Source organism: Trachypithecus francoisi, unplaced genomic scaffold (assembly GCF_009764315.1).
Source record: "Trachypithecus francoisi isolate TF-2019V2 unplaced genomic scaffold, Tfra_2.0 Lachesis_group16, whole genome shotgun sequence".
Taxonomy (NCBI): Eukaryota; Metazoa; Chordata; class Mammalia; order Primates; family Cercopithecidae; genus Trachypithecus; species Trachypithecus francoisi.
In genome coordinates this window covers 24,778,533-24,886,667 of record NW_022681461.1, presented here as the reverse complement: position 1 = coordinate 24,886,667, position 108,135 = coordinate 24,778,533, and the positions used below count along the sequence as shown (strand labels likewise).

Here is a 108,135-nt window from a genome sequence, read left to right as displayed (position 1 = left end):
ACTTTACAATGAGAAAATAAGACTAACTTTCTCAGATTAAAAATTAACTTTAATCTGTGTTTCTTATATTTAAATTCTAGGAGGTATTTTTATGCTTCTGAGTCTCCTACTGACTTCTGCTGAGATTATTCTCACGATATCGCTGAAGAAATTTGAAATTTCCCATTAAAGCAGATGCTTCACTCTCCAATTCATTGAAGCTAAAAAAGACACAACCTTTGAAAACTTTACAGAAGGTTGTATGGATATCAAGGTTATGATAAAGAATCTAATCTTCAATCACAATATTTTCTTTATGGAAAATTTGATTGGATTTGCATAATTTTGACTTACAGGAAACTGGCCAGTCCCAAGTAAAAGGATTCTCTCTTCCTCTGTGAATTGCATTATCCAGTAATTAGTTTAACACATTGGATTTGTCCTTCTTGTATTGCTATAAAGAAATACCTGACAATGGGTAATTTATAAAGAAAAGAGGTTTAATTGGTTCATGGATCTGCAGGCTGTAGAAGAGGCATGGTTCTGGCATCTGCTCCATTTCCGGGGAGGCCTCAGGAAACATGTAATAACAGTGAAAGGTGAAGGGGAAGTTAGCATATATTACATGGCCAGAGCAGGTGCCAGATACAGAGAAGGGAGGTGCTATACGCTTTTAAACAATCAGGTCTCATGAAAACTCCACCATGAGAACAGCACCAAAGGCAGAAATCTGCCCCCATGATCCAATCACCTTCCTCCAGGCCCCACCTCCAACGTCGGCGATTACAATTCGACGTGAGATTTGGTCAGGGACTCAGATCAACCCCTATCACACATGTTTACTGAGTGCTTGCTGATTTGTTATTCTAAGACCAGTCCAGCGAGCACAAAAGAACCAGCGAGTAGGCAAGGCTAAAAGCAAAACTGCAAATTTATTCTTTGGTCATCTAGCTCCAGAGAAAAAGGTATGGGGGTGAAGTCTGTTGGCCTCCGGCAAAGGAGGCCGAGAGAGAGTCACCCAGTAGAGCTCTCGGGCAGAGTTCCTAATGCAGTCCCTAATGCAGTCCTGAGGAAGCCCACCCTGTGCATCTGCCGGGAGTGGCTTTTCTAGGAGTGGAAGGGCAATAGGCGGGGCACGGACGCGTCAGGGGAGGGGGGGGGGGGAAAGCGCCGCAGGTGCCACCAGGTAAATCTTGATCTCTTCCGATTGACATCACCTGGCGCATGCCTGGTTGGTCTGCACCTTCCCGGGCGCCAGCTGCATCCTCGCGCACACGGGGAAAAGTTGGTGATGAAAAACCCGGAAATGCACCATCTTGCCTCCGTTCGTCAAAACACTTGCTACATACCAGTCACTGTTCTAGTGACTGGTATGCTTTCCTCTTTGAAAATAACATGGCTATAATACTTATATTTTCTTGGTGACCAAGCAAACTCAAGTGAAAAGCTGAATATTTAGAATAGGTAAATTCAAGCAGTTGAAAATTCAACCGCCTTAATAGTTTACAAGGAAACTAAGAAGGATTAACCAAAGTGGGCCCAAGAGAACGTGTGGGTTTTCCCACGTTCTCTTCTTTTCCTTTCTCTAAATGAAGGTCTCATCCTCACTGCTGCTCCTTTCGACCACCCCAGGCACTGCCACTTGGCCAGGAGAGGAAGGTGCCACACAAGAGTGACCCTTCCACCACTTCCTTTGGGCTCTATCTGCCTCCTGTTTCACTGTCACTGGGTTTAGATTATTATAGGGTTTCCAAATTCCCAACAGATAGTAATCTTTGAAATTTCAGAACAAATAATCAGAATACCTGAAATGATATTATTCCCTATTTTTACAAATACATAATTATGTTTTAAATTAGTAATAAGTGACGATAATATTAAACTATGAATCATTTTTCTACTATAAGATTTTACAGAAAGTTTATTTAAAATTATTATTATAAATCAATCTATTGGGACAAAATGATATGTTTTAAAATGACATGTTAAAATGATCTTTAATTGACATGACATTTTATAATAGAAAACATTGAAAGAAGGGGTGTAAAAACAAAACAATTGCTGAGTAAAAATAATTTTAAAATGTAAACATTATATTATGTATATTTAATGTTTAAAAGTTAACTTTTTATTTTTAAAAATTTTAATAATTTTGGGGGTACAGGTGGTTTTTGGTTACATGGATGTGTTCTTCAGTGGTGAATTCTGAGATTTTAGTGCACCTGTCCCTCAACCAGTGTACACTGTGCCCACTCAATATTTGTCTTTTATCCCTAACCCCACTCCCAGCTTCCCACCCTGCAGTCATCAAAGTCCATTATATCACTTTGTACGTGTATGTGTCCTCATAGCTTAGCTCCCACTGGTAAGTGAGAACATGCTGCATTTAGTTCTTTATTCTTGAGTTACTTCATTTAGAATAATGGCCTCCAGTTCCATCCAAGTTGCTGCAAAAGAAATTATTTCGTTCTTTTTTATGGCTGAGTAGTATTCCATGGTATATATATACACATTTTCTTTATCCAGTCATTGGTTGATGGGCATTTAGGCCGGTTCCATATCTTTGCAACTGCGAATTGTGCTGCTGTAAACATGCATATACATGTGTCTTTTTCATGTAATGACTGCTTTTCCTTTGGGTAGATACCTAGCAGTGGGATTGCTGGATCAAATGGTAGATCTACTTTTAGTTTTTTAAGGAATCACCATACTGTTTTTCATAGAGGTTGTACTAATTTACATTCACACCAGCAGTGTATAAGTGTTCCCTTTTCACCACATTCATGCCAACATCTATTGTTTTAACTTTTTAATTATAGCCGTTCTTGCAGGAGTTAGGTGGTATCTCATTGTGGTTTGAGTTTGTAGTTCACTGATGTTGAACATTTTTCATATGTTTGTTGGCTGTTTGTATATCTTCTTTTGAAAAGTGGGCAAAAAGTCTTTTGCCCACTTTTTGATGCAATTATTTGTCATTTTCTTGCTGATTTGTTTGAGTTTCTTGTAGATTCTGGATACTAGTCCTTTGTTGGATGCATACTTTGTGAATATTTTCTTCCACTCTGTGGGTTGTCTAATGTGCTGATTATTTCTTTTGCTTTGCAGAAGTTTTTAGTTGAATTAGGTCTAATTTATTCAATTTATTTATTTTTGTCTTTGTTGCATTTGCTTTTGGGGTCTTTGTCATGAATTTGCCTAAGTCAATGTCCAGAAGAGTTTTTCCAATGTTATCTTTTAAAGGCCGGGAGCGGTGGCTCATGCCTGTAATCCCAGCACTTGAGGTCAAGAGTTCAAAACCAGCCTGGCCAACATGGCCAAACCCTATCTCCACTAAAAATACAAAAATTAGCTGGGTGTGGTGGCAGGTGCTTGTAATCCCAGCTAATCAGGAGGCTGAGGCAGGAGAATCACTTGAACCCAGGAGGTGGAGGTTGCAGTGACCCGAGATAGTGCCATTGCACTCCAGCTTGGGTGACAGTGCAAACTCCATTTCCAAAAAAAAAAAAAAAAAAAAAAAAAACAGAAGAAGAAGAAAATAGGAAGAAAATAATGTTATCTTTTAGAATTTTTATAGTTTTGGATCTTAGATTTAAGTCTTTCATCCATCTTGAGTTGGTTTTTGTATAAGGAGAGAGATGAGGATCCAATTTCATTCTTCTACATGTGACTTGCCAGCTTTTCCAGCACCATTTGTTGAATAGGGTATCCTTTCCCCAATTTATGTTCTTGTATGCTTTGTCAAAGATAAGCTGGCTATAAGTATTTGGCTTTATTTCTGAATTTTCTACTGAATTTTAAAACACAAAGCACTAGCTATCTTATCCAACAATCTCGATCTTTGTTTTGTGACAAAAACTGCTGCTTTTATTTCACATTGATGTTTGTTCATTTTTTAAGAATGCATCCAAAACTATATTCAAGCTGGGCATTAGGATACATGTAGCGTCATATAAGCTCATTTCCTTTTTTAATAATTTTAGTTTTTTCTATTGAAATCAATATTGCTTTTACTAATTCAGATTTTAGAACAGTTTTGATTTCCCAAGGGAGACGTTTTCGATAATATTCACATCTTCTTCTTTTCATTTTGTCTCTTCACGTATTTGTAAAGAACTGTAACCTACAGCAAATAATCAGACCTGAAAAACGCCAGAAAATATTCCTGGGCAATATTCAAATATCATAATTCTGCCCAGCGCGGTGGCTCACGCCTGTAATCCCAGCACTTTGGGAGGCCGAGGTGGGCGGATCACTTGAGGTCAGGAATTTGACACCAGCCTGGCCAACATGGTGAAACCCTGTCTCTACTAAAAATACAAAAAATTAGCTGGACATGGTGGATGGCACCTGTATCCCCAGCTACTCAGGAGACTGAGGCAGGATAATCGCTTGAACCCGGAAGGTGGAGGTTCCAGTGAGCTAAGATGGTGCCACTGCACTCTAGCCTGGGCAACAAACAAACAAATATATATATATACACATACATATATATACACACACACACACACACACATATATACACACACACATACATACATACATATATATATATAGTAATATTAGAATCTGCTTGCAAGGTTAACAATACTGCACAGAATCACCAGTTGAAGTTGTTAATTAAAGGACTTATTTTGCTTTCCAAACTTGTTATTTCTGGGCACATCAGTCATATGATTTGTTTAAAGTACACTATACAAATAAACTTATTAGTATTTATTTTATTTGCAAGAACAACTTACCAGTAGCAGCAGACAGGTCCAAGAGCAACATTTCATAACAAGACAATAGTCATAGCAAGACTAATGGATAAGACGGTTCTTGCTTTTCTCCTCTGCGTCCTGTTTAGGTTCCTGGAAATGTTGGCCTTAATTCAGCCACCAAATGTCTTGCTTTCAGCTACACATCAGTGAACTCCTTCTAACCAGTAATGCCTTCATGTTGATTGTTAGTCTTTAATAATTATGGGGGCAGTAAACAGTTTTTCTTTTCTTCTTAGTTTCTCAACTTAGTTTCTTGATTTTTCTTAAGATTCTGAAAAACATAAATTTCCCAAGAAATACCAGGAAAGAATTTTCACATTGAAATACTCATGTGGAAAACCCTTCTGGCTGCTCCCATCTTCTCTGCTGGAACTTTCTCACATTTATCTTGAGCTATGAGTTTCCTCATAAATCCAGTCTGTTGGCCTCTTGTGTTTCCAGTATTTCTCACAGTTTATTATCCAGGTTCTCCTTTTTATCTTTCAGCATGGCTGAATATCTCTTAAAATATGTTTTCTGTTATTGTTAGGGTTTTGGTATGAGAGGAAAATATCATGTCCTTTATGCTATCTTGAAATGAAAGTTTAGCATTTCCATTTTAAAACTCCATTACTGCAATAACGAGATAAGAAGAAGCCCTTTATCAATACAGTGTTGGAAAGAAGGAGCCGCAGGATTCTCACCTGCTTTATAGATAAACGGTGTTATATTCAGCTGTTCCTTTAGTCTGTGCCAGGGGGATAAGTAATTTGATAAGCAATGGTTTGGTTTTTCATCTTTTTTACCTGTATATAAATGAACCATTCTTATTGCAGTAATGGCTTTAATATATTAATCAGTGCTTTCTGATTAAATGCTACATTTCATTATACTATGATATTGAAATGACAGTCTGTATGATTAGAGACAAATGTCCTATGATGAGCAAATCTTACTTCAAATCTGTCAACTGCTTATACCTGATCTGGACTCCTCCAATTAACAGGTAATTGTTAGAATATTCAACTTAAGCTTCAATCCTAATGCTCTTATGATACCTACTTCGTTATTATGTTTGTATTTGTGCAATGAAGGCTTTCCAGGAAAAGGAACAGAATTAGTGAGAGAGAAGACTCTCCCTCCGTGCCCCTCCTCCATCCCCAACAGCAGTTTCCGTTAGTCTTGGTTTACAGCGGCTATAAATTAACTTCCTCATGAGAAAGGGGAGGGAACACCAGAAGTCCTTGACTTTAGTTCATATTGGAATTTGTTAATGGAAAATCCAAGCCCTGTAAAATATATAAAGAGGTTTATACTGAGCCAATTATGAGTAACCATGGCCCTGGGGAACAGTCTCTACAGGTCCTGAGAAAGTTTGCCTGAGGCAGTCAGGCTACATTTCGGTTTTATACATTTGGTTTTACACATTTTTAGAGAGTCAGGAATTATAGGTAAAATCATAAATCAACACATGGAAGATGTACATTGGTTCAGTGTAAAGAGGTGAGACATCTTGAAGCAGGGGGCTTACAGGTCATAGCTGTTTTCAAAGATTTTCTGGTGACTCTTGCCTGTAATCCCAGCACTTAGGGATGCCATGGTGGGAGAATTGCTTGAGCCCAGGAGTTTGAGACCAGCCTGGGCAACATGGCAAAACCCTGTCTATACTAAAAATACAAAAATTAGCCAGGTATGGCAGTGCATGCCTTTAATTCCAGCTACTTGGGAGACTGAGGCAGAAGAATTGCTTGAACCTGGGAGGTGGTTGCAGCGAGCAGAGATTGCACCACTGTACTCGAGCCTGGATGACAGAGCAAGACTCTGTTTTCAAAAAAAAAAAATTAAATGAATAAAAAACAATACGTTGATGATAATAAGCAAGAAAATATTTCTTAAGAGCAATACAAGAACAAATATCGATGAAACTGACTACATTTAAAGATTTCTGTTATTGGCCGGGCGCGGTGGCTCAAGCCTGTAATCACAGCACTTTGGGAGGCCGAGACGGGTGGATCACGAGGTCAGGAGATCGAGACCAACCTGGCTAACACGGTGAAACCCCATCTCTACTAAAAAATACAAAAAACTAGCCGGGTGAGGTGGCGGGCGCCTGTACTGCCAGCTACTCTGGAGGCTGAGGCAGGAGAATGGCGTAAACCCGGGAGGCGGAGCTTGCAGTGAGCTGAGATCCGGCCACTGCACTCCAGCCTGGGCGACAGAGCGAGACTCCGTCTCAAAAAACAAAACAAAACAAAACAAACAAACAACAACAACAAAAAATTTCTGTTATCAAGATATTTAGAACAAAGTTAAAAGACAAGCTAACAATGAGAGATGCATGCAAGTTACATACTCATCAAGTATTACTTTCCAGAATTTATAAGCATTTCTGTAAATTACATCACTGAAAAATACATTTATCTCTTCTTATTCCAGTGGCAGAAAAATTTTACATGGAAATTTATTAGCAATAACATAAAATGTTACAGTAATAAGTTGACCATTTCACTGATGCTTTCAAGACAAATTTTTTATTATGGCAAAATATTCATAAAACATTAACCATTTTAACCATTTTCAAGTGTTTTCAAGGTTCAGCCATTTTGTAGGATGTGTCAGAATGTCTTTCCTTTTTAAGGCTAGATAGTGCTATACATATATCTGTTTGTTTGTTTATCTGCTCTTCCATGAAGGGACACAGATCACAGATTGCTTTCACATTTTGGCTATTGCAAATAATGCTGCTATGAAAATGAGTATACAAATATATATTACAATCTCTGCTTTCAACTCTTTTGGCTATATACCCAGGAGTGGAGTTGCTAGATCATATGGCACTTTATGTTTAATTTTTGAAGAACCACCATACAGTTTTTCCCTAGTGACTGCACCATTTTACATTTCCACAGCAGTGCACAAGGGTGGAAATTTCTCTATATCTCCACAGACCATTTTTTTTCTATTTCATTTTTGTCTTTTTAAATAATAGCTACACTAACGGGTGAGAAGCAGTTTCTCATTGTAGGTTTGATTTTCATTTCCCTAATAATTAGTAATGTTGAACATCATTTCATGTGCTTTTCAGAAATTTATATCTCTTTTTATGGAGAAATGTCTATTCAAGTGCTTTGACTATTAGGTTGTGGTTGAGTGTAGGAGTTCTTTGTATATTCTGAGTATTAAATGCTTATCAGATATATGATTTGTGCTATTTTCTCCCATTTTGTGGGAGAAAATTTTCATTCTGTTAGTAGTGTGTTTTGATGCACAATAGTTTTTCATGTTGATGTTGTCCAACTTATTTTTTGTTGTTATCTGAGCTTTTGATGTCATACCCAATAAATCATTATCAAATCTAATATTAGATTAACCAAGATTAATGTAATCTTAGATGAGATTTCCCTATATTTCTTTCTAAAAGTTTTATCATTTTGGCTCTTACATTTAGGTTTTTGGTCCATTTTTTATTGATACATATGTATACATATTTGTGGGTTACCTGTGATATTTTATTACCTGCATAGACTGTGTAATGATCAAGTCAGGGTATTTAGGGTATCCATCACCACAAGTATTTATCTCTTCTATGTATTGAGAACATTTCAAGTCCTGTCTATTAGCTATTTTGAAATATACAATACATTACTGTTAACTTAGTCCATTCTGAGTTAAATTTATATATGGTAAAAGATGAGGATCCAAATCCATTTATTTGCATGTGAATAACCATCTTCCTAACAGTATTTTGTTTACAAAGACCACCTTTTTCTCACTGAATGGTCTTGGTATCCTTGTAGAAATTCATTTGACCATACATGTGATGGTTTATGTCTGGAGTCTCTATTCTATTCCACTGCTCTGTATGTCTGTCTTTATGCCAGTACTATACAGTTTTGGTTACTGTAGCTTTGTAGTAAGTTTTAAAATAAAAATGGACCTCCAAATTTGTTCTTCTTTTTCAGGACTGTTTTGGCTTTTCTAGGGTCCCTTTAGATACCATATAAATTTTAGGATTGATTCTTCTATTTCTGCAAAAATAGTCATTGAGATTTTGATAGGGATTGCATTAAATCTGTAAATTGGTTTTGGTAGTAGTAGTATCTTAACAATATTAAGTGTTCCAATCCATGAACATGGGACGTATTTCTATTTATTTGCTCCTTATTTAGTTTCTTTTGGCAATATTGTGTAGTTTTCAGGGCACATTTTTTTCCTCCTTGATTAAGTTAGTTTCTAACTATTTTATTCTTTTTGATGCTATGGTAAATGGAATTGTCTTCTTAATTTTCTTTTTGGATTATTAATTGTTAGTGTATAGAAATACAACTGATATTTGCATGTTGATTTTGCATGCTGCAACTTTGCTGAATTTATTTATTAATTCTGATGGTTTTTTTTTTTTTTGGTGGAATCTTCAGGTTTTCTACATACAAGATCAAGTAGTCTGTGAACGGAGATAATTTCACTTCCTCCTTTCCAACTTTGAGGCCTTCTATTTCTTCCTCTTCCTTTGATATGGTTTGGCTCTGTGACCCCACCCAAATCTCATGTTGAATTATGATTCTCAGTGTTGGAGGAGAGGCCTGGTGGAAGGTGATTGGACCGTGGGGGTGGATTTTCCCCTTGCTGTTCTTATGATATAGTAAGTGATTTATCATGAGATCTAGTTGTTTAAAGGTGTGTAGCCCTTCCCCCTTCATGCTCTTTCCTGCTCTACCATGTGAAGAAGGTCTTGCTTCCCCTTCAGGCTTCTCCCATGATTGTAAGTTTTCTGAGGCCTCCCAACCATGCTTCCTGTACAGCCTGTGGAACTGTGAGTTAAACATTTTTTTTTTGTAAATTACCTAGGTAGTTCTTCATAGCACTATGAGAACAGACTAATCCTCTTCTCCATACTCTTCCCTATTGAGGGATCTGGCCAGCAGCCTGCAATGCAATGGGGCTCTCTTTGTTCCCAGGTGGATCAGCAGGTCGAGAAATAATAGACACACACAAGATAGTGAAAGCTGGGTCCAGGGGGGTCACCGCCTTCTGGTCCTGTAGTGCCAACAATGCACTGGATATGCCAGCATTTATTATTAACTTTAGTGAGGGCGGGGGTAGGTTAGTGAGGGATTTAGGGTCATTTGATTATGAGGTGAGATGGTCACATGGGGATGAAGTAATTCTTTAACATTATAACATCTGTATGCAGAAGTACAGTATACAGAGATAAGAATTTACAATATAGTGTGTGCATCAGTAATTTCTAACAGAGCCTTAAAACGGAAACACAGTCTTTCCATAACCTATGATTAGCAAGATATTAATCAGCAGTAACAGTTGCAGCAAAAGCTGGTTACAAACAATCCATAGTAACAGGATGTGAAGCTAGACAACCAGTTAGACCAGAAATTCTCAGAAGGGAGTGTGCCTTAACCCTAAAGAGGCCTAGAAGAGCCATGGCAAGATGAGGGCATTTATAGCCCTATCTTATCCATATGGACAGGCGCCCCCTATAGGCTCTCCACAAGGGTCGAATTCCATTCCCAGAGCTATGAATATCTGCTTTTCTGGGATAGGAATCTTGGTGATATGAAACCTCCCTGACTGCACATCCATTCATAGGCTCTCTGCAGCAGGGAGCACATCACGTGCTATTGGCTCATTCTGGCAGTCCAACCTGGCATTGTCTTTACACAATCCTGCATGCAATTTTGTATTTACAATAATCAGGAGCATTTCATCGTTTATTCCATAGCAGTAGTTTCAGGGGGTCTCCCTACACTTCCCCTTCCTGTTCTCCTTTCCTTTTCCTTTCCGTTTCCTTTTTCCTTTCCTTTCCTTTCCTTTCTTTTTTTTTTCTTTTCTTTCTTTTATCTCCCCAAATTGCTTTGGCTAGAACTTCTACTACTGTGTCAATAGCAGGAGGCATCTTTGCCTTGTTCTTGAGCATAGAGAAAGACTTTCAGTTTGTTATCACTGAGTATGATGTTAGCTGTGGATTTTTCATACATGGCCTTTATTATGTTGGGTAGTTTCCTTTTATTCCTAACTTGTTTAGTACTTTTATAATGAAAAGAAATTTAATTTTGTCAGATACTTTTTCTGCACCAATTAAGAAAATCATGTTTTTTTCTCCTTCATTCTGTTAATGTGGTGTCTTGGGTTAATTGATTTTTATATGTTGACCCTTCCTTGCATTTCATTAATAAATTCCACTTGGCGTGGCATATGATGCATTTAACATGCTGTTGGAGTTAGTTTGCTAGTATTTTGTTCAGGATTTTTGCATCAATATTCATCAATGATACTGGTCTTTTTTTTTTTTTCTTGTAGTGTCTTTGTCTAATTTTGGTATTGGGTAATGTTAGCTTCACAGAATGATTTAAAAATGTTTCTTCCTCTTAATTTTTTTTTGTTTTGAAAGAGTTTGAGGAGGATTGGTGTTAATTTTTCTTTAAATGTTTGATAGAATTCACCAGTGAAGCCATCAAATTCTGGGCTTTCATCTTTTGGGGGGTTTTTGACTACTGACTCAGTCACTAGTTATAATTCTATTCAGAATTTATATTTCTTCCTGATTCAGTCTTGGTAGATTGTGTGTTTCTAGAAATGTGCCCATTTTGTCTACGTTATTCAATTTGTTGGAGCACAATTGTTGATAATGCTCTTATAATCCTTTTATTTATGTAAATGGGTAGTAATATCACACTTCTGATTTTAGTTATTTGAGACTTTTCTCTCTTTTTATCAATCTAGTTAAAGATTTGTCATTTAAAATATTTTCAATAAATCAATTTTTGTTTTCATTAATTTTCTCTATTCTCTATTTTGTTTATTTAGAATATTGTTTTATTTCTAAAGGATTTACCATGATTTCCTTTATTTTTTAAAAAACTTTTTATTTTATAATTTCAGTGAGATTTAGGGATTCAAATGATCCCATCATCCAGGTAGTGAGCGTAGTACCAAATAGATAGTTTTTCAGCTCTAACCCCCACCCTCTCTCCTCTTTCTAGTAGTCCCCAGTGTCTACTGTTCCCATCTCTATGTCCATGTTTACTTACTGCTTAGCTCACACTTATAAGTGAGAACATGTGGTATTTGGTTTTCTATTCCTGTGTCAACTCATTTAGGATAATGGCCTTCAGCTTCATCCATGTTGCTGCAAAGAACATGATTAGAATATTGTTTTTAAAATTGCTATAACTGGCCAGGTGTGGTGACTCATGCCTGTAATCCCAGCACTTTGGGAGGTCGAGGTGGGTGGATCATTTGAGGTCAGGAGTTCAAGACCAGCCTGGTCAACATGGTGAAACCCTGTCTCTACTGAAAATACAGAAAAAAAAAAAATGAGCTGAGTGTGATGGTGCATGCCTATGATCCCAGCTACTTTGGAGGCTGAGGCATGAGAACTGCTTGAACCCAGGAAGCAGAGGTTGCAGTGAGCCAAGATCATGCCACTGAACTCCAGCCTGGGTGACAGAGTGAGACCCTGTCTCAAAAAAAAAAAAAAAAAAAAAAGGCTATAATTGTATAAGACCAAGATTGTCAGAAAAGGGTCCCTAGAAGAAGAAATTAAGCTGCATCCAAGAGAGCAAAGAGTTAGCAGACACCTCACTGCCCTTTTAATATGTGTTTCTGTGGATAATTATAAATTAATTAGTTTTAAAAATCTCTTTGTTGACTCATAATTCAAAGAGCATAGTGACAGCACTTAATTTGCTCCTTAGAAATGTAACTTTGACAATAGGCAGAAATGCTTTGGAAAAAAATGAGAATCAAAGCAGAGAGAGCAGTTTAGAGGGTTTTGCTGTAATGCAGTTGATAAATGCTCAAACTAAGACGACTACCAATATTTTTCCAGTCTGAAATTTTCTGCTGTATTGTTACATTTTTTTCTTTAGATTAAAAATTTTTCAAAGGCTTCAATATTCATGTACGTAAACTTGTCACTCTTTTACCACAATTTATTATAACTTATAAAGTTAAAAGAGAGAGAGAGAGAGAGAGACAGAGTGACTTCCAGTTGCTTTTTTGTCTCCTATGGTTTTCTAAAAACTATTTAATCTTTTTTATTCACTAAGTTGTTTTTTTTTTCCATTTTCTGAAATTCATCTGAATCGGAATATTCAGGCCTTGAGACAGAAGTGGATCAGAAATCACTCAAGGTTTTTCAAACAAGGGACTATAATACAGGAATTTGGTTAACTTAGGTAACTCCATGCTAAACGGCTCCTGGGAACAGCAACAGTCCTTCTGGCTGAAGGAGTATGTGGAAGTGATGATACAACCAGAGCCCAGAATCATGGAGAAGATAACTACCTGGGCCAGTTCTGAAACCACAAATGAAACACCACCTAAAATAGATGCTAGGATTACCAAAGGGCTGCTACTAAGCAGGTGAAGTGCTGGAAATACTAACAGAGGATGATGAAATGCCCAGTGTTCCTTTCTGCTGGAAAATGCCAACAGAAGCTAAAATAAAAAAGGTACCATCTCTTCACTCCTACCTTTCAAACTTCTGCCAGTACTTCTTATTGGTAGAAACTAACCAGAAGCCAATTGGCAAGTATCTTAGTCCATTTTCAGTTGCTTATAACAGAATATCTGAAACTGGGCAAGTTACAAAGAATTTGATTTCTTACTGTTATGGAAGCCGAGAAGTCCAAGGTCAAGAGGCCACATCAGGGAAGTGGCTTCTTGCTGATAAGACTCTGCAGAGTCCCACGGTGGCACAGGACCTCACATGGTGAAGAGGGTGACTGTGCTAGCTCAGGTCTCTCTTCCTCTTCTTATAAAGGCACCAGTCCCACTCCTATGATCACTCATTAATCCATTAATCCGTTAGCCCATTATTCCGTTAATCCATGAATGGATTAATCCACTCATGAGAACAGAGCTCTCATGACCCAATCACCTCTGAAAAGCCCCACCTCTCAATACTGCCACATTTGGGATTAAATTTCAACATGAGTTTGAGAAGGGAACAAATATTCAAACCTTAGCAGCAAGTAACTAGGAAAACAGAATATGCAGGACCCCTGGACACTCGAAATGCCCGACAAGACCTAGAAAGGCAGAAATAAAGACTGAGAGCAACAGTCAAATGATCAACTCAAACTATTTTTTCTTCGGGGCTTCTGAGTGCCTATAACACATCCCAGAAGGTCATCTATTTGAATTTTGGAATATGCGTTTTTTTCTTTTTGAGACATGAAAGAGATCTTATGACTTTAAAATTTTCATTTCGATTGGTTTATTTTCACAGATTTATGTATCTCCACCAGGTGGAGTAAGAGGCCAGTTTACTAAAGGGTTAAACTTTGGAAATAAATTTGGTTACGGGTTTTAGTTTCAGGATAGATGAAGGAAAGATAAACAATACTGAGGCACTGCTTCTTTCTTCAGATGTTCTTGCTGGAATGTTACCTTGTTATTATCATATCCGCTTTATGTTTTGTCAATGTGCCCCCATCCTCTGGCTGTAACTTAGGACACTTCTGTTGCAAGGAACAGAGACTCATTCCAGCTGGCTCAAGAAAAAAGAATGTTATTATAAATATACAACAAGGACTATCACAGACATTTTTGGAAAAGAAACAAAATACAGCCAGGGCTTACCAGGAACAGGAGCTGCTCTTTGCTTCTCTTAAGGAACATAGGTCACTCTTATTTCTTTTGCTGATGTATTCATTATTCCTTCATTAAGTATACATATTGAGTCTCTATTGTGGTGCTAGGGCTTGGATATACAGGAGTAGAAAAGATATTAAATGAGAAGACAGGCGTTAAAGAAATAAGCACGCACAAAAAATTATAAATTGCTACAAATGGTAGGAATAAAATGTGCAAATTTGAAGAGGGAATGTACATGGGAACTTAATTACAATTAGGAGGTTAGGGAATAAACCATTATCAAAGTGACATTTAAGTATAAACCTAAAAAGATGAGTAGGAGATGGCCAGATTGACAGTGGGGTAGGACGTCTGATTGCTTATAAAGGATCTGAACCGGAAAGAATTGAACCATTTCCTATGCATACAGGAACACAAGGCTTATTATTTAAATAGCTTATTATTTTAATATAGGGCAAACATATTTGTGATGAATGGGGGACATTCTACTAGAATTAGTGAAAACAGTTGTGGAAATATGTGAAATATCTATAGTTTACATTCAGATTGGTTCTTTACTTCATATTTGCTTCATGTAGTAATTGAAGATATCAATTGCAAAGTGTTTATCAGCCCAGTGTTTCCCAACAGTTATTCATAATGTAATTTACAAGTGCATGAAAATAACTTGCCTTGCATTTTAAGTTGGCCAGTCTCCCTTCTTCTTGTGGGAGGTTTTTTACACTAACTAGCAGATCTGGTTCTCCATTGTTTCCACTTAAATGGTACAAGGGCAAACTTGAACCAGGCATATAAACAATGTCCAACCTACAAGTGATTCTTCCTTCAAATCAAATATTTGAGACCACAACACACGACCTGACATCATCTGACATGGCTGCGTACACTGATACATACCTATCAGAGGTCAGACATACAGTTCTGTTCTCTTTGATCCTTCATATGTACCAGGCTAATTATGGATTAGTATTTTGGCCTTTCTCAGTCTGAATGTTCCTGGTAGCTTTTTCCTCTCCCAGCTCCTGACTTCACAGATAACAATCCACAATTAAACTCATTTATTGAATAAAGCTTCAGTGACAGTAAAGCTTCCTAGGTTGATGTTTACTTACAGGATTTGGGTAATAAACCAATAGACAGTAGATACAAAAAACTGAGTCATAAGGAGCATATCCTAATCGTCTGCTAAAGTAAAAGATTGAATATAAAATAATAACTATTCTATCCAAGCTATCTAAGCCTAGACAATGAAATATTTAAAAACCTTGCCTAGAAAGCAAATATTCCACTTAGAATTTTTTGAAAAATACCTAGAAAAGTTATTTGAGGGCAGTTTACTTGCATTGCTTGAATGATACAATTGGCAATTTAAACAAAAACTTTCTACCAACCTTTGAGGTCTCTTGAAGTTTTTTTTGTTTGTTCATTTTGTTTTGTTTTTAACTTAAGAAAAAAGAGGCATCCAGCTCTGCCTTTTTCCCTCATTAAGACATACCAACAGAAATAACTGACCGCATTTGGTCTTAGCCAATATCATATGATTATTTTTAGGGATTTTTTTTGGCCCCCACGCAGTGCACGATTGAACTGCCAAAATATAAATCAAGATATGAAGCTTACTACATTCTTCAGAATTCATAAATATTTTCCCTGGTTAAAGCAAGACTCCCATAATCAAATCATCCAAAATAAATTAGATTAATTAGGTCCAGAATGGATAAGATAGCATATTCACAAAGGCTAACCCTGTGTACAATTATAAATATTCATTCCTTTATGTTGCTAGTTTTAGATTAGGTCAGCCTGTGGATGTATTCATCTGTTCTCACACTGATATAAACAAATACCTGAGATTGGGTAATTTGTGAAGAAAAGAGGTTTGACTCACAGTTCCACAGGCTGTACAGGAGGCATGGTTGGGGAAGCCTCAGGAAACTTACAATCATGGCAGAAGGGTTAAGGGGAAGCAAGCATATCTTCATATGGTGGTCACAGAGAGAAAGAGTGAAGGGGGGAAGTGCCACACACTTTTAAACCATTGGATCTCATAAGAACTCACTCACTATCATGAGAACAGCAAGAGGGAAATCCACCTCCATGATCCAATCATTTCCCACCAGGTCCCTCCTCCAACATGTGGGGATTGCATTTCGACTTGAGATTTGGGTGGGGACAAAAAGCCAAACCAAATCAGTGGACATGTAATGAAAATGAAAGAGCCTAGCACACTTTAAAAATGTTTTTCATATCTCAGTGCACTGACTAAGATGGCAGGCCAGGATTCAAATGCCAGCTCTATCAGTCACTATTGTGCAGCTAGGCATCCACTAAACTCTTTGTGCCTCAGTGCCCTAACCTATAAAATAGGCATCATTCCAGCTTGTAGACACCATAAGGTTTTGATGAGGATGGGTTGAGATCAGGTTTCTAAGGTACTTGGTGTGTAAATAAGCTCTTAATTGAAAATCATATAGTATTATTAATGGCCAGTGATTTTGTTTCATTGCTTATCTCTACCAGAATGTAACTGTGGGGCAGTGATTCTCACTCCCCCTACCTCAGGAGACATTTGGCAATGTCCAGAGACATTTTTGGTTGTGGGGGTGCTACTGGCATCTACTGAGTAGAATTCAGAGATGCTGCTAATACCCCATAATGCACAGGCAGCCCCCACAACAAGACTCAGATAGCCCCAAATGCAATAATGCTGAGGTTGTGAAACCTTGCTGTAGGGGTGAGTGGGCCTCCTTTTTACTGAGTGTCTGTATACAAGTGTGTGACTTTGTGTGTTGTGCTCTCTAATCTACTTTCTGTTCCTCTCCCCAATTCTCCCAGACTGTGAACTCCTTGGGGGCAAGTTCTGAGTCATCGTTACTGTGGCCATGCCTGCAATGTCCAGCCCAAGGCCTGGCCTAGATGAGGCCTCGGTAAATGCTTGCTGAAGGATATTTTAAAACCGCTTCTCAGAAACTCTATTGTAAAACACTAAATCTACCAATGGGGACTATGCATTGATTATTACAGTTCTGAAGCTATGGTAGTTTCAGTACATTTGTTCTGACAAGGTACGAGAAAGTTTATGGCACAGTCATCAGAGCACATGTTTTGGAGTTAGAAAGACCTCATTTTGAATTCTACCCTCAATTTACCACTTAGCCTTTTGTAAGTTATAAAAATGTTGACAATAATGCATTTACTCCAGGGATGCTGTGAGAGACTTTATAAGATGGTCAGTGTGAAGTGCCTACTTCAGAAAATAGTTCCTAGCAGCTAGGATGTGCCATGACTCCAGGCAAGTTCTCAACGCCCACCTCTCCAGCCACAGCCTTCTCTGCAAAGGGGAGATAATAACTTCCTTGTATAATGCTAAAAGGATAGAATCAGGCCATGATGTGCTTAGCAGACTTTAATAAATGGTGACTATTATTATCATAATCTTTTCATTTCAGTGGCAAAAATACTGAAAAAAAAATAGTTCTCTGTCTTGTGTTTTTCACTTATCCCATCTGCTTTATTAATACTCCCCAGGAGCAGCAGGAAGGAAACAAAACAAGAGAGGGCAAGAAATGCATTTTAAAATATTTTTCTCATATTCTAAAATAGCGAGATGAATTTAAAGCTTTCTTCAAAAGAAGCATTGGACACCCTTGTTCTTGTAGCCTCATTGGCTGGAAGAGGCATTGATAGCCATTACTTGTGCTTCTGGGTCACCCTTCAAAGTATTACATTATTTCACAAAGGTTTGTTTCTTTTCATGTGACAAGAAAAAATAAATTGTGATGATTACTGTCACCTCCTGTCCCTTCTTTTTTTTTTTCAAAAAAATCATAGGTGAAGCTGCCAAAACCTTGAAAAGTTGTGTATATCAAACATGCAGCAGTGCAAGGGAGAGGAAATAGTATGGGAACTTTGGAGCCTATACTTCCATATATATATAGAATATATATGTGTATATTTATATAGAATATATATGTGTGTGTATATATATAGAATATGTATATATGTGTATATATATATATATATAGGCCAGGTATGGTGGCTCACATCTGTAATCCCAGCACTTTGGCAGGCCGAGGTGGGCAAATCACGAGGTCAGGAGTTTGAGACCAGCCTTGCCAATATGGTAAAACCCTGTCTCTACTGAAAAAACAAAAAATTAGCTAGGCTTGGTGGCAGGCACCTGTAATCCCAGCTACTCAGGAAGCTGAGGCAGGAGAATCTCTTGAATCCAGGAAGCAGAGGTTGCAGTGAGCTGAGATCATGCCACTGCACACTAGCCCGGTGACATTGTGAGACTCTGTCTCAAAAAAACCCTATATATATATATATATATATATATATAAATATAAATATAATATATGTTATATTATTCAAAACAAATATATATTTATAGAATATAAATTATAGAAATATATAAACAGAAAAATTTATAATATATAATATACTTACATATTATATATGCATAATGATGTATATTACATAAAATAAAATAAAAATATATAAAATGTATAATATAATATATATAATATAAAATAAAATATATAAAATAAGGGAATTTTCCTATTTGAGTGTGTCTGTGCAGTTGGGGAGGGAGGAGAATTAGGATTTTTTTGGTGTGTCTGAGGGTCAGAGACACAGAAGCAAACTTTATTTGCTCACTGAATCATGCCTTAGGATGGACTCTATGCTGGACTGAATTCTGTGTCCAAACCTAGGAAAAACATTGAGTAAGAAGGATGGACAATTGTTTTTCTCCAAGCAAGAGACTGGAGTTCACCTTTGTGTCCAGAGAGTTGTATACTATGATTACAGGCCCACAGGAAGAGGTTCCCCCAAATCATATCCTTCTAAATTTTCCGTTTTCTTTCTTCTGCAATCATCTGATGGGTTCTTCCTGTGTACTGCACAGCCAAAATCAATTCACTGAGAATCGAATTGGTTCAATTTCAGTGGTATTGCAGTAAAGAAAGAGTTTAATAGACATGAGGCTGGCCATGTAGGAGATGGAGTTATTACTCAAATCAATCTCCCCAAAGACTCAGAGGCTAGGACTTTTCAAGGATAGTTTGGTGGGCAGGGGGATAGGGAATGGGGAATGATGATTGGTTGGGAATGCAACCTTAGGGGTGTGGAAAATGTTCACTGAGTCAGCCTCTGGGCCACAGGACCGGTTAAGTCATGAGTTGTTGGTTTGGGTGGAGTTAGCCAGTCCTCAGAAAGGAAAAAGTCTGAAAAGGCACCTCAAAAAGTTAATCTCTGGTTCTACAATAGTCATGTTATCTACAGGAGTCATTGCGGAAGTTACAAATCTAGTGACCTCCAGAACAATGGCTGGTTATCATTTAATGACACCAACATCTTAGCAGAATTCAGGCCCCTCTCATAATCCTAACCCTGTGGGATAAGTCTGAATTAGGCACCCCTCCTCCATGGTTCATATTGCCCTCTTTCACAGAAGTTATAATTACAGAACTACAATAGTCAGTTTACCCATCTGTTGTGGATTAAATTGTGTATCCCCTATATCACAAGATAGAGAAAGAAGGAACCCTCCCTAATTCATTCTATGAAGCCAGCATCACCCTAATACCAAAACCAGGAAAAGACACAACCAAGAAAGAAAACTGCAGACCAATATCCTTGATGAACATAGATGCTAAAATCCTTAACAAAATACTAGCAAACAGAATCCAACAACATATCAAAAAGATAATCCACCAAGATCAAGTGGATTTCATGCAGGGATGGTTTAACATACACAAGTCAATAACGTCAATAAATGTGAGACACCACATAAACAGAATTAAAAACAAAAATCACATGATCATCTTGATAGATACAGGAAAAGCATTCAACCAAATCCAGCATCCCTTCATAATTAAAACCCTCAGCAAGATTGGCATACAAGGGACATAATTTAATGTAATAAAAGCCATCTATGACAAACCCACAGCCAACATAATACTGAATGGGAAAAGCTGAAAGGATTCCCTCTGAGAATGGGAACAAGACAAGGATGCCCACACTCACCACTCCTCTTCAACATAGTACTGAAAGTCCTAGCCAGAGCAATCAGACAAGAGAAAGAAATAAAGGGCATTCGAATCAGTAAAGAGGAAGTCAAACCATCCCTATTTGCTGACGATATGATTCTTTACCTTGAACACCCTAAGGACTCCTACAGAAAGCTCCTAGAACTGATAAAAGAATTCAGCAAAATTTCCAGATACAAGATTAGTGTACACAAAATTATTAGTTCTTCTATACACCAACAGCAACCAAGTGGGGAATCAAATAAAGAACACAACTCCTTTTTACAATTGCTGCAAAACAACAACAACAACAGCAAACTTAGGAATTTACCTCACCAAAGAGTCAAAAGACCTCTACAAGGAAAACTACAAAACACTGCTGAAAGAAATCATAGATGACATAGACAAATGGAAACACATCCCATGCTCATAGATGGGCAGAATCAATATTGTGAAAATGACCATACTGCCAAAAGCAATCTACAAATTCATCACAATCCTCATCAAAATACTACCATAATTCTTCACAGAGTTAGAAAAAACAATTCTAAAACTCATATGGAACCAAGAAAGAGCCTGCATGGCCAAAGCAAGACTAAGCAAAAAGAATAAATCTGGAAGCATCACACTATCTGATTTCAAACTATACTGTAAGGCCATAGTCACCAAAATAGCATGGTACTGGTATAAAATAGGCATAATGAAACAGAATAGAGCACCCAGAAATAAACCCAAATACTTAGCAGCCAACTGATCTTCAACAAAGCAAATAAAAACATAAAGTGGGGAAAGCACATCCTTTTCAACCCATGGTGCTGGGAATAATTGGCTAGACACATGTAGGAGAATGAAACTGGATCCTCATCTCTTACCTTATACAAAAATCAACTCAAGATGGATTAACGACTTAAACCTAAGACCTGAAACTATAAAAATTCTAGAAGATAGCATTGGAAAAACCCTTCTGGACATTGACTTAGGCAAGGATTTCATGACCACGAACCCAAAAGCAAATGCAATAAAAACAAAGATAAATAGCTGGGACCTAATTAAACTAAAGAGTTTTTGCATGGCAAAAGGAACAGTCAGCAGTGTAAACAGACAACCCACAGAGTGGGAGAAAATCTTCACAATCTATACACTGACAAAGGACTAATATCCAGAATCTACAACAAACTTAAACAATTCAGTAAGAAAAAAACAAACAATCCCATCAAAAAGTGGGCTAAGGACATGAATAGACAATTCTCAAAAGAAAATATACGAATGACCAACAAACATATGAAAAAATGCTCAACATCACTAATGATTAGGGAAATGCAAATCAAAACCACAATGTGATACTACCTTACTTCTGCAAGAATTGCCATAATAAAAAAACTAAAAAACAGTAGATATTGTCGTGGATGCAGTGATCCACTGCTTTTTACACCTCTATATTCCTAGCTACACCGCTGATAGGAATGTAAACTAGTACAACCACTATGGAAAACAGTGTGGAGAGTCCTTAAAGAACTAAGAGTAGAACTACCATTTGATCCAGCAATCCCACTACTGGCTATCTACCCAGAGGAAAAGAAGTCATTAGTAGAAAAAGATACTTGCACATGCATGTTTATAGCAGCACAACTCATAATTGCATTGTGGAACCAATCCAAAGGCACATCAATCATTGAGTGGATAAAGAAACTGTGATATATATGTATATACAATGGACTACCACTCAGCCATAAAAAGGAATGAATTAACAGCATTTGTAGTGACCTGGATGAGATTAGAGACTATTATTCTAAGTGAAGCAACTCAGGAATGGAAAACAAAAGATCATTTGTTCTCACTGATATGTGAGAGCTAAGCTATGAGGATGCAAAGGCATAAGAATGACACAATGGACTTTGAGGACTTGAGAGGAAGAGTGAGAGGGGGTGAGGGATAAACGACTACAAATATGGTTCAGTGTATACTGCTTGGGTGATGGGTGCACCAAAATCTCACAAATCACCACTAAAGAACTTACTCATGTAACCAAATACTACCTGTACCCCAATAACTTATGGAAAAACAAAATAAAATTAAAAATTAAACATAAATAAATAAATTGTGCATCCCCTTCCAAAATCATATGCTGAATTCTTATACCCTAGCACCTCAGAATGTGACCATATTTGGAAACAGGACCATTGCAGATGATATTAGTTAAGATTAGATGAAGTCATTAGGGTAGGCCCCAATCCAATATGACTGTGGCCTTAGAAGAAGGCAAAGATTGGGGTGATGCTTCCACAAGCCAAGGAACACAAAAGCTTGCCAGTGAACCACCAGAAGCTAGGAGGGGTCCTGGAACCAATTCTCCCTCACAGTCCTCTGGAGGAACTAACCCTGTCAATACCTTGATCTTGAACTTCCAGCCTCCAGGACTGAGAGACAATAAATTTCTGTTTGAGCCATCCAATTTGTGGCAATTTGTTACTGCAACCATAGTAAACTAATACAGTGTCTATTTGCCTCTAGGCCTTAAGCTTCTTAAGATCAGGAAACTCATCATCTGGATCTCTATAGTCCCATCTCTGAGTACTTTTTCTCATACACAGCAGGCATAAGAAAAAGGTTAAAGGTATACAAAAAGGTTTTAGAATAAATGACTATGTAAAATATTTAGCATTCAATGGAGATGATAATAATTATAATACTAACATTAATCATTTTAAAAGTTCTATGATATCCAGTGAAAGGAACAATGGCTTGTTCTGGCTGAGATTCATTATGAAAGCCTTTATGAAGAAAGTCAAATTTATGCATGCAGAGGGTGACCAACTTGGTAATTAAAGTCAAACTTGACAGCACATGGCCATAGAAACCACCTTTCAGGCTTCTTTCTTTTAAAGCAAAGTTTCTTAACTTTGGCACTAGTGAAATTTTGGGCCAAATAAGTCTTTGTTGTTTGGGACAGTCCTGTGCTTTAGAGGATGTTTTTGCAGCATCCCTGGCCTTGACCCACTAAATGCCAATAGCATTCCTCATCCAATAGCATTGTGGCCATCAAAAATGTCTCCAGACATTGCCAATTGTTTAACCTTCTTCCCAATCCCTGGATAATTGAGAACCATTGCTAAAATCAGGGTGACTTGAAGGTAGAGGAGACTAGTGGTATATTGAGGGCTCATTAACGTTGCTGGCAGCTGGATGTCGTGACTCACACCAGTAATCCTGGCATGCTGGAGGGTCAAGACATAAGAATCGCTGGAGTATAGGAGTCTGAGACTAGCCTGCACAACATAGTGAGACACCATCTCTACAAATTAATACAAAAGTTAGCCTAGTGTGGTGGCACATGCCTGTAGTCCCAGCTATTCAGGAGGCTGAGGTGTGAGGATGACTTGAGCCCAAGAGTTTGAGGCTGCAGTGAGCCAAGGTCATGCCACTTCACTCCAGCCTGGGTGACAGAGTGAAAACCTATCTCTAAAAAAAACAGAAAATCACTGGAATTTATCTGTGTTGAGGGAATGGATGGGCAGAAATCAGGAAAAGGTCATGTGCTTATTAATTTTATTAAGCTATTGCTCTGCATGCCCTCTCTCTCTTTTTTCATAATTGTAGTGGAGTATGAAATTGCACTTATTACCTCTTCCATGGGGCCTATCCTTCTTTGAGAGAAATGGGAAATTTAAAAAATGTGATAATCTATTGGTGAATGGGGAAAACATCTGCTTAGTGTTACATTTACTAAATGGCATGACCAAGTTGTTTTTCATAACCCTGAGGGTTTTTCAGAGTCTAACATATAGAGCAAGCCTGCCTCAGGGATTTCTGGGCTGCCAAGGCAGACATGAAACCCATAAAACCTCCTGGAAGATACTTTTTACAGGACCCTGGAGGTCTAAATCTGGCACCTGGAATCCAGGATTAAGACATTCACGAAGAATAAGGCGGATCTATATTACTCATTCTTGTTTGGAGGTGTCCTGTTATGGTTAGATTCACCTCCATGGAATCTACTCTTAGTAATCATCTTTTGAATAAAGGAAGATGGGGTGAAGCCAAATTCATGGGCTCCCATTTGAGAAACAATGTTGGTAGGCAAAGGATTCCCCAGAGCACCAAGTCATACCACTCTGAAACTTTTAGGCCTATTTAACAGGGGAGTCAGTTCAGGCCAGACGTAGTCAACCTTTTCTATAACTCCCTTTCAACTAAAAACCTGTTCTGAAGCACAATATGTAAACGGATAAAGAAGGAGCCGTTCTGATTGGGACGGAGGGAGGAAGAGGGGGTCCCCTCAGCTGGTCTGGTCACACCTTGCCTTGCCTCACAAACACTCCCTACCCTGCTCCATTTGGAGAGCTCTGTGGGGGCAGTTTGCAAAACAAGAACCAGCAGTTGTTACTTTAAACATGGCGGCTTCTATCCTATTAAAGAATGAGACTCTCAGAAGTCAGCACATCAAGATTGAGCTTAAAAAGCCATAACACAGAGAGAGTAGTTCCATGTGAAGCTGTTACTTCAGTGGGGCCTAAATTAAGCAGGATGTTGATTAGGCAAATCACAGCCTTGGAGAAGAGGGCAAGTGGCCAAGCACAAGCAGTGAGCAGTTGTATGGGCAAAAGCCCAAGCTGGCTATCGTGAGCTAGCAATGACAAACATGGGAAAGTCACTTTCTCCAGCAGTATGAAAGGATGGTCCTCTGAACATCCTAGCTCAGGATTGTTGCTGCATGTAGCCTTGGACTTAGAAAGATGAAAATAAAGCATGAGGCTATGAAGGCTTCAAACCCTCAAGCCCTCAAGCTCTTTCTATCATGAATGTCGCCTGAGTTTTGCAAGCTACTAAATTTGGATGAAAGAGCGAGTTTGGTCCAAAATTTGTCAAACAAAAAATATCCAGCCAGAAAGATTCAGGGATTTTTGGTAAGTATTGTTCATACAGGAAAAAAGTGAGCAAGGAGCAATTGACAAACTTTTACTTCATTTTATGGTAGAGATGCTTCTCTACAAGAAGACTACCAGTTTTAGGGGATACACAGCAAGGCCCGACTTTCCAAATCAGTTTGGAGCAGGCATATTGGGAATCACTCTATATCCCTCACTCCATGTCCCTCAGGGGGTTCAGGACAGGCTACCCTAAAACATGGCACCTTGGCATATTAAATATTTTAGGCTGAAGGAAATTGAGAAACAGCATGTGCAAGAAGGTCTCTCTGACCTTTCCCCTTCCTTCTCCCCTGAAGCAGGTCCTAAGACCCTCATATGAGAAATGCCCTTATCATACCTGGAGGAAAGGAACATTCTTGACTCCAAGGTGAGGGACACCAAGAGGAATCTGAATGAACAGGTCTTGCTTTTCCCCCAGCTTATTACTCTTAGTTCATACTCTTTATTTTCCTCCTCTCATATTTTCCTACAACTCTCCATTCTTCATCCGCCTCACTACAAAACATTCAGGTTTAGCTATTTATTTGGGTCTTCACTTCCTAACGAAGGCTCCCTTGTTACATAAAACTTAAGTATGCATGCTTTTCTCTTTGTAATCTGTCTTTTGTTACAGGGGTGCCAGCCAATGAACCCAATATGGGCAGAAGAAAAAGATAAGTTTTCTCCCCTACATTCCCTCAAGAGTAACCCCATCGCTACCCTTAACATCAATCTGCTCTGTGTATCTCCACCTCCTCCTCTCACTGGAGCCTAACAGTGACTGATATGTGTCTTGTCATGTGTTCTAAGTATTTTACAAGATCCCGTAGAACCCTCTTTCAACCTATGGGCTGAGTTCCATCTTTATCCTACCATTACAAGTGACAACCTTGTATTTAAACAGCTTGCTCAAGATCCCACAATGAGACTTGGTAGAACTAGGATTTGAACTCAGAGCTTTCTACCTTTAGAGTCTTCAGGAGTTCAGGCCTACTTCTCCCCTTTGCAAAATTGCCATTGAAATAAAACTGATCTGTTGATGAGATGATTTTTTTCATGTGTTTTATTGTCAGTTGGTTTTGCCTTATGGTACTGTGATAAAACTAGCAGTGGTCACAGTAAGTGGAGAACTGGGTGTGGTGGGGTGGGTCTCATTACTCAGAGAACTGGGAAGGAATCCTCTTTTGAATATAGTCCCTCTGGGTGTGGAGGTTTGCCTAAGGAAGCAGCAAACATCAGAGCATTCAGAAGTAGACAAACAATAAAAGAAAAAAAATTGAGTTAATAAATTAACAAACAAGCCCACCAAAGGATAAATGAATGAATTAGTTGGTGAAGTGAAAGCATGCAAGAACACGGAGAGTACATTGTGTGATCCTTGGTAACCTGGCTGGATTGTCATTCAAGACTCTAACAAAGAGAAACAAAAAAAACCCTCAAGGCTCATGTCTCCCCATTCTCCTTGGTTATTTCTGCCAAATATTGACTGTTCCAAAAGGAGCAGAGTGAGATGTGTCTATTTGAAATGCTTTAAGAAGAGTTGCAGGAGGTCTTGTGCACTCCTTTTGAATTTGGTGAAGTTGGCTTCCTTTGAGGTGATTCCAAACAGGGTTTGAATGTTAGCTTCACAACGTAATAGGTTTATGAAGGAATAACTTACACTCCTTAAACTTAAGTTTCCTTCACTGAATCTTCAAATGGAGATTCTTTGATCTGAGGACATCTACCATGTTACTAGGACACTGAGAAATTGTGTGGGATACATATCCACACCCCTGCCCCCACCCCACACACCCTAATTCCATGCCTATTGCTCAATAAATATAGCTGTCATTTAGTAGGATTGGGAGAAAAAAACAAAAGGCAGTGGGATAAAAATCCCAATAGAATTGTCATGATTAATACAGGCAAAGCATTTCCAGAGTAGCAGCTTGTCTTTCTCTTTTGCTTATATTTGGGCAAGGCAGTTTTCCAACATCAGGTATTTTCTTATTGAAGGATAGGACCATTTGTTCGCTTCTATATTTTGTTTTCACCTTTGGGCTTTTTGTAGTATCTTTTTGTGGTTGCTGTCCAGGTGTATTGTTACAGAGGTTTAACTTTTTCTCAAATTGCTTTGGTGGATTTATAGAATCTTGTTATTTTGATGTGTAGATGCTGGACATGGGGATGGTTATTCACAGATTTAGGTGTCTCATTTGGCACTGAGGTGGCAAGAGCACACAAGTGTCTCTTGGGTTCATTGCAGATGTCATACCTCACAAGGAGCCAAATATTCACAAGAAGAAGAAGTGAATATCCATTGTGCCCAAATTAGAATCAACCACCGAAAACTTTCCTTTTCTCACACCTCTGATAACAATTCTGGCTGTAGGTCATGAGATATGGGTTGCTATAGAGGTGAAAAGATTGAAAAATATTATACAGAAAAAAATGGCTGAGCTTTAATATTTAGGAAAATATATTTCTTTGAGCTGGCATTGAAATAGAATACATTGTCCTGTGATGGTAGCAAGAGTTATAAAGTTGATAAAATTTCCTAAGGTTCCGTAAGCTAAATTGTATGTATAATGTATTACATCTGGGCTGAGGCAGGTAAAGGCTGGTGTGCTTCTTCCATTTCTCTCCCCTCCACTTGAAACATTGACTTTTAAGGCCACACGTTCCGGATGGCATAGCTGTAAGATGCAGGAAAGGCACAGTCCCCACATGAGCTTTTGTGTGAAAGAGTAATAAACCTTCAATGTGCAAAGCCACTGAAATTTGGAGGTTTATCTTCTGTTACTGCACATGATACATAGCCTATTCTGACTAAATCAAGGAGATTAGGAATATGCTCATAAGATAAAGCCCACAGGCAATGAGATGTCATCCTTAAGAGATGGACCCAAGTTTTAGTCCGGGTCTGCCACAGACTGTGAAGTAGACTTCACACGATACCACTAAACTTGTTTCCACATCTGTAAAATGGGAATGCAAATATGCACTTCATATTTTTATTGTTGTTTACTTCAGGTGTACTTCAGAAAATTGTGGTAAGAACAAACAAGATCATTTATGCAAAGTCAAAGTGCTTTGCCTAGTTCCTGGTGTAAAATAAGCACTTAATAAAATGTTTTAATAACATCTTAAATTTAAGCATATAAAATAATACAAAAATATAAAGTGATTTTAAAAAATACTGAATATAATCTTGCCTTGCTCAAGATGTCAGTCAAAGCCAATTTAGTGTCTACAAAAGAGAAGTTCTTCACTCGTAAGACCCACAGATGGATTTTAGAGGATAGTAAGCCTTATGCACTTGTATGCAAAATTACGTGTATAAAGAAATGTGCATTTGTCTAAATATATTGAATTCCAGGTAAGAGTTATTGAGAGCCTCACTTGGGATAACAGACCATAACAGAATGGAAAATCACATTTAGAAATAAAATATATTACAGCAAAAGCATTGTCAATAAATGAAGACTGATCAGATTATTGTGAAGCACAATATTCGAATAACTTAGTCACACAGGAAATTTGCAACAGTCAAAGCTCAAAAGTTCTTGGCTATGGTCATTGTCATACTTTAGACTGCTTTTCACCCTCCTTAATCAAGCATCCACACCTAGAGGGTCCCCTGAGCTCTCAGGAATATTTCTGTCCCACCCTCTGAGTAATGAAGACTGTAGGTCTACCCTACCACATCCAGATCCCCGGATAATGTGACTGCTACAGCCAGTTTTGTTACAGGATAATGAGACTAAAGCAATCAATAATAAAACACTCGAAAAGCTCCTTGCTAATATATTTGCTTTATTTCAATTGGAACTTTAGAAATGAGGATGTAAGCAATAAAAACACTGGCTCTGAAGTTAGCTCACTTAACTGAAATGTGTAAAGATAGAACATATTTAGGTATGGCTGGAAAATAAAAGTTTCAGCTGAGTCACTGAGGTTCATCTGTTGCATGACAAAGGAGGTGCTAAACCATATGTAGAATTTATAAAAGTTAACCAAAAACAAACCATACAATTCTTTCACCTTTATCGAAAGATTAGCTTGGTTGACATTAAGGATGAATCAGGAGAAGGATTTATTTGAACAAAACTATTCTTGAGAAGCGGTGGGTGGAGAAGTTTAAAGGATTTACTCTGAGAGCTTGATGTGTGCCCCCTACAATCGGTTCCCCTGCAGTTAGCTAGTATCTGATCCACTCCTGAGAAATCCAGCAGATGAGAGAAACCTTGATTGGCTGCCCTACAAGTAGAGTGATAGGGATTTGCTGCTGTCAGGCTTGCACTTCCAAAGTTTGACATTAAGAGTGATCCCCGTGTGTTTACCTTACACCATGTATTCATTTGCTAGGGTTGCCATAACAAAATATATGAGACCAGGTGGCTTAAACATCAGAAATTAATTTTCTCACAATTCTGCAGGCTGGAAGTCCATGATCAATGCGTTAGCAGGTTTGGTTTCTTTGAAGACTCTTTTCTTGGTTTATAGAGGGCCACCTTCTTGCTGTGTCCTCACAAAGTATTTCCTCTGTGTACACACACACATATCTGGGACCTAATCTCTTCCTCTATGAATGTCAGCTCTGTTGGATTAGGGTTTAGCCATATCCCCTCATTTTATCTTAATTAACTTTTTAAAGGCCTTATCTTCAAATGAATACTATCACATTCTGAGGTGCAGGGGGTTAGTACTTCAGCATATGACTTTTGAGGGGATGCAATTTAACTTAGACTGTGTATGGGAAATATCTATGAGAGAGTTGTCAGGGTCGCTGTCTTAGATCTTGTCAAATAGAAAGACTGAAGTGCAGATGTTTTATGGCTGTGGTAGGAACAAGCTTCCAGGCTTAATAAAGAAATATTCGTCTGGTTGAGGGCATGAATGGTATGAGAATCCCAAGATTGGAGATCTCCAAGAAACCTATGAAATTGCCCAAGAGAGCAAGTCAAGCAGAGTGCATAAGGCCAGACCGCAAGAGTCCCAGTCAAGTAAAAAGTCTCTGCCACCTCACTACTTCCTCCCCCTCACCTGACTCTTCCTCTACCTTAGATTTGACCCTAAATGGGCAGAAATTTGCTTAGCCAGGTGGGGAAGAAGGAAGTAAAGGTGTAAGTTGGGAAAAGAGAGAAATAAGAAATAAAGACAAGTTTTCACTCTTTTTCATGCTGTAAGTTTTTGTCTATTATAAGCTTCAGTTACGGGAGAACAAATAGCTGTACCTCTGAAGAAAGGTGAATCTTGACTAATAAGTGGGACTTGGTATTTTAAATACTGTATTATGTCTTTTTAAATTTTTTTTCTTTTTTTCTTATTTTTCCATAAGTTATTGGGATACAGGTGGTATTTGGTTACATGAATAAGTTCTTCAGTACTGATTTGTGAGATTTTGGTGCACCCATCACTCAAGCAGTATATACTGCACCATATTTGTAGTCTTTTATCCCTTGCCTCCCTCCCACTTTTCTGCCCAAGTTCCCGAAGTCCATTGTACTATTCTTCTGCCTTTGCATTCTTATAGCTTAGCTTCCACATATCAGTGAGAACATACAATGTTTGGTTTTCCATTCCTGAGTTACTTCACTTAGAATAATAGTCTCTAATCTCATTCAGGTCGCTGCAAGTGTTGTGAATTAATTCCTTTTTATGGCTGTGTAGTATTCCATCATATACGTATATCACAGTTTCTTTATCCGCTTGTTGATTGATGGGCATTTGGGTTGGTTCCATGATTTTGCAATTGTGAATTATGCTGCTATAAACAGGCATGTACACGTATATTTTTCATATAATGACTTCTTTTCCTCCGGGTAGATACCCAGTAGTGGGATTGCTGGATCAAATGATAGTTCCCCTTTTGGTTCTTTAAGGAATATCCACTGTTTTCCATAGTGGCTCTGCTAGTTTACATCTTCGTCAGCTGTGTAGAAATATTCCCTGATCACTGCATCCATGCCAACATCTACTGTTTTTTGATTTTCTAAAAAATTATGGCCATTCTTGCAGAAGTAAGGCGGTATCACATTGTGGTTTTGATTTGCATTTCCCTGATCATTAGTGATATTGAGCATTTTTTTCATATGTTTGTTGGCTATTTGAATATCTTTTTTTGGGAATTGTCTATATCCTTAGCTCACTTTGTGATGGGATTGTTTGTTCTTTTCTTACTGATTTGTTTGAGTTCATTGTAGATTCTGGATATTAGTCCTTTATCAGATATATTAGATTGTGAAGATATTCTCCCACTCTGTGGGTTGTCTGTTTACTCTGCTGACTGTTTCTTTTGCCGTGTATGAGCTCTGATATGATTTGGCTCTGTGTCCCCACCTAAATCTCATCATGGAACTCTCATAATTCCCACTTGTTGTGGGAGGGACCTAGTGGGAGATGATTGAATCATGGAGTCAGGTCTTTCCCATGCTGTTCTCGTGGTAGTAAATGGGTCTCATGAGATCTGATAATTTTAAAAACAGGAGTTTCTCTGCATAACCTCTCTCTCTGCATGCCACCATCCATATAAGACATGACTTGCTCCTTCTTGCCTTCCACCATGATTGTGAGGCCTCTTCAGCCTTGTGTAACTATAAGCCCAATAAACCTCTTTCTTTTGTAAATTGCCCAGTCTCAGGTATGTCTTTATCAGCTGCGTGAATACAGACTAATACAGTAAATTGATACCAGGATTGGGACATTGCTAAAAAGATACCTGAAAATGTGGAAGCGACTTTGGAACTGGGTAGCAGGCAGAAGTTGGAATGTTTTGGAGGGCTCAGAAGAAGATAGGAAAATGTGGGAAAGTTTGAAACTTCCTAGAGACTTGTTGAACGGCTTTGACAAAAATGCTGATAGTGATATGAACAATAAGGTCCAGGGTGAAGTGGTCTCAGATGGACATGAGAAACTTCTCAGGAACTGGAACAAAGGTGGCTCTTGTTATGTTTTAACAAAGAGACTGGCAGCATTTTGCCACCGCCCTAGAGATTTGTGGAACTTGAACTTAAGAGAGATGATTTAGTGTATCTGGTGGAAGAAATTTCTAAATGACAAATCATTCAAGAGGTGACTTGAGTGCTATTAAGGGTATTCAGTTCTATAAGGGAAGCAGAACATAAAAGTTTGGAAAATTTGCAGTCTGACAATGCAATAGAAAAAAAGTCCCATTTTCTGAGGAGAAATTCAAGCTGGCTGCAGAAATTTGCATAAATAACAAGTTGCCCAATGTTAATCCTCAAGACAAGGGGAAAATGTCTCCAGGGCATGTTAGAGAACTTTGTGGCAACCCATCCCATCACAGGCCTGGAGGCCTAGGAGGAAAAAGTGGTTTAATGGGCCAGGCCCAAGGTGCCCATGCTGTATGCAGCCTAGGGACTTGGTGCCCTGAATCTCAGCTGCTCTAGTCATAACTAAAAAGGGCCAAGGTACAGCTCAGGCTGTTGCTACAGAAGGTGCAAGCCCCAAACCTTGGCAGCTTTCATGTGGTGTTGAGCCTGTCAGTGCACAGAAATCAATAATTGAGGTTTAGGAACCTCCACCTAGATTTCAGAGGATGTATGGAAACACCTGGATGCCCTGGGAGAAGTTTGCTGCAGGGGCAGGGCCCTCTTGCAGAACCTCTGCTGGGGCAGTGCGCAAGTTAAGTGTGGAGTTGGAGCCTCCAAACAGAGTACCTACTGAGGCACAACCTAGTTGACCTGTTAGAAGAGGACCACTATCCTCCAGACCCCAGAATGGTAGATTCACTGACAGTTTGTGTAGTGCCCCTGGAAAAACTGCAGGCACTCAATGCCAGTCCATAAAAGCAGCCAGGAGGGGAGCTATACCCTGCAGAGCCACAGGGGCAGAGCTGCCCAATGCTGTGGGAGCCTCCCTCTTGCATCAGTGTGACCTGGATGTGAGACGTGGCATTAAAGGAGATCATTTTGGAACTTTAAGGTTGAATGATTGTTCTATTAGATTTCATACTTGCATTGGGCCTGTGGTTCCTTTGTTTTGGCCAATTTCTCCCATTTGGAGTGGGTGATTTACCCAATGCCGGTTGCATCCCCATTCTATCTAGAAATAAACTAACTTGCTTTTGATTTTACAGGCTCACAAGTAGAAGGGACTTGCCTTGTCTCAGATCAGACTTTGGACTTGTACTTTTGAATTAATGCTGGAATGAGTTAAATAAAACTTTGGGGAACTTTTGGAAGGGCATGATTGTGTTTTAAATTGTAAGGGCATGAGATTTGGGAGGGGCCAGGGATAGAATGATATGATTTGGCTGTGTCCCCACCTAAATATCATCTTAAATTGTAGTTCCCATAATCGCTATGTGTCATGAGAGAAACCAGGTGAAGACACTTGAATCATGAGGGTGGTTCCCACCGTCCTCTTCTCATGATAGTGAGTTCTGATGAGATCTAATGCTTTTATGGGGGGCTTCTCCCTTTGCTGGGCACTCATTTTTTTCCTTCTTGCTGTCATATGAAGAAGTACATGTTTGCTTCCCCTTCTGCCATGATTGTAAGTTTCCTGAGGCCTCCCCAGGCATGTTGAACTGTGAGTCAATTAAACCTCTTTTCTTTATTAACCCAGTCTTGAGTATGTCTTTTTCAGCAGTGTGAGAATGGACTAATACAGTCCTGCACAGGTGTCTCTTGTGGGGAAAATCTACATTCTGTAGAGAATTCCTTTTCCTTTTCAGGTCTTTTCTTGATTTGGGAAAGATTTATCTAAGAATCTGATTCCTTTTAATGCCTGATAAGAAACATTCCTCATCTATTTTCTCTGAAGTCTACTAACTGGAGGCTGTATCTACATAACAAAACCTTGGCTTCCACCACTCCCTGTGTGTTAGCCCCAAGCATTTCTTTCTGCTGACTTCATGTATTTAGATAATGACTCAACTCTTTCAACCAAATGCCAATCATAAAATCTTTGAATTTACATAATCTTCAAATTGACCTGTAAGCAACCCTCGCCCCGCCATCAAATTGTCCTGCCTTTCCAGACCAAACCAATGTATACCTCACATGTATTGATTAATGTCTTATCTCCATAAAATATATAAAACCAAGCTGTAACCCAATCACCTGGGGCACATGTTCTCAGGTCCTCTTGAGGCTGTGTCATGAACCATGGTCTTCACATTTGGCTGAGAATAAATTTCTTCAAACATTTTACAGAATTTGGCTTTTTTTTTTGGCGACAAAGGTATAAAGAACTTTTTATTTTCCTAGAGTGAAAAGAAATGTGTAGGTCTGTGGGAATTTTAATGCAGGGTCAGAAGTACTTCTCCCACTAAATATATTTTCATGGGACGACAGGAGATAGGAATAAAGCTGAATATTAACTAGAACCCTTGGGTCTCATTTGTTCTATATGCCAGATGTATCAGCAATGATTCTTGCTAGTTCCAGTAATAGTCTTGAATAGTGTGTTCTGACTAGCTGAGCTGTGGTTATGTGCCCAACCCTATACCAGTCCTCAATTCCAGAGAGATAAGAACTCAGATTTGCCAGATATGAATCATTTGCCCTGAAGTTAGAGAAGGATTCTGACTTTCCCAAACCATATGGAGTGAGAATGGTAAAAAACTAATTCCCCAGACACATGCTAAACTGACAAGATAAAACAACTATCAGTAATATGTATACTGGAAACTCTTGGGTCATTTCTAATCTGAAGATGCAAATATTTTAAAAGTGACAAGTAGCATGATCTTGGGAAAAGTCTGATTCTAAAAATCCACAATCCTGAATTCTAGTCATGACATTGCCTCTAAGTAGCTATGTGACAGGAGCTGTACCACTTAACCCCTTGGGGCCTCACTATCCATATATTTATAGGTCCAGGCTAAAATGTATACTAGATCCTTTTCAATTTAGAGCCGTATGGCAGGCATAGAAAGGTTTTGTCTGTCTCTAGAGGGAGGATTTTGACTTTGCGGTCATTTATTCTGACTTTCTCTTTAAATCTATGGCAAACAACCTGCCACAACCAAAATGCCCTGGAAAGTTCATTGAAATGCAGGTGATTTACAGAAACGTAATTTCAGTGCTTCTCTTTTACTTGCTGGGTATAATCATGGCATAACTGCCTACATTTCTTTGCTTCTAAAAAACTTATGGATCAGGGGAAGTTCAGATGGAACTTGCATAAGCCCCACAAAACCCACCTTTTTCTGCAAATTGTACCATCTGCCTTGTGGGAAAATCTTACCTGGTTTATTTTCTTCCGGAATGTGACTCAAAAAGATTGGAGAGAAAAAAAGTGATAATGCAACTTTGGGTAAAATGTTCTGCAATGCCTTACTATCCCCTGCACAGGAAGTCATTTTCCGACTGTTCTTGCAGTTTGAGATCACAGGATTCTTGACAACCTAATAGCACTTCATGCCAATAAAGTCAGGACTGTCTTTTTGTTTGATGTTGTTTGGAACATACAATTATCTCAAAGGCAGGTTGTAGCTAAGCATTTTCATCTGTCCCCAGCCGTTTCTGCCTGGGGGTAGGATATGACATACCTCTCAGTTTCAGTTATATGCAAAGGTGCCTAGATTTGCAAGGTTCAGAGCTTTTACCTTTCAGAATGTCCAGTGCTACAAATCTTGCTCTAGGGAAGCTTTCTGGCCCTTTCATAATGATTCTTCTACTTCCAATATTTGTTTGCATGAAAGCTTCAGAAATTTCTGTAGTGCCCCACCTCCATCACCATTTAGGTTTTATTTTGAGGCTTTTGTTCATCTGTTAGATATAAAGAGAGTTGGGATCAGATTCTCAGGCCCCAAGCAGGGAGCATTCTGAGTGATGTGTAAGTGTACTCTCCAACCTACTCCTTCCATTTTTGCACTGTCTCTACCCATCCTGTTCTATGCTCGACTTAGTATTAAAATATGTAAAGGAACAAATAAGCATTAGAAGGTCAAACCATGGATTTCTGAATGGAAAACAGATCTTATGAAAAGAGAGCATCCTTTTGGGATTGATGTTACTCCATCTTCATTCTGTTATCAGTAAGTGCAGTATTTCTTATCTGCATTTCTTCCCCCTGCAACCTTCCTTTGAAATTGAGAGGCAATATGAAAGAGAAATGTTACCCTTCCTCTGTACCACCTTCCTTCTTACTTTTCTGCAGCCTCCTCTTCCCCACCACTGAACTGCTGTTCTTTGCCATAGCTGCTTCCCTGGTATGCTCTGACTTGAAAAGCATAGTAAGAGCTGTGAGGGCACTGCTAGCAGTCTGGTGTAATAAAATCAGCAGGTTCCAGCACAATCTTTGTACCATCACTTCTTTTCTGGGTGAACTTAAGGAAGTCAGTAAATCTTTTAGAACTTAAAATTTCTCATATATCCAGTGTGATAACACGACCTTCCCAGCTCAACCCATGAGATGGTTACAAGAATCAAATAAATAATGTGTGTGAAATTGCCATGTACTATGCAGCAATGTTACTATAATGAATGATCGAGCAGCTAACTTTTATGAGTCATACTATGTGCCAAGTTAGTTATATTCTTTAAAGTTAGTTACATCAATTAAATACTTACATAGATTAATTCTCACAACCCTCTGAAGTTTTCACTATTGTATCCCTATTTCACTGACAAGATAAAGAAAGTGAAACCTAGAATTGCTATTTTACCCAAAGTAGCACAGCTATTCACATCAGAGTAAGAGCTGGTTCTCTGAAGCAAATCTGTGTGATACTAAAGTTAGCTCTTCTTTGAAATGTCTCTATAGTATTTCTTTTATGTGCAATGATGAGAAAAAAGACACCAAGATATCCAGTGGATCTGGCTCCTTCTTAGCCTCCACTCCCTGATCATTGATATCCATATAGTTTCATTATCTCTAGATTTAAAGGTTTGAGAAGAACAAATGGCAAAAATTAGAGTCACAGCACATCCAACATATATACTTTACATATAAAATATTTTTTGGATGTGTAACCAAGAATTTTCAAAAGACCAGGATGCCAGAGTATAAATTCATTCTATAAGTTGTATTAGAACTGCTAATAAGGTCAGGCTTAGTGGCTCATACCAGTTATCCAATCACTTTGGGAGGTCAAGGAAAGGGGAACACTTGAGCTCAGGAGCTTGAGACCAGCTTGGGCAACATAGTGAGACCTCATCTCTACAAATTAAATTAAGTTAAATCTCGGCCGGGCGCGGTGGCTCAAGCCTGTAATCCCAGCACTTTGGGAGGCTGAGACGGGTGGATCGCGAGGTCAGGAGATGGAGACCAACCTAGCTAACACGGCGAAACCCCGTCTCTACTAAAAAATACAAAAAAACTAGCCGGGCGAGGTGGCGGGCGCCTGTAATCCCAGCTACTTGGGAGGCTGAGGCAGGAGAATGGCGTAAACCCGGGAGGCGGAGCTTGCAGTGAGCTGAGATCCGGCCACTGCACCCCAGCCTGGGCGACAGAGCGAGACTCCGTCTCAAAAAAAAAAAAAAGAAAAAAAAATTGAGTTAAATCTCTACAAATAAAATAAAGGAAATAACTGCTAACAAGTACTAAACTCTGTGCCGAATCTAGGAGCACAAAATAAAAGTGTAGTCTCAGGTCTTAGGCTGTCATTTCTCAGTTCTAGTGTGTGAAGCAGGCAGATAAACAGAGAGTTACAGCTGAGAGCAGTTAAGTTCGAGGCGAGAGATGAACTGAGTGTGCTACAGGACATGTGGGAGCACCAACTGACTAGAAGGATAGAAAAAAGAGGGTAGGAGGAAAAGCTTCTGGGTGGAGATCTTTACTAACGCAAATGTTAAAGCAGCACCTATGTATAATAAAATATATACTATGCTATATAGTGTGTATATATATACACACTATATATGTACACTATATATAAAATACAGTGCTTCCTCCTCCTGTAGTATCTGTGCCTTCAAATCTTATGCCTTCATTCCTTATTTCCCCCAAACCCTACCCTGACTTTTCACCTAGTCATAGTTTGAATATAAGAAAATTCTTAAATCTGAGGACTTCTTCCTCCACCCTTTTCCTCAAGACTTGAATCTAAAAACTGGCACTTTCTTGGTTTTTGGAGGAGGTAAATCCTAATAAAATCCTTCAAGCCTTGAAAATTATCTAAGAGTAGCCTAAAAGTCTTGAAATGTTATAGAGGCCCCACAATCACTTCACTTGGACTAAGACCTTGGGCACTAGAGTTGTGGAGACCGCTGTTTTCATTGCAGAGGAACACTTGGGTACATTTTTGGCTGGGTAGGGCCAATGTGTAAGAGCGATGACAATTTCCTTCATGTGTTCCTTTGTGAAAATGGGCAATAAAGAGACATGAAAGGATTTCTCCAACAGTTTTGTTTTCAGAGGATTACCTTCCATCGAGGCCACTGTCTATGGATCTTTTTGCCAAAAGAGGTTATCTGAGAGATCTAGATTTAAATATTAAAAAGAGGAGAAAAATAGAATATATTTGAAATCTGAAAATCCTCAGTGACCTTTTAGGAAACATGAATGCAAAAAAACAAAATGTTCTTAGGACTCGAACTATGAATGAAAAAGAACAAAATTAAGTTTTGCTAGTGATATTCTATATTTGCAATTGCTTGACTGGGCCTGACATTCAGTTGTTACAGTTTAATGTCTAAGAATGAGGGCGATTACATAGTTAGACTGCCTGGCTTTGAATTCCCAAGCTGTTAATTGCTAGCCCTGTAACTTTGTCAAGTTGGTTAAATTTTCTGAGCCTCAGTTTCCTCACCTGTAAAATGGAGAATGTACTGCTGGTCTCAAATGGTTGTTGAGAGCAGAAAATGAGGTAATGCTTGAGTGCCCTTAGAATAGTGCCTGGAGCTTACTCACGTCCAGTAAGGGATGCAGCTGTTCTGGATTGTTCCATGACCTTTCATTCAGCAGGAGGGGGCCTGGAGTGCTGCTGAGGGCTGGGGTAGTCTTAGCCCAACTCAGCAGCTGGGGGAGTAAAGACAGAGCCAAGTTCATATGGGGACAATATAACTTCTTTTGGATGTGGAAGATGTTGGTGGGGACCAGTCTGTTTGGCAGGGTGGGGACTGATATGTCCAAAAGTCCTAAGGGAAAAGTCACATGTTTTGTGCCTCAGGCTTTCTGAGGAGGATTCATGAATGGAGACTCGTAAGGTTGAAAATCCCCTAGCACAAATCTCCATTTGTGCCTGTCTAAGAACACGAGGTACATTCTCTCACATAGGGGCCCTACTTCATACCCTTCAAGGCTTTTTTTCATTTTTAACAAGGAAGTTGCAAGAACTGTCCTTTCTGTTTTCTCAAATATAACTCAGAACTTCAGAGGAGATTCAGTGACACCTACAGAAGTAGGGAAATAGAATATTCCATGTTTCTGTCAACAGATTCTCCTCCCACTAGCCCACTTTTGCATTGCTATTCTGTTTACATACTTGATTAGGGCATGGTAAGACACTTCAGCTACTCCCAGATGTTATTAAAGAAGAAAAGAAATAAACATGACTCCAAAGATATCTGTCTTAGAACCTGTCAAAACAATTCCCGTTGCAAGTGGAAAAATGCAATCAATTATGTGTGGGTCTTTGTTATGATTCAATATGTGCAACAACTTGGATGAATCTGCAGAGAATTATACTTACTGGGGGGAAAAAAGCCAATCACAAAAAATTACACACTATATGATTCTTGAAATGACAAAATTCTAGAAATAGAGAACAGATTGCCAGGAGTTAGGGAAGGGGTAAGAGTGGGAGGGATATAGTCATGGCAATAAAAGGGCAACATGAGGGGTTCATGTGATGATGGAAATGTTCTGTATCTTGGCTGTAATCCCATCAATGTTCTAGTTGTGATACAGTGTTAGAGTTTCACAAGATGTTACCATTGTGGGAAACTGGGTAAAGGGTACATGAAGTCTCTTTCTATTATATCTAACAATTACATGTGAATCTACAATTATTTAAAAGTAAAAATGTAATAAAAAATTCAACCCCAGTGAATTTACCATTCATTTTTAAAGTTCCTCCTTGTCTGATTTTTTATGGCTTCACTTGGAATTCAAGGTTTCCTCTGTTTTGACAACAGAGATTATCTGAGAGCTCTAGACTTAAGTGTTACCTCATTTTCTCCTCTCGATAGCTATGTGAGACCAGTAGTACTTTCTTCATTTTATAGGTAAAAGTCTTGAAATGCTGTCCAGCCTTATCTTCCAATGAAACAGAACCTTCATCATATAAACCTGGATTTTTTCCACTTATATTCATTTTCAGGCCAGAATGTCCCTTCTGCCTGCATATGTTCTGAACATGTTCTGGTCCTTCTCCATGTCAGAGGCTAGGCCAAATGCTACTTAGTCCATAGAAGTCACTGCAGGGAGGAGCCATCTTTCTCCCTCCAGACAATTGCAGATTTTTATTGCTGTCAATCTTATAACACTCTGTGCATTCTGTCTTTTATTTCCATGATTGTGTGTGTGTTTCTCATTTCCTCTATTATATCTAAACATTGCAAGAGCAGGATTTTCATTTGCTTTCACAGAAGCAAATTACTTCTGTGCAGGACTCAGAACTGTGCTTGTAGAGAACAAGAACATAATGCCCATTATTCCTTTTGCAGTTCTCCGTATTTTTTCCACAATATTTTGACCTTTCAATGGCTGTTAAATAAATATATTTTTATTTTTACATATCTAAATTAGCAATTTTACCTTTGTAGCTAAATTATCAGTACACTGTTTTGCAGATGATTGAAACTAATTTGCACTGAGGACTTATAAAAGCTATCATTTAGAGCTTTTCCTTTTTAGACAAAAGGGATACATTTCAATAAATATAATACATAGAAATGAAATGGAGCATAGTTGTTATATAACTTTTTCTTTTGTAGACAAAAGAAATAAAATATAGTAAATAAGATATATACAAATAAAATGCAACGACGGATGTTACCTATTTAATCAAATATCAGTTAAATGTTTGCTGTGCCACATGGAATAAAGGCAATAGTACAGAAGTAGGAGTTAGAAGACAAAGCGTATTAACTAAACTCTGCCACTGATAATTTAATAGCCTTTCAAGTGTCGCTTGATTTCTTTATGCCTCTGTGAGATGAAGTTATTGGGCTAGAAGAACACTAGGTTCTTTCCTAGTTCTGACATTTTGTGGTTATAAGAATGTTGGATGACTGAGCATTGGGCACAAATGCTAAGCCATGTGCTTTTCCGTCCACTAATCCTTCCCATTGAATTCATGTGAGCTGAGTCTTCGAATCAGTCATCGGGTGACCAACATCATTGTGGATTCCTATGCTGCATTTGAAACCAGCCTCCTCTGTTTGTTGTTCCCTTAGTCCTGCTGTCCCTGACTATTAGTGTAAAGATTAGCCACGATGACTGGTAACTCTGCGGTGAAAGGCAGTTGAGTTCATTTAATTAGAACTAGCCCTGCTTTGGTATTAGATGTATTTAAATTTCTAACCTCAACTCTAAGCCGGGTTTTTGGCTCACATTCTTTTCCGCCCTGTTATTTCTTTGATGGAGAATTTTAGCCTTTATCTGAAGGGAATGATTAAACAACAGCAACAAAAAAGAATGGAAGGAATGGGCAAAGCATCACAATTATGAAGGAGTAACTGAGATTGGTCTAACAGCTAGGACAAAGGAAGACCAAGAGAAAGAGGATGTAGAAGGAAGATTCGAAGTCAAGGTCAAGAGGGAGACCTTGGTGTGTACAGGAAACATATTATTTTTGATGAAATGATTATCAGTGCCCAGACATCCAGTTAGTAGCTAGATAACATGTATCAGGCACTTGTCATAGAAGCCTGCCAAGCATTTTACAAATGTTGTCTCATTTAATAGAATATTCCAATTAAATAGATATCATTATTAATTCTTTTTTTACATAAAATAAAACTGGAATTTAGGAAGATTGGATAATTTTGTCCAAATCCCAGAGCCACTGAGTGCAGAATAGGAATTGGAAACCAGACTGCTGGGCTCCAAAGGCCCGTGTGATTATGTAGAACATTGTACTGTTTCACAAATATTAGTAGCCACCCTGATCTGCTGAGTGATTACCATATGAGAAAGGTTTAATAAGTGACCTAAGACCATACTACTAGTGCATGGCAGAATCAGAATACAGCATCTACTTGACTCTAAAAATCAAGATCTTTCTAGCGTAATTGGACTTTTAAAGGAAAGTCGTTTAAAATGTTTTATGTGACTAAAGGATTTGTAACTAATTCATATGTGGGTATCTACCCAGATGATATCAGAATGTAGGCAACCTGTTATTAAGGAAAAATATTCAAATAAGCTAGGAAATGAACTAACAAAGGGCAATATTGTAATAATACACACCAAGAGCAGACACTAAGATCCTCAAGGGAACTTTCAACTTTTCTTTACAATTGTCCAAGAAAGAAGGAACATTTTCCAGCCTGCATAAATATTGTCATCTGGTTTATCATGGAGAATGTCAATCTTATAACACTCTGTGCATCATATACTGAACTATTTACTCTCTAAAACCATCCACCTCCTTTTGGCAGATTCGTGTTAACTCAGTAACTCCCTGAGTTTTGTGTGTCCCCTACATTTCCCTCCCAAGCCAAGACAGTATTAGCAACCTGATTGAATATTAGGTGTGCTTACAAGTTGTGTTGTCATTATTAAGGAATAATAAGACAAGCGGAAACCATAGTAACTAAATGTAATACATGATTCAGAATTAAGTTTTAGATCATGAGGGAAAACGCCATAAAAGACATTAGTAGGCCGGACGCAGTGGCTCACGCCTGTAATCCCAACACTTTGGGAGGTCAAGGCGGGCGGATCACTTGAGGTCAGGAGTTTGTGACCAGCCTGACCAACATGGTGAAACCCTGTCTCTACTAGAAATACAAAAAATTAGCTGGGTGTGGTGGTGCACCCCTGTAATCCCAGCTACTCAGGAGGCTGAGGCAGGAGAATTGCATGAACCCAGGAGGCAGAGGCTGCAGTGAGCTGAGATCACGCCACTGCACTCCAGCCTGGGCGACAGAGCGAGACTATGTTTCAAAAAAAAAAAAAAAAAAAAGACATTAGTAGAACAATTTGAAAAAATGTTAAATAGCTTTAAATAGGTCATGTATTAGATACTAGCATTTTGTCAATGTTAAATTTCCTATATTAGAAAATTGTGCTGTGGTTTTGTAAAAGAATGGCCCAATTGCAGGATTTGGGGATAAAAGGACATGATGTCTAAAAATTATTCTCAAGTTTGTCCCAATTAAAAAAAAAGAATGAGAATGAGAATGTCAAGAAAGAAGAATATTTAAAAATAAGGAACAAAGGCTATACAGGAGTTCTTGGCACGCTGTAGCACCTCCTCTAAATGTTTGAAATTCTTTTAAAATAAAAAGTTAAAGGAAAATCAGTTGCCTACCTAAATCCATTTAGTGTTTTCATATTTAGTGTATTTTTCTAGGCCTGGTGAATCTTTACATAATTGACTTGACAAAAAGCAAACAAAATCCTAAAACTCTGGTGAAATACTTCAGCATAGCACTATGGCAGCCTCCTATGAACATGTCTATAAAACTCAGAGATGTACATTTTTAAAAAACTAAATTCTTGTGAAACTATTCAGCACATGAGCACATGGCACTAAAGTATTTATTTTCTTTTTCTTTTCCTTTTTGAGACAGTGTCTCATTCTGTTACCCAGGCTGGAGTGTAGTGGCGCCATCACCACTCACTGCAGCCTCGACCTCCCAGGCTCAGGTGATCTTCCCACCTCAGCCTCCTGAGTAGCTGGGACTACAGGTGCACACCACCACACATGGCTAATTTTTGTATTTTTTTTGTAGAGAGGAGTTTTCACCATGTTGCCCAGGCTGGTCTCAAACTCCTGGACTTAAATGATCCAGCTACCTCAGCCTCCCAAAGTGCTGGGATTATATGTATAAGCCACTGCACCCAGCCAGCACTAAAGTAAATGTCCAAAAAGCATTGTTATTCCTTTGGTATTTCTTTAGGTGATAAACTTGACTTTCTAGGGAATTGGGAATTAACCTAGATATTTATGGATGAGACTCATTTTCTCTGGGATAAACCCACCACCCAGAATCTAAGGGCCAATTAAGAGACATGATCTTGACTTGTCTCAAGCCCCTACAGAGAATTCTGTGGTTTGGTCTTCAAAGAGACACCACCTCTACTCTTCCACAGAATGTCAGAATGATAAACGAACTGTTTTCCCTCCCTTGTGTCTTGACTCAGGCTATCCTCCAGGATGCCACAGTCCTTGTGTGGCAACAGAAGTCTTTCCTGCATTCCTGGCAGTCACTAAATTTAGGTATCTAGAAAATTAGTTCTCATCTCTAATTTCCCTTTCAGTATATTCTTTCACCATCAGACTGGAAAAACTCCAATACATCTCTAGAGAACATTAAAAAATCCCAGGGTACTCTGTTCTTGTGTTAGTTTGCTGAGGATAATGGCTTCCAGCTCCATCCATGTCTATGCAAAGGACATGATCTCATTCCCTTTTATGGCTGCATAGTATCCTATGGTGTATATGTACATTTTTTAAAAATCTAGTCTATCATTGATGAGCAGTTGGGTTGATTCCATGTCTTTACTATTGTGAATAGTGCTACAATGAACATACATGTGCAAGTATCTTTATATTAGAATGATTTATATTCCTTTAGGTATACACCCAGTAATGGGATTGGTGGGTCAAATGGTATTTCACATCCTGCACATGTGTCATGGAACTTAAAATAAAATAAAATTTTAAAAAATCCCAGGATAAACCAGTAAATGAAATTCTAATAGGAAATGTGTTTCATGTGAAAATGTAACCTGGTCATGTAGTATACTCTGAAAAAGCCAGGAGAACTCATTTGCCGAATTGCACTTCTAAGTGTTCAAGTGAAATTCGACACTCAAAACATTACACATATTGCCCAGAGAAAAGATCTTTTGAGTTCATTGCTCCCTCCTGAATCATGTGAAGAAATGGCTAAAATTCTCTATTTTGAGTTGGTTCTATTTGAGTTGGTCACAGGAATTTAAAAAAAATGTTTACCCTGCCCTCAATTTCTTCTTGGCTGTTTCAAAATAAAGCCAGAGGTATGTATCCAATAAAGCCAGAAGTATGTATCCTTAGAAAATAACAACAGCAAAAAGACCAAACAAACAAACAAACAAAAAACAGGAAAAAGAAAAAGAAGAAAACCCAACTAGATTAGACATTTGTGAATGAGTATCTGATACCTGACATTGTCTCTGCCTAAAAAGTGAATTCCAACCTCTGTCACTTAGTTTGGTATTCCTGGAGATAAAAATACTCTTGACCATTTGGACACTGAGGACAACGAGATCATAGTTATGACCGCAAAACTGAATTTTTCAAGATGAAATTTCTTACTGGAATTCCTGTAGCACATGAGCTAATAAGATACCTTTTAACTTTCCAAGGTTTTAAGAATTACTACCAGTATGGCTTTAATACAAATAATGAAATATAATACAAATAATGTCTAGAGACTCAGAACGAGCCAATATAAAACAGATATTTTCTGTTTAATCCTGTAATGTCTTATTTATATTATGAAAATTTTCAAATATTTAAACCTGCTTCTGGCTTTTGTCTTGTGCTGTCCTCAGCCTTCTTTGTTACACATTTTAAAATGTTCTGGTTGCATGCCATTACAATATTAACTTGTCTACCTATTAATTTATTTACACGTGGTTTTAAACACATCTTTTAAAATGCTGACCCCGTCTGGCTTTAGGAAAACACAACTCCCTCTGTGTTTGGATACTTTTCCTTCTCATTGTCCAAAGACCCTTCAGTTCTCCCCAGTACTTTGGTTTCTTCAGTTTTGAAAAGGGTAAACATGTCCCACATCTTACGAGGTAGTCCAAATTGCAGATTTTATAGGCCAGCATAAGTTTGGAAACTCTTCAAATGGGAATTAAATTATTTCCTGTATAAGAAGCCAATGAACTTCATTTGTTCTTACCTTGTTACACTTGACTGCAGCAGCCAGTAGTGTCCTAATAACAGAGGCACTGAAGTGTCTGTTAATGTTAATGTAAAATGATAAACTTATATAAAATCTGAAAAAAATGTTATCCTAAGTTGCTAAACTAAAAAACTTTTAGAATGTGTCTAGTTATACACAAATGTTCACTTCATTTGGGCCTAAGTCACTTCGCATATGGAAACCCAACAGAAGAATGAGAACACAAGCACCAATTCATTGTTATGAGAGGGTAAATGTGCCAGCTTGGTGTAGTTTTATGCGGAGAACACTTTTTCAGTTGCTTTCTTTTGATTCCCAGATCTTTCCTTAGAACTCTAAGTGCTCTGTCATCACGTAGGACAGCAAGGTTTTTTTTTTTTTTTTTTGTTTTTGAGACAGGGTCCCACTCTGTCACCCAGGCTAGAGTGCAGTGGTATGATCATGGCTCACTGCAGCCTCGACCTTGCAGGCTCAAGTCATCCTCCTACCTCAGTCTCTCAAGTAGGTAGGACCACAGGTATGTGCCCCTATGCCCGGCTAATGCGCGCGCGCGTGTGTGTGTTTTCTTTTTTAATAAAGAGGGGTTTTAGCCCATTGCCCAGACTGGTCTCAAACTCCTGGGCTCAACTGATCCACCTGCTGTGGCCTCCCACAGTGCTGGGATTACAGGAGTGAGCCACTGTATCCAGCTCAGCATGGGTTTCTTAATGTTAATTGGTGGTAACTGAGGAGGTGAGGGAAGGGAGGCAAGGTCTCTGCTAATTTGGAAAAAAAAGGGCCCTATTAAAACGAAAAAGGTTGCAGGACTTCTCAGAACCTATCATATGCTGCCGATGTGCAATTTGAAATTCCAAGAGAGGAAAATACATTGTATATAATTTTTCCAAATGTTTTTTCAATGGAACATGTCCCAATAAATTTTGTTGAACCTCTTTCCCTTTTATTCATTGCAAAGTTGCTCATTATTAAGGTTTATGCTCAGTTAAATTTCCTACCTGAGGCCATTCCCAATTCCCTCAGTTAGCCTTCATCATGGCCACTTCTACAAGTCACTGCAAGTTTGTAAAATCCTCATTTTTAAATGACCCCTCCTTTCTGTGGTACAGGGATTGTGTTATTATTAACCACCAAATTAAAGATCTTCGGATAATGGACCACTCATTATTCACCTCTTTTCTACAACACTTAACACATCCAAAACTTTGTAGGAACTCAATAATTGCTTACTGAAGGACTGAGGCCATCTATTTCAAATAAAATGTATTGATTTCAAGAATTCTTCTGGAAAATACAACATGTTTCTTTATGCATTTGAGAATGGGTGGATTAGACTTTTACTTTTAAATGTAGCTTTATGCTCAGTTTAATACTGTTTTTAAGTGACAAGAAGAAATCACTGTAACCAAAACTTGTACTTAAAAAATTCAAAAGTAACAAGAATCATGCAAGGTTGTTTTTATTAAGCTTTATATTCAGTTTACAGCTACATATTACAGGGATTATTTCATTTGACAAGCAGACATGACATCCTAGGAAACTTTTCAAAACAGTCCAAGGACTTTATAACTACTGGGAACAGAGCAATTTACTCTGCAGTTAACATGTATGTTAAGTACTTCAAAGAGTCGCTAAGGGAAAGAAGCTAAACGCAACTGTTCCCTTTCTATAAAATGATTATCCTGGAAAAGCAGCTACAAAGAAAAATCACACAACTATGGCAAAGCTAGAGAGATCATACATCCAAATTTGTCTTTTTTATTTAGGACAGGACTTGGGGGTCACATTTCAGAAGGCAAATAATTCTTTCAGAACAAGCTACATGTCAAGTTTTCTATGGGTAGTATTAATACTAATATGATTTAGCTTATGTTTTAAAAAATCAAGAAAAGAAAAATTTTGTCTTTAAAATCTACTATATTAGTGACTGTAGGAGATGCTTAGCTATTGAAGAGCTTCTCTCCATTCTTGTATTTTCTTTATGAGTTCTTCTGAGAGATTTTCACTGTGACTGTTTTGACCTCTGTGTATTCATGGAAACCGTACTCCCCCCTAGAGAGAAGAAAAACATACCAACAAACACCGTTTAGCACAGCAGTATAAATATGCTATAGTTCATGTTTGTTCAAGTTTGTTCTTGTTTTACTGGCTAGGGACAATAGAAAGTATTTCTTGTGTACAGAGCATCTCATATAGTAGCTAGCCAATCGTAAGCTTTCTGGTCTTACACAGATTCCCTTGTGGGGAAAATTTTCTTTAAAATTTTCATTTTAAATAATCATGTACTGTCAGTTGATTTCTCACAGAAATAGTCCCCTTTTGGCATTATTCTACTTGATTTTAAAAACTCTAACGGCAGATGCAACAATGTCATCTTGGGAAAATGAAAAGAAAACAAAAAGCTCTAAAACTACTCAAAAGACAATTCAACCCAACAAGAATTTTGTCATTTCTAGTTTAGATTGAAATAAGATGGACATAGGACAAGAGGAGAAGTAGCAATATATGATCACTACAAGCTCTACTCTAGTTCTACAGTTTTGCTGTAGTTTTACTGTAGAACTAGAGTAGAGCTTGTATTCACCATGTGTGATTGTCACAGAAGTGGGAAGGGGATAGAAATTGAACATGGTTTCATTTTTAGTCTAAGGTGCCCTAACATGGCTTGAAACAAAATATTTTGCAGCAGTAGTTTCAGCAAAATCTTTTGATTCTTGGCAAAACAAAAACCTGACCTTTGTTGTTTGAAGTTTTTTTTGTTGTTGTTTTCTTTTAAGAGGAGGAAGATGATAGATTGGTCTAAATTCAGGCTCTTGGGCTTTTTTGTAGTTCTTGGTTTTTCCCCTTTATACAACCTCCTCTATCCCCCACCATTTTCCTGTATAACTCTTAAGTTCAACCCAAATGATCAGGAATTAACCCGAGTCAATCAGTTTGGACTCTGGGACCTTGTTATCAGGTTTATGGGGACCTCCCACCAGGTTTAGAAACTAACTGATTTACCCCTTGTTGAAGAGATGACTAAAAAGACTGGGCTCAGTTATTCTCTATATTGTTTTGATGAGAGGATCAAATTACATGTATGTAAGAGTAGTCTCAAAATCATAACACTCATGCACATGTAGGCTTACAAAAGAATAAGATCTTGATCCTTTTTTACCCCTCCCTTCTTGTGATATAGACAGGTATGTAGAAGACATCATTTTCTGCTGGGAAACCTAATACTCTTACACTGATTATTTTCTTGGGCAATTAAGCTTTTGAAAATACCTTTCAAAAGCTTCAGTGAGCATGTTCCTTAAAGTAATTAAAGGGCTTAGCCTCAACTGTCTGAAACCCATTAAAAGATAATATTTTAATAAGTATTTTATCTCAGGGTTAAATCAATCAACCCATGACTTTCACCAATAGGTTTTCCATTGTGTTTTGGGTTACATAGACACTTGAAGCTCTCAGGAGAGTAATAAGTGGGATTATTGTCATATTCAGGCTGAAACATGTCCTGCTCCTTAGGATTCCTATGCCGATACTGTATCTACGACATAGCCCCAAACATCTGCTTGGATTTCTCTTCATCTTACTGTGTCTGTGAGTTACTGTTTGTATACTTCTAAAAGCTTCAATGTAGAAATCACCTGGGACCTTATTCAAGTACTGATTCTGATTTAGTAGGTCTCGAGTGAAGCCTGAGTTGGCACTGGTAATAAGTGTTTGGAAATAATGTGACCCGATATTACAAACAAGCATACTGGCATAGAGGCCCCTTCAACCTTACATAGATTTGTTTATTGGTAATAAACTTGCAAGTGATATCAACCTATGCTTCTTCTCCAGGGTCCACACTGTTAAAAAAAAAAAAAGGTACTAGTACCACATTACATCTGATTTCCTCTCTGTACCCAGGATTGAGACTGGCACTAATTAAGTAGGCACAGAAGAACTGTTTGCTGAACAGACTTGGTAAATATCCTCAAGAAAAAAAATTCATTTGTGTTCTCACTATACAACCATTAGTTTACACTTCCTTGCTCCCCTTTTCTATGGAACAGCAGGAAAAAAATATCATGTGAAGTGCTGAGAGCCAATGAAGTTTAAAATGGCACACTAGCAAAGTTTTAAAGGATCTATGCTAACCTAAGTGAAACTGAGTACAATTACACAAAGGGAGAAATTTCTGTCTTTTAACTAATCCCAGTGCCAACACTACGATCAGAGATGCAAAATCAAGGTTTGCATACTCTGTATCACCTTCAAACACATTGGGGTCCACATAACACCATTTTTGGCTCTTTGAGGACGCTGTTCTCAACTGATCAATTCTGTCTTTCTATTGTTGAGGAAAATTTGTAAATTAACTCTTGGGAGTCATTTGAGGTCATCACCTGAGTAATAACTTGTAACTCTTGGAACATCTTGCAGCAAATGACTTGTTTATTAAGTTCACCAAATTTGGTTTCAGGTAGACTTTAACTGTAGCATTCTCAAGTTGAATTTTCGAAGTAAAAAAAATATACACACAACTTTGTCTTTTGTATTTGAAAGAAATCATCTATACCCACGTTCTAGATTTTTAGGAAATTATTGATGGTTGATTCCTGTTTTCAGTCCTCCTCTTATGTGATTTCTTTATGTCTTCACCTTAAAGTCTGACCAAATTATGTTCAACAAAATTGACATATTTGGTCTACTTTAGTCCTGCTTTCCTTTTGATTATTTTATCTTCAATGTTCTCAGTGAAATGTGTTGTTAGATAACCAGGCCAGCAAGGAACCAACTGCCCTTCAAAGAAATCCAACCTTTGTTCTTACTTTTTGTACAAAGTAGTTTTGCCAAGAGATTCTCCAGTAATAGACAGAGAAGAAACTAGGGAAGGAAGAAACCCATTTGTTGAATTTACATTTTGTGGCAGTTATGTGGCTAGGGATTTAATATTCAGTATGTCATTTAACTCTCACAAGAACTCTCATTCCATCTTAAGTGGAATGGGAACATCTCCATGAAATATGAGAAAGTAGAGGCTCAGAAGTTAGGTAGCTTGAACTGGGGTGCATGGTTGGCAAGTGGCAGAATCAGGAATCAAATTCAGCTGGTCAGACACCAGTAATGTTTTCTCAGCTACGCCATGCATTTTTGATGGGCTAATCTTTTGTTCTACCTTAGCAACATTCTAAATATATCCATGGCTTTTCACTACTCCACTAATAAAATCTAAGTCAAATTTCTTAAGTGCAGGACTTCTTAATCTGTATCATATGTAACTCTGAAATCATGTTTTTCATCCCCATAAATCCACACCAATCAACCAAATTAACTAGCCCCTCAACATACAACATGTAATGTTCCATGCAAGAAAGCCCTCTTCTCTGCTAATTGATATCCTACACTTGCTTTCTGCCCTAGAGGAAGTTTCGTCTCTTCTGTTCAGAGAAGTTTTCTTCTCCATAACTGCCATTAAGTTTTCAACCGCTGGATTTCCACTGGGGTCAGAACTATAGAATCTTAAGCATAGAATAGAGGTTAAAAGATCTATTTGCTTCTTCCACTCTTGTCCACACTCACAATCCTTGGCCTTGTCTGACGGATGAAAGTAGCGATGGTTAGAGAGATGCCATCCTGACTCTTACACTCTGGTAGTGTCTAGGTTTTCTTCAATACTTTGCTCTGTACTTCAATTGTTTCTCTATCTCCACAGGATATGGAGACCCAGTGTATTACTACTTATTTCATAGTGTATGTAGGTTATTTCACATGTCTTTTTACATATTTCCCCTGCCACCACAGTTATGTAAAGGATGGAACTCAGTGTTATGTCTCCGGGGTTCCTAGGACCTTACACATAGCAAGTGCTTAATGAATGAAAACATATTAAGAGAGTAGACTGGTCATTTTATAATTTTCCCATTTCACTGACTCCCCAGAGATATTTGTCTCCTTATAATTTTGCTGATTCATTAGAGTAGGGTACTCAACTATTTAATGTGTTTAGAAATTGAGAAAGACACATTTTCACTTGCTAATCATAAAACGAGCAAGTTTACAATCTGTTTGATACTATAAGGTTTCTATTTTTTCTTCATAAATGTTTACATTAATACATATAAAAAGTTTTAAGAAATAAAATGACTAAAATTGCTTAGAATTAACTAAGCATATTGCCACTACTTTCTGTATTTACATATATATGTGCATTCTTAAAAAGTCTATATACCCTGGTTTCAAAAGTAACTGAAATTTCATAAATGCATTTATATATAAATATCTTAATCTAGTCACTACTATAAAACATGTTTTCCTCAAATTTCATTTTAGGTTTAAATTTTAGTACTAAAAATAACTCCTTATGGTAATTAAAAATTTTAAAGTCTACATCAATAATATCTCAACAAATGGGAATCATTCCTCTTACACTGAAATTTCCTTTACATAAGTCACCTAATTTACTTATTTAAATGGTTTATTCAAATAACCACAGTGTTTACATTTGCACCTTTCTTACAATCACCAATTCATAGCTTCCACCTCTTTTCTGGAAATGTTTCCCAAATGGATTACATTCATATATACAGCAAGCAATTGTAAAAGCAAGCAACATTACAATCACCAATGTAAGTTGCTTAATATAGTCCCTAAAATATAGTAGGAACTTAGTAAATTATGTTGCCTTCTGCAATCACCTTTTGCACTATGGAGTAGATCCAACATTTTATAAGCTATTTGGTGCTGTGAATCTCCAGGAAAGAACAGAGGCAGGTTTTATTTAAGGTGAAAACTATGAGTTAATTCCCTGGGAATGAAAATCATTTTTATAAAAGTAAATATTTATCTTAATAGAATGTTATTCTTACAGTTCTCGTCCATTTCCAGACATCTTGAATCCACCAAAGGGACACTGGGCACTTACCACGCCATAGCAATTCACCCTGAAGAGAAAGAAAAGTGCATTATAGACAACGCTAATGTGTGAAAAAAAAACCCCTTTATGGCAGTTTTAGAAATTTAGAAAGCTCCTTACAAACTCCATTAATTTCAATATAACATACTCATCTTGATATAAAAAGCAGCACTATAAATTAGAATGCAGACATATATGGATACACACTACCTAGAAACAAATAGAATAGTGCAACTGCATATGTGGACAGCCATTTTGGTCGTACATTGTGTCCCTGAGAAATGGTAGTCTGAATTTACAAAAGATAGAATAGTCACTATGCTGTAGGGGGAAGGATATGGTTTGCTAAAAGCTAGAAGTTGTTGGATCGGTATTCATTACTGCCTATATATGGATCAGCTTGTAATTCTCTTGATGTTTCTGTACTTAACAGGCTAGAATCAATTTTCTTTTGCAATTGTAATATGTATCATATTACTCAGTTAATTTTTTCCCCATTAATTGGTTAAATAAATTGCTAAACAGAGGCCTTAGCAGGAGTTGGGTTTAATTATTATTTATTCCCTGTCATGTTTCATAAAGTGTTTAAAGATACTTGTATAAACAAACATAATTACATGAATGGGAGTAATTAGAGTCCAACAAAAAATTACAATAGAAGATCAAGATAGGGAAAATTAGAATGCAGTTTTGCAGACCATAAACAATATGTTTAGCTTTAAATTTACTGGTGGCCAAAATTAGCAAAATCTAATTACGTATATGATTCTCATTATACACAAGAGAAAAACACTTTTTAAAGGAGATTTATGTTTATACTTTTCTCTCCCTTCATGCTATTTTAATAGGTGGACAACAATGTGGCTTCCAGAGCCTGGGTTAGTAGCTGGAGACTGAGGCAGGAGGATCACTTGAGCCCAAGAGTTTGAGACCAGCCTGGGGAACACAGCAAACCCTTGCCTCTACAAAAAAATTTAGAAAACCAACCAACCAATCAAACAAACAAAAAAGCCAGGGTGGCTTCCAGATAAATTGTATTATACTTTGAAGACTTTGGTCATTACTTTTATCCTGAGATAACATTCAGATGTTTTCTTTGTTAAAACACTATCCCAGTCTCCAAAGTTCCACATTCTCACTGGACCGTAGAGTTCTTAATTATGTCTCTCATCCTGGAGGGATAATTCCTTTAATAAATTTACACTTATAAAAGGCAGTATTGTCTCAGATTTGTTTAACTGCCCTTTAAATTGCAAAATCAAATACCTACTTTGAAATTATGAGTAAAATTACTGCAACTCTGGAGTTCAATAATTTTCCTGAAAACACCAAGCAGCTATTAGGTCTGGGACAATGCCAGAAAATTATTATCTTCTAGGATATATAGTAACAAGATGGTCCCCTCTGCTTTTCCTAATAGAGGAAATTCCTGATTGGGGATTCCCAAGACCCTCAGTGGGGTGATGTCATAACAAGCTTCATCAAGCAAGCATGGAACATTCTGCTAGTCGAAAATACAAAACCTGAAATTTGTCTTTGTTAAAAAGTGCAGAGAATAAGTTTGCTCATTTTACTGTAGACTAGAAATGAAACTGTTTTTACTGTGAATTAACAGAGAACTGAGAAATGTTCACTCGGCAAAAACTTTGAGTTCAAAATGTTATCTGTCATCTGTAAGCAAGTGTTTCCTCATGTGTAAAGTGGAGATGATAATATTTAATAGGATTGTTTCAAGGTATGCGTAAGATTGCATGAAGCGTATTCCTGTTGTAGTACTTGGTATATATATCTTCAGTAAATGGCGATAATATACATACACACAGTAACTATGCTGAATTTTATTAATGCTTTTATCATAGGCAAATTCTATATTTATCACTAGCTATACTGACTATTCAAGAAGAACTTGCTGAATTTTATTTAAGAGTCTCCCATTAGGCCCACTTCTTATTGTTGTTACAATGGCAATTAAATTGCCACATGTGCTTTGGAGGAGAAATTCAAACTATAGCATTGATATAATTTGTGTTAATGTACACCCTCCCTGGCCCCAAATCTGTTTATACATTTTTAAAGCCCCCGAGATTGTTCTAACGAACAGCCAGGGCTGAGAACCACAGCCTTAGAATATTGCATAGGTCCAGGCCAGCATGGTGGCTCAGGCCTGTAATCCTAACCCTTTGGGAGGCCAAGGCGGGTGGATCACTTGAGGTCAGGAGTTTGAGACCAGCCTGGCCAACATGGTGAAACCCCATCTCTACTAAAAAAAGAATAAAACAAAATACAAAGATTAGCTGGGCTTGGTGGTGCATGTCTGTAGTCCCAGCTACTTGGGAGGCTGAGGCAGGAGAATCACTTGAACCCAGGAGGCAGAGGTTGCAGTGACCCAATATTGCACCACTGCACTCCAGACTGGGTGACAGAGCGAGACTCCATCAAATAAATAAATAAAGAGAGAAAGAGAAAGAGAGAGAGAAAGAGAGAAGGAGAAAGAGAGAGAGAGACAGAAAGAGAAAAAGAAAGAAAGAGAGAGAGAGAGAAAGAAAGAAAGAGAGAGAAAGAAAAAGAAAGAGAGAAAGAAGGAAAGAAAGAAAGAAAGAAAGAAGAAAGAAAGAAGAAGAAAGAAAGAAAGAAAGAAAGAAAGAGAAAGAAAGAAAGGAAGGAAGGAAGAAAGAAAGAGAAAGAAAGAAAGAAAGAAAAATACTGCATAGGTCTAATCTAGGTGTGACTTAGTGTTGGGAAGGAAAATAACCTTGGGCTATTGCCAGGACTGAGGGGCCAAAATGAGGCTAATGGGGCCAAAGTGACCAAAGACATAGTCTAGAGACTGATGGTTGAGTATAGAATGCAACAGTTTGAGAGGCATAGACTTCATGTTTATATCCTCTTGCTTAAAGTATAAAAATAAGACATATAAACTAGGTCAAAAATGGGAGAGGGAGGGGATCTTCAAAATTCAATTTTTTAAAAATAACTTCAATTATCTGTAATACTCCTAGAGTAAGAAGGCTGATATAAGAATTAAATATTTGCATACACAAGGGTACCAAGTAAGTATTGTTTATTGGTTAAACAGAACTTATTCTTTTACCTCCCTGTATACATCACAGTGCCAAGTGCCCAGAAATTACTTAGCAGTTCTTATATTGTGTTTACCAAACATCAATACAATATTTTTGGTAAGCAATTTCAAAAGCTAGATAAAGTTAAAGAAAATACTCTCCCTAAAGTTTTTCCAATAAAGCTTTTTTTTTTTTTTTTTTTTTGAGACAGAGTTTTGCTCTTGTTGCCGAGGCTAGAGTACAATACAATGGCATGATCTCGGCTCACTGCAACCACAATCTCCGCCTCCCGGGCTCAAGCAATTCTCCTGCCTCATCCTCCACGTAGCTGGGATTACAGGCACCACACTCAGCTACTTTTTGTTTTTTTTTAGTAGACATGGTGTTTCACCGTGTTGGCCAGGCTGGTCTCAAACTCCTGACCTCAGGTGATCCACCCACCTCAGCCACCCAAAGTGCTGGGATTACAGACATGAGCCACCACGCCCAGCCTGTTGTTTGTTTTTCAAGGCAGCAACTGCTTTTCTAGAGAAGGATAGGTAATTCCAAATGAAAAATCCAAGTCTGAAAAGGTTCAAGGTAGTGATCTGTTAATGTGGTTATTACTGAAACGACTACATTACTTAGGTTGGACTTACCACACTGTTCCTGCCTGCAGAGCAGAGGAGATTGTTACGGCTTTATCAATGTCTTTGGTAAAGACTCCTGCTGATAAGCCATAGAAAGTATTGTTTGCTCTTTTGATCACGTCATCTAAAGATTTAAACTTCATGATTTGCTGCACTGGTCCAAAAATCTATACCACAAGAAATAAATAAGTAAAAATAATAGGTTAAAATGAAAAATGATATTGTAGATTTTTTTTTCCTATACACTATCCTAAATTGATTAAGATTTTGTTGCTCATCTCAAACCTATGTGTGAGAATCCAAATAGTTAACTGTAAAAATGGCAGGTGAAAACAGATAGTAAAATTTCAGTTTAACTATCAGTTGTTAAATTTCCTTTGGAAGAAGAAAGGGTACAAATAATTAAGGCAATAATAAGTTTCTAGATGTTGGAATTAAGCTTTCAAGAACTTATGATTGTGTAACAAATCATTAACTTCAGAATTTCTTTTTCACTTGGGAATATTTTAAATTCACTCTCTAGTTTTTCTTATCTTCCAAGTCACTACATATAATTACAAGCCCCAGAAAGCAATCTACTGGATAAATGAATAGGCAATGATTGATAATAATAATGCTTTAAACACCTCTATGCCACTGGTAAAATATTAACTATTCTACTATACTCAGTAGAATAATTACTAATTACTTTTCATAATTAGCCAAGTTAGGGAAACATCATGAACTTTTAGTCTACTCTGTAGCAAAGTCTTAGGCAACTTAAATATATCAAACAGAATTGTTCATTACTGCAAGAGCTTATCCTATTCTAAACTATCCTATTCTAATCAAAGCATGAGTTCATTGGTAATGGCTATAACTGCAGGACAGAAAACAAAAATCACAATTTGCTTACTCTAGCCTACATTACTCTTTTGCTTTCACTAAGTCCCTGGTTACTGCAGCCCAAACTCAATTCACCCTGTATCTCAGCCTCAGGTAGAAGAAAAACAACTGGATTTTCTCTTTAAAATTAAGCTCCTGTATTTCCATATGGAAAAAAAATTTCCATATAGCTCCTGTATTTGATCTATTAAGATCAAATAAAGACTCCTCTGAAATTACCAGAATGTTCTGAGAAATGTGAATGAAGGGAGACAAAAATCAGAAATGACAAATGGTTTTCTGGTGTTCACCACTGATTTAAGTGTCAGAAGGGAGGGGCTACTGTTCAATAGAGGTTGAGTGCAAATCTTAACGTTATAAATTGAATCATATTTGAATGTAGGAACCATATACACAGCTGCTACTCTAATAAATGTGTTCATATTTTACGTAATTTTAATTGAACACAGCACATAGCTCCAGGCTCCTACTTTGAAGTAGCAAGCTAGCAGTTCTCTTATATATTAATCTATCATAGGAACACAATAAATGTTTCCTTAATTGAAGATTGTTTTCCACCTCTTATCTGGTATTAATCAAGATATGCAAGAATGAAATGACCAAGAGCACATAGAAGGTAGGGAGTGATAGAGGAGACAAATGCTGTTTTCAAATACATGGATAGCTGTTATATAGAAAAAGGCTATAGGGCAAACATGGAACCAGAAAGTAGAACCTATATAATTATCTCTTTTGTGGTGAGAACACTTAAAATTGACTCTCTTAGCAATATTCAAGTGTATAATACATTGTTATTAATTACAGTCAGGATATTTATGATAACTCTCTTGAACTTATTCCTCCTAATTGAAATTTTGAATCCTTTGACCAACATTTCCCAACCCTCATCCTCCACTCCCCCAAGCCTCTGGTAACCACCATTCCAATCTCTGCTTCTATGAGTTCTACTCTTTGAGATCCCACATATAAGTGAGATAATGCAGTATTTGTCCTTTGACGTCTGTCACATTTCATGGAACATAAATTTTCCAGGTTGTTGCTGCAAATGACAGGATTCTTTTTCATTTTTTTTAAAGTTGTGAATGCAGCACCTAAAAATTGTTAAGCATCCAGAACTGTGTTGGCTGGACAACTGTGGCTGGCCCCATGGATCCCTTAGTATTTTTTAGTCTCTATCACAAATAACTTAAATCTCTATCAAGAACAGAATAAAGAGTAACATTAACAGAGAAAGATGTTCCAAAGTGCTGGGAATTTTAAATGGACACTTGTATACACACATACAGACGAAACATGGCAACGAAAAGAACAGAACAGAATGAAACCATTTACCTCCTCTTTGGCAATGCGCATCTCATCTGTAACATTAGAGAACACCGTGGGCTGGACAAAGTAGCCTTTATTCCCCCACGGGCCTCCTCCACATTCCAGTTTGGCCCCTTCTTTCTTCCCACTCTCAATGAGGTCAAGTATTTTATCATATTGTTCCTTGTCAATCTATTTGAAAAATATCACATGAAAAGAAAAAAACGTAGTCACTTGTAAAGATAACACATTACTGGGCCTGTTAACAAAGGCTTCAAAATGCTAAAATATTGCAATTAAACCAGATATTGAATAAAAACAGCTAACAGAGGCTCAGATTCATTCTTTGGATACATTTTCTTCTCATGACTTTTTAGGGAAAAATCTCTTGAAGATAGATATTTGTATTTAACATTTGTTTTATAGTTATACAGGAAAAGCATTCAGCACTGCAAACACATAAAAACCTTTTACACAATCATCATTTATTCTCTCTGGTAGAAATGCCTGTTAATCTGAATACATTTACCTGGAACCTATTGTCCTGGCTGAAATGAAAGGAGGGAAAAGAGAAAAAGAGAATTTTGATACTGGGTTTAATTAGATCTGTTGGGAAACAGATGCTTTAAGACTGTTCTTAGAAGACTCCTGAGCCTCTGTTTGATCTCCCCATTTCTGAATCACCCCATCTGACCTGTCTGATGCCCTTGGAGATCCCATTCTGACCATAGTCTGGGCACCCTTCCCAGTTCTGGTCCCACTGGGACAGTAGGTAGGTTTGCTTCGAATTCTGGCCTGTCCTGAACGTCACCATCCTGCTTTATTAAATGAGCCACATCTAAATAGATGCCAGGTATTACAGAACTTAAATGGTTTTTATTTAAACACTATTTTTAAAAGGAAAATAAATGAGTTCAGAGTTGTGGTTGTGAATACCAGGAACACATACCTTTCCTTCAAGCACTGAAATCGGGGGCTAATTTTTGTCTCAATTTCTATTTTGTGATGTTGAATGACTGGGTGACTCTTGGATTCCAAGTCACTGCTGAGGGCTGCCTATCTCAGGTGTAGCAGGAGTTAAGGATTAAAGGAAAAACAGGAGATCTAGGAGCTAAGATGGGTTGGAGGGTGGAAGCTCTTGCAGGTTTAACTTCCCACTACTTGAAAATTTTATGTTTCACTTTCTCTGATTCTGCAAATCTTCTCTATCTTCCAAAGCCAAGAAAAGGCTTCCATAAAGTTATTTCTAACTGGACACAGTCCAACCCCCACATCTAACTAGATTAAGCACTGTTTGAAACTAGAAACTATTTTCTAAAATTTGGCACAATATTTGGTACAATGTTGCTCAACGGTCTTTAGTGCAATATTTAATATAATATCTCAGAAGGAAAATATTCATTCATTTCTAGCAGATTAAGGAAATTGTAGTGTTAAGAAGAAATATTTAAATTACTACATAGGTTGAATAATAGCAGAATAAGGGGTGGGGTGAGATAAATCCTGCCTGGGTAAGATATTCTAGTTTCTCAATAAATAGTCAAGGGTCCATGTACCTCCACATAAAGCTTTCTGTCTTATTAGAACATATTAATCTGACTATGCCCTCAACATCATGATATTTGGTTTTTATTTCAAGATATATTTCCCAAGTCATCATGATTTCCTGCCTGTGACCACATTGAATAACCAGTGCCAATCCAATCCCTGCATACACACTGGAGAAAAGTGCTGAAAAGACTTATTTGTTGGAAAACTTAGATGGTCACTAATTTACAAAACTACAGGCCTTTGTAATTCCGTGCCTTGCTAGTGACAATGTGGTCCTACAACCAGCAGCTGCAGCATCATTTGATAGCCAAATGTGCTTCTTTGACCCCACCTCAGATCTACTGAATCCCCAGGCACAGGAAAGACTGAGGAACACTGTGATGGAGTTTGGGACTACAAACAAAAAATTAAGCTCTACTTAGGGACTGGTCAGTTTTTTCTGGCTAATTTTGATTCACCACAAATACAAACTTTCTTCAGAAGGCATCAGATTGACAATATATAAACTTGACCTTCTTTCTGGACACCAGGGACTGTTCAATAATGCTAGGATGTAGCCGGGGCTCTTTTATGTGATGGGCCATTGGCCTATGGGCTAGTCTATGAAATGTAATAGGTAGGTCATGATATTGTAGCAGTCTCAAAGGAAACATTTTAATGTGTTTGAATGGGTAAATTCTTTAATTCCTTAGGCTTAATGGGTTAAAGAAGATGAATTGGGAAAAAGCACTTAGATGTTCTAAAATTATTCAGAAACCATGTATCAACAAAAGCAATGAATAGATATAGAAGTCATTGATCTGTATGATAATTGTCACCATAGGTATAAATGGAAGCATGTAATTTTTATTTATTTACTAGACATTTGAGCATGTGGACCAAGCACTCTGATGGATGCATTTTATAGATTATCCAATTGCACTGCAGAAGATTGAGGTTTCTATGCCCATTCTACACATAAGACAGTAGTTTCAGGGAGGTTGGATTTTAAATCCAGCCTGTAACTCAAAAGTCCATCTTTCCACATTATTATAGGGTGCTATTCTGTGATAATTTTAATACAGTTTATGTGGATATCACAATTTCTTTTTCAAATGAAAATACTAATTTTTCCAAGTTTAAGACAATACATTTTTTTCTACAAAATCAAGTAGGAAAACCACTTGAAATATGAAAAAATATACACACATGAATGCACAGATATAATACAAATATACAAAGCACACATATGTATTTTGTAATTGCTCTAACCCCCAAATACTTTAAATTTGTAATCTCAAATTTTTTTTAAACTTTAATTTTTTTCCCCAAAACAAATCTCTTTGACTATTATTTTTTCTATAACCATTTTGATGTTATATTTAATGAGGAAGATTGTATAATTGTATTTAAAAGCCTCAGTTCACTCAACCACCCCTGGATGAGGCAATAGGCTAAAGCTTAGTGAATGAATGTCCCCTTTGCATAAGTTCTTTCTCCTAACAACAGATGAATATTTAATGGTAAAGGAGCCCAGAGCTTTTTAGTCTTGTTTCTCCAAATTCTAACATACCTACTTATCTATCCTACTGACTCAATGCAACTTGTGATAAAAATCTATTCATTTATAGAAACTAAATTCTTATATTAATCAGATCACTGGATTATTTACGTTAGAATCTTACAAATAGGAATTTTTAAGTCTATTTTATCCTTAGCTTAAAACCAATGAGGTCTTCCAGCTCAATTTTTGAGTCTTTGGTGAATTGTGAAGATGTCCTAATGGAGGAAAGTACTGCCCAACAATTAGGTATCTTAGGTATTCTCTCTTCTCTTCAGATCTATCTATTTAATCAATCCTCTACCAATCCACCAATAAAATAAGAAAAGTGCTTCACTTTTAGTTAGATAGATAAATGGATATTTAGAGAGAAAAATAATCACAAGAAAAAACTTAGAATTCCATCCTTTTTTGAAATGGGAGACCAAGTCAAAATTGATTTGAATGTGTCTCTTGGCATCCATATACCAAATATGAAAAAAAGGCAACTACTTTTACATACTCATTAAACTCAAAGACAAATACAAAATATAATGGGATTAAGATAAAACAAAGTATTACCTCACTTGCCAGTTATTTTAAGGCTTTTCGATTTCAATATGTGGCACTGCCTAAGTCCTAAGATTTTCCTAGTTGGATGTCTTGAGATGAACAGAAAAATCCAAGACTGTCCAACTTACTTAGACTGTAAACTCCATGAGGTCCAGGATCAAGTCCTCTTTGTTCCTTTTGGCATTGCCAGGTACCCATCTCAAGTTTTAGCTGATAGCAACATTCACTAACTTTTAGTTAATTGAATTTACTTTTGGGTTAGTGAATGAGTCAAGAATAGTGTTTGGTTTCAAATTAACAGCACACAACAGCATAAAACCTTTATTGTGAAAGAATAGAGCCTCTAAGCTTAATGTCTAGACTCCAGAGCAGGACATCTCGGCAGTAGTCCTGTTGGAGTTTTGGGCCAGATAATTCTTTGTCATGGGGCTGTCCTGTACATTGCAGGATGTTTAGCAGCATCTCTGGCCTCTACTCACTAGATCCTTGTAGAGCCATCCCTTCTCACCAAGGTAATGACAACTTAAAATGTCCCTAAATATTGCCAAATGTTCCCTGGGCAAGGGAGCAAAATTGCCCCTAGTTTAGAATCACTGCTCTGGAACAAGACCCCAAAGGGCAGGAAGAAATTCACAACCAGAGATCCAGAAGCTTAAACAAACAATGAACAGAGAACTATGCTAGGAAGAGGGAAAGGTGATCTTTGGATAAGAGAGAGAGAGACCTTTATTGATAATAAAGTCTACAAAGAAAACTGAGTGCCTAGGGGAATAATTGGGCTTTAACAACTGAAATAAAGTTTGCCACAAAGGAAACTCAGGACCTTTTAGGACCCCATACTGCCATTAGGGACTCAGAGTAACTGATGACTTGCAGAGGATTTAGGATGGCAGCTGAGATGAAGGATTGAGGAGGAAAAAACGGTAGGAAGGTATAAGAACTTCAAAGCGGACAGAAAACTGTATATAGGAATCAAGAGGTGTGCAGATTGAGGAAAGCAAAAAAATTAGAACATTTGTTATTTTTCCTCATGTATTTAATTCCCAGCATGACTGGTAAACTGTTTCTAGGATGAAAACTGGGCAACACAAAAACAGGATGATTCCATTATCATTGGGAGTTAGATTGCTTTTAATCACCAAACTGGCACAGCATTGTTACCTAGGAAGGTGTGCAGATAGGAAGTAATCTTATTCAATAAAATCTAGGTCTAAAGAGGATACTTTATTCCTGTGCCCTGAAAATGCTATCCTTTCTATTACTTACCTGAGGGCCTTGAGTGACTCCTGGGGTCAGAGGATTTCCAAGGATATACTTCTTAGCCCGCTCAACACTCCTTCGAACAAACTCATCATAAATTGATTCTTCCACAAAAATCCTGGATGCGGCTATACAACACTGGCCCTGGTGGTAGAATACCCCATGGTGTGCAAATTCAACAGCATTGTCCACTGCAAAGAAGACACTCACATTAAAGATATACTTTCTAAAAATTATGTATTTTATATATTTCTCAGACGCACATGGAGATAAAGAAAAATTATAAGTGGTAGAGTCAGACATGGGTTCAATATAGTTTGCCTCCTACCAGCCAGGTAGCAAATTAATCTTTCTGATCCTCCATTTACCATGGAAAAAAGAGCAACATATAGAATCTGAAAAAATAGTGGTTACGATTACAACTTTAATATGGACATCACCAAGAATGTAGATTTCATCATGAGATCAAATCTCATTGGAAATGATTTATATAAATATCTCCACTTATACAATTAGATGACTGAGATTATTTCTTTCAGGCCCCAGATTTTAAACAGATAATAAATAAACCTGACATTTCTATTGAATTAAATAATTTCAAAAGATTCTTAAATACTCTACTCAATAGAGTAGAGTGCCATGTGATCTTTGTGGGAAAGAAAAACAAAATAAAAATAACTAAAAAATAACAAAAAACACTAAACTTAGAATCACTCACCTTATGATTTTATTCTAGCAAAGACATTTTCAAAATTTATCTAAAGTATACTGTATTATTTCATATGTGCCTATAAATTCTTATTTATTTTAGGTGATAAAAGGTGCATTAAAAGGAAGAAATAGTTTGCTTCATTAGTAGACTCTAAACAAGAATAAAATTTTCTTTGCATTTTAATTTTCTAAATGCTGAAGATTCAATTCAATGTTATAGCAACTAGTTATTATTATTATTTATTTTGTGAACTAATTACATCTGCTTAAATTGTAGCAGAAGCAGTTTACAGACAGTCTTAGTAAAATTAGAAACCTGTCATGTTTATAGACTATTTCATAATGTAGTGTGTTCTAAAATACTTCATTTAAGATCAAAACAGCAACATAGGCTAATTCCATGAACCACTTGTATTTACAGCCTCAAACAGATTATGCAGTTGTGAAAGTAAAAAGAATGTTTGACCATGCATTTCTCCTAATTAACTTCTATTTAGGAAATAATTGGGAGATTCTATTTGGTAATATAATCAGAATGAACCTAAAATATTATATAGTGGAGTTACATCAAATTTGTAGGTTTAATATACATAAACTTCACTATACTTACTAGAAAAAAAATAATTAAATTTTAGGTATAATTTTCCTCTGGTCATTTCATTTAATGAGTGTACGACCCAGAGTGAAGGGAGAGGGCGAATGTGAAACTGCTGTCTTCTCAGTTGGTTTCAATCCAAATCCCATTCTGAAGTATTTCATTGGCTCAATGAAATGTTAATAATCACTGATACGGGATTTTAAAAATACACCATGGCACTTAAATGCAAAATGTTTACATCATCTAGGGTTCAGCTGAGGAGATAGCAATCTATTCTAAACCAGGAAGAAATTATGCCTATTATCTATGTGTTATAACTTTAGGATGATTTAAGAGATTTTCAAGAGTAATTCTGGACTCTAATTCCTTACACTTTGATGTTAGAAGCAAACTTTTTTTTTTTTTTTGAAAGTTCCAGTTCACTTTTGGCATTATCAGACACCAAAAACGATGAAGGATGAAAAGTTAACAAAGTGGCTTCTACTCACAGTCAGCATCAGCTAACACAATGCAAGGGCTCTTTCCTCCGAGCTCCAGGGTCACCCTCTTCAGATTGCTTTTCCCGGCAGCTTCTTTGATCAACTTGCCGACCTGAAAGGGAGCATTACAAAGGAGGAGGCTTACCCTGCTCTCATGAGCACAGGTTTATTTAGCATTCTAAATTTATGTGATGTTTGTACCACGGTAAAGTTTCATTTGGGAGAAACACCAAATGGCATTGTTTTTTTTTTTTTTGAGACGGAGTCTCACACCGTCACCCGGGCTGCAGTGCGGTGGTGCGATCTTGGCTCACTGCAACCTCCGCCTCCCGGGTTCAAGCGATTCTCTGGCAAAATGGCATTTTTAAAGATTTGGCACTTTAGATATAAAAAAGTCCCTTGTCCAAGCATATAGACATAAAAGGAATCAGAAAAATGCTGATTTTTCTTCATCAGCAAGAAAGCAGAGATATAGAACATAAGTCATATTGATGGCTACACAGGTTATTTTTAATTGTAATCAGAATTTCATCTCTCTACAGATTGACCAGACTTATCATGAGCCAGTCGCAACTTAGCTGTTTCATTTTTTATCCCTCTTCTGGCATCCAGATAACTCTATCCAAGCAAACTGACATATTCACTACCCCTCAAATCTCATCCTTCTTCTCATTATTTGTCCACCCCAACTTGGACTGCCTCAAGTTCTATTCTTAGGGGTCCAGCTCATAGCTTAGCTTCTCCTTAAATCCTTCCCTGATAACACTAGGTCAGACACTAGAAGAAATGACACGACCATTTCTTTTCCTAGTCTCCCAAATACCCTTATGAAGGTTCCTTCAGAGTCTGATTCAGATTGTATCATTTGTATAGAAATACATTTCCCAAATAGATTAACTCCACGGTAGCAGTAACAATAACATATCATTGCATGCCTCTCCTCATTAGTGTCTATGACAGAAGGCTCATTTAACTGTGGATTGACAGTCTCTCTATTTCTTTCTTTCTCTGTCTTCCCACCCAACACACACACCTTTGAACAGTGGAACTGGATGAAAGAAATGGGATCTGTGCAGCTACTTCAGTTAGCTGGAATCCTACAGTTCTGGTTTTATCTTTAATGCTAGTTTGCTCTTTTCAGAGGAAGACTGTTTTCAATTATTTTTTCCTTTGTGGATAACTTCCCATCAAGATTATTTACTATAGTTGTTTCTGGTTTTTCTATCTCTAAAAACTTGTTTGATTCTACAATTATTTCTTTTTTATTATTTGTATGGCAGCCTTAATCCACCAACATCTTCTTTGCCTTTCTTTTGTAAAGGAAATTCACTATTTTCCTTCTTTTATTTTCTAAATTTCTTTTTTTACTCCACATGTCAGATTTTAATAAAAAATTTCTATCCCAACTGAACAAGAGAGAAATCGATGTTTAGTGAGTGTTTAGATTTTATGTGGTTACTGAACTAACTGCTACTGTGCATTACAGAATAGCGCATTAATATGCTAATGTTTTCATCTCATTTAAATATTTTTTGTTTCTAAATCAAACCCCTAAAAGTAGATTAATAAAAACTAAAGTAAAAGAAGATTTGCACTAGGGAAATCCTGTCTGAAATTTCTCTTACATGCCATTCCACAATACACTTCTTATGACCACTTTCAGAAACTGAATTTTCATTTAAGGTGTTAAATAGTTTTTCATTTTGTAGATAAAAAACTTACTTGCCCATCACCCTTTGATTTCTCCAAATCCTTTCTGAATGTTTTATTTGTTTAATTTAGGTTTACTGGAGAAACTCCATTAAAGTAGATAACTTTTGTCTTGGAGAAGGGAATAAAATCAGAGATATTTTTGTAAAAGTAACAGACGTCAAAAGAACTAGCATAAAGAATGGTTAGAAGTATGAATGAGAAAGAAAGGCTATGCTTTTGCTTGGCACAAGTTTAGATGGCAAATAAAAGGCTTGAGTTTTCCCAAAAGTCTAGTTAAAGTCAAAACAAGGAGACATTAATTTTTATCTCATGATTTCATTCCCTTATATTTCATTCCCTTACGTTCATCATTTTTCTCAAAGGAGTATGCAATGAAGAAAAGATAAGAACTGTTAAGACTATGGGTAAACAGTGTATTCCATGATACTGTGGCATTGTCATGTGGAGCAGAAGTAGCAAATGCTCATGAAAATGGTCTAACGTATTACGTCTTGCACAACGTGGGTAGAGTTCTATTTTACATGAACATAATGGGACATTGCAATGGCTCATGCCTGTAATCTCAGCACTTTGGGAGGCTGAGGTGGGCAGATCATGAGGTCAGGAGATTGAGACCATCCTGGCTAACATGGTGAAACTCTGTCTCTACTAAAAGAACAAAAAATTAACCGGGCGTGGTGGTGGGCATCTGTAGTCCCAGCTACTCAGGAGGCTGAGGCAGGAGAATGGCATGAACCTGGGGGGTAGAGCTTGCAGTGAGTCGAGATTGTGCCACTGCACTCCAGCCTGGGCAACAGAGCAAGATTCCGTCTCAAAAAAAAAAAAAACAAAAAACAAAAAACAAAATTCTTACCTTGCCAAAAGTGTTGTTAGAATGGGGGTCACTGTTTACAATGAACACAAAGGATACAGTCTATTGTTTGCCTTGTTTGCCTCTTTCATGACATTTATCAAGTTCCTTAATATCTGCCAAGCAACAAATGTGAAGTTAAAAGAAAATCCAGAAAGAAGTTCCAGGAAGTGTGGAACTAAGTTCCAGGAGTTGGAAGTAAGATGGGTTTTTCTGTGTGGCTCCTAAAATTGTGTTATTCACATTTAATTCTTTAATACTTATTTACAATTTCTTACTGTGATGGTTTCTGGAGATAACCATGAATAAGACTGTCTTTGAGGATAATCAGCGAGAGAGAGAGAGAGACATGTAACAAAGCAATGAGCTTGCGCTGTTACTATATGTGGTGAACAATGGGAACTCAGATGGGGTGTTTTAAAATTTAGGCTGCTCTGCTCTTGGATCTGTAGAGGCAAGGAGAAAGCCAGAGAGGGAACGTGTGGGAGCAAGTTTAGAGTAGGTTATGGCCAAGTATGAACTAAAAGCAGGGGGGAATGAAAAGATATATGGAATAATCGGGAAGAGATAGGGCAGAGTGGCAGAGATGGAGAAAAAGAAATATTCGAACTGGAAGCTTTTTTCTCACACTGTGTAAACTAGTGTGAGAAATTAAAAAGTATGGGAGGAAAGAGGAAATATGACATGTACTGAGTGCTCAGGAGGTGATAAATGTTTTACTCATTAGCTCATTTAATTTTATTCTGTACAACTCAGTAAGGTTGATCTCATCTCCATTTTACAAATGAAGAAACTCAAATTTAGTAAGGCTACTTAACTTTTTAAAGACACACTGCTAGGAGGGGTAGAGTCAGAATTTAAACCAAGATATTTTCTAGACTTTTAATCTCCAGGGATTTTTTTTTTAAGGTAGGTAAAGTGCTCCTGCAACGTTATAGGGGATCATGGATGAGCAAAGACAAACTGATGCTGAAGATGAGATCAGCAAACAGTAGCTCCTGGTCCAGATGACCTGGAGAACGAGTAGGCATAGGTTCTAGACCAGGGTTGTTCAATCTTTTGGCTTCTCTGGGCCACACTGGAAGAAGAATTGTCTTGGGCCACACATAAAATACACTAACAGTAAAGATAGCTGATGAGAATGAAAAAAAAAAATGTGTTGGGCCACATTCAAAGCCATTCCTCGCCATGGGTTGGACAGGCTTGATCTAGACCTCAACAGGTACATGGATTCCCTATTGGGGAGGATCTAGAATTCTAGGCTGAGGAACTTTCACCTTTATTCCTCTGGTATGATTTCAACCTGTGGTGTCACCAGTTTTAAATGTATTGCCATATCTTGAACATTCCCATTTGTTTTGTCTACAATAAATCTTGAATGTGGTGTTTGCCTTTCCCTATCTCAATTAGGGACTTGCAGAATGTGAACCTTTTCTACTCTATGTCTGTGAAAAACAAAGAAGACATATATATATATTTATTTACTTCATTTTAAAAAGATCAAGAAAAATAAAGTTTGATTTTCTACCATTTCTGTTTGCATGTAAATTTGCCTTTATATTGGAGTAAATAATTAAGATTATAAAATAATCAAATTATGCTCACCACACTATCTGGAATGTCTTTTTTGCTTCTCAACTTCCAGGAAGTTAAAAAAGTAACAGTTCCTCAAAACCCAGAGCTAGTTCTAGTACCCATTTGGACATCATTACTCCTTCCTGTGAACCTTTTTACAGCACTTTGTACATACGTTAGTACCTTATCACACCCTGCCTTATCTCTTGTTGTCAGCAGCTTTCTAAGATGGAGTGAAGTTCACTCTTCACTGTCTATACTGTGTACCAATGAACAGCTTACATTATTTTTTGCATTGAGCATCTAACAAAGTCACATAATCTAGTAGAATGACTCAAGAATTTTTTTTTCATGGTACAGTATGCTTCCACTGCTTTCTTTTGCTTAGGATAGAACATCATGAATAAATGGGGATCTATTTCCCCAAACTTCACCTTCTAGTCTGCCCTCCCTCCTGCCCGCCACTTCTCCTTTGTGGTTGGGGTCTTTTTCTTTCACCTTTAGGATGGTCAAGTTCAAGCCGGAGAGGCAGAAAAGTTAGTCTAGGCTAAAGTACCACTGAGGGAAGCTGAGTTTCTGGCTCTCTTTCAGAATGTCCAGGAGAAAGACACCTCCAAATGAGGTGCAAAGGGTGAGGCTGTACTATTTAATTTTCATAATCTACAGGATAAAATCGTATTCATTCATACAAATCACTATGGCCTAATTTTCTATTATAAATCTTCCTAATAATATGACAAGTTCTCAGCAGCCATATTTCTCATCAGAGAAAGTAATGAACATACTAAAAACAGTTTACTCTCATTCTGATTTTAAATAGGTGTATCATGTCATTCAGACTACATCTGCTTATATTCTATGCATATATTTGAAGGCTAAAATAAATAACAAGTCATTAAAAAGAGTTTTTGTTTTAAAATTGTTGGCTCAAAAATAGTTACATAAAGCATACTTCATAGCTGGCAATAAAAACATTCTTAACTTTTGCCCTGAGTAAATAATATTACCTCTGTCGATCCTGTGAAGGCTACTTTGTCTATATCCATGTGGGAAGAAATAGCTGCCCCTGCTGTAGGCCCATAACCAGGAACAATATTCACTACTCCAGGAGGAAACCCTGCCTAAAAGGTAAAAAGTTTAAAAGTTACAATATAAGAATTTAATTTAAAAAAGAGGAGAGTAGGGGATTGAGATTGTCTCTTAATGCCAACCTTATGAGATGCTCTAGAAAAAAAAATTCATTCAACTGGTTCTATTCTTTAGTCTTATTATGTCATTTCTAAGCACACATAAAAAATAACTTCAAGCATTACATTATTGAGGGACAATTGCTTGTCAGGGTAAGTCCATACTCTATGAAATCACTGCCCCAGTGATGGCTGTTTCAAATTTCATAATGCTAACTCAAAAAGATTGTATGTAAAAAAGTGTTTGGTAAGTTACTTATGTAGAAAGAAAGTAACATGTTTATTATTCCCATCAGCAAAAATAAGAAGCTGAAGGGATCTCACATTTTTTAGTTCCTAGCTGTTGTTGATTGTTGAGGGCATGACTGCTGAGTTGCAAATTCCCACTGGGATTACTTAGTCAGTAAATTGTTAAGTAAGTACTGTCATCCCATTCATGATTCAACATCACAAGTTGATTTCAATCTTCATTAAAGAATTCAGGTAGAAGGCATGGGAACTGAGTTGGCACATTACAATTTCCTGTTATTTGCATTAAAATGTTTCATTCTGACATCTCTTTTCCCTGTTTTTAATTTGAATAAGTATGTTTTTAAAAGATAAGTTCAGTTTTGTAACTTTAAGTTTCTAGTGACTAACGTTTGTTTTTTAAGATTTGGTAAGATGAAGAAAAAAGGACAATGAATTGTTTGCAAGTATATTAACATAATCTAGTTAGTTGATGAAAATAAGTTTTACGTGCTCTTTCACTGTTTTTGAACAGGAAGATAAATGCAGAGGAAACCATGATAGAAAACTGAATATAAACATATCCACTGATGAGTAGATTGAAAAGTGTTTTGAAATAATGTGGCCTAATATTACAAACAAGCATATTGGCATAGAGGCCCTTTCAACCTTACATAGATTAGTTTACACAATTTTGCAGAAAACACTAGGCCATCAGTGGCAGGTACAAACCAACTTAATGTTTCAACATTTGAAAGAATGCTACATTAATTTCAACATGAATTTATATTCATGAGAGTTGGACAAAGAAGCAAAAATGTGATCCCAAGATGACTGACACCAAGCCTTTGCGTTTGGCTTTCTGTCCGCATTTGGGCAGAGATGAAATCGGGGTGACTGCCAGAAATTGCAGCCAGCAGTCATGCTAAATGTATTCCCCCGACTGGACAGGAGCCATCTGTAAATAATGTACTTTATAGTAGTACCAAATGAGGTCTTCCTATTGTAAGTTACGACTCTTGAGTTCTTGTGCTTATTTTAATTTAGGGAAACTTACCTCTTTTATTAAAGATGCCACGTGGAGAGCAGTGAGAGGAGTTTGCTCTGCTGGTTTGACAACCACTGTGTTTCCACAGCTCAGTGCAGGCCCTATCTTCCAAATGAGCATAACCAACGGGAAATTCCACTAGAAAGCAATATGTAACAATAGATTCTTTGTATTGCAAAATGCATATTTGCTAATCCAACTTCCACATTATACACCCCCTGTAGATGTTATGTAATAATTGCAGTAGTTTTGTGAAATCATCTGGCATATTATACTTCATTGCTAAAAGCAACTAGTAAATGCTAAAATGCTCTGAATAAACCAGATATGAGATATGAGAAGGAAGTAGGAGAGAACCTCAAAATTTAATCAAGTGCTGTTGAGTTCTTTTTCTACCAGGAAAAAAAAAAAAAAATCACTGCATGGTTTGGCTTATTATGAAGCACATTGTAAGTTATCTAAAAATGTTTAAAAAGGATGATTACTCTCCTTCTCCATAGGTCATTTGTTGTAATTATTTACCCAATAATATTATTCAGTAGCTTTTGTTTCCAGGAAAAATATCTTGCTAAAGACAAAGACGTCCAGGGTCTAGAGGCCAAGTATGTGGGTTCAAATCTCAGCTCAATCACTGACCAGCCATGTGAACTTACACAAGTTACGTGCTCTCTGTATCCGATTTCATAATCTGTGAGTGCTGATAATAGTCCTCTCTGCCTCAGAAGGTTGTCTTGAGGATTAATCAAGAAAGAGGGCCAGGTGCTCAATGCAATAACTGGTCTAGCATAGACACGTAGTACATATTAGCTATTATCAGTGCTCATAATTATATAGTTTTTATCAATTTATTGGGATTTTTGAATTAATAAACAATTCCACTAAAACATTGATATGAATATATTTCAGTCTCATTGGAGCAAAAGATAAGTCATGACTATTTCTTCACATAAGGACTTCGCCACCATTTTTTTGTTTGGCCTTTTAAAGCATGTCAGTTAAAATAAAATCATTTAGATAGTCTCCTGTTTGTTGGGCTTAAAATATCTTCACAATTCTCTTAAAAAGGCTACCTTCTCTAAGAGGAATATGGAGTATCCGAGCCTCTTATCTAAAGGTAAAATATATTCCATGCAGTGTTTCAAATGCCTCTGGTATTCTTTTTTCCATTTTGATTAAAAAATGTCTGTCATGAGTTGAACACTCTGGTAGTTACTGTTCTCCATGATGAGATGTCTCAATGAGAAAGTGCATTGGAGAATAGTAGGCCCTACTACCTTTCACTAAAATGGTATCCTGCAGATGTGCAGCGGAGAGCACCTTGTCATATACATGTAAAGCATGGCTCTTATAAAGAGTACATGATACAACTTTTAAAAAACAACAATAACATTTGTAGATGATGTAGCATTAAAACTTTCTCAAGAGATATGCCAGAATATAGATAGGTTTTCTATCTATATTCATATCCAAGAAGTTTAGTCACAGGGAGACCAAGTTCAACAACTCTTACATTTACTCCACATTTAACAAATACATAAGCATCCATCTGTGTTAGAGAAAGCTTCATCATTAGATTGAATACGAACTCTTCTTTTTAAAATTGAGAATTATATAGGAGAAAAACTTACAGGAATGATTTGGCCACATACACCAATAGGTTCATGTCTTGTATATGTAAAAAAGTTTCCATCTGAAAAATAAAACACACATAATCACATATAAGTGAATGTATTTGACATTCACAAAATGGTGGTTTGGGGCTGATGTGAGAGAAAGATGTAGACAATAATTTTAAAAGCATTTATCTGGCAGGGCGTGGTGGCTCATGCCTGTAATTCCAGCACTTTAGAAGGCCAAGGCAGGCAGATCACAAGGTCAAGAGATCGAGACCATCCATATCTCCAATTATTCACAAAATGGTAAGTGAAGCCCTAAAATAGTAATTTGAAATGATAGGAACCATAAAATTGAGTTAGGTGAAACCAAAGATGCAAAACTGGAAAAAATCGGAAAGATCATTAATTCTACCTTTCATCATCTAGGAGGCCTGATTTGAAAATTATCCTTATTCTCAAAGTTTTATAAAAAAGGGACAAGAAAGGAAGTAGGAGGTCTCTGGCTAAGAGAAGAACCACATTCAAGTTTGTTTCTGGTAGCTCAGAGTTCTACCAATAAGAGAATTCTTTTTAAAGGTTGTAATATAATTTTTAGAAATAGTAAAATTAAAAACAGTAGAATTAAAAAGAAAATCTCCCTATAAGTAATAAACCTTTCCCGCTGACTTATTCTAAAATGTATTTTATTTGCCTACCAAACAATAAAAGCAAATTCTCTCAATACATGAAGAAAATGACAGGAGTATAAGACATTTATTTTCAATCTAAATTTGACCAATTTACGTGCCCTGAAGTTAATGTGGTCATTCGGAGAGACACATTATGCTTGACATTCAATTCTGTTCTAGTTCCCACAGAAGCTTCCTGGCTTCAGCAAGAACTCTCTTCATAAAGATCTATTTGTGTTTTAAGTGACTTCTCCCATTTTGTCCCAGAGTAAAGTCAGACAGTTCTAAAGTAGCCACATTTCTTAGTACTCCCGAGGTCTTACTCTCCTCTCAACTTTCTGCTATCACGTTTGACCTCCTGGATGCTCCAATTAGATTGGAAGTGAACATCAGGGCCAGTCCTGGAGGGTATTGTATTCCTAAAGCTCATAGGTTTGTGTGAATTAAATTCTACCCATACTGTTTCCTAAATGTGTGTGGTTTCACGTTTCACATGAAATATGTTTAGTATTTCTACTATATTATGTGCATACCCCACTAAAGTAACACATACATACAGATTCACACACACACACGCAAACCCTTAACTCAGGCTGCAAACACAGTCCCATCTTGCTTTGAAGATACTTGAAATGAGTCAGTGTGAACTGGCTTGTTTGATTAGTCTGGTTTAACTACACTGAGTTTGACCAGGCACATATGACCATAACTGACTTATACTGGAACATGTAAAGAAGCTTAAATAATTACATTACAGAAAGGATATAAACGTCAGTACTAGAATAAAACCCAAATAAATAATTTCAGAGGTCAGTTTTAAAAAGTTTGGGACCTTAGAGAGGCATGCCTCAGATCAGTTATTATGGCCATAGGAATGTTCTTAGTTTAACATTTTCTAAAATATCTATAATGTTATCTTCATGATTATGCAGAAACAACTTTAAAATACATTTTACGAATTTTAATAAAACGTCTAAGTCGAAAACTATGTTGTCTCAAAGTCAAGAGGAAAATAATTTTGCCTAATTTGGTTGACATCTTTAAAAGGGAGAGCTTGAAATTATTCCGCTCTATAGTAAACTCCTCACTCCTATTCTCACCATTAGTGGTTTCTCAAAGATACTTACCAATTGGTATTGTACGGCCCTGGATCTTGTCAGCCCAGCCTGCACAGTAGCGCAATGTTTTGATGCAGCCTGCTAAATCATTCAGATATGCATTGGAATAGAGTTTTCCACCATTCATTGACTCCATTGTCTGAAAAACATGTCAAACACCAAATCTAAAATTCCATAAAAGTTTTAGATTAAAAATATGTAGTAAACATTTTGAGTAATCATGTGCTAGAGAATTTTTGAAATAGAAGAAATCTTGACATCTTGTCTAACCTCCACTTTTTAAGAGTTAAAATGACTTCCTTGAGGTCAAATAGCAAGATCTGGGCACAAAGGGTAGTGAGATTCTGATTTCTAAACCCTAGTGCTCTTTCTGTCTCATTTTGAATGTTCTCCTGCTAACCAACTTTCTAGGAATTGGTCACAATTTGATATATACATAGCATGTGAGAATGAAACCTAGTCTTCTAACTCATATCAGAATTCCAACAAGATTTCTGTTATTTTGTAATCAACTGTGGGTGACAATTTAGTGTCCGTAACTATTAATGATGCCTCAGTATTCATTTTTAATTTTTGCATTCCATCTGGATATACATAGTCTACTCACACAAACTTAAGTGACTCGTGGATTTTTCAACCATGAACTTCCTTTATCAGAATTTTAATTAGGAAACTACCAGTGTTGCCATTATTGTCATAATTGCCATTTGAATGGTCAGGTAAAGTTCAACATTTTCTAGTCATGTGCCCTAACCATTGTAAGATGACCTATCTCCCCTTTGGCTTCTCCTCTTAAGGAGGACCTTAAGCTCTTTGAGATCTAATATTCTGCTGGGGTGGTTACCAGGCAGAAATGCACAGGTGATGAACTGTTAAAGCTATTTGCTTCTGTACTACACTCTCTACCATGTCAAAATTTAACCAAATGTGACTTTTGGATGCCTGTACTTTTCCCCCCATAGGATCTTATGCTGACAGGCAGTCAGCAAATCAGATAATTGAGAAAAACCAAGTTTTAGCATTTTCTTCTTTCTTCCTACGGGTCATTTTTATTACTATAGTTTTATGGCACATAGTTGCTCATTCTGAATTTTTGCGTATTTCAAATTATGTTGAATATTTGAGTAATAAATGATTCTTTGATTAACCATACTTGCTATTAACCATACATGTTAATGTTGATTTTTTAAAAATGTAGACTTCTTTGTTACCAACACTTTCAGATTCTAAAGATGAAATTTGCTCTGAAACCTGATCTTGGTATTGGTTTATTTTAATTGGCTTCATCATAATGCCCAAATGAGATGAAAAAAACAAAGAAATACCCTCCTCCAACTATATTATCCTCTGACTCATCTAACTGCTAAAATATAAACAAACAAAAATAGGATTCATAAAAACATAATTTTGATAAACCACATTAACAATTGGATTTTTTTTATTCTTTGCCTTTTTCACCTATAAAAAGAACATCATTTAATTATGACCCTTGTGAACAGACACATTTCAGGAAGAAAAAAACGTAACCATTTATTAAACATCTTAGTAGGCTAGACTAATGAGAAATAAGATTTATTTTAGAGAAATATTTTGGGCACCCTTAACAAACTTGAGTTTTTCCATCAAAACAGTTCAGTGGTCAAATACTTGAAAAAACCTAATATATCATTCTAGGAGATTCAAACTTCATGTGATCTTATTAAAGCCTCTGAGAAGTTTTAAGGTAAAGAAATTTTTAAAATTTGGTTTAACCTGGGTTTGCCAAAGTTTAGGCCGTAGAATCTATTATGGGAACAGAAATTAACATCATCCAGAATTGAAGTGCAGATTAGTATTTGAGAATAAGTTCAATGTTAAGGGGCCTATACATTGGGACAACAAATGTTTTCATTTTGTTTGTAGAGAGCATATAGGGATCACTAAAACCAAAACAACCTGCCATTTCAAACACTGAATGCTTTTGAGAGCTCTAGCTACCCATCCAGCTTGGATAACACTCACCGCCAGGAGCAGACGATCTCTTTCGATTAAATCAGCCAACTTGTATAATAGTCGTCCCCTGTCAGAAGCATCCATAGTACGCCATGGAGATCCAATCTGAAAAGCCTGTCTTGCAGCCTTCACTGCCTTGTCAACATCCTCCTGTAAGTTAAAGGGAATTCAATTCAGTAAGCTAAACATATTAGGAAAGCAAATTTAATGCCAATAACCCTGTAAAATAGACTGTAGTGCCTCATAAGCAGACACCGTGTCTCCATTATCCCAAAGTCTAGCACACTGTACACATTCAACTACTGTATGTTGGAATTACTCCTGCTGAATAATCTTTACCATGATGATCTCCACACACCCACCACATGCTGGATTTCCTAGAGTATAAATGTTTTATGGTTTTAATAGTTGCTATCATCTGAGTGCTTGCCCTGTTTCAAGTAATGTTCTGATGACTTTATACCTATTAGCTCATTTAATTCTCAATACTTTCATGGCACAGATATGTTCCCTGTTTTATAGATGAATAAACTAAAGCAAAGAGAGAGGGGAGCTTTGCCCAAGGTCAATAACTAAAGGTGGCTGAACTGAGTTTTAAACGGAGCCCATCTGACTGTAGAATCTTTGCTGCTCACCACGTGTTATACTTTCTTAGTGACTGGGTTACAGGAGCTCCAGGTCTAGCTCAAGATCCAAAATAGTGAGTATCTTCCTTGGTCTCTGGTGATGCAACAGCTTGTCTACTTTCATGAAGAGCCTACTGAAGGGTGAATAAGAACTTTTCTTTGCTGTTGAAGGGTAAACCTTACAAACATGTGCTCATTCCTCTTGTGCAGAGGGAAAAGAGCATAGAGATAGTGGAACTAATAGAGTAGGATGTGCATGTGACAACCTCTCATTTCCCAACTGGGTACAAAGAGATCCTTTTAAATCCCTAATCCGGTAAAGAAGTTAGTTTCTTGTTAAAGATGCACGGCTTAAACCTACATTAATTCAAGCAAAAGTCACAGAGTAAAGTGACTCCACACTCAGTCTAGCCTCCTTGCCTTCACTTTCATAGTGCCTTCACTCAATTTCTTCTTTCTCTGTTGTGTTTTCTACACCAGGTATATTCTCTGGTTCTTTTGCAATCCACCTCAGTTACAAATATTGTCATGACCACTCCATTCCCCTGCAGATCCCTGTTCAGACCTCTTCTGAGCTCTTACAAAACATACCTGCCACTACTGCAAACACCATAAAGGCATATATCATTCCAGCATTCTTTTGTACATAGGACTGGCCACTGCATGGAATTGTATAGCTCCACAAATCGTGGCTATATCACAGGCCAGTAGGTTGCAATATTTTGCAGGAGACACAATTCCCTTTAAGAATTTGGGGAGATAAAAAGTAATGACCCTAGATTTTTTTTTCAAGTTGTACACAATTAAGCTAAATCCCATCTAAGGATGATATATTCCCCTCAAAAGAACCTCAAATTAACATCCTCCTCCTTAGGCTGTATTCAATCAAGAAGACCCACACTTACAAGTCTGTGAATTAAAATACAAAAAAACCACTATTTTTCTAATATTTATCACCAAAATAAGATGATCTGGGACAAGGGAGATATTTTAGAAGCATAATCTGGTCTGATTAAGTAATAATATTTACTGACTACAAGCAAAGATTCTTTCAGTGTAATACATCACACACTGGTATATCTTACTGTCTAACTTTTCAGAGAATGATGATATATACAAAATATATGTATTTATTGCCTGCCTTTCCTGAGAAATACGTATACAGTGCATATTTGGGGCATTCAGTTAATCACATTGATTGCTTATATTTAGACATTGTTTCATGCTACACATTCTAACCTTTTCCTAAATTTACAGAGCACTGTTTGAAAAAAGAAAAAGCAAACCACAAAAATCTGAGATTGTCAGCATGATCTGTGGATACCAGAGCTTATAAAATACATGCTGCTCTGTGTTTAAACGATCTGTATGACACAGCTTTCATTTGGATCTTTCTGTTCAGTGTCCTGCTATTGGTCTTAGCCAAATATGGGCTACCATAGGCATCTTGGCCTCCCAAAGGGATATGGAGAACTGGCTTCAAGATAAGTAACTCTCCCATATGGAAAGCACAGCCCTAAAGAATGCTGCTATAAATAAAGACGTTCTTGTGATTATGTCCTTTGGATCATGCCCCTCCTTTCCTCACATCTTATATGTAATCTTGCAGATGCAGAAATAGAGTAATGTTAGTTAATATACAGTTTGGTATGAAAACAATCCAGATTTGAATTCTGATTCCTCTTCATTAGCTATGTAAACCTTGAGGCATCTAACCATCCATCCATCTAGCTAAAGATTTAATAAATATTTCACTCTGCAGAATTCTCATCATCCCTCTGCCAAAGACAGCAGAGTGCAGTAAGAAAATTGTTCTTCTGGAATATTCAAACGGGAGAGACATACAATCAAATCACTACCCCAAAACATTATTATAACCCACGAAATATGTTGTGGCATGACTTCTCTAAGGTTCAGCTTTCTTTTCTTTAAAATCAAGGTATGTTGCTGGGTGTGGTGGCATGTGCCTGTAGTCCTAGCTACCCAGGAAGCTGAAGTGGGAGGATCGCTTGAACCTAAGAGGTGGAGGTTGCAGTGAGCTGAGATTGCGCCACTGCACTCCAGCCTGGGTGATAGAGTAAGATCCTCATCCCCCCCCCAAAAAAAAAAAAAAGAAAGAAAAAAAGAAACTGGGGTATGTTACCTCACAGGGCTGTAATGAAGATTAATAAGATAACACTTCAGCATTTTCTATGTTAGAACATTATGTATTATTCAATGGTGGCAATTGTTACTGTAGTCCTAGCAGTCAAAACCTTAAATTTTAATATAACTTTCAGCAATTTCTCTCCTTCTCAATAGAGAGAGATTCGCTCTGTTGCCTAGGCTAGTGTGCAGTGGCACAAACATGACTCACCAAAGCCTAGACCTCCTGATGAGCCTCAGGTGATCCTCCCACCTCAGCCTCCGGAGTAGCTGGGACTACAGGAGTGCATCACCTGCCCAGCTAATTGTTTATTTTTAGTAGAGATGAGGTCTTGCTATGTTGCCCATGCTGGTCTCAAACCCATGGGCTCCAGTGATCCTCTCACCTCGATCTTCCAAAGTGCTATGATTACAGGTATGAGCCACCGTGTGCCTAACTTTTTTGTAGAGATGGGGCTTTGCCATGTTGTCAAAGCTGGTCTCAAATTCCTGGGTTCAAGCAACCTGGCTGCCTCTGCCTTCCAACGTGGTGGGATTACAGGTACGCAGGGATCGCCGCGTCCAGCAAGTTCTAATGTATTTTAATCCTTCCTTTCAGTTTTCACTGCCCTGAACAATTTTAGGCCCTATTATTTCATACCATCAATACTTTCTCAAATTCATTCTCTTCTCTCCTCAAACTATCTTGGCTACTATCACCAGGCTAATCTTCTGCAAATAATTTTATCTTATTACTTTGTCTTTCAAATGTTTACAACTGTTCCCTTTTGTCTACAGTCTCAAGGTCAAAGTCCTCTGCCTGGTTTTCAAGGCCCAGGATTTTCAGACCACATCTCACCTATCCAAACTTAGTGTTTACATTTTTTGTACTCTGTCTAACCCAACTCCTTCTTACCTTTGTGTCTGTAGTTCTCCTTGCCTAGAATATTCTCCCAGTATACTCCCTTACTTTCAAAATCCTATATATACTTTAAGACCCAGCTCAAATATCAATCTACCTAAAACCCTTGCCAGACTAATCCAGCTTGATGATGGTTACTAGCTAAGAGCCTACTAAGCTCCAGACACTAAGGAAAATCCTTTAAAGCCCCATAGTTACTCTTATTATTAAGTATCATGGACCTTGGTTTATAAATGAGTAGACTATGGCTCATGGATATGAAATCTAGCAGACAGTAGAATCAAACTTGGATCCCACATCTGACTACAAAATCTAGTTCTTACATCTCTGCAAGGCTGCCCTAATAATGACCTCCTTTGCAATAAGTATATACTGCTATTTGTTTTATAAGCCATAACATTTCTTATAATTCTGGGTCTATAATAGGCAGTAAATAAATTTTCAATAATTTGGTTACCTGTTTTATAAACTCATCATGTTGTACTGATTTTATATAAGGGGTGCCTTACATAAATTTAACTACATTGGCATTTACATAATAAATAATATTCTAATAGATTCCATGATATAACAAAACTTATACATTATTCAAAAACTATTAGACGTAAGAGTTATTGTTTTCTTAATTCCAGGACTAGCTTTTTTTTTTTTTTTTAATTTCAGAACTGGAATTTTCAGGGCTATAATTCTTTAAACAGAAAACAATTTGGTACATTAACGCAGATTTGCCACCATCAATAACACTTTTGCTTATAGCACTGAAAATGCTCCTTTTTTGAAGTAAGGGCCACAAGCTGAATGTAAAAAGACACTTCAAATGATGATGAGATATCAAATGTCTCCTAAAGCATAGTTAAGGAAGGACTGAACTCTTCGATCCCTCTCAGATGGTACATTTCCATATTAAATTCATTCAGAGATGGAGAAAATAGTTATCAGACCAGTTTTACTTTTACACCTGTCATAGGCACTTACTTTAATGGACATTTACTTTTATCCCCAGCAATTATTTGTTAGGTCATGCCTTAGTATTAAAAGCAGTTTTCAGGATTAGTCAATATAGCCTAAAAGAACCACTGAAGTGAAAAGAAAACAGTTCCCACCCACATCTGTACTTTGCTTTGTAACCTCCATTTGTTCTTGCCCTTCCTCTTTTCTTTATAATACCATTGAAAGGCAGTATATAGCCCATTATTAGCCCCATTCTACTTATAAATTAAATCCCTAAAACCTCTTGGCTCATTATCTAAAGAGTCAGATACAGAATATTAGGTTTACTGTGACTATGTAATTTACTAGATTTGTACCTTTCACTAAGCAATGTCAGAGTTTACTATACATTTGCGGCAAAATTGTGAGAACAGCAATAATTATTTAAAAATAAGTTTTAAACTAATTCTAAAAAAGAATATAACTGTGCTAGATGTTCAAACAGTGGTTTACCATGAACAGTTTATACCATAAACATTTTAGTTTCAGTGATCAGATGACCAGCCAACTCAATTGGCATTGTGACCTGATTTGAAGCTTGGGTAGATGTTAATAAGCATTCTTGATCTCTTGGGTGAGCAGTAGTAATTGTCAAGAAGCACAGAGCAAATCAGTGGCAAATATTTCTAAGGCTTCCAGTATGATCATCAGCTTTCCCTTACTATGCTTTAGGAAGGAGGTAAATCCCATAACTTCACTAAGAAAAGTCCTCAGACTGCCTGACAAAGTTTCAACTGGAACTTTAGGCACAGAGATTTGTTTTCCTAGTAAAACTAATCCCAGTGGCAAAGGTCGATGTTCAAGGCTCCAGAACTAAAACATCAAGAATATTTTTCGGTTTGTTAGTTGCAAACTGCAAACAGATCTGGTCTCCCTCTTGAACAGAAAGAAAGTACGTAGCTCTTAAGGGTTCACTCTGTCCTTGCCCTTTATTGTTTTCCTCACCTTCCCAGGCCTGCTAGAGCCACTCAAGCAACTAGAGGAACATTTGAGGTGGTGGTGTGTGGATTTCTTTAAGTCTCTGATAAAAGGCGTTCATTCTTCTTTGAAAGGTGAAGAATAAAGTTCTCTCTTATTTCTGTGAATGGCCTATATTAAGGGCACAGGCTTCTGGGGCTCCTATAGACCTTGCCAGGGATGATCAGTATTTCTCTGCCCAATTTTGGTTTGGTAACATTTCAGAGAGGTGCAGAGTGATCACTACAGTACAGTTTCCAATCACTAACTTTCTTAGGTGTCAAAACTCCATGACCCCTGTTAAATGCTAACGCTTGAGAGGAGATACTATTTAACAGCTTAACACTTTAGTTCAGTGCTTCAAAATGCATTCCCCCACCTCCCTCCCAACCAACAACATCAGCATTACCAAAGAATTGGTAATAAATGAAAATTTTCAGGTCCCATTTTAAGATTATTGCAATGAAATCTGGGGGCAGGTGGGACTCAGCTATCTGTGTTTTAACAAGCCTTCCTGGACATCCTAATGCAGGCTAAATTTTGAGAATGTCTGCCATAGTCAATAGTCAGGTTAGTACTAAATTCCTAAGGTGAGGAATGTGGAATACATGGAAATTCGACGTTTGATGAAAAAGAAAAATATTTCATAGATTTGTAGAATATACTATATCTATAGTATAGTATATCTATCGGATACAGTATAGCATACCTATAGGATATGCTATATCCAGAAACCAAGGATATAAATGAGAGATGTAGTGTTGATCTCTACAAGAAGCATATTGTCTCAGAATATGCTTCTGCTTCTAATATAGGTTAATATAAATTAACCTATAGCTGTATAATACAAAGGTTATAATACAGGCAAATACAATGTCCTATAACTACACAGAAGAGAGTAAGACTGCTTGAGAAGGTTAGAGAAGGCTTTAAAGAAATATAAAACCCTAGCATGACTGAAGTTTTAGGATATGCCTGGCACAATTGAAGAGCTCTCTATATATTTAACTCCTCAAGAATTTTCTATCTCCTCATTTTACATGAAAAGGAACAGAATCTCAAAGAAGGTAAGTACAAACATTGCAAATCTATGCTCTTACTATAGATGGTGACTTGAACTAGGTCCTGAGGACTACACTGTGGACATGTACAGAGGCGGTGACTAGCAAGCAATGATTGGAGAGGGACACTGGGCATGATGAAGTTGAAACTCTTAAGTTGATGGGGTGGTCTGGGAAAGAGGCCATAGACAAAGGTTGAGTAATATTATAAAGGACCTTTGTTTGTGGACTTTTTCCCAGAGACAGGGAGAAGCAGAATGGAGAATTCATGCTTTGGTGAACTCTTCAGTATAAAGAGAAAATCTGAATCTGAAAGCCAGTGACATTTGTCATCATTCTATTTTGTTTCTACTTCCCAATTGTTAACCCCTGTGGTTGAACTCTGTACTCCTGTGGCTTGAGACCTCGGTCTTACTTGTTCTCATCCTACTGAAATCTGAACCCAGGGCCTCTCCTAAATCCAAAAGGGCCCCCTCAGGTCTGTCACTATCTTGGAAAAAGTCTGTCTGCATGGCCCAGTACATTGAGATTTGTGATCTCATTTTTGTGATCTCATTTACTGGGGCTAAAGTAATGGAAAAGACTGGGCAGGAGACTGGCAGGAACCTGCGCTTGCTACAAGTAACTGAAACACATTGTCATAAATAATATTATCCTTGGGTGTTGCTGACTTTAATTTCCCAGTAGTCTTTTCCTGCAGCAAATAAATAAATAAAATAAAATAAAATAAAATAAAACATTACCTCTTCACATTACAGAAATTTAAAGCTTGGTAACCCCTGGGCAACTAAAGAACAAAAAAATCATTTCAAATTAGACTTAGAAACACTTATGTGTTCAGATAAAACTTCTGAAGCTTTTTAGACTTCTCACCCAGGAGGAGAATAAAAAGTTTATTTAATATTATGCTATCTTCATTTCTTTTCTTTTTTTCTTTTGAGTCGGAGTTTTGCTCTTGTCACTCAGCTGGAGGGCAGTGGTGTGATCTCGGCTCACTGCAACTTGGCTCACTTGAACCCTCCTGGGTTCAAGTGATTCTCTTGCTTCAGCCTCCCGAGTAGCTGAAATTACAGGCATGTGCCACCATGCCAAGCTAATTTTTGTATTTTTAGTAGAGACGGGGTTTCACCATGTTGGCCAGGATGGTCTCAATCTCTTGACTTCGTGATCTGCCCGCCTCGGCCTCCCAAAGTGCTAGGATATCTTACTTTCATAATAAGAAAGAATTTATTGTTTTTTTTTAATGGAGCTTCACTCTTTGTTGCCCAGGCTGGAGTGCAATGTCACTATCTCAGCTCACTGCAACCTCTGACCCCGGGGTTCAAGTAATTCTCCTGCCTCAGCCTCCCAAGTAGCTGGGATTACAGGAACCCACTGAGAGACAGGACTAGCTGGAATTTCCTAGGCCAACTAAGAATCCCTAAGCCTAGCTGGGAAGGTGACCACATCCACCTTTAAACACGAGCTTGCAACTTAACCCACACCTGACCAATCAGAGAGCTCACTAAAATGCTAATTAGGCAAACACAGGAGGTAAAGAAATAGCCAATCATCTATTGCCTGAGAGCACAGCAGGAGGGACAAGGATCAGGTTATAAACCCAGGCATTTGAGCCGGCAACGGCAACCTCCTGTTATATAGGGGAATGTTTTCACTCCATTTCACTCTATTAAATCTTGCAACTGAACTCTTCTGGTCCGTGTTTTGTTATGGCTCGAGCTGAGCTTTCACTTGCCGTCCACCACTGCTGTTTGTTGCCATTGCAGACCTGCCTCTGACTTCTAACCCTCCAGATCCAGCAGGGTGTCTGCTGTGCTCCTCATCCAGCGCCCACTCCCGATTGGGCTAAAGGCTTGCCATTGTTCCTGCATGGCTAAGTGCCTGGGTTCATCCTAATCAAGCTGAACACTAGTCACTGGGTTCCATGGTTCTCTTCTGTGACCCACGGCTTCTAATAGACCTATAACACTCACCGCATGGCCCAAGATTCCATTCCTTGGAATCTGTGAGGCCAAGAACCCCAGGTGAGAGAACACAAGGCTTGCTGCCATCTTGAAGTGGCCCACCGCCATCTTGAAAGTGGCCTGCCACCATCTTGGGAGCTCTGGGAGCAAGGACGCCCGGTAACATTTTGGTGACCACGAAGGGACCTCCAAAGCGATGAGTAATATTGGAGGACGTTGGTCTGCCTGGAGCCAGCTTCCACTTTCAATTTTCTTGGGGAAGCTGAGGGCTGACTAGGCAGAAAGCTGTTGTCCCGAAGTCCTGGCAGTAGCCACTTGAGATCATGGCACTGCCAGAAGTCTCTACTGAACAGTCACCCATCCATGTGCCCTACCTTCCCTTTTGACCCATACCTCCTGGGTCCTGACCACGATTTTCTTGAAAGCATAGCCCCCAGATTCTCCTTACCTCTGAATCTACTTCCTCTGATCCCTGCCTCCTAGGTACTAATGGTTCAGACTTTCATTTCCTCTAGCAAGTTGTACCTCAAAAGGGATATAAGGAAGCTCAAGACCGCATTCTTAGGCATCTAGGCTATAAACCCAGGGAGTCTTATCCCTGGTGTCCCTCTCGATTTACGTATACAGCTGTCAACATGGGCAGTTATGTAGGACCCCAAGTTTCTAATGGTTGAGAGAGAAAGACAGAGGGAGAGAGAGAGATGGAGGGAGAGAGAGACGGAGGGAAAAGGAGAGACTGAGGGAGAGAGGGAGACACGGAGAGAGAGAGAGAGATGGAGAGAGAAACAAAGAGGGAGTCAAGGAAAAAAGGAAAGAAAAAGATAGAAATAGTAAAAAGTGTGCCCTATTCCTTTAAAAGTCAGGTTAATTAAAAACCTATAATTAGTTATTGAAGGTCTTCTCCGTGACCGTATAACACTCTGATATTACCTTGTTGTTAGTGTAAACAAGGGCATAGCCTGAGAACACTGAGGCCACGGGCAACCGGACAACCGGACAACCAGGATTTTTCCTATCAAAAAATCCTTAACCCAACCCAAATCCTAACAGGGGATTTAAATCTTAATTACCATACGAAAGTCTGACCAGACCTAGGAGGAACTCCCTTCAGGACAGGATGACAGATGGTTCCTCCCAGGTGATTGAGAAAAAAACCCAATGGGTATTCAGTAATTGATACGGAGACTTTTGTGGAAGTAGTGTTAAAAAAAATTGCCTAATAATTGGTCTCCTCAAATATGCGAGCTGTTTACACTCAGCCAAGCCTTAAAGTACTCACAGAATCAAAAGACTATCTCAATCCCAACTCAAAAGGTTAGCTACACACTCTCTGAAATGAATTTGCAAAAGAACTGTTGTTTATAGGAATGCATCTTGATGGGGTAGTGGGTTGTTATGAAATGCTCAGGAACCCAGTCCAGCTCTAGGGCTCACCCCTGAGCGCACAGGCAATATTGGGCATGCTGGTAAAGGACGACTAGAATCCAGCAGCCCGGACCTCTTTCTTTGTGGTCAAGAAAGGTGGGAAAACAGGTGCAGGACTGCTACATTGGTGAGCGTAACTAATCTGATAAGCAGAGGCCCATGGGTGGTTATGCACCCTGGAAAGGAACTCACCCCTGAGTGCAAAGGCAATGTTGGGCACGCTGGTAAAGGACCACTAGAATCCAGCAGCCCGGACCCCTTTTTCTATGGCCAAGAGAGGCGGGAAAACAGGTGCAGGACTGCTATATCGGTGAGCATAACTAATCTGATAAGCAGAAGTCCGTAGGTGGTTACGTGCCCTGGAAAGGAACAAGTGTTAGGACAACAGAGGATGCTCTAGGACTAATGCTCATTGGAAAATAACTAGGGGTGCTGGCATCCCTATGTTCTTTTTTCAGATGGGAAATGTTCTCCCCAAGGCAAAACGCCCCTAAGATGTATTCTGGAGAATTGGGACCAATTTGACCCTCAGACGCTAAGAAATGACTTATATTCTTCTGCAGTACCGCCTGGCCACGATATCCTCTTCAAAGGGGAGAAAGCTGGCCTCCTGAGGGAAGTATAAATTATAACACCATCTTACAGTTGTATCTCTTTTGCAGAAAAGAAGGCAAATGGAGTGAAGTGCCATATGTACAAACTTTCTTTTCATTAAGAGACAACTTGCAATTATGTAAAAAGTGTGATTTATGTCCTACAGGAAGCCCTCAGAGTCTACCTCCCAACCCCTGCGTCCCCCTGACTCCTTCCCCAACTAATAAGGACCCCCCTTCAACCCATTCAGTCCAAGAGGAGATAGACAAAGGGGTAAACAATGAACCAGAGAGTGCCAATATTCCCCGATTATGCCCCTTCCAAGCAGTGGGAGGAGAATTCGGCCCAGTCAGAGTGTATTTACTGTTTTCTCTCTCAGACTTAAAGCAAATTAAGATAGACCTAGGTAAATTCTCAGTTAACCCTGATGGCTATATTGATGTTTTACAAGGGTTAGGAAAATCCTTTGATCTGACATAGAAAGATGTAATGTTACTGCTAAATCAGACACTAACCCCAAATGAGAGAAATGCTGCCATCATTGCAGTCCGAGAGTTTGGTGATCTCTGGTGTCTGAGTCAGGTCAATGATAGGATGACAACAGAGGAAAGAGAATGATTCCCCACAAGCCAGCAGGCAGTTCCCAGTGTAGACCCTCACTGGGACACAGAATCAGAACATGGAGATTGGTGCCACAGATATTTGCTAACTTGTGTGCTAGAAGGACTAAGGAAAACTAGGAAGAAGCCTACGAATTATTCAATGATGTCCACTATAACACAGGGAAAGGAAGAAAATCCTACTGCCTTTCTGGAGAGACTAAAGGAAGCACTAAGGAAGCATACCTCCCTGTCACCTGACTCTATTGAAGGCCAACTAATCTTAAAGGATAAGTTTATCACTCAGACATTAGGAAAAAACTTCAAAAGTCTGCCTTAGGCCCAGAGCAAAATTTAGAAACCCTATTGAACTTGGCAACCTCAGTTTTTTATAATAGAGATCAGGAAGAGCAGGCAGAATGGGACAAACGGGATTAAAAAAAGGCCACTGCTTTAGTCATGGCCCTCAGGTAAGCGGACTTCAGAGACTCTGGAAAAGGGAAAAGTTGGGCAAAATCGAAAGCCTAATAGGGCTTGCTTCCAGTGTGGTCTACAAGGATACTTTAGAAAAGATTGTCCAAGTAGAAGTACTTGGACTTCTAGAAGCTGCCCCCTCGTCCATGCCCCTTATGTCAAGGGAATCACTGGAAGGCCCACTGCCCCAGGGGACGAAGGTCCTCTGAGTCAGAAGCCACTAACCAGATGATCCAGCAGCAGAAGTGAGCGTGTCCGGGGCAAGTGCCAGCCCATGCCATCACCCTCACAGAGCCCCGGGTATGCTTGACCATTGAGGTCCAGGAGGTTAACTGTCTCCTGGACACTGGTGCAGCCTTTTCAGTCTTACTCTCCTGTCCCAGACAACCGTCCTCCAGATCTGTCACTATCCGAGGGGTGTTAGGACAGCCAGTCACTAGATACGTCTCCCAGTCATTAAGTTGTGACTGGGGAACTTGACTCTTTTCACGTGCTTTTCTAATTATGCCTGAAAGCCCCACTCCTTTGTTAGGGAGAGACATTCTAGCAAAAGCAGGAGCCATTATACACCTGAACAGAGGAGAAGGACCACCCATTTGTTGTCCCCTGCTTGAGGAAGGAATTAATCCTGAAGTCTGGGCAACAGAAGGACAATATGGACGAGCAAAAATTGCTCGTCCTGTTCAAGTTAAACTTAAGGATTCCACCTCCTTTCCCTACCAAAGGCTGTACCCCCTCAGACCCGAGGCCCAACCAGGACTCCAAAGGATTGTTAAGGACCTAAAAGCCCAAAGCCTAGTAAAACCATGCAATACTGCAATTTTAGGAGTACAGAAACCCAACGGACACTGGAGATTAGTGCAAGATCTCAGGATTATCAATGAGGCCATTGTCCCTCTATACCCAGCTGTACCTAACCCTTATACTCTACTTTCCTAAATACTGGAGGAAGCAGAGTGGTTTACAGTCCTGGACCTTACAGATGCCTTTTTCTGCATCCCTGTACATCCTGACTCTCAATTCTTGTTTGCCTTTGAAGATCCTTCAAACCCAACGTCTCAACTCACCTGGACTGTTTTCCTTCAAGGGTTCAGGGATAGCCCCCATCTATTTGGCCAGGCATTAGCCCAAGACTTGAGCCAGTTCTTATACCTGGACACTCTTGTCCTTCGGTATATGGATGATTTACTTTTGGCCACCAAGCACTCTTAAATTTCACAAGAAACCTTGTGCTGTCAAGCCACCCAAGCACTCTTAAATTTCCTCGCCACCTGTGGCTACAAGGTTTCCCAAACCAAAGGCTCGGCTCCGCTTACAGCAGGTTAAATACTTAGGGCCAAAATTATCCAAAGGCACCAGGGCCCTCAGTGAGGAACATATCCAGCCTATACTGGCTTATCCTCATCCCAAAACCCTAAAGCAACTAAGAGGATTCCTTGGCGTAACAGGTTTCTGCCGAATATGGATTCCCAGGTACGGCGAAATAGCCAGACCACTATATACACTAATTAAGGAAACTCTGAAAGCCAATACCCATTTAGTAAGATGGACACCTGAAGCAGAAGTGGCTTTCCAGGCCCTAAAGAAGGCCCTAACCCAAGCCCTAGTGTTAAGCTTGCCAACAGGGCAAGATTTTTCTTTATATGTCACAGAAAGAAAACAGGAATAGCTCTAGCAGTCCTTACACAGGTCCAAGGGACGAGCTTGCAACCCATGGCATACCTGAGTAAGGAAATTGATGTAGTGGCAAAGGGTTGGCCTCACTGTTTATGGGTAGTGGCAGCAGTAGCACTCTTAGTATCTGAAGCAGTTAAAATAATACAGGGAAGAGATCTTACTGTGCGGACATCTCATGATGTGAATGGCATACTCACTGCTAAGGGAGACTTGTGGCTGTCAGACAACTGTTTACTTAAATATCAGGCTCTATTACTTGAAGGGCCAGTGCTGTGACTGGGCACTTGTGCAACTCTTAACCAGCCACATTTCTTCCAGGCAATGAAGAAAAGATAGAACATAACTGTCAACAAGTAATTGTTCAAACCTACGCCACTCGAGAGGACTTTTTAGAGGTTCCCTTGACTGATCCCAACCTCAACTTGTATACTGAGGGAAGTTCCTTTGTAGAAAAAGGACTTCGAAAAGCAGGGTATGTAGTGGTCAGTGAAAATGGAACACTTGAAAGTAATCCCCTCACTTCAGGAACTAGTGCTCAGCTGGCAGAACGAATAGCCCTCACTTGGGCATAGAATTAGGAGAAGAAAAAAAGGTAAATATATATACAGACTCTAAGTACGCTTACCTAGTCCTCCATGTCCATGCAGCAATATGGAAAGAAAGGGAATTCCTAACTTCCGAGGGAACACCTATCAAACATCAGGAAGCCATTAGGAAATTATTATTGACTGTACAGACACCTAAAGAGGTGGCAGTCTCACACTGCCAGGGTCATCAGAAAGGAAAGGAAAGGGAAATAGAAGGGAACCGCCAAGCGGATATGGAAGTCAAAAGAGCCACAAAGCAGGACCCTGCATTAGAAATGCTTATAAAAGGACTCCTAGTCTGAGGTAATCCCCTCCAGGAAACCAAGCCCCAGTACTCAGCAGGAGAAATAGAATAGGGAACATCATGAAGACATAATTTTCTCCCCTCAGGGTGGCTAGCCACTGAAGAAGGGAAAATACTTTTGCCTGAAGCTAACCAATGGAAATTACTTAAAACCCTTCACCAAACCTTTCACTTAGGCATTGGTAGCACCCATCAGATGGCCAAATTATTATTTACTGGACCAGGCCTTTCCAAAACTATTAAGCAGATAGTTGGGGCCTGTAAAGTATTCCAAAGAAATAACCTCCTGCACTGCAGGCCATACATTTCAATCCCTGTATCTTTAACCTCCTTATTAAGTCTGTCTCTTCCAGAATCGAAGCTGTAAAACTACAAATGGTTCTTCAAATGGAGCCCCAGATGCAGTCCATGAGTGAGATCTACCACGGACGCCTAAACCAGCCTGCTAACCCATGCTCCAATGTTAATGACATCGAAGGCACCCCTCCCGAGGAAATCTCAACTGTACAACCCCTACTATGCCCCAATTCAGCAGGAAGCAGTCAGAGCAGTTGTCGGCCAACCTCCCCAACAGCACTTGGGTTTTCCTGTTGAGAGAGGGGGACTGAGAGACAGGACTAGCTGGAATTTCCTAGGCCAACTAAGAATCCCTGAGCCTAGCTGGGAAGGTGACCACATCCACCTTTAAACACGAGCTTGCAACTTAACCCACACCTGACCAATCAGAGAGCTCACTAAAATGCTAATTAGGCAAACACAGGAGGTAAAGAAATAGCCAATCATCTATTGCCTGAGAGCACAGCAGGAGGGACAAGGATCAGGATATAAACCTAGACATTCGAGCCGGCAATGGCAACATCCTTTGGGTCCCCTCTGCTTATATGGGAGGTCTGTTTTCACTCCATTTCACTAGATTAAATCTTGCAACTGCACTCTTCTGGTCCATGTTTTGTTATGGCTCAAGCTGAGCTTTCGCTCGCCATCCACCACTGCTGTTTGCCACCATTGCACACCTGCCACTGACTTGCATCCCTCCAGATCCAGCAGGGTGTCTGCTGTGCTCCTGAACCAGCGTGGTGCCCATTGCCACTCCCAATCGGACTAAAGGCTTGCCATTGTTCCTGCATGGCTAAGTGCCTGGGTTTGTCCTGATGGAGCTGAACACCAGTCACTGGGTTCCACGGTTCTCTTCCGTGACCCACGGCTTCTAATAGAGCTATATCACTCACTGCATGGCCCAACATTCCATTCCTTGGAATCTGTGAGGCCAAGAATCCCAGGTCAGAGAACATGAGACTTGCTGCCATCTTGGAAGCGGCCCACCGCCATCTTGGAAGTGGCCCACTACCATCTTGGGAGCTCTGGGAGCAAGGCCCCCTGGTAACATCACCACCACGCCCAGCTAATTTTTGTATTTTTAGTAGAGATGGGGTTTCACCATGTTGGTCAGGCTGGTCTCAAACTCCTGACCTCAGGTGATCTGCCCATCTCAGCCTCCCAAAGTCCTGGGATTACAAGTGTGAGCCACTGCACCCGGCCAGTCGTCTCTTACTTGCATAATAATCACAAGGTGAAGTAGTAGTCCTGCTAGGCACAGGTTATAGTGTCAGAGGACCAGCATTTTCATATTGATGTCATTATTTATTAGTGATGTCACCTTGAGTAAATTACTCAGCCTTTCTACTCTGCCATTTCATCATTGTTTGTAAAAATGACTCAAAATAGTACCTCCCCTATAGGGTTGCTTTAAGTTTTAAATGAAGACAGCATTTAGAACTTGAGAACAATTTTCACCAAATAAAAATTGATTTTTGTTGTTGTTTCCATTATTAGCTGGAAAATAACAACACTTTTGATTTGTTAGTCAATTTAAGTTATTCTACAATTTAATTTTTAAAGGTGTTGAATAATATTAATGCAGTGATTTTTAATAAAATAACTTGGTAATATATTGTTCTAAAAGTTCTATAATAACTTTTAGTTTTCTCTAGCAACATAAAAAGAACAATTTCATATGAATAAAGTATTTCTCTCATTTTTCCTTTTCTTTTTTTTTAGGCTGGAGTGCAGTGGTATGATCTCAGCTCACTGCAACCTCCGCCTCATGGGCTAAAGTGATTCTCCTGCCTCGGCCTCCTGAGTAGCTGGGATTAGAGGCATGTGCCACCATGCCTGGCTAATTTTTGTATTTTTAGTAGAGATGATGTTTCCGCATGTTGGCCAGGCTGGTCTCGAACTCCTGACCTCAAGTGATCCAACTGCCTTGGCTTCACAAAGTGCTGGGATTACAGATGTGAGCCACAGCGCCCGGCCGAGGATTTCTCTCCTTTATAACATAGGATCAATCCCTTTTTATATAGTCTGTAAAATAAATCTATATACTATTTCAATTGAAAATAAAGGAAAATGATGTGAAAAAAACACCATGACACCCAGAAGCACAGGTTTATCATTATTACATAACTACAGCGTCTTCTTTTTTTTTTTTTGTAACAGGGACAACTTAGACAATTTTCCTAAGCTGCCCCAGAAACTATATTTTCATGGCATGTCTTTTGGAACTTGCAATGGGGTTCAGGAGCTCAGAATGGCAAAAAAACAAGAAACCTGGCATAAAACGAAACTAGTGTTCAGAAACTCACCTTATCTCCTTCTTCTACCTGGCAGAGCTCCTCCTCAGTTGCAGGATTAAAGACAGGAAATTTCTTGCCACTCACGGAATCATGCCATTCATTGTTTATGAAGATCTGTAGAGATGAAGAGAATATACATAAAAGGCACATAAATATGCAGCAAATTTTGGAAATTTTCATAAAGTTAAACTAAAGCATTTCACAATGCGTAAATGATGTGCATCTCTTCATCCCCCGAAACTTTCTGGCTGTTGAAGACATTTTGTGTTCACATGCGTACACATGTACTAAAATGAAGTACATAATGCTTTTAAGTTTAAGGTATGCAGTCATTTCAACACTAGAAAATACATACTGGAGAAAACAATCTAGAAAATAGTGCTTTTACCTGAAATGGCCATGAATTTGAGGCAAAAGCAAAGGCTTTTGTGGGCTTGGTCTTTATTAATGATTGCTTCTATTTTCCACTTTAAATTCTGAACATCCTCATTTTGGGCTACTTGTGATTTGGAATCAAAAGAGACTATTTTCTAATCCTTTAATGTTTTAAAGCTAAAAAAAAAAAAGAATTTTGCTAAAGTAAAGGATTTTAAAAGAGGTTCACTTAGAGAAAATTAGCTAGTCACATTGTTTCATTGTCTTTTTAAAAGCATATGGTTTTATTCTCCTTTTTGAAAGATTACCTGGTAATTTCATTGTCTTCGGACAAAATCAGGAACAAGATTTCTTAATGATAACTATGAGAAAGAGACATGCAACTAACGAAACAGTAAGCATTAAAAAATATGGAATTCTGTCTGTGTGTACTATAAAATAGAAATACTTAAAAGCATCAGTCTATCATTTAAAACATCTCAGTTTCAACTTTCATGTCACTGAATTTGCCTTTTCTCGAGGAGCCAGCTTTGACATTTCTTATTATTTGAAATATGAAAACAATCATAAATACAGTCTTGGATAGTATATAACCTTCTGTTAGACTTATGACAAGATGGACTAGTTTATTTGATTTTGAATCAGAGGTAGCTAACACAGGGAGTAAAGGAAGGTGACATATGTGCTGGATTATAACATATATCCTAATTCAGACATCCCTTCTTACTTGATACTTAAAGATAAGTTATTAATAGTTCAACCCAAAGGGAGAATGTAATGAAACACTCCTCCAAGGTTTAAATTAGTTACTATGCTAAATGCAAATTACTTCTTTATTAAAAATTCCTCAGAGATCACTAGCATAGCTTAGAATTCTATCAGAGTAATAAAATGTATATTACTATGTATCCCTAAATGCTTGAATATAATTCATTCTATATTCTGTGATTTATTATTTAGACAAAATATACTTCCCTGGTCTCTTCTATACTTCCATCGGACAATTTGTCACTTTTTAAATAGTCACTATTAAGTGTCTGCCTTCCATCAAGGACTGTGTACATTTTTCTGGTTTATCTTCAGTGTCCAACACAATCTCAGCCCTCAAGCGATTTTAGCCTCAGTAAAAAATTCTTGAATAACTTAATTGAATCAAAGATCTATAATCCATCAGCTACTCATGGATAAGATCTATAATATTCTGCAAATGAATACTCTATGACACTTGTGATTTCCTACAAAATGGGGAAGAGGACGAGCCGTCTCGTTTGCCCATTCATGCCAATATAATTTTCCATACAAGAAAACAGCATTATTTCCATACAAGAAAATTATCGTGTATAGTAGAAGCATTCAAAGGAATTGTAGTGCTAGCCTGAAACTGATGGTAAAACACATGGGCATGCCTAAATAAAGGGAAAAGGGGCCCAAAGTTCTTCAGATGAAGAGACTAGATGTGCAAAAATACATATCCGGGGTATGAGAAAGATGGAAGAAGTATCAAGAAACCCTATCACATTACAGAAACAAGATTAATTGAATACAGATGAAGACCATAAAATTCATCATATTCTTTTTTGGTAAAAAACACTAGTCTCTTAGATCAACTTGAGGAAACATAAATTCAGATGAAAGCTCTGATTTGCCCAATGTCTCTTAGAGTGAATCAACACTCTAGCTATCGGAAACACATTTTACAGAATCCCATAATTATTCTTAGAGTGTTTCCATTTATGCCCTTACAGCTTAGTCTTAGTATTTTTCTTCCCAAGGGATGGCTGGGAAAGAACTTAATCAACTTGTCCCAAACTCAGCTCACTGTCATCTCTAGCTTTATGCTGCTCTCACCCCAAAGTTCTAAAGCTTGCTCATGCACACTGTCTCCTAGCCCTCTCTCACACACACTTTCCGTCTTCTGTTAATGACACAAATAATCCCTAGGTACTCTTTTGTATCACTTTGTTCTATACAATTATAACAAAAAGCTTTTCCTGTTCTCTTTGCCCCCTACCTCTGCCTAATTAAATTTTAATTTCACCTTGTCATCATAATCTTCCTCAGATTCTGTCTACAGTCCTCCTCAGAATACTTTAGTGACCCTCTATTGTCAGACTGCTTAACATGGCACTGGAGGTGGTTAACAACCTTGTCCCAACGTGCTTTTCCAGTCTTTTGCTCTACCATTCCCTCAGTTTACCCTTTGTTCCAACCTCATTCTACTGCCTCAAACTCCATGCCATTTTTTGCAGCATACTGCAAAAAACACACTGTTCTATAGACTAGAGTTCCACTGTTTTCTTCTATTTTTACTTCAAAATCTAGCTTACTATGTCATCTCATGAAGATTTCACTAGTTGCTCCAATTGAGTTTAACCTCCTTTTTCTTCTTTCCAATATAACATATTAGTATCCTACTGATAAATTATTTATGTTCTGCTTTGTGTTAATGTCAGATATCTACATATCAGCCCATGAAATTCCAAACAAAAAACTAAAGATATTGCAATACCTGCCGTAGACTTTTAAATCAGTCTTTCAAAACCTGCATCACATTTATTCACTTGCGAATTCTGCCTTCTCTCTGCCTAAAGATTGTATTACCACCTTAGATTTTGTACCTCTAAACTAAGGGAACACAGATCTCATTCTGGCAGAGATCCAGAATTTCATACTTCTACAATTTAATTTCATTAAAAATGAAATAAAACAGCATACAGAATCAATTACATTTTGCTAGGCCTATGGTCGGACTTTCTAGTTCTCGCCCGAGTCCTCTTATCCTTAGGTCTGTGATAATCTGTGGTTTCAAGTTCTCAAAATATGCTTTCAATGTATTGTAGCTTATTTTACTCACTTTACATACTTTTTGGTAAAAGAATTATTATAATAGGTATGTACCATCTAGTTTCATGATCAAAATTTACATCTAAGCTATACATAAAACTGCCACTTCAGATTAAAGCCAGTGAATGTTTTGTAAATGAGCATTAACCTGAAGTAATAACACACGTTTATCTGGCAGCTCGCAGGCAACTGAAGAGATCAGCTGTAGAGGACCCCAAATTACCAGCACTGTTTTGCATTATTCACTTTTAACCTTTAAGACAGGAGGACACCATGAGCTCAACTTGTGTATGAACTTGTGCTGACATTTATATAATCATGATTAGTAACTTTTGTTTTATCAGAAAAGTGTTTGTCCAATAATGAGAAAATACTTGAGACATAGTCTGGCAGTTATTGTGGAAAAATGAGAGATGAATTAGCCATGGCCTCTGTTCTCAGGGGCTTATAATGTAAGAGGAGAATGTGTTCATATCAAGAGCAGCCAGTACAGAATTAAAGGCTGTGGAGCAAAATGGCCAAAGCAGTGGTGTTGTCAATAAATGGTGTAGAGGGGCATAGGCTGGAAGAATGCTTCTTTGAAGGATGGGACTGGATTGGTGGAAAGAAGGAAAAAAAAAAAAGAGTAAAGGGAAGGACAAATCTTTGGAGGTTTGTAATGCAGTAAACAGAGCAGCTCCCAACAGAATGGAGTTGCAGTGGACACGAGTCACAGATAAGGCCTGACATTGAAAATAAAGTCAATTTGTGGTAGATCCTGATCCCCAGAGAAAGAAGTTTAGGCTCTATTCTGGGTATAAAAAGGGAGAGAGACCAGATCAAATGGGTGTTTAGGAATACTGATTTTAAAGCACCCCAAATGGCTTTGAAGTAGACCAACCAGAGTCCCAGAAATTAGCTTTGATAGTAATTTCATAATCCTATCATAAGGTCACAAGGTTTTGAAGGAGAGTGATGTAACAGTGCAATCTACAAATTATGAATTATGCCATTCTCCCACAAACAGGCGTTTCAGCATGAAAAGGGAACTTGGCATAGGTAATGTGATGACCTAGATTGTTAGAAGGCCAGGTATTGCCCAGCCTTTTTCTTCCCCTTAGCTACAGATAATTTATTCGTAGGACCTACCTCAAATACCTTTTTTTTTCTGTTTTAATTATAGAAGTTTTACATTTGGCATTTGCCTTCCAGCTAACTGTGTGACCAAATGTTTTTGTATAATCCCTGTTCCTATAGTTATATTTAATGGTTATATGGAGAAGTCTAGGCTAATGGATGTTTGTTATATTTACTATAAAATTTACATTAGACTTGTTGAAATGTTCTATAATGGTGACAATCTTATTTTCCATTGGTTGCTTGCCTTTAGCCAGCTTAGATGAAAAGAGATGATACTATAAAAGTAAAATATTCTTGGGTTCCATGTAACCGTTATTTATTAACTCAATTCTAATTATGAATTTTGGACTTAGGTTACTTTTGAATAATATATATATATAAAGTAGACATCAACTTTCAGTTTGCAATATTGACTGGAAATTATAAATGCCTATGCATACTCTTGGACTTCAAGTACTTTCTGTATGGGGAAGCAATCAATAAAATGTTGAGGCAACTCAGACATTGATTTTTACACTTTAGATTTTAGATATGCCACATTTTAAGAAATGCATCATTTTACCTTTGATAAACAACTAGCCATTTCCTGGATTCAATTGGTGTCCAAGAATTAGTCATAATTGTGAAAAAAAAATGCCTTTCCAGAGTAAAAGTTATTATGTCTTAATGTATCCTGTATAAAGCTACAGCTCTAAATAAATAAGCATTTTTCTCAAAATATTTCTGGCTTGGACAAAGTTAGATTTGACTGGTGGGCAAAATAAAGCTCTGTTTGCCTTATCTGCTGATGTGAGATTTTGGAGCCTGTGGGCTAAAGTGGAGGGCCCCTGACTCCTTGCAAAAGATACTCAGAGTGCCCTAAATTAATATTATCTCGGCAGGGCAGCAACTGGGCCAGCAGCTCCAGACTCTGTAAGGGAGGCCAATACTTTCTTGGTGGGAGAGAGATTTTAACAGATCACATTTTCGACGCACAAAGAAATTATTTTAAGATTTTCCAAAGGAGAGGGAGGGTGATGATAGTCCCCATTTAATGTCATCCATGTGAATTTTCAAACCTGAGAGCTGAGTCACAGCATAGGGTGCACGGGTGGTGGTGTGAACCTGTGGAGAGTGGTGTGTGCTGTAAATGTGTCAACCTTTTCTCAGCTTAGGAACCTACCAAAGTACTAAAGACTGCTGCCAGCCAGGGAGAATGAGATCAGGGATGAATAATGAGGAGGAGAGACTGAACAAAAGTCAGGTGGAGTGTTAAACATTTAAAAGAATCAAAGCTGGATCTCTGGTAACTGCTTTGCACCCTAACCCCGAGGCAGGAAAGCAAAACATTGAGACTCAAAGTTAGAGAACGTAAAAGGAAATTAAGGAGGAAATAACAAAGGAGAGGAAAATTTTTAACTGCCGTCAAAGGAATGAAAACAAAATGAGAGAATGACCAAAACAAAAAAATAGGAGAAATAAAATTTTCCTTTCATTTGTTTTAAATTATAGTCTGACTTTAGTAACATGAGTATATACTCTTTCTTCTTGTTGTTTGCAAAACCCCTTCAGCCTTTTCAATTGTGTCAGGGCAAGAGAAAAGATGCCATGGCATTTGTTTTGAGCGACATCATCACTGTGTTCTACAGATGACAATACTTGTCAGCAACTTCTGTACATCATATACTTTCTGTATCAAAGAGTTAAGATGTAGAAGCAACAGAAAGTTCTGCCCATTTTTAGCAGTATCAAGATCCAGTAACACAATTGCTTGCGTGTAAGCCCTCTTCCTTCTAAAAGAATGCCAAATATAAAGCATAATTCAGTAGTTATTTGTATTCCTTTGACACCTAAAAAAGTATTGATAGAGCAGTGGAAATAGTGAGTGGAAATGGGACCTGGGTTGGGGGAGGGAAGGGTTCAGGCAAAGTTTTCAGAGATGTGAGATTTGCACAAACTCATCAGTGAACAAATTTCCATTAGCAATTCAAACATTACAGTGAATCAGGTAGAGATAATATCATAAAACCAAATATTAGCAACAACACTTCACATCCTTCTCAAGCAATACTTCTACATTTGTGGAAACTTTTGCTATATACATCTATACACACAAACTCACCCAAAACATGTCAGCGTCAGGAAAACCAATATTACAGAAATTTACTTTTCTGATTTATTAGATTTTAAGTAAGGGTTTGTGAAGGAATCCTTGCTCAAATTCTTTTGAACATGGTTCTATGTTGTCACTTACACTTGGTAAACATATAGTGTATCCCTTGGCTATAGTTATAACAGTATCATGATAAATCAAACCAAATGCACCCCAACCACCACCATCCCAAGCCAGATAATTGCTATTTTCAGATATCTCCATTTGATGTCTGTATTTCTGAGATTTATTTTATGCTGATTTGCAACGTATCATCCTATAGATTATCCATGCCATTTCAGAGTCATTACCTTTACTTTGGGTTGGTCTTCAAATGAGTTATTTTTCATATTCTCTAAGAGTGTTTCCCTAATTCTGGCAAGTATGTAGTGACAAATTCAATAGGTTAAAGTCCTAGTTAAAAAGTTAAATAAAGAGTTGTACTGAGAGTCTTTATGAAATGGGGACAATACCCTCTCTTAGGACATGTGTTCTTTACTTTAGAATTGTTAATTCCGTTTTCTTAGGGTCAGGCAGGTGCCAGAAAACAGAACAACCTGCCAAGACAGCAGTCCTCAGAGATGAGCTAAGATACTGCATTCTAAATATTAGTAAATGATTATCTACCACCATTAAAATCAATGATTGGTTCTGTCAGTGGTTTGTGGCCATGATCCTGTTTCTGCTTAGCTCTGGCACTTTCTGAAAGGAAGGTTTCTGATGTGGCTGAGTGTGAGTTTCTGGGAGGAACTGAAAGCTCTATCCTGAAGTAACTGGAAGGTCATTGCTGCATTGAAGTTATAAGGCTCACTCAAAACTTTTAGACCCTTGCTACCGGTCAACAGACATTTTGGTAGCATCAGCAAAAGCTGAAAGACTGTTAAGAATACAGAATCTCAGACTTCAGCCCAGATCTATTCTTTCAATCAGAGTAAGGAATGAATGATAAAAATGCAGTGATAGGCGTGAAAACAGCTGTTAGAGCTAATTGGGAAAGGGGGATAATACCCTCTTCTCTTAGGATATGTATTATTTACTTCAGATTTTTTTTCTTGATTAGGTTTTCTTGAGTGAGATTCTAGTACTACTGGTTTTGAAATTTAAGGAAAAAAGGATATCATGTGAGAAAGTATCAGATCCAAGATAAAAAGATTCAGAATCCAGTTTGTTCTGCTTTTGCATTTTAAGAGCTATGTGACCTTAAGTCAGTCAAGATCTCTGAGCTCAGGCTCCTCAGCTTTGAAATGGGACTCTGCTAACATCTTTTCTAGCTCTTCCCAGTGGTTAACGATGAGCTTCAAATGAGAAAAACATATGAAATCAGTTTTGAACTGTGATAAGCAATATAAATATAACTTACATTGACAACAGAATGATATAATTCTAGGAGTCATCTTGGGAAAGCGAATCAAGGAAAGGACCAAGTAGTTAATAAGTGCCAGCCACGCTCCACAAATTACCTCACTTAATTCTCCCAGTCACTTTCCAAGGTCATTCTCCTTCCCAGTTCACAGACAGAGGAACTGAAGCTCCAGGGGATGAGAAGTTTGGCCAAGGTCATATAATTAAATACATAGAATAGCTGGAAATTAAAGCCAGGTTTAGCTTGTTCTATCACTGCACCTTGCAGCCAATCAGCTATTTTTTCACCTGCTTCCAAGCCCAAAGCAAACAAAATATTGCTTCAGTTAGAAGGAAGTGAAAAACATTTCCCAAGTGAAAGCAGCATCACAGCACAATCAGCTTTGCCTTGAACGTAAGTCCTTTCCTGTTTTAAGCACCTCTCAGTGATTTCCCTCAAAATCTGCCAGCCAATCTGGCCTCAGCCTGTATTTCAGTTTCATCTCATCCATTCTCTCCCTTATTCACTTTACTCCAGCCAGATTAGCCTTTGGACAGTTCTCTGAGCATAACACGCACTTGTCTTCAGGGGCTTTGTATGTGGTATGGCCTCCAGATCTTTGTTCTTCCCCAGTCTTGGCCACCTTATTGTCTACATCCCTCAGGCTTACCTTTAAAGCACCTTTCTTAAAGACTCCCATCCTAAAAATCCTCATCAAAAGCTCTTCTCCTCATATTCTTTCAGCTTTCAGTTATTTTGCTTTAAACACTTATCATAATTTCTGATTAAAGTATTCTTATTTTCTGCCCCACACTATTCCACACACCTTCCAGGAATAGAAGCTCCATGAGACATGAATCATATTAGCTCTCTTAGATCATGAGAACTAGCATAGGGCACTCGTTCAAGGCCTTGTTAAATAAGAGGAAGGGAAATACGGGAGAAAAGAAAAGCAAACGGGAGAAACAAGCAAAGGGGACAAAGGAGGTATTTGGAAGTTCATGTAGCTGAATTTGTTTGTTGTAAGAATTTAAAGAGATAATCATGGGGGAAAAAAAGCACTTCAAATCATGCCTGGAACATATTATTCAATGATTCATGACTCTTCTCCATTGAAAATATCTCTTTAACCCAGAAGGGTTAAGCAAACCAGAAACCTAGGAAAGCAATCTCCTACTCTAACCAAAAATTGATTCCATAGGAGTTGAAGAAATGTAGTTCACAGAGACATTTCACATCCACATCAAAGTCCTCTGCCTCGTAGCCTCTCCCAGCCCAAACGTCACATTTTCAATCAAAGCAGAAAACCTGTTTCCTTCCCATTTTTCCTATTGTTCTCTTTTCCTAAGTTGGCTGCAAACTTTCTCCTGTTGGCCTGGGAGCAGTCGAACAGCAGCTGGAAAGGCCATGGTAATCAGCAATGGGCAAATGAAAGTCAGGATGAAGAAGGATATAAGAGGATTCTGGCAAGTCAGTGTCCCAGAGTAGTGGAATTGACCTTAGACAAGTCACTTGCTAGTGTGATAGCTCAAACTGCCAGCATTGGCAGTGTAGCTTTGTCACTTACTTGCTGTGTAACTTTAGTAAGTTACGTAGCTGCTCTGTTCCTCCGTTCCCTCAACTGTGAAACAGGAATAGTAACCTCCTCATAGGGTTATTATGAGGATTAAATAAAATCATTGTCAAGAACTTAAACAGTCATGGCAGAGTAAGCACAATAAATTTTACCTATAGTTATTTATTGTGTGTGTGTGTATGTATGTGTAAAATGTCATTAGCCGATAAAGATCTTTTGTAGCATGAACAAACTATGGTTTAATGAGTTAAGCTTACTAATTAAGTTAAACATTTTGGGGTTTGAATTCTGTCTGAGAATGCTTGTCTTCTTGAATTTCCTATTTCCTTTTTATTAAAAAAAAGAAAAAGAATAAAAAAGACAAAACAACTGTATTGTGAAGGGAGAATGGCAAACAAAGTTACCAAATCCTGTAAGAGAAAATGTTTGATCCCTGAAATCTTGGAAAACCCTTGGAACTTCACTCTGATGCAATCTTTGTCAGATGGGACATGACTGTACAAAAAAGAGTGACAGAAAAGGTAGGAGAAGACATGAGGAATGCTTGTGGGAAACAGGTCTAGGAAAGGTTGGGTAAAAGAGAAAATTCTGGAAACACTGGAAAGGATTCAGAAAAATAGGACTAGGATCACTAACGTTAAATCATTTCTCATGTGCCAGGCATTATTTCAAGGGCTTTTTATGCATTAAATTCATTTAATACTTTCATCCACCTTAGAAAATAGGTGCCTTTATCATCCTCATTTTAAACATAAGAAAACCGAGGCAGAGAGAGGTAATGTAGCTTGCCCAATGACCACATAACTTTCAAAGAAGCTCTTCATTTAAAGCCTAAATACAAAGGAAAATGTGGGGTTCATTTAGAGTTGGAAAGAGGAGTAATGAGGATAAGGATGGGATATGAGTTCATATTAGTGAATTTATAGCGATGTTTTTGAGGTTTTAAATTCCAAAAGCTTTTGTATAATTTTAGAAAGCATTTCTTAAACTCTAATCTCTCTTTAATCTACCCCAACAAAGAAATAATCAGACTGTACTAGAAAATAAGTCATAAAAAGATATGCACCAATAAATTCTTTTGTTTGGGTGAAAAGCAGTCCGAAGCTTGAGAGTATGTAGCTTTTCTATCGTAGTTGTAATTTTTTTTGTTTTTGTTGTTACTCAACCCTGTCTGTTCTCTCCAACTTGTCCTAACAACCAATATACTTCTAGCTATGATAATAATAATAATAATAATAATAATAAGGACAGAAAAATAACACAAGACTTTAGGGGCTGGTAATAGAAGATAATTCCTCAGACACTATAAACTCCTTGCTTACTTGGTTTGTAACCAGGGAACTTATTATAGTGAATAACCATCATTTTTTTTAACTCCTCTTGCAAGTGCAAATTCAATCCAATTCTTCACTGGGACATAGTAAAAAAAATGCAAAGGCATTTGAGAAAGCTCACCCATTTAGATTTAATTACATACATAACTGGTGTCCTCCCAAGTGTGAAAATGCTATAACCAATAAATCAAACAATAAAATCCTATCTGAGCAGAACAGATTTATATAGAAGATGCATGAGAAATCAAAATTCACTGATTCGTTTGGGGTATTTTTACCCAGAAAAATTCTTAAACGCAGAGCAAAACACCTGCTCTTTGAGTCTTGCCTTCTTTTGGACACTTAGGTCCGTCATTTTCCCTAGAGGGGAGTTGTTGCACAGTGACCTCGAAGTGAATAGGTTTCAATCTCAAAATCATCTCTCTGTGTTAGGGGATCATTAGGTCTGTGCTTGTGTGTTAGATTTTGAGGACTATCTCATTTGTCTAGTACCGCTTCTTACATGCTTAATTAACGACCACTAAGTGAAGCTTAATTCAGCAGGAAGGTTATTTACATTAGAGCTTCCTTGAAATACACACACAAGGAAGACTTTGCAAACTTCTGCAAAGCCAAAGGAGTGGGGAGACGGGGCATCCAGATGACTAAAATATCTTCCTAGGTAGTATCATTAAAAAAAATCCCATTAATAATAGTCATAGAATAATCTAAGCATTGCCAACAATTTTGAGCTGCATGAAGTGTATTTTTAAATGTACGTACTTCCAACTGAAATTTCTTGTGAATGACAAACTTGGAATAAGAAAACGAGGGAGACTGGACTCTTGCAATCTTTTGGGCATACCTTTGCCAAATGTAAATTGTTTGAGGGTATGGATTTACTGCATTTTTCATGCTACCATTTGTAGTAAAATTAAATGGAAAAATCTTTCCCCTTTAATAAAACCTCATGATAACAATACCTTAAAATACACTTCATAGCTGCTGGTCAACCATGTTAAAGGCACAATCTGATCTCTGCTGCTACTTTCCTGAGGAAAAGAGCCAATCAGCTGAGCAACTTCCTCATTCGTTGTGCTTTATGAAAATGAAAATGCAACAGACCTTAGGATTTCAAAGCCATCCATGGTTACAAGTAAGGAAATAAATGCATACCAGCGGAGACTTTTACTTTATCATTAAATTATAATGCCCTTTGTTTTTCTGTTGGCTAATTCAGACAGCAACATGGCTCTCCCTTGAGTTGCAAGAGTTAATTTCTTACCATACTTTCTGCATCACACCGTAAAGATAACTTGAAGTAATTTTGGTTAGACTGTGTTTTGTTCATTTGTTTGTTTTGGAGTTCTAGGATCTGACAGGAAAGCAGTGTGAAACACGCGAAGTTCAGAGTTACTCTCAGAACGACTCAAGCAGGATCCATTTCCTAGTTCCCCCCAGCTGCGGATTTTAAAGTCTGGATCTAGCTCCTGCTCTTGTTTCTCTAAATATTTATCAGTTAACAATTACACATCTGCTCCAATGGCAACAAACTTGGCCGAAGAAATAATGCTTTTCTCCCCCCGCAATATGCAAAATAGTGCAAGTCCATCTGAAGGTTTTTGAACCCAGTTATCAGACTTAAGTCCCCCTATTGTAACACTCATTTTATTAAACATATTGGAAAGTTATGTTATTTCAGTATGCTCTCTTTCTCCTTGTTTGCTTTCTATTGTTCCTACTCATTTGGTTCTTTCCAGTAAGCTTCTCTAGAGAGTATTTTGCTGTCTTATCATACATGCAGGCTATAGTGAAGTTAATAGAACTGCTTAGTAAAGTCCTCTGAATCCTGGTATAAGAAGCCTTTCACACAGAAGAGAATTCCTTTCGCTTGGAAATATTTTAAGAAATAAATGTATGAAAGATTGTCTGATATGATTTAGATCATATTTGATCAGGACACTAAACTGAGACCTGTATTTTGCATGCCTTTTATTTTTATATTTGCAAAGGGCTCTTTACATAAGTTTACTTAAATTGACCTTTAATGCTTTACATAAATGTAGTTCTTGCACACCCAAGTTAAAGCAGAAAATAGAAGTTTTACTCACCTTAGTATATTGAATCTTCAAATCGGTCTGTAGGACAGGTAAGTCTGGCTTGCCTGAGGATGACATTTCTGATTCGGCTCCTGGAACACAGGTGACTGGCTCAGCAATTTGGTTCTGATAGAGCACTTGGCTTTATTTGTTCCTTTTTTATCTGCACGGGCTAAAGTTTATTTGCATACTCGGATACGATTGGATGAACAAACTCAGAGCAAAAAAAAGAAAACGACACTACTTATTTGTAACACCTAGGGCAGGAAGCCTTTGACTTTAAACTTAAATCCTTAAGAAACCAGTGCTCCAGCATCGAAGTTGCACCTGGAGACAGTGCACTATTTGCAGATGAATTAATTTACAAAGCCGAAACCTGTGATAAGTGTATGCAGCAGCTGCTCTGGCCACTAAGGCCAGTTATTATTTTTTTGACTTTTCATGCTTTTTAATGCTACTATGTAACTTTCTGTTCTCTGACAGACTTGGAAACAGAGATTTTGAGGATTGAAAAGAGTCTAAAAGGGCACTTGTTCTCAGTAGAAGCTGGTGAGGAGAGAACCCTGGCCAGGTGTCTTCAGGACAAGGCTTTCAGGAAATCAGTCCATCTCCCAGAAAATCAGGGGTGCTGTCTGGGGAAGAAAGGCCCTTTATCTACACCCTACCCTAAGTTAGTTTTAAAATATCCTGACA

The 108,135-nt window shown here is 37.9% G+C and overlaps 1 protein-coding gene across 1 annotated transcript; it reads right to left on the bottom strand.

The window, feature by feature from the left end:
• Nucleotides 1-47,689: 47,689 nt before the first annotated feature.
• On the bottom strand, nt 47,690-107,838 carry ALDH1A1 (aldehyde dehydrogenase 1 family member A1). The gene is made up of 13 exons (XM_033237095.1): nt 107,455-107,838; nt 94,653-94,757; nt 77,716-77,856; nt 75,724-75,853; nt 73,941-74,002; nt 72,322-72,450; nt 70,857-70,970; nt 65,721-65,823; nt 63,930-64,114; nt 59,048-59,212; nt 56,840-56,997; nt 53,093-53,167; nt 47,690-48,299 (listed from the first exon to the last, which is right to left on the bottom strand). Exons 1-13 carry the CDS (start codon nt 107,518-107,520, stop codon nt 48,227-48,229), a joined length of 1,506 nt encoding a protein of 501 aa, XP_033092986.1. The 5' UTR covers nt 107,521-107,838; the 3' UTR covers nt 47,690-48,226.
• Between the last annotated feature and the right edge of the window lie 297 nt (nt 107,839-108,135).

Excerpts from the sequence above, each read along its gene's own strand:
- ALDH1A1 (XM_033237095.1), bottom strand. The coding sequence starts at position 107,520 with ATGTCATCCTCAGGCAAGCCAGACTTACCTGTCCTACAGACCGATTTG. Across the intron at positions 94,758-107,454 it reads TGAAGATTCAATATACTAAG|ATCTTCATAAACAATGAATG; the intron begins GTGAGTAAAACT and ends TCATCTCTACAG. Across the intron at positions 56,998-59,047 it reads TGCGCATTGCCAAAGAGGAG|ATTTTTGGACCAGTGCAGCA; the intron begins GTAAATGGTTTC and ends CTTGTGGTATAG.